The sequence below is a fragment of the Dreissena polymorpha genome, chromosome 11, assembly GCF_020536995.1.
Source record: "Dreissena polymorpha isolate Duluth1 chromosome 11, UMN_Dpol_1.0, whole genome shotgun sequence".
Lineage (NCBI taxonomy): Eukaryota > Metazoa > Mollusca > Bivalvia > Myida > Dreissenidae > Dreissena > Dreissena polymorpha.
The window spans coordinates 30,452,246-30,596,424 of record NC_068365.1 but is presented as its reverse complement, the minus strand read 5'-3'; the positions used below and the strand labels follow the sequence as shown (position 1 = coordinate 30,596,424).

General features: G+C 35.3%; 4 protein-coding genes across 8 annotated transcripts; 2 read left to right on the top strand and 2 right to left on the bottom strand.

Moving 5' to 3' along the window:
* Positions 1-4,771: 4,771 nt before the first annotated feature.
* On the bottom strand, positions 4,772-12,862 carry LOC127851392 (uncharacterized). Of its 4 annotated transcripts, none has more exons than XM_052385147.1 (8): positions 12,226-12,862; positions 11,024-12,019; positions 8,994-9,110; positions 8,102-8,233; positions 7,566-7,700; positions 6,810-6,977; positions 6,351-6,400; positions 4,772-5,837 (listed from the first exon to the last, which is right to left on the bottom strand). In XM_052385147.1, exons 2-8 carry the CDS (start codon positions 11,700-11,702, stop codon positions 5,250-5,252), a joined length of 1,869 nt encoding a protein of 622 aa, XP_052241107.1. In that variant the 5' UTR covers positions 11,703-12,019; positions 12,226-12,862; the 3' UTR covers positions 4,772-5,249. The 4 variants fall into 4 exon arrangements, with proteins under 4 accessions (XP_052241107.1, XP_052241105.1, XP_052241104.1 ...); XM_052385145.1 differs by having other exon boundaries at positions 11,024-11,992; XM_052385144.1 differs by having other exon boundaries at positions 11,024-11,810.
* A 44,871-nt stretch (positions 12,863-57,733) lies between these two features.
* Positions 57,734-62,319, bottom strand: LOC127851011 (uncharacterized). The gene is made up of 2 exons (XM_052384429.1): positions 62,177-62,319; positions 57,734-59,843 (listed from the first exon to the last, which is right to left on the bottom strand). Exon 2 carries the CDS (start codon positions 59,821-59,823, stop codon positions 58,318-58,320), a length of 1,506 nt encoding a protein of 501 aa, XP_052240389.1. The 5' UTR covers positions 59,824-59,843; positions 62,177-62,319; the 3' UTR covers positions 57,734-58,317.
* A 12,048-nt stretch (positions 62,320-74,367) lies between these two features.
* Positions 74,368-133,738, top strand: LOC127850377 (cold shock domain-containing protein E1-like). The gene is made up of 16 exons (XM_052383361.1): positions 74,368-74,430; positions 99,626-99,846; positions 101,646-102,056; positions 103,216-103,379; positions 107,661-107,871; positions 109,079-109,242; positions 110,138-110,309; positions 110,761-110,904; positions 114,328-114,463; positions 119,755-119,866; positions 120,195-120,386; positions 121,670-121,799; positions 122,630-122,738; positions 126,072-126,259; positions 128,365-128,528; positions 131,488-133,738. The coding sequence occupies exons 2-16, from the start codon at positions 99,805-99,807 to the stop codon at positions 131,639-131,641; spliced, it is 2,493 nt and encodes an 830-aa protein (XP_052239321.1). The 5' UTR covers positions 74,368-74,430; positions 99,626-99,804; the 3' UTR covers positions 131,642-133,738.
* Positions 133,739-136,429: 2,691 nt separating this feature from the next.
* On the top strand, positions 136,430-142,639 carry LOC127851596 (uncharacterized). 2 transcript variants are annotated; one of them, XM_052385429.1, is made up of 7 exons: positions 136,430-136,727; positions 137,266-137,370; positions 139,210-139,257; positions 139,776-139,867; positions 140,927-141,022; positions 141,308-142,103; positions 142,392-142,639. In XM_052385429.1, exons 1-7 carry the CDS (start codon positions 136,648-136,650, stop codon positions 142,492-142,494), a joined length of 1,320 nt encoding a protein of 439 aa, XP_052241389.1. In that variant the 5' UTR covers positions 136,430-136,647; the 3' UTR covers positions 142,495-142,639. The 2 variants fall into 2 exon arrangements, with proteins under 2 accessions (XP_052241389.1, XP_052241390.1); XM_052385430.1 differs by lacking the exon at positions 142,392-142,639 and having other exon boundaries at positions 140,927-141,027; positions 141,308-141,455.
* The last annotated feature ends 1,540 nt before the right edge of the window (positions 142,640-144,179 follow it).

Sequence of the window (144,179 nt, the reverse complement as noted above, 5' to 3'; positions counted from 1 at the left end):
CCATCCTACAGACAGTTCTCCATATGAATCATTTTCGGAATAGATCTTTCTGGGAAGTGGCTTAACATGAAAAGAATCCTAGTAAAACGGATACATTCTTGGAATAAATGCCTTTATTGTTTGTGTTTGTTATTTTTACATTCATTTTCATTGGTTAGTGTATGAAAAAACGGTAACAACTTTGTCTTATTCTTTTATACATTATGACGTAACACAGTTCTATAATATTTGTAGTCATTCCAGTTACTCTTATTTGATTTAAAATAATTACCGATAGATTCGCTTACAAAAAGCTCTCGTTTTTGGAAAACCAACGAACTTGGGGGAAAAAACTGTAATATTTCCTTTCCTGGTGTATGATAATCGGGTTTGTTTACAATGTGAATTTGATGTATGATGACTCTCTTTCGCGTGTTTCCCGTCCTATCGTTAACTGGTAAAATTAACCCGCAAATAAGTGTTTTTAGTTTACCTGCGCTGGTTTGAGATTTCACAACGAAATAAAAGTTGGTCAAAATCTTTAACGTTGCGATAATTAATATAATATTTAGGTTGAATATTTTATCTTTTTCCTGTACTAATAATATTTATTAACACTGCTACATTCATTCATGAATTATGTGTTGTTGTTTTTTCTTTCAATCGCCATGGAATTGGCTTTGTTATTTTAAAATACACCTTTGTTTTTTAACATGCAAATGATATATTTGTATTTAATGTTCATATAGTTGACAATTATAACTGAAATTACACATACAATGTATTATTAAACTGTGCCCATCTGTTAAAACATTGCTTAGATTATTAATACTATAAGCAAAGCGAGTATACATGTAAATAATTGTCAATCACTGGAATCAATAGTTATATTTTATCCGAAACAAACTGAAGTTGGTCCAAAAGAAGTACATATCGTGCTATTTTTGAAAGATTTTCAATTTAGAAATTGTAACGCTTTAGTTGTTTTGATCACCTTGGTCCAGATGACGTTAACACAATAATAGAATTAAAAATTATTAAACACGGCAAATGTTTTTAAAGGGGCTATTTCACGTTTTGATAAATTGATAACATTTAAAAAAAAGTTGTTTTAGATTCACAAATTTTCGTTTTAGTTATGATATTTGTGAAGAAACAGTAATACTGAACATTTAACATGCTCTAAAATAGCCATTTTATGTATCTTTTGACGATTTAAAACCCTGAAAATTATAAAGCGTTGCAGCGCGAAACGATTGAATAATTTGGAGAGTTCTGATGTTGTCGTTATATTTTGTGAAACTACTAGGATTGCTTATACATGTATAAAGTATAAAATACAGTCTAGATTGTAGGAGCATTTGTGGCCGAGTGGTCTATATGGTAGACTTTTACTCCAGGGGTAAGTGGTTAGAGCCCCTTTAAGGGTTACTTTGTTCCCTTTTTTTAAATTATATTCTTGATTTTTACGAGAGCTTTTTAGCTCCAAGGTTTACCTTTTTCAATATAAAACAACAATTAATGACAAACTTCAATACATGCCAAAATCTGTGAAAAGGCCCCTTTAAGATTACAACCAACACTTCGACTACATACTTGTGTGAGAAATCACAATAAGCCGTATAATACAAGGTCAGTTGTAACCTTATAAAGCATCTTGAGTTTCAAGAATAGATATTGCAATCGCACTTGCATGAGCGGACCAAATCAAGGATCAAACAAAGGAACGTGGTATGATTCCGGAGGAAGTAACGTTATGAGTATTTTGTGTCTTTAAATAATAAATGCTTTACTGGTACTATAGAGCATTTTGATTTTTAACGGGGTCTTTTATTTGTAAACCATACTGAATCAAGTTTCTGTGCAATGCTCTACACTGCTCACCAACTCTCAAACCTACCTATACGGTTTTTCCTATTAAACATTTAGGCATGTGTTTAATGTGTGTGTTATTTTATTGTAATATAAAATCATTAGGAACAACTATTAACTGTTCATATCTGGAACACTCTCAAGTTATAGAAGCAGCAATCCGCATGTGAAAATTAACATATTTGCAAATTGAGAAATTTTTTAGTAAGGATAAAAATTACCCTTTTACATTTGTGTAGAGGATTTGAAAAGTATAATCTGAGTAGTGCATCGTGTAACGAAACGGTCTTGTTTATGTTTTTTTCAAACGCTTCTATGACCTTATCTTGATATTCATGTAAAAGCAGCTGATTACAAACACAGTGAAATTGTGATCATGTCGAAGGTAATGAATTACTTTCTTGTTATATTTTTTCCGAACTTTTTTATTTTATTTTTTATAAATCAACATTTTATTTTTGTAAGAACTTAAATACGCGTAAATACGCGCTTTATGTATTATATTATCCGTTTAAAAGTGTGTGTTTTCGTGACTTATATAGCATAGCCAGAGGATATTTACTGTAAAAGTAATCTTATTAACATTCAGTAATAAATCTTAATCGGTCTTATCGAAAGGAATTGATCAGTCTGCGTTTTCAGTTTTTCATAATTGTTAATAAACCCAAGATACACAACTAGGGGACAAACGCTCATGACCTTTCGAAGTCCTGAAATATTGAAAATATATTACCAACTACCATATTGATTAATTATGCAGAACATAAAAATAGAATACAACTATACAAACTGGTTGTTAGCGCCTTTGAAGGAGCAAGAGGAGACATGCCACGTGATCAAACAGCCGAGTTTCACTCAATATTTATATAACCGGAAACAATACAATGGCAATATTCATTGTCAGATACGTATCAGTGGTTTACAGTATCTGTTGGATAAGTGAAGGCAAATTTACAATACTTACTTTTAAGTGAACACAACTATTGGATAAACGGTCTCACTTCATGTTTGAGGCAAACATGATGTCTTAATTTGTTTCAATACGCAATTGCACACATATAAGAGAAGTATCATGTTCGTTTTTAATTTCAGAGGGTTGTTGCATTCGTTTAAATTAGAATTTGTTTTGCATACATTACTTTTGTATCGTATGTTTTATATGCAACGTTTGTTAAATCAACGTATTATTCTCAAGGTAGTGTGCTGTAGCTATAATAGATCCGTATGCTATTGCGCACAATGGCCTAAATGTTGATAGCGAAACTATTTTAATTGCGATACAAAAAGAGACATAAATTGTGTAATGTAATATGTAGATGTACAATGTTCGTGTCATTGTAAAGGTAACTTAAATATCCGGTTTGGATTAAGACAAGGCGCAGTTGACATGGCAAATCCACCAATTAATGTGCCTTTATACAGTTTGATAAAATAATGTTCCTTTATAATATAGAAATACATTGCTTTACAGAACATGTAGATTCAATATTGGAGTACGATTGTGAAGGTTAAAGAAACATCAGACAACTTGCAGAATTGTTGTACAATTCCGTTTACCCTCTTACACAACTTGTAAGTACTGTAGTTATACTTGAATAACTTATGAACAAGCATAAGCGGTGCTTGTTGCAACCTTCTGCATTAACAACGCAATTTCTTTTTCACATGCCCTCACTTGCACAAGAAGTTAATCAAATGTTTGCCTCACATTGAGAGTGAAAGAATAATGGCTCGTTAAAGTGGTTCTTTATGTTAAAGGGGTCTTTTCACAGATTTTGGCATGTTTTGGAGTTTTTAATTAAATGCTTTATATTGATAAATGTAAACATTGGATCTAAAAAGCTCCAGTAAAAAAATCAAGAATAAAATTTAAAAAAGGAAAAAAAGTAGCCCGCAGCAGGGCTCGAACCAGTGACCCCCGGAATCCTGGAGTAAAAACCAATTAGACCGCTCGGCCATCCTGCCAATTATATATTGGTGACGGAATTTACACTTTATATAAGCAATCTTCGTAGTTTCACAAAATTAAACGACAACAACAGAACTCTCCAAATTATTCAATCGTTTCGCTTTGCAACGCTTTATAATTTTCAGTTTTTTAAATCGTCAAAAGATGCATATAATGGCTATATTAGACCATGGTAAATGTTCAGTATTACTGTTTCCTCACAAATATCATAACTTAAACGAAAATTTGCAAATCTGAAACAACTTTTTTCAATTTTGTCAATTTACCAAAACGTGAAAAGATCCCTTCAAAATATATTGAGTCTTGAGTACTTTACATAGTTAACAAAAAGAATGTGTCACATCCGAAAACTTTAGTACCTAATTGAGATTCCAGCTAAGTTCCTCATTCATAAATAAATGACATGGCAAACTTCTGCTCGCTGTTTCTTTGTGTTACTGCATATATTGTTGTTCGTGTTCACGAGTATTATATTTAAAACATCAACATGTAAGTTATAAAAAAAAGTCCTTTAAGTTCAAATATATTTAAGTAACATTGTTTAAACTGTTTTAAATCATTGCAAATACACGAACTACATTATACTCGGTGTTTATAAGTAAAGTGTTGGCACTATAGATACATGTTAATCACAAATTAACAAATTAACAAATTCTTAGCAGTTACGAACACTATCACGTGGGTAATCGCCAGCCAATTTACATTATAAGCGTTCTATTGTTCGTGTCCCCCGTGTTAAATATACATTAACATGAGCATATGGACACGTATCTTCTCGTATTAAAGGTTTCAGAACATTAATGCAAAATAATAAAAAACAGATTTATTGCATATATATCATATTACGTTTCCAACAAAACGTAATTGTAATCAGTGTACTAATGCATTCATCGTAATTACATTTACATGTGGTTGTAATAACATTCACATTTGGTTAAAATACATTACATTAAATGTGGTTCTAACTTTTAAAAAATACACTTTGACACACAACTATTTCTAACATACACAACTTAAATGAGTATTAATGTTTATGGTATTGAGATTCTGCAGAATTATATCGCTGTGAGTAATTGTATAGGACAATAAACGAAAGCCCTGCATAATTGAATGAGTAAAATAATAACTATTATAAGTATTTAATACGTGGCAACTGCCGGCAAGTCTGATGTTTATCGGGGAGATGGGGTTTTTCTCTTTGTCTATAAACCTGTTACTACACTTGGACAACGTCAAACAAGTTAAACCCGTCTTTTCACCATACTTACTTTACTTTCGTCTTACTTAAAGTTTAAATGTACGTTATGCATTCGCAATTTAAAAAACAACATATAAGAGAGACGTATGGTGCAAATTAACATGCTGCCTTGTAAACGTACGCGCCAAGTGAATTCGCAACAGCTAGCAAGCCTTATAAACGTGTTTGTCATTAATCAGTTGTCCGCCTCATATGAACGTCACTACCGTGCTCAATCCCGCTGTCCTCCTCTGAAATCTGTGGATGTAATTTTATTTCTTCTGCTGCGTTGTTTACATACATAATGCCATTAGGGCCGCTGGATTGCAAAGGCATTTGTTCACCTCTGACCTTTGGTGTGTTTTTGTTATCGTTCAGTAGAAGTATTTTATTGATATCGTGATCGTATAGTGCCACAGTTTCTTTTTTACAGGTATAAGATTCAGAATGTATACTTTCCAGTGTTTCATTACCTTTGTAATCCGGATCTACATCTAATGCATGAGGACCATTGCTTAACAAATCTTTCTGACTAACGATATCGTCTGATTTCATAATGATATGATTTTCCGATAGGTCTTTGTTAGCATAACTGAATTGGTCGTAATTTAAACTTCCTAATGAGGAAGTATCGTTCCCGAAAAACTCTTTTCTGAATGCATCTTTCCGAAGTTGAACGAATTCTAGTCCAGAGCCACTACCACCGTATGCTACGGTGGGCTCGGGTTTTCCGTCTGGCGTTTGTACGTCTGGGATTCCAAAGAAGTTGCAGTCTAAGCCCTAAAAGTACATGTTATGTTAATATAAATATATAACGTTCAACAACTGACATATCAAAGGTATTTTACCAAATGCAAATCCAACTTATTTCTAAATGCATTCGAATGTCGTGTGGCTACAATATATACAAATTGAGTATGTACCCTGAACACTATTTGACGCTTATAATAACAAATTAACTTATTCTGTGTCTAAGAATTGTTGTACACTTATTCTCACAAGAACAGTACATGATACAGAAGATGGTTGCAGTGCATTTTTTTATTTTTTTCAAAAGATGAGCATCATAATACTGTGACCACGTGAACATTATGAGCTACGGATGTATGTTTTTCTGATTTAAATTATTTTTGCTCGAAAGTTTCAGTTTTACTTTCATTTAAAGTAATGCATCACATTTACAATACAATAATGAACGACCTGGCCTTTACATATATCTCTGCAAATTGCGGTTTAAGTGGAATTATATAAATTACAGATTTAAATAACAATAATTGTAATTAGAACATTTACCAATTCCTCGAGGATTTTACTTCCGAACGAATCAAAGTTTTCCTCTGGTTCTGCAATACATATTACAAAAATGACAACAATAACTGATGCCCTAGTTGAAAAAGACATGTTAACTGTACAGTTTTATACAGCGTGGTTGTAATTATAAAATACATAATCTATAAATATCATCGAATGATCAATTAAACTTTTCCGTTTTTCTTTTGCTGGCCTGTATTTTCATCATCATTATCATCTTTAAGAATCTTAAATATATCAATGAAACTTTTTTTTAGCTGTAGATCGTTTGAATGTTTTGGAATAATGATTTACTGTTCCATAATTGTTGATATCTCTTTAATGATCTCACGAGGTCATGTATTGAGCCATGAACAATTAAAACTATATAGGCACATTAGACGCATTTCCCCATAGGCATAATTAAGTAAACGTTGACATATTGGGGATAGTATAATATACCTCTCTTTGCTGTGTCCATAAGACTCTTGATTATTTTCTCAACTTCTTTTGGGTTTTCCAGTTGCCTGTCTGTGATTGTCAAATTTAATCTTGTAAGATTCTCTCTGGTTAAATTCAGTCTGCAATCTTCCAAACGTTTTACCTCTTCAGCGTTTTCTCCGTGGTTTTCTGTAACACATTCTCGTTTGTTTGAACGGATGACTTTTTAAGAAAAATAATAATTCATGTACTTTGCAGTTAATTGGCACATACACTCTAGGAATGTGTTTATTGAAGACCACCTTTAAGCGCTGTTTTGCATAAAAGCCAATTAATAAAACAACCTAAGGTACGTTTGGGCATACGTTACACAACCTACTTAAACGTTAATATTGATAAACATTCTAAATAGTGAATATCTTTGCGAACAGAGGACTGCTCAACAAAACTTAAGTTATGAAAGCATGTGCTCTTAATTTCTAAATAGTTCATTGATAAAACCCATCAATTCTTATTTATTATTTGTTAAACATCAAGAGTGGTAAGCACTCAACTATTACTGATAGATATTTAAACAATGATTTTACCATTGAACACGTCGCGCTGTTATAATGAGCCCACCACGTATTTTGAATCACTCATTAATACAACAACGTAACAATTATTATTTATGAAGAGAGAGAACTCATTAAGTTCCTGAAAATAACATAAACTATACTAGTAAATGTAGACAGTATGTATGGCAGAGAGACAGAAAAAAAGTAAAACTCGTTTTACCTTGCGCCAAATTTTTGTCTACAACAAGTTTGCATTCTTTGAAGACCGTGGGTAAGCAAAGCTTTTTGTCCTTGGCGAGAATGCAACATATCAACAGCGGGCGGAGTTTAGAATTCTTGACCATAGCAGCGGTATCTGGAACACAAATAGGCTGAATCTGAGATCCAACACCTTCAGTAAATACTCGTACGATATGACCATGTTGAGCAAAACCAGCGAAACCAATTTTAAATCAATTAATTCGTCCTGTGTATGAAGTGTTTTTCAAATGCCTCAATACAAGAACTGCTCATAGTCAACTGTTAATGTTACATAAAATCATATAAAATCTACACCATCAGTTGCGAAACTTGTTTAATGCATGTTTTATTCATAGGTGCATGCACATATACAAAATGAGCAGAAGAACATTTAGAATTAGGGAATTCGTTTCCACTGAATTTTAAATGGTTATCGTCATTTGACATTTGGTAAATTGTATCATTTACATAAAATCAAAACTAGTGGTATAACCGAAAATGTGTTGCTTTACTTACCGCGTGTATCATCATTACATTGTACGGCTTCATCTTCCGTAAAAGTGGACCTTAATTTTTGTGCTAAATTAGACAAGAAGTCTCTGACCTCGATATTTAGGGAACTTTCGCTGATTGGGCCGGTCAAAGCAACTGTAATGAAAATCATACGAATTATACAGGTTTGTGATACTAGCCAGTGGCATTTAACATGCGGCTTTTCAAGTAAGCTTTACATTTGTACGTGGAACAAGTAATGAGCTATGTTTACTTTTATGAATATTGTCTATGATCTTAAATACACACACTGAAGGCAGCAATAACAACCCGCTGTTGCAAATACACTTTGACACATATAATTAAGAATGTTTATTGTATTCATATGTTCTGTGCATTATATCTAAAATTAAAAAAGAACACTACATGTGAATGTTTATCGTGTCACGTGCTGTTTGCTGACTTTATTGAGCCAAATGTACATATTCTTGGACATGATTTCGTCATTCAGTAACATTTAATATAATTAGAGCCAATCGTAAAGAAAACGTCATTAAAGCGCGTGGTATCCCAAAGTTCTTACTCATGCCTTTAAATGTACGCGGAACGACACGGAAAAGTGGGCACACAATGTTACTTATAGGAACTTATGAATAGAAAATGCAAAGTAAAATCGCGCTATACGTCTGCAAATTATCCGACTACACATTTTTCCGTCAAATGAACCATATCTTTTTACGACCGATATAATGAAACACGAAATTTGTTGGTCTTGGTCACCAGCAAATCAATGTAAACGAACAATGGGACGCGTTTTATCTTAAAACTTTCACTTTAACTTAATATTAGAAAATTGAAAAGTAGAATAACGAAAGTTAAGTTTTCCGCAAATCGCGGATGACTTGTGAGTACATACCAAATCTGTTCGACGTCGGATAGTTGGTCGGACTGAGAACTTCCAGCCTTTGAGCTATCATTAACTCGAGAAGCTCAGATGGCAATATCAAACCTTGGTTTTCTGATAAGATGCTTCCTGAAAAACGTAGTCTGTTTTATTTCAAAACGTTAGATACAGTTTTGGCAGTTGTGGAATGTTTCTTCACTATGCAAATCTGACCAATTCTAATGTGTTGATGGTCCCCAGTTTTATAGTAATTTGGTATTACTTGTTTACATAATATATCAATTTTAATGCACAAATCGGGTTTTTATTTATGTAATACGCGTTTATGTGCTTACTATGAAACTTACAAATGCTCATTTACAATTAACACAAATAACAGATTGTTTACAACCATAGAGAACAGTTGATAGGTGAACTTCTGAATACTACGACTTTTAAGAAAATAAATTTACAGCTGCAACTGTTGACAACTTAATATTAAAAATAATTTCAAACATTTTCAGCAAAATATATTAACATTTTAAGAAAAAAAATCAAAGTATCATCGCTATCTTATCATGCACAAAACAGAACACATCACATTGCTGTACTTGATGCAACCACACAAACATTATACATGCAAGGATTTTGTTATATCCTTGACATTCTCCAGAGTAAGTGTTGCAAGCCAAATGCATGAAACAACGCAAAGTATGGGAAATGTCAAGAGCTTGAATTGCTTTTGTGCAGATTGTTGACCTCCACACAGTGAAGTGATCAATCACACGCTGTTTGAAGAGGATTGTTACGATGCAAAAGAGAGATACATAGACTGGAACGAGGCCATCGTTTATTCGATACTGAAGTTACTACTACTTTTAAAATTGTACACGACGATGTTAATTTTTTATATTTTTATATTGTATCATATTGTTTATTTTTGTCTATTATTCTATCATTTACAGTTTTATATAGGCAAAGAAGGAAATCAAGTATGAGTTATTGTGCAATATCTAGGGGCGGAGCCGAATGTTTTCTTTATATTTTAAAATTCTGAGAAATTGAACAGTGAAACGATGAAATATACGTGCTAAAAGCGCCTTATCAAATTGTTTCATACTAACCGTGCCTGATCAACTTAGTCTTACAAGTATATTATATTCTGTTTTAGACTCATGATTTATTTCTACGCATCTGTACGCCTGACCATGGTATAATCAACAAAACATTATTATTGACAAAAGTAATTCTGTATTAATTTCCTAACATTCCACAATATAATGAAATTGAGTCTTTTCACTCTTCTCATACTCGTATGTACAGTCTGATCTTCGTGTTGGTCTTTATTCAACTGAGATTCAACTTAATTCTGTATTAATAAAATGTCAATGAAAAATCGATATACACATGATATCTATAGATAAGAGTAAATAGATTAGTAAACCTTTCAGCGAATAAGTTATTTTTTGTAGGCGAGATTCTGAAACCAACTGGGGGCGTGTAGCGTAAAACTACTTTTTTTGGCATTGTAGACAGCTTGTCATTAGAAGTCATTCATTTACTCGCAATTGAATCTTAAATAAAGGAGGCGTTTAGAGAAAAGATACAGGACCCATATCGAATTACGAATGTTTGAATGCAAAGAAGCATGGCTCACACACAGTGTGCAGTGAACAAAGTCTTTCCCACCTCTGTCTTGTTTGGGAATGTCATTTTTGTGTTACGCTCAAAAACCCTTAACAAAGCAGCTTCCTACACATTTAATTAAACAATCACTTTTTCATAATTGGGATAAGTCAGTTTTAGAATGTATGGAATGTGTTGGGAAAAGCGATAATCGGGAATTTCTTCCTCATCCATTAAAATACCACCATTCGAGGATATTGCAGATGATAAATTGTGAAATAAGCACAACCTTCCCCGATATAAATATTTTCTTAATGTTCAGTTAAAAATTTCTCCCATAGGCGGTGGATAATTAAGATTTTACTTCGAAAACACTGGGCAAAGCATGTAAAATGAAAATAATCCATACTTATTGCCTACAACAACTCAATCCATACCTGCTGTTGTCGCAATGTAAGGTATTCCGTCACATAATGTTCCTATTAGTGGAATGTACAGTTTCTGAGATTCATCTACGTTTACTTGTTTGGAGACACACACATTGGTTATAAGCGAACTGATATGTTCTATTGGTAATACCGGAACTTTGACAACAACTAGTCCGTTCGTTATTTCTGGAACTTGTGTTGACGTTGAGAAAATCACTTTGAGATTATCGTGTGTTGCTACGGAATCCTTTACCAGCTCTAAAAACTCCGCTAGTTTATCCCATTTCTTCAGCATGTCAACGTTGTCTAGATATAGATATACTTGATTTTCATAGCTTGAAATAAGCCTATCGAGCAATATTTTATACTTAACTTTGTTGTCACTTGCTTCACCTTTAGCAAATCGGTTAATCTTTAATGACCAGGACTCTTCTGCTCTATGTACATCGTCCTCTTTGCAGTCGTCAAAATTGTGATAAAGAAACACGTTATCTGAATCAAGGTGTTCTTGTTCTTCTAAAAATGCCTTTATTAAAACCATGGACTTCCCGATCATAGGTGCTCCGCAAATGACTATGACGTCAACGTCGTCATCATGAACGAGCGCGCGGACGTCTTTTACGACATCATCGCGGCCTTTACACTCCCTACTGAGTCTACACAAATTTCTTGAAGGCTTATTCCCCATAACTATGCTCCAGAACTCAGACGATCATTAATTCCATTGATACAACTATCCGTGTAAACTCCAACACAAATCACATACTCCGTTTTATTACCCTAAGAAATCCGTTTTCTGCAAATTGACAAAAAAAACTACTGTATTTCACGTTATGGTTGTCTTTAATGAATCAATTCACGGATCTTGATTTGTTTGCTATCATTTATACATTGGGCAATAACAAGAAAATTGAATTCTTGCTGTGATAATCGTATAATTGTGTATCTAGAACTTGCGTCAGTTGGTCCTTTTTTAATCTAAAAGATAATGTGGCTAACGTGTTTCTAAATAAACCTTGATATAATTAGTGCAATAGTTTATATCACTTCATTCTAAACTGCGCAATAAAATGTTACACTTTTGTTTCCAAACATGCATTGTAAGTACTTAACTCATCTCATCTCGGTTACGCGGAGTATGTTAACATTCGTTGTTTAACTTAAGCGAGAGTTAATTCAAAAACGATTATATAAATACACGCAATACTCACGGTTCACTTAATTAACCAATCCGTTTGAAAAGATGTTAACATCAATAATTGGTTGTTAAATGAGCACGAGTTGAAAACAATGTGAGTTAAACAGAAAGACGATCAGATTAGAGTGGTTGCCCACGTGGTGAAATATTTGGTATCCCATTATAGTTAACTATAGAATGCAATACTTCTTTATTTTGATGTTTAAACTTAGATCTCTATTTTTTCCTGTAATACGAACGTTAAAAAATCACAAGATTGGTATTACACTTTACATTTTTTACTAATAAGTTTCCAACGTTTGCGAACAAATAATTCCCGATTCAATAAAACAATGTCCCACGTCCTCTCCTATTTCATCAGTCTGACTCTCTGTTTGGCAACTCGAAAACCACTTACAAGTAATTAAAGCTCTACTTATCTTACAACTGAATATCTTAGGAAATGTCAAGAAACTAACGCAACAGTAACAATAATTCAAGATTGCGTTATTTCACTTATCTGTAGTCATCATAATTATAACATCCTTGCAACATAATATTCGTTTTCTTTGCAGTTCTTTATAATTTAACCTTCTGTCCTTATTTCTTACACACGATGCATCGCTAAAAATAATGCAAACTTAAACCTTCAATGTTAGCTAGATGAATGAAGGGAAGTAACTTAGGACAAATTATCCATCACTATTGATCAGCAGACGATTTATTGCATATATATATATATATATCTGTAGTGGAATTCCAGTGATCGTTTGTGTATCAATATTGATAATGTTTCATATCCCATTGTTATAATGTATTAAGCATTTCAGAAAAAAAGTTATTGTATTGTTAATGTTTCGTTATAAACTTTAAATGAACGTATCCCAAACGGTCCTCTGTAATAATCCTTAATGATGTTTTTGTTTCCACTAGATATTAAATTCAAATACTGCGCAATAAACCTCATGCTCTAACTGAACTAGAATTCTGCGTCGTTTGCACACAAACAAAGGAGTAAAAAATGTTATCTTATGGTGTATTTTGGAAAACCTCACTTCCAGGAAGTTCATTTTTATTTATGTAAATTCTATGGCCAATTCTTGGAATAAACATGTCACAATAATTGTTAATGTTTGTAATTCTGGTTGTTAACTTGAATTAACCAATTACAAAATTTTGATTTTCTGCCTTTGTTTTTTTCTCCTGATGATTGGTAATAGATTTGAAGTAGACATTTGTCGCTTGAGTGTGTACAAAAACAAAATGAACCACGTGTTGTCCAATTAGATATTTTATTAACGAGACAAAACTGCATCTGACAGTATTAAAACTCGTTCCGTGTTATTCTATCTCCCCTCATCTCAATTAATCTGTATGTGCATTAAGTCGTATAGATTACATATATACATCCTGACACTGACCCTAATGCATGAATAATCTACTATCCTAACTTGAATGGCGTAGCATATATAACGTGCATGCAATATTGTAATAAACTAATGTTATTGTGTGAAAAAGCTCTTGCAACACGTATAGGAACAAAACCAAGTATTATTATAGGAAAAAATCCAAGCGCGATGTTCGGCTTTTTGGTATTCATGCAAAGTGGGACCGAAAACAGACACGGTACTGCTTTAATAGAGCAGGATAGAATACAGACTTATTCTGCAATTCTACATTTCTGATCCGACGTCTAGAATGCTTGCTTCATATTTTCGTATGAAACTGGCTCCTTCGATATTCGAACATATTTTGAAGTTCAGATGATTGGAATATGTCTTTGAATAACACTAAAAGGGTAAGTTAGGGGCCTTAAAGGAACGAAGAACGGCACTGTTTTATTTTGTTCTTTTTTGTTTGCTTTTATTACAGTTTTACTTTGAGAAGCAAACAACCTTTATTAACAATCAAATGACGTAAATACTTGCACGATAGCTTTCACAGCCATGAAATACGATGTGTTAAAGTGTTCTTTGTCTGATTTAAATGAATATTAAGTTAACACTTCAACACTTAACCAATTCAAAATCATCAAATAAATTGTTGCGATGCGTAAGTACATAATATAAAATATGATAGGACCGTCAACATCTATTTGTCATTGATGTCTTTCATAGAGATGCTGATAGGTTTCTTTAAGATGAATGAACTGTTTATAATACCTTTTAAAACATGAATTTGAGAGCGTAAGCTCTCTTGAAAGTAGTTTCGCGCCTATCATAAATTATGAGTATGATTGTGTCATGTATTGTTTTTATTGAGTTCGGATAGACATTGATTAAATATTTAAGTTAGGTCAACAAAATGGCACAATAAGCTTTAGTCTACATGAGTTGTATTATTGATATTGTTGATGCGCGTATACACGAACGGCTTTATGGTTCATGAGTGTTGATGACCTATATTTTATCTCAGTATATACATGATTTAACCAGCAATACATACGGAATATTACGCTAGTCAATTGTTCCAAGAGTTTGTATCACTGGCGTGGCTTGTGTGATGACGTATCACACGTGAGGTTGAGCCTCGAGTGTGATGCGAAATAGCACAAGCCACGAGAGTGATACAAACTCTTGGAACAATTGACTAGCGTTATATTCCTTTTATTATGTACAACAACTAACGAAAACAGTTAACAATTGTATTTTTTACGTTAACAAAACTGACAAAACAATGACAAAAAATGGTACGCCATAGTTTATTAAAGACGCGTATGAATCACAGGCAGCAGTATCATAAATCTGCCCCCCCCGGGATCCTACCCCCTCCCCCCCCGAGCTTACCCCAGGGGTCCCAGATTGTTAAATGTACACCTATTGTGTATGGTTTGACTTTTCAACAACGAATATTGACAAAAATACACAGTTTGAAAAATAACTCTCGTATAGGTATTATATATACACAAGGTATGAAACGTTCTATATGTCTATTGCTGAAAGATTGTGGAACACTGGACGTGACATTTTTCACCGAAAACACACATGTTCCCATGCAGTTGCCGACAAAATGCAACTGGATTCGTTAAAAGACAGTAAAAGCAACGTGATTACACAACTAACCGATCTCCTGCTCGATTTATAACTTTAATATTCAATTAAATTTGACTTTCTCACTATATGTCACTCGGTGTTTCATCTACACATGTACACCATTTTAATTTTATAACGCGTCATCTGGTTGGTTGTTCTCATTGTGTTGGCCAATGATATGGCGTTTTAGAACCGAGCATTCGATCGACTAAATATGACAGCAAAACACAGACATGTAGCGAGAAAGTCGGATTTAGAAATTTGCCAGGTAGAAAAGATGCTTTGAAGAAAAATCAGATGGATGCATATCCGAGTACAGCTTGTAAATTAACACAGGATTTCTTGGTCCAGACGATTGTTTTCTACGGTCAAAGGGGAGCAACTCGCACTGACTTCTTCAAAGGGGAGCAACAACAACAGAACCTATTTGCAGTGTTAAATTTACCTAATACTTGAGGTTTTAATAAAAATAAATGACAAAAAACACGTTTTTTGCTACTTTCCTTTGTTTTAAGGTCATTAAGATTGACAAACATTTGAGATTGTTTTTATTATTGATGCACTTGGCAAACACAGGTGACGAGGTGCGTGTGAAAAAGTAGTTCCGGTTCGGGAGTTGATGACGTCATTTCGTGCCATTGATTATAGCCTTGCCGTTGATTATAGATGAAATTTAATAAACGGGGCTTTAATCAACCGATTTCGCAGTAAAAGTGGGATAAAAAATATTTCTATTTTCGGTGCGCGTAATGTGACGTCATTAAATGGGTCGAAGTAGTCCGGCTAGTATGGTAATACGGAATTGGAAACAGCGAGTAGCGTCATACGGGATTTTTTATTTCAACGATTGATACAACCTGTATTTTGTTAAATGCATTAAACAGGTATATAATAAAATAAAATATGAATACTTCTATCAGAAAACTACGCTCATACCGGCATGATTCAAGGCCTGCCTGATTTTATTCAATTCTTAGATAGTAATCAATGTTTGTCAGTACAACAAAGTCATCATTTAAAGTAACAATAAATCATGTTCATCAGAAAAAAACAATTTTGTTTACAGATTTATATCATTTTAAACAAAAAAGCAACAAACACAGAAACATTAACACTCATTAAGAATGGATATTCAAAACACAATTAATTCATACAACAAAATCATTCTTGCAAAAATGCTAATGCGAAGAGGTTATGTTATAATTTCTTTTAATAAACACAAGCAAACCAGGTTACTTCCAAGTGTTGTACATACATAAATTTAGGCTTCGCGTAATTAAAATAACGGTTGACAACCCCCGTCACTAGCCAAATATAATAATTTTCAACACGATTTTGCAATTACCTGTTATTTACTCTCTACCGGTTTAACGAGAGGGAGTGTTAGTGCCTTAAAGGCTTTACCGGAGATTTGGCGGTGATAAAAGATTTCTTCTCCGTTCCTTCCCTCATGTCTGTCAGTTTGTTCGTATGTCTGTCTGTCGTGTGTTCATATGAGTTTGAAGGTCTGGTGGTTGTTGCTTAAACTAGAACAAAACTGAAAATTAGAATAGCTAAAAATCTAAACAAGATATGATCACAGAAACTAAGACATTAAGGCATATGTTTTCCGTACGTCTGTTTATCAGTCATGTCCCCTAATCGTGCGTCCGTATGTCGGTCCGTCCGAAAAAATACTTATTGTAATAACTTCGGAAATAAAGTTTTATCATGTAACCACAGTTTTATTTGTCTGCCTGTCTGTCAGTACCCTATTCTGTTCATCGGTACGTCTGTATGTGTGAAAAGTACATATTCTATACTTTCCATCTAGCTCATCATGTTATCATAACATAAGATATTAGTTCTATTTTGCCGCAAAAAGTAACCTGAACGTTCTTGGAAAATTCCATACAATAAGCCAATCACTATTATCAAACCAAGTCATTAACACTTTTTAATGTTAATAGGCATTGTATACTCGACCTACGGCGTCCATTTTAACGAACTATTTCATTTTGTTTTTATTCTCTTGTTTCATGCTCGTTCTGTAAACCAGAAAAAATTACCCTGTAAATGCATGTTCGACTGTTACCAAAAAAGTGTGCCATTAACCAGTCGCCGTTTGTGTTACCCCTGTGAATCGATGTGCGATTACCAATAACTCATTAAGAAAATATAAAAGTTCTGCATTACTCAATGTCATAAGACATTTGACATATTACGCATCCTTTGTATATCCAGACAAGTAGATTCCGAAATTCGGAATATGTAGACTTCACATCTGTTTCTGTATACATTTCACACATTTTCATTAAGAATTTATAAGGAGCTTATTTCATATTTAAAATAACATTGGGAAATATATTCGGAGTTATTTTTTGTACGGATGATTAAAATTCTTGGGGTTACCGCGAGGTCAGCGATTGGTAAATCTGAGCATACGTCATACGGAGGGCTAAGAGTAACGAAAGATAGTTTTTTAAGAATCATGGCGCAGAATGTTTAAATTGGTACGCGCTCAAGGAACGCAAGTTTTTCCTTTTTGGAATCAAGCAGCATATATAGACCAAGTAATTAAACATAAACATACGTTCGGAAATATTTTTTTTGGAACAGTTATCGGAACAGTTTTTGGAACCACGCGACACATTACACACACACACACATGTTAAATTGATATTTGAATTAGCATGTATTTGTGAATAAACAAATTTTACTCTATGTACGTTGAACATGAAATATTCCTTTAGTTGTTTTTTGCAATTAAACATTTCACCGCTAATAAATCCCAATATTTTGCATCTTAATGATTAGTTTTTATCTTCTGCGGATCTCTGTTTTAATATTTTAGGAGAGGTTTCTTTTATAATTTTCAAGGTTTTTCATTTTGTTCAATATGTTTTAATTTAAATAATCTTACGTTACGTCGGCGTTCTGAGAACGTACTGTTTGCAGGAGTATGACTTGTGGAACACCAACTTTCGCGGTGGACACGACGTGTCACTTTTTCATAGTTGATTCACCTATGAGTAATATAAAACGAGAATCGCACTTATTTGCTATGAATGTATACAATGCTGGTCCCAAATCTATAATACAATATATTTGACAACATGGTAAATCGTGTCATGAAGCTTACAATAAATTAATGGATAGAGCCTTTGCATAAACAAAGACTTATTCATTTGCAAGCAGCTTAATGTCCAATTAAATATTGATTTTCGTCAAGATAGTTGAATACTTCACATTGCTTTGGTTTACTATTTATGCATTTATTACCTGTCCGATTGCTGACAAACAGCTGAAGAATTATATTAATACGCTTTTAAAATCTTATTGTTTTAATAGCCATACAGACATGCCCTTTATATTAGATGTATTTATATCGAAAAGGGTTAGTACATTTATAATAGTATTGGATTAATTTTACATTCCATACCTCCAAGGTATACTCTTTCAAGTATATGTATTTAATTATATAGATTTTATTATATATTTATATATACAACTAAGTATGTATTAATATGTTTCATGTTTAAATGGAATGTTCTATACCATTGTATAGTGAAATAACCATATACTATATAGGTCATAGAATTGTTTAGGCCTTTTCAACGCTTTCTTAACCGAGGAACAGTCTTCTTTAAAGCACTTACATTAACATTTAACCCGTAGTTTGTAGTGATATATGTGTGTTTATCAGTTACCGTAATTGATTTTTGTATTGTTGGATTATATTAATAAATATCAGGATTATATAAATAACAATCACGAAGTTCATTTTGTGTCGATCTTTTTTAAATGTGAATAATATAATACTCTTTATAAGAGATACTGTGACGAGCAAAATTCTTCGATAAATAAAAGTTCGAATAAAAAATGGAGATTTCTGATTTGCAAGAACAATTAATCGAATAATAACACCAACAGGACATGATTCACCTCATTTTATAACATGGTGGACTGCAACAATTGAATTAGCGTGCTTATTTTCAATATTGACCTCCACCGTCGCTTCTCAAAGGCTGACTTGTAATCTGTTGTCTGTTTGAATATTAAAATGGTGTATGTCGTTCCGAAATGAATGGCAACAAAAGACTCACCGTTTTGTTCTTGTTTCGTGAAAAATCCATACAATTTTTATCAGTTTTATCAACTCTGTACTGATTTATAAGTAATTTTAATAGTCCGGCAGAAAAAAATTACTACACCCGGCATTGGGGTGTATAGTAAATGTAAAAGCGTTTTTCCTTTAGGGACATGTGTTGATGAAGAATCCAAATTATGTCCGGCTGGCATCCTTCAGGGTTTTGAGAAATTCAAGATTGAATCCAAGATGGCTGCAACTTTCAGTCTTATTTTATTTTACTTATAAATATGCGTTATTTTGTGTGTCATAAGGACATTTTTATATAATTCTACATGTTATATATAAATAAATGGGTGCAAACTAATGTAGTATTAAAAAAAACTATACAGATGGCGTCAAAAATTGCTGACAGAATCAAGATGGCTGCTCAAAACTGGCTGATAAAACCAAGATCCTACAGTTTGTACAATTATAATGAATATGAACAAATCATACAAGTTAGTAGAAATTAAAAAATTTATATTAATAAGTGTATGGTTAAATAAATTTCAATAATACAAGTGAAGAGCGTAGTAATATCAACATACACACCTAATCCTCAACATTCGTAAAAAACTATGTGATTATTTGAAATACCAAAATACGCATTATTCAATCTGTGTTCACTAAGGTCAAAATCAGGTCACCTTTTTCAAATATCATGGTATACAGTTGTCTTTGTACCAGTTTAGCTCATGCTGTGAGTTGTCTCATATAGAGTGGTGTTCTCATGCAAATATTCGTAAATTTCGCATATTTTATCTATCTATCGATCCATCGATTGTCAATGCGCTCTAATGAGGCGTGTTTGTCTTTCTGGCATTGGACAGAGCAAGAACAAAATAACAATTGATTTTGATATATATTAATAGTGTCCTCCTGACAGTCTTTTGAATATAATTGGTATGCAGATGTTTACTCTTACGGTGCTGTAAACATTTAAAATTTCGTTCTAACTGATGTTAGACTTTAAGTATTTGGATGAATATGTTCATACGATGTTTCCATGAATGCATTGTGTCAAAGCCCTTTGTTTTGTACTTTTCTACATAATGTTTTGTCTATTTGAGACCTTTCAGGTATATCTCTCCCACATCATCAGTGCTGTTTCTTACACACATTACGCGTTCGTGTTCTATGGCATTCGTGAAATCTTACCAGTGTCAGAAGTCCAACTTTTTTAATTTCCACGAAATTAGACTAATATTTATGTGTAACTGTTGATCAGCATCAAAGCCTATAATCGCGCGCTCACAATAAGGGTTATATAACACCTTTTGGACAATGCATATCTTTTTGTTGACGTGATCAAACCAGATATATCAATCTACATGTCCTTCATACATTTCCTTAAGCGTATTTCTCGTCTTTAAGATTTTGACATCGATCTGTCGTGTTTTCATGGGCCATCCCTTTGTCTTCTTTCAACTTATCCAGCTTTGGGAAGCGGACAACGACAACAAGCGAGGCATGGTATTTTATCCCACTTTTACAGCGAAATCGGTTGATTAAAGCCCCGTTGATTAAATTTCATCTATAATCAACGGCAAGGCTATTATCAATGGCACGAAATGACGTCATCAACTGCCGAACCGGGACTACTTTTTCCCACGCACCTCGTCACCTGTATTTGCCAAGTGCATCAATAATAAAAACAATCTCAAATGTTTGTCAATCTTAATGACCTTAAAACAAAGGAAAGTAGCAAAAAACGAGTTTTTTGTCATTTATTGTCATTAAAACCTAGTATTAGGTAAATTTAACTCTATGCAAATAGGTTCTGTTGTTGTTGCTCCCCTTTGAAGAAGTCAGTTCGAGTTGCTCCCCTTTGACCGTAGAAAACAATCGTCTGGACCAAGAAATCCTGTGTTCATTTACAAGATGTACTTGGATATGCGTCCATCTGATTTTTCTTTAAAGCATCTTTTCTACCTGGCAATACGCACAAATGACACTGCATCCCGGTGATTCTTGCGTAAACAATTGGGTGTCAACAAGTTAGGTCAGATGCTGAAGGCCATGGCAAAAGACGCCGGCTTTCTCAAGCACAAGAGAATAACGAACCACTCAGTTCACAAATTCCTGGTCCAAAAACTTCGAAATGCAAACATTCCACCCACTGAAACCATGGCCATAACAGGGCACAAAAATGTCCAGTCCATAACCAATTATTCCAACATATCTGTTGAACAGCAGCAAAAGTGTTCATTCTTGCTCAGTCCAGTAAATGTAACAATCCAACAGATTCCTCTTGTTCACCTTCACGCACTGAAACTATGGCCGAAATGCAGCCTAGACAACCAATGTCTACCGTCGAACAAGTTGATCTTGATGTTCGCCCCACCCAGTCACTTCACTTGCAAATGTCTTTCTCTAGTTCGAACAACTTTGCCTCACAATTCTTTGGTGCCACTTTCAACATTCAAAATGTTAATGTATAAAATTAGCTTAAATCCAAGTAATCTTTGTTATTTTGTCACGAAATAACCACATATTATAACAAAGAAGGAAATATTGTGCACCTCGTGATCGACTCGATAGTTTGATATCGAAAGTGAATTGTGTGTGGTGTTAGGCTACGTTGTAAACAAATGTAGTTCCTTGTATATAACAACTTAATGCCATATTGATATCATAAAACTTAAAGATTTGCAATTCAATATGATTAAAATTGTAATAAATAACGCTCGACACTTTGTTACAGAACGATATTCTGATTAAAAAAAAATGATTTTTTGATCAGCGGTTATTTTTGGAACGCGGAGTAATACACTGACCTTGGTTACACTACAGTCATTATCAAAGTACGACAAACACTCATGAAAACTTATTTTGTTTAAATAAAAATAGTTTACTGAATAAAAAGTGGGATAAATAGAATAATAGGTTAGTGTTGATTATAGATCAGGTTTATCATGCTCGGCACGAAAACGAAAAAGCACTCGCCAAGGCTCGTGCTTTTTGTTTTCTAAGCCTCGCATGATAAACCTGATCTATAATCAACACTAACCTATTATTCTCTATTTATCCCACTTTTACAGCGAATTCGGTTGATTAAAGCCCCGTTGATTAAATTTTTGCTATAATCAACGGCACGAAATGACGTCATTTCTTTGACAAAATGACGTCATAAATTCAGCGAAATTATCCAGTTTTGCTTAAAATAAAAAGGTTTACTGAATAAAAGTGGGATAAATAGAATAATAGATTAGTGTTGATTATAGATCAGGTTTATCCTGCTCGGCACGAAAACGAAAAAGCACTCGCCAAGGCTCGTGCTTTTTGTTTTCTAAGCCTCGCAGGATAAACCTGATCTATAATCAACACTTACCTATTATTCTCTATGTAATGCGCATGTGGGGGTTAGAGGGTTAGGTTTAGGGTTAGGGTAAGTGTTAGGGGCGGGTTAGGGTTAGGATTAGCCTTAACCCATACATTAACCCTAACCCGACCCCTAACACTAACCCTAACCTAACCATAACCCAGGGTTATCTCCCCTATACCATGCCTCTCTCGTTGTAATTGTCATCTTCGCTCCAGCTTTACTCGCAATACATTCTTTTCGTACATGTTCTTCGACTAGGCGCGAATCTCGCATTTTGGTCCAGTCACGGGCAGTCTGAAATCGATGCATGTATAGAGGATATTTGTTTGCTTACGGTGTATTACAGCGGAATAGTCCAGTTGTTAAGTGATTTTCGATATTTTATCGTAAAGCATTAAATTAAAACAAACACTAAAGTATATAGTTATTTAACAGTTGCGAATTGTTAGAACATGATTTAAGCAACGGACATAACAATTACAAGATAAAAAAGTCGATTTTATTATACATGCTTAAATTATGTTAATGTCCTATTATAAGTTATCAGACTGGTGTAGTTATCAGAATCTGTGAACAATATTGATAGTAATTTTATTGATGTTTTGTTAAACCAAACAACTGCAGAAACCGTATTGATTAATATACCAAACTTGTTTTGGAGAAACGAAGTTCAATTGATCAATGATACAAAAATTGAACCCTCAGCTGCACCAGCAGGAGAGAAACTGTATTATAGTTGCGGTTTTATTAATTTAAATTGGCATACGACGATGCACACAACAAATACAGTACACATGACACCCACGTAAACATCAAAAACACAAAAACGAAGAAAACCAGAGTAACCGTATTGGAACGGTCGATGCAAGAGATTGGGTGTTACACCGAGGAGAATTATGAAGACATTTTTATCTAGTAAATTTCGTAAACAATAAAGACACATTCAATTTAGCTTTTCTAAGCATTTTACGTTATCGGTGGTCTTATATGTGTTCAACAGTTTATACAAAGGACCTTATCAACAAAGCTCACTTAAAATGAACAAGAAATAAAGCGATTTTATTCAGAGAGACATTTGTTCATGATAATTCACTGCGCAACTAAATGTTATGAAATGGCTTTGAACAGATACAACGTTGTCCTGTGGGTTTCGGGCTAATGATTCATACGTTAATACTTAACTTTATAAACGCGATCCTACAAACGGAGATTCCGGTGGTCAAGTGGTCATGCGAGTTATAACGAGTTGGTCTATTAGGATAAAGATTCAAAGATTACGTTTACGAATTGCACTGCCGTGTTTGCCAATTTAGTTTTTTTGTTTGCAATTTTAATTTGAGACTAATTGTTTTATCAGGGCTTAAAATGGAATAAGAATGGGTTGACGTGGGAATTTGTCTGTTTCAGTATTTTTACACGATGCATTCCATTAACAAAAATGTCTTTATGTAAATATGACAGCTATTTGAATTCGAAATTGAGATAAGTCAGACTAAGAACCCAAAGATGAAACAGTGGGTCAACGTTCACATTGCAACTTGTGTTACATTCTTATTGAACTCAATTGTATCCCGGGTACGGAAAATATTTTAAACCGTACCCGGCCAATTTTGACTGTACACAAGTTTTATTCCCGCCCAAAATCCGATGTCGTAAAACGCGCTACAGAATACGAAACAAAATCTGCCTCAACATTCTTTTTGTTTTGTATGCGTTTCGATTATATACATTTTACAAAATATTGACATAAATAATTACATGATTAATTTGAAAAAACGGAGACAACGAGCAATTTAGCGTTGGAATTCCCTGGTACTATTAAGTATATTTACCGTACCCGGGGTACATTGAATAATACTGTATTTAAAATTAAAATGTATTCTAATAATCGTTTTTACGAAGTATTGAATCGGTTTCGGCTTTTTCAAAATATTAAAGGGACCTTTTCACAGAGTTTGGCATCAATGAAAGTTTGTTATTAAATGCTTAAATATGATAAATGTAATGATTGGAATTTATAACCAAAACCTAAAAACCAAGAATGAAATTTAAGAAAAGAAAAAAGTCATGCTCGACTGGGCTCGAAGCACTGACCCTCGGAGTGAAATTTTGCGCTAAAACCACTTGGCCACCCATGTTCATATAATGAGTGTTGTAGTGTGTACTTTATATAAGCAATCCTCGTAAGTCACAAAACATAACGATAACAACATAACTCTTCAAATTATGCAATCGTTTCGCGTGTATTAAGCTTTATAATTTTTAGGTTTTCAAATCGTCAAAAGATGCATATAATGAATATTTTAGAGCATGGCTAATGTTCATTATAAATGTTTCCTCGAAAATAACGTTACTACATCAAAAATGCAATCTTAAACATTTTTTTCATCTTTGTCAATTTACCAAAACAGAGGGGGTAATCACGTGGTAGTCAAGATGTCGGCGTTCATGCCGAGACATATATCTTGCGCCGTTTTATACCCTGTATTACTTTTGTTAATTTTTGTAATGACGCTCACTTTCCAGCCATATCAGTAAGAAATTGCTTACAGCTAATTTCGGGGTGAAATTCGCTATATATCTCAACTTTCTCGCTGCGAATGTTCTTAGTGAATCTGTAATAAGGTCATAACGCCAAGAAATTTCGCAGTCAGTAAAGTCGAGATATAGAGCGAATAATAATGCGAAACAAACGCTAGCAACTGTTTTGCTGATCTTGCTGAAAAGTGAGCTGCCTTTAAAAAAAATTAACACAAATTATAAAGGGTATACAACGAAAAATACCTGTATCAGCATGGACGTCGCCATCTTGACTATCACTAGATTACCCCCTCTGCAAAACGTGAAAAGGTCCCTTTAAGGATCGACAGTATAATTATAACGTGGTTTATATTTCCAGTAATATTAGAAATCATATTATTGCTACTAAACACAGTTCTATTTCAAAATTAGTTGGTTGTGATCATTAGAACCTTTTAAATTGAGTAAGCAGTTAAAACCGTTTATTTGTATCGCATGGTATAATTTAAAACCCGGCTAACAACTCCTATCAATACAAAGTCATACGGTACAATCAATAGCGGGGTATTTGAAGTTCTGTTGAAACATATTGGTTTGACGTTTTGATAAAGAACTGTTAAATTATTTCAATCGATATTCATTATGAAGGTAACGTTCTTCTTTAAATATATTTATAATATGAATATTTAAATTAATAACAAAAGCCTTAGCAACTATAAGCAAACCTTAGCATATTTATATAAATTCATAGACACCAACTATCGGTCCATTGAACAAGCTTCGAGGAAAAAGATAATTCTAGAAAACTAATGCCAAAACTTTACCCAATGTTCTATCTCTTTTATGTGTTGCCATATTTATGCTAGATTCAACATACAAGGTGCTTCATATTGAGAACTTACAGACTAATTTTCGCCTATTTGACGGACTTTGACAGCATATTGGCCTCTGTAACTCAACTCACACGTCGTCGGCAGCGACGATCATTTGGATACAACACTGATCCGTTCGATAAAATGACATGTCATTGTAACGTGAAAACACAAAATAGATATTAAGAATCTTCACCTAAAAGTGCACGAAGTCATTCAGTTATTGCTTTTTAATTTTGATTTGTACTGGATACAGTTTATCATGTGTCACATAAAGCGCAGTATTTAGTGAAAACTTACAGCATGTGTGCACATTAAAGAAGCAAATTCGTTGAATTGATGTACTCCGCCATTACTAACAAGTTTGTGATAGACAGAAGGACACACGGACGGACGAACGGACGGACGGACAACGCCAAAACTATATTCCTCCGCCGTACATGCGTACTAGTATACCGAGCCAAGGTATTTTGTTGTCAAATTGTTTGACCTATACCAACAATAGCCTTATAATTCGTACTAGAATAAACAAATCGCGTACTAAAAACTTGTTTAAGATAGGCAAATACCCTAAAGGTTTTGAGAATAAAACATCTGAAATAACATAAAAAGGGGGGAAAAGTGTCGTTGTTGTTTGTAATTAATAAATAATGCATACAACCCCAGAAATGAATTGTGTGACAATTAGAACAGTACATAAATACCATAAACAAAACACCATACACGTACTATTTTCTTTGGTACAGGCATATGCTGGTTGAGCGACACCTCATTCAGATCTTCTCTGACTACCGCTGACAATCGCCATCTATTGGACGGAGCACTAACGCACTCAATGCTATGTTCAGTTTGTTAAATCCAGAAGTTTTGACAGAGGCTATTCAAACCTATTGTAAATCTTTTTTACTGTCACATATTTACGATCTTTCTTTATCCTAGTAAAAACGAGAATATCTCTTCTGATAGATTATCTTGTGTTTAATTGTTCGCCATATTATATGTACATTTTACAATAAATATCATTTAACAGATAAACTTTGTATAATTTAACTGTTAGTGAACCACAAAACTAATTTATCTGTTGATATTTCTAAATTCAATGACTTTTTATTTGTTATCTGCACACACTATTGTGCTGCGTTTATTATTGATAAACATTACATTCTCAATTATTCAAGGATGGGAATTGAAATCGAGGTATTTGCTAAAAAAAGTGCTACGCAGATACAACCGTTCATTCTCAGTTATCCAAAATAGAATAACGCGTTTCCTTTGACGACAACTGGTAGTCGCTCACGTGACAACCTTCAAAATGAACTCATCCTAGCATAACGCAATACATTTGGAATGTATGGTTTTGAATTTTTATCACGATAATAATTTGAACATTAAATTATGTTTTCTTTTGTTTTTGCAGACATATTTCAATGTGCTATGACTGATTATTCGTGTTATTAACGAGTTTATTGCTTATGGTTTTCGCAGCTAAGATGGTGGACGTTTTGCATGGGCGCCACTGTAGATGGTAATATAAAATATAGAGTTGTATGTCTTTGAAAAACCATTATAGAGCCACAACTTTCAGAGGTTATTTGGCCTTCTAGAGATAATGAGCGCACCGAGTACAGTGTCCGTTATTTTATTCGTTTGCGTCGCTGGCGTTTTCGGCCAGGTAACGACAAGGACCGTGATTCCCCGGAAGTTCAGGTACGAGACGGCGTGCTGGGATGAGCTTTATGGATCGCCTGTTTCCGGCTGGGATTATTACAAGGTAGGTGGTTAATTTGTTCCTTTCAGGCAAAAAGCAACACTTACAAAATCGAAAGACTTTAAAGTACCAAAATAAAATCAGATACAATCAATATGTACATTATATATTTGAATGTACATTACTTCCATATGCGCGCTTTTTGAAAACCTTGAATTCTAGTGAGATTTTAGGAATGCCCTTTGCACACTTCCCATGTAGAAATTGAACTAATTATCTTCATTGACATTCATTCAACATTTGTTGCTTCATTATTATCTAAATTCCAGGTAACAAGCAAAGAGAAATGCCAGATGAAATGCGTGGACGCTGGGCCCACATGCGTGGCGTTCTTTTGGCGCCAGACGGCGTCCTGGTGTCGTCTGAACCAGATGAAGCACGCGAACAGAACGCTGGACTGCGCTTCATGGGAACACGTGATGTACGCTGAGGAGACGGTAAATAGATCTTCATATTCACTTAACATCAGGCAATTGTCATTAAGTGCCTTCGTGCAGAAGATTATGTATTCTTTAAAAAGAGCGTCTGAATAAAATAAAATAAAAAATGATAAGTGCGTCTGTTTTATATGAAAAAAAAAAGAAACGAAATCTTTAGAAATAGTTTTCTTGCTTTCTGCGTATGCAATAGTCTTAATAAGAATGATTTTAATGTATATAATGAATGTCTTTATAAATAAATAAAGGGTGGATATTATTCAGTCTTTATAGACTGTTCATATTTAAAATCAGAAAGACGATATATTTTGTCAATTCAAACCTTGCCTACAAAACATTAACCGTCGAGAATTATTGAAATTCTAAATTTTCTAAGTATCGTTGATTGTCCAATTGAAACGACTATACCAAGTTTACCAAACATATAAACATCACGCTTTATGCTATTGAAACACAATTGCACTTGTTGATATTGCTAATATATTTACCAAAAAATAAGGTTACTTATATTAAGTTGAGTTCATGTTCTGAAATAAAACTAACATACAAAATAATAAGTATGTCAATCTACCATCGTTGCTATCATGTTTAACACGTCATTTTAAGAAATAGCAGATATGCTTCGCTATAAACACCATGGTTATGCACCAACATGGATATGTTTATAAATCAATGTGATCGTTTATGATTGTTCCAGAATGTTATTTGTATTGTATCTTTTCTTATCTTATACCGGCTATATGGCCATCACGGTTGTGTTTCAGACCGAAGACACGCTGCACTTTGCGAAACCTCCAACAAGTAAGTTAAAGGGACTTCGTAGTTTTGAAGAAATACAATGTCCATTTGCCAAACATATTCCTTTAAAGACACGGCGAGAGGGTTATTAATTGTACGATGTCAGACAAAATTTAAATTAAGAAATGAAGTAACACTATAATATGATGTTCATGATAAAATTAACATTCAACTTAAACATGCTCAAAACTGTGAACAATTCCCTTTAATGAAGTCAAGTATAATAATGATATCAGTTATATATTGGCAATATATTATATAAATATCAAACCCCAAAGAAGTTTATACAACGTATTGTGAATTCCAGAATGGCAAAGTCCACCGACCACCTCATCATTTAGTTTATGTGTAATTTTTGTAAGGTGGTGAAAACAAATATGTTTCTTCTTTTAGAGAGTTTAACATACATACATTCAGTACATATTCTTTGATATAAGTTGTTTTTCATTTTCTCATAAACAAGATTTAATGAAATTCTCAAAAGACTCGTGAATACGGCAGTCTTCTGATTTTTTTCTTTTCACCTTATTGTTAGTCTAGGTGGTAAAATTTTTCGTAATTTTCGTAATCCTTTTTGTTTGAGTATGTTCGTTGATTTAAAAAGAGATACAATATATGAACACGTGTTGTTTTTTACTTACAGTATGCCCGGTATCCAATCTTCCCGCTGTTGCCAACGCTCAACATCCGAACGTAAACGACCCGCTTAGTGTCGGCGCTGCAGTGACCTATCAGTGCGACAACGGCTATTTCCCTGCCCCGGGAAGCAACATGCTTTATACATGTAACGGAGTTGGGCAATGGAATGGGAACGCGACTTGTTCACAAAGTAAACATTATTTCTTGTTGTTTGACTTATATATTAAGATGATTGTATGTATGCCTATCGTTTTCTATCACAAATACATAGTATATTTACGTTAACAATCACGTTAGGGAGTCTACGATTGTATTCCGTACGTTCCTATATTAACATAAGACCACAATGTCGTCTGTTTTTTTCTTGTTGTTTTATTTTTTCCATTTTTATTATCTTTCTAAATAAAAGACTGTATATGCGCCTTTTTTCTCCGTACTGACATGGATCTAACGACATGCCGACAGGGTCCTTAATTCAGATATTAAGAAAAACACACAATTATTCAGTAGATATTCTTTGATAGAACTGTATTGGGTTTTCACATTAGCATAAGGCAATACAAGACTTGACGTACTCGCGAATATGGCACGGATCTGATTTTTTTTCACCTCTTTGCTAGGTGTTAACAATTCTCTTCATTTTCTTAATCTTTTTTCTTTGAGTATGTTCGTTGATTTAAAAAGAGATACACAATATGAACAAATGTTGTTTTTTTACTTAAAGTATGGCCGGTATCCAATCTTCCCTCTGTTGCCAACGCTCAACATCCGAACGTAAACGATCAATTTGATCAATTTATTTCCAAAATAAGGGATGTCTAGTATATTTATTTCTATATTTAGAATCTTTCTAACAGAAATTCCTTTAAGCAAAAAGCGCAGACCTAGATGAGACGCCGCATCATGCGGCGTCTCATCTAGGTCTACGCTGTGTGTCAAGGCCTTTTTTCTAGACGCTAGGCATAATAGGTTAAGACCTCATGGTCGTCGTTTCTCTTCTTGTTTTATCATTGTCATTGTCATTACCCTCTAAATAAACTACTCTATATGCGCCAATTCTCCCTTATCATACGGATCTAAAGGCATGTCAAGAGGCCTTAAGAAACAAATAATTTAGATACATTATCTTATAATGTACAAAGCAAAATATTATTTTAGATAAGAGTTAGAAATGTGAAATAAGGGTTTTCTGGCATAATATCATTATTAAATATAGATCTTCGTTGTTTGGTCAATTTTTGTGTACATGCGAACGTCAGTATATTATGTATAACTTTATTAAAAATGTGTTTTACGTGTTATAGGCCAGATTGCATTTTGCCAATGTAATACGTGTATTTATATTTTGATTAAAGTATTTGAAACCTTTTAAATTTACTAATCGCGTTCGTATATTTTTATTCTCTATGCTGGAATTTTGGCAATTAAAATAAGAAATTGTAATGCAATTAAAGGGATAGTGATTCAAAATATTGAATATAAAATTTCTTAGTTTGCTGATGATACATCTCTTTTACTGGATGGAACGGATGTCTCCCTCAGTGCTACCCTTGATCTTTTAAATAGCTGTGCTTTAAGTTCTGAATTAAAAAATAAATTATTACAAAACAAATCTTATATAGATTGGCTCCAAAGAGTTCAGCATAAAATCAATAAAAACTAAATATAAACTAGTCTGGGGCACAACAAACTTTAAAGTTGTAGGAATCTTATTTGATGTTGATTTAAAGAAAATGATACACATAAACTTCTTAATAAACAAAATGTCAGTAATTTTAAGATAGATAAGAATAGTATATATACTAAAAAATATGCATGACAGAGGATATGTAAGAGATATAGTATGCACTTCTGGAGAGTTTTAAAACTAATCTGTATTAAAAAATCTGATTGGTGCTAACATTAACTTCCTATTTTATGAAGGCTTAATCAAAGCTATAAAGGCATTTATCAGATTATCAGGATTTCCAGTTATAAAAAGCCCAATACACAATTTGCATTATCATTTTACTTAACTAACACGTATTGGGGTATAATCAAAACTAAATTGTTTATTAATGCTTTAGCTATAATACAGATATACCCACTTGCCATTTTAAATGTAAAACACTTTTTTATAACATTGCATGGACAAAAGTGCATGCACTTACTTTTACTATATCTAGAGACACAAACACTAAGTGGTTCCAGACAAGAACATAATCTTAGGCACCAAATCGTTGCTTTATAAAATGAAAGTTGTTAATGGCAATTTTTGTTCTTTTTGTCTTTTTGTAAGGAATATGAAGAAACCATCTTACACATATTCTGAGACTGCATTTTTACTATGAGAATTGTAAATTATGTTGTAGAATTTTTAATGATCACATAATGTGCAAAAATATACTAAGATTTCCTGTCAAACAATGCTATTTGGGAGTACAAGCATTAGCATGACTGATAAAAATATCCTTATCATAGAAATTATAAGAAAAATTATATATTTGTATGCAATACAAAGGGTTTACTACTTTCAATAAGGCTGAATAATAATCTTTGCTTAGCATGGGAAATTCAAGCTTAAACAAAATATCAAGAAAAGGAACTACTAAACTGGGCAATTGTAAAGCTATATGTAGATCAATAGAATAATCTTATTGTAAATTGTGTTGTTTGCTTTAAATATTAAATACCATTTCCGTTTGATTAAATTTTAAAATTTTCTGAAGTCCATTTTTTTTTCTTTCATAACATTTCATATGTGAATGTGTCTGTGAGTGTATGTGTGATGTGTATGTTTGTGTCTATATAATAATATGCGTTGATTTTATTCACCTCTATTATAGCTATTCATGTTTTATATCAAGCAGATTGAATTGTTAAAGGAACTATATACTAACAAATTAACATGTAAACTAACAATACAATTGTTATCAATGGAGGTGAAACAAAATTTACATATCTTAAAAAAACTATTTACTAATCGCATACAATAATAGACTGTAATATACATATCTCTACACAGTCATGGGCTGCAATGGCGCCTGTACCAACGCGGTCATGAAGCCTGACGGGACGTCGTGGCGTCTGTGTGACGGGGGCGGAGCGGGGTTATGTGACCCCAAAAAGGGGCGTATTGAGGTCAACATCGGCGGAACATGGGGAACGGTTTGTGACGACTTATGGGCAGTAAACGCCTCGGACGTAACTTGCAGAATGTTTGGTCACAGGTAAACGCCCTGGTTCGTCTTTTTGCATAGCATTGCCACTTATAATAAAAAGTCAAATGACGGTATAAATGAAACAGTATAATAAAGTAAATGATAAATAATTAAGCTCTATTGATATAGTTTGACCAGTTTCTTTGGTATAAAATGTACGATGTTCATATTCAAGATTATTATAATTAATACACGAATTATTAAAATGCATATGGAGACATTCTAAATAAAGTTATTGGCAGTGCTCGTATTAAAAATATAATATATATCAACGTATTTGAAGATTTTACAATTCTTATAACGTTATAGTGAAAGTAACGGAGAGCTAAGGAACTTCGCATATTTCGGGATGGGCGTAGGTCCAATAATGATGGATGATGTCCAGTGCACGGGTTCCGAGATCATATTGACCCAGTGTTACTACACCAGTAACCACAACTGCTCTAACGATGAAGATATGGGAGTGGAATGCATTTAGTTGACAAATGTTCCCACACATGTTAGCTATTCTGTGTTATCGGACCTGTTTTATCAAAATTTTGCAAAAGCTCTTTAACATAGTTAGGTTGTTTTCCTTTTTATTATTGATTTTTATTATTATGTTATTGTTTGTTTAACTCGCTATTAGATTGTCTTTGGGTCATCTGAAAACTTCGTTCTCATATTGAGCTTTTGTGGTCACCCTTTATCCTAAATCCGTCGTCATGAGTCGTTTGTCGTGTGTCGTGCATCGTCAACTGTTAACTCTTTTATTAGTACTTCATCCAATCTTGATACAACTTTGTCAAAATGTTCATCTTACAATATCGAGGCCGAGTTCGAATCTGGCTCACGTGCACCCAAAATGTGTCACATCTTACAAAAACCATGCACCTTCTCTCGGAGACACATTTATTAATCAATCTTGATGCAACTTGATTATTAATATTTATCTTGACAACATCTAGGTCGAGGTCGAATGGGGGTCACGTGCGTCCAAAAACTTGATCATGATGCCAAATCTTAAAATCTAGTTAACATTCAAAACGCCAAATTGACGACTCAATGTTGATGAAACTTGATAAGAATGTTTATTTTGACAATATCTAAGCCGAGTTCGAATCTTGACCGACAAAAGGTTACCAGATCACATCTTACAAAAACCTTGTCACTATTCTATACGATATTTTTATGACAAAATATGTGGACACTTGTCGGCAATTGTTCAGTTAATCATATCATGTCCATGTTTGAATCAAGCAGGATGAAACAAACATTAGGACACCAGGTTATGTATATTAAACTCAAGTGACCGCTTAAGGGAAATGATTGTATTGTTCTTATGATTGAAGATAAACTATTTTGTGACAAGGCAATATGTAAGGTTTGGCATAATCTTCAGAAACTAAGAACCAAGAAGACCAGAAGCTTACACAAATATATGACTTAATTTATTATCTCTTTTCTTGTTTAATATGCCTTAGTTTGTAGATGTATTCAAATCCGCGTCGAAACAGTTTGGTTATTTACGGAAACGTATATGGTACACCCCAATAATGTGGTCATGCCGGAATAATTTATATCGACTTACTGTGAACTAACATGGTATGTCGACATAGTTTTGTAGCTTTTCCCACCTTAATTTTACTCGTCATAACGACATTAAGTTGAAGTCTCGACGTAAATGTTTCCGGCTTTTCCCGAAAATATATTTGGTCGACATGATCTAAATCGACAAATGTACATAATTTTTTGCGTCATGCTCTTGTGAAAATGACTTGCTATCATAGTTTTAGTCGACACGATGAGTTATTTTAACGCCATGATACCTTTTTCATAATATGTCGTCGTAGAATTTTGACATCATCGGGAGGCGGAAAACTACAACGGGCGAGGCATGGTATGGTATTGCGCAAGGAAGGGTTAGAGGGTTAGGGTTAGGGTTTGGGTTAGTGTTAGGGGTCGGGTTTGGGTTTGGGTTAGCCTAAACCCAACCCTAACCCTAACCCGACCCCTAATCCTAACCCTTACCCTAACCTTTTTTTGGGGTTATCACCCCTGACCATGCCTCGCCCGTTGTAGTTTTCCGCCTCCCGACATCATCACATTATTGCAACATTGGTTGACGAATTCCGGCGTCGTACAGATTTTTAGTTTCTGGTATATTTTTTCGAAACACGCAAGGCCTCAGACAGTCCATTTTTACAGCAGGAATGCTTGGTATAAAGGTAAAAATAACATACACTGTTTGCAAACAATAAATATTAATTTGTTCGTTGGGTTGTATGAGGATTTAGAGAGCTTAAATCTCGATTGATTCATTTAGATATTTCTCTTTAACTAATACATGCAAAATGTGTGTTTAACGACTCACAACTTTTTTATATTGCAGATCTATGTCTTAGTGGCACTGATATATGTTGACTCATCGTTAGCTGTACTTTCAAATCAAGAAAGGGATGTTTGGATTTCGCGTTATCACAAACAGGGCTATACGCGTCTGGATGTATGTGGATTCTTGCTTTTCCTACACACCACTGCTCTCAGTTTAAGTCAACTAAAACGGATACTGCGAAGGTTAGGGCTCAAAAGACGCAACTCGTCGTCTCCTCTTCCAGACGTTATACGAGCGATTCGTTCAGTATATAAAAGAGGAATGGCTGAATGTGGTTATACAACTATATGAAAACTGGTCAACACAACCACAAATGTCAAAGTAACCCAAGAAACAACAAGGTGTGTATTTAAGGTAATTGATCCTTAGGGTGTTGCTCTCAGGTCTGCACGTCGCCTGCGACGCAGAGTCTATACCAATCAAGGTCCTTATTTTATTATACACATTGATGGGTATGATAAGCTAAAGCCTTTTGGAATTGCTATACACGGGGCGGTTGATGGATTTTCCAGATGCATATTATGGCTGGATGCATGCTATTCGAATAATGACCCTCGAATGATCGCGGGCTTCTTTGTTAACTTTGTGAAACGGATTGGTCGCGTTCCACGTCTGGTTCGTGGCGATGCAGGTACAGCAAGCGTTTGGGTACGGGCTATGCAGATAGCGTTTAGGTTTAATGACAGAGATAAAATGTCTGGAATGAACACTTACATGACTGGGAGATCCACTGGCAATCAAAAAATTGAACGTTTTTGGGTAAATTGAAGAGTCAGTTTTACTGTGTTTTGGAGGACAGTTTTAAGGATATGGTAGACAGCGGCTTGCTTCGGATTGATGATCCTGTGCATTTAGAATGCTTGAGATTATGTTTCATACCAGGAATACAACGTGATCTGAACTCTTTCACCCATCTATGGAATTTTCATCGGATTCGGCAACAAAGACATGTGGAAGCACCAAATGGGATACCGATGGTAATGTACTACCAGACAGAGGCGTATGGAACCCGAGATTTTTCATTTCGGCTTCCTTGCGAATTGGAAACCATTGATCGTATTCAAGAGAGATACTTTGTTAAGAAACCGCATTTTGGGTGTAAAGATGACTTCATACCCGTCCTAGAACATGTGTGTGTGTGAAATGCCGCGGGAGCAACTGCCAATTCCTGAATCGATTGAAAGTGCGACTTCTTTGTTCTTTGCCTTGACTGAAATATTGGATGGTTACTACTTACATATGCAATAATATATGCTTAAAAAAGTGGTTATATTTTGCAAATTTAATCGTTAAGTTAGTTTAGTTCAAGTAAGTTTCGTTTCGAGGTTTATTTACAATGTGTCGATAAGCAACACAAAATTTATATTCTTGTTATTGGAATTGATCATGAAGTAAACGTTTTATTTTCTTTGCTAAAATAAATTCACTCATATTGTTGTACACGTTTACAGACATTGCAAACTTGGCAAAAACAGATTAATCATGATCTTCATTTCATTGTTAGATTGCAAAAGAATTAATGGAACGTCACTAATTGTTTGAAAACATGGCGGTCATTTAGTAATGAAATCCTCGTAAATTGTGGAATGTTCCTTTCAAAATATGGTTCTTTCAAAAGGTTTATTAACATTTCATTTCAAACTTCAATATATTAAACGAAACGTCTGATGTAAATCTTATATTTAATATTAACACTGGAGCAAATATATGATATGTTTATTTTGTATTTTCTTACTTGATTTTCTGTTCCTGAAACTCCAGAATATATAGTACATGTTTGAAAAAAATGTTCATACTGCAATTCGATCTTTATTTTTTTTGAATGGTCAAATAATATTTTTTTAAGAAAATAGTAATTATTCAAATGTGACACAAAATTGGGCTATTTGTAGATCAATTTTAGGGCTAGTTAATGTGATCGGTCTTTCTTTGTCGTCCATCAAAATTTTCACTAAAGCGAAATCACCTATTCAGCTGTGTCAATAATACCAAAACATGAACAGTCTTGTCGAAAACCATTCAGACTATGGCTACCAAATTTAGTATGCAGAAACATATTATAGTCCTCTACTAAGTTTGTTCAAAGTATGCCCGTTGTGTCAATTTTGACCCTGACCTGCGGGTCACAAAATTGAATATCAAAGACAAGTTTTGGGCTTTCATCAACTCTTGAAGAAAATTAACGGTTAAATATCAATTACAATGCCTTAAATACAAGCATTTTGATAGTCATTCCCTTCTTAAATTTCTCCGTGATAATAGACTACTGTAAAAGATAATGTTAGAGTATTATTAAATATAACACACTAGAAACACGGAAAAAGGATACTTTTGTGCAAGAAAAAAATGTATACAACTAGAGTCAACAAATAGTACACTTGAAAAAGTATGATGGGCCAGAAATGATAATTTAAAAAAATATAATATACATAAATATTGAAAACATGTTAATAAAATCTCTTTAATTTTATAGCGTATGTTAATACTATAAAGATAATGATATATCAATGTGTTTGTTTAAGTGATATTTTACACTGTTTCCAAAAGTTTCAATCAAATTTATATTTGTCATCCTGGTCAACCATACTTATTCCAACTGTTTTTAGACACAATTTGTTTACATTTTTTCTTACAAAAAAGGATATTTTTTTCAGTGTTTCTAGTCTGGTATATTTAATCATACTCTAACATTATCTTCTACAGTAGTGTAGGTTCCAGCTGGTGTCAATGGATTAATGAACAAAAAAGAAAAAAATGACTTACAACGCCCAAGAAAAAAGTGGTTTATAAGGTGAAAACATGTGATAATTTACTCTTTTTGAAAGATTTCATTAAAGCTGGTTCATGTATCACTGAAGTATATGTTTTTTTAGTTCTGCATATTGTTCCAAACTTAATGTAGACTGCTTATATGAGGAATTATTATTTGACATTACTCCAACCACTTCTGACAATTTGAAAACGTGATATGTCCTTAAACAACAAAACAAGTAACACAAACAAGAGGGCTAAGAGGCCCTGTGTCGCTCACCTGAGGGAATGAGATGAAAAGAAAGACAAGTTAAACTCGTGTGCAAATAATTCAGAACATTTATATGACAAAGGCTGACTTCAAGTCAAGGTAAAGGTCTTCCAAAGTATTTAATATTAGCATATATAGAAAATTAACCCACCCCCTGGTAGACATGGTTTTTTAGTACTGATTGGTCAGAACCATTTTACAACTCAAAAGAGTCAAGGAAACAAAAGTTTTGACCAAAGTTCATGAAGATTGGGCTAAAAATGCAACTTCTAGAGTTTTCACGTGTTTACATTATAAAATAAAGAGAATACTGCCCCACCCCCTGGCGGCCAATTTTTTCCCCACCTATCAGTACCAATTTCGAACTTGTCTGAAAAATCAATAATACCAATTTTCTGACTAAGTTTCATAATGATAGGCAAAAAAGTGACTTTAAGGGTGTTCACAAGCTTCTTTTACTACATAAAATATACGGAAAATGACCACACGGTGCCCATGTTTTTTGTCGGACCAGAACCAGTTTCAAACAAACTATACATATAGAGAAAACTGCCATATTTTCCCACCGATCTTGACCATGTTCGAACTCGTCCATGAAATCAAGAAAATCAATATTCTGATCAAGTTTCATGATAGGGAAAAATGTGACTTACAAGGTAACTTTATAGCCATGTCCGGAAAACTGCCCCGCCCCCTGGCGGCCATGTTTTTCAACCGACCAGAACCATTTTCGAACTCAAAAAGCGACATATCATTTACACAAACATTTTGGCAAAGTAAATGTGACTTCTAGAGTATTCACAAGGTCTTTATTTTTTTGACCAAGTGACCTTGTTTTCGACCCCACATGACCAGTTTAGAACACAGTTGAGGTATGATTTGGACAAATGTCCTGACAAAGTTTCATGAAGATCGGACAACAAATGCGGTCTCTAGTGTTCACAAGGCAGAGGTTCACGAAAAATGCTTTGATAGAAGTTATGAGCATTTTTCGAAACCTAAACGCTGATTTTCAAACATAAACGCAGAACCTAAGTTCAAGGTCAAGGTCAAAGGGGTCAAAAAATGTGTGCGTATGGTAAGGTCTTGTCCATATTCACACGCTTACCAAATATGAAGGTTACATCTGAAGCGACATAAAAGTTATGAGCATGTTTTGAAACCCTAACGCAGATTTTGAAACCCAAACGCGGACCCTGAGTTCAAGGTCAAGGTCAAAGGGGTCAAAATTTGTTTGCGTATACAAAGGCTTTGTACATATACACATGCATACCAGATATGAAGGTTACATCTGAAGCGAGATAGAAGTAATGAGCATTTTTCAAAAAAAGTATGACGGATAGTCCGATCACTATTACCCTCATTCGGGGCATAAAAAACAAAAACATTTGACCTTCATCATTTGGAGAATAATATATCATAAACATACAAACATTAAGATAACAAGCAAATTCCTTTAATTGATATCCATGCCATATAAATTGTGTTTATGGATGGGTGTAGAACTAAAAGAAAAGGTATAAGTGAATGGTTGTGCCTTTTCTCAATTATTTTTTTAACTCATTTGTACCTGTGATGGGTTTGCAGACAATACAATGCAGTTATTACAGAATCCCTTGATGCATAGTAATGGATTGACTTAATAATGAACCAAATTTGTGACCTTTGACCACAATGTGTGACCTTGACCCTAGACCGTATGAATATGGGTGTTGAATGTGAAGCACCCCCAGATGATTGAGAACAACTATGGCAAGTTTCATGGCTCTGACTTATGTGTTAATGGAGATAAAGCTCTAAGCTTATATTAAAAAGCATTTTTTCAAGACATAAAGGGCCATCTCTCCATTATTAACAGCCTATGGCGGGAAATAACAAAATCAAGATTAACAATATACATATCAAGTTTAAACTTTAAAAAAAATGTCCCTTAATTAGGTTTATATGAAAGAACTAGACAAAAGTGTCACTATCTATATAAAAGCCATACAGCACTAGTGTATGGATGAATCGTACTGAAATAACGGAAGTACGCTCAATAGAACATTTGCGATAAAAACTGAACAAAACAAGAGCAAAAATAAACAAAAGAATATAGCACAATAAAAACTGAACTAAAAATGTTACTTCACAGTAAGTCGATATAAACTAATCCGGCATGACCATATTATTTGGGTACCATATACGCTTCCATAATTTTTAAGCAACGCCCTTTGTCCACATAAATTATATCGACTCCTTCAGTTATATCGCCATGTCAACATTATGTTACTTGCAAGTCATCAAGATAATTGCAGTCATACAGTAAACAACACAGAAATAGTTAAATTTACAAGACGGCTAAAGGTTAAAATATCGTCAGAGATTTAGGCTCTTATGCCAACATGCGGGTTGTTTAAGTCTTGACAACTTATCTTATGTCGACAAATCAACATAATTTTAGGCGTCATGCTCTTTTGAAAATATCTTGCAATCGTAGTTTTAGTCGACACGATGAGTTATTTTTGACGACATGACACATTTTTCATATAATGCCGTCATAGAATGTTGACATCATCACAGTATCAGGGTGTACCATATACGTTTCCATAGTTATTAATTAAATCGAGCCAGAACATTTCGATTGCGGAACAAGTATGGTCGAAATAAAATCATATTTTGTCTAATGCGTAACATAATGATAATTATTCGGTTTAAAATAAAAGACGCCCTCAATCGTATTCAGCATGGGATAAAGTTCAGCATCCAACAAAACGGTAGCACGAGAAAATGGTCCGTTAACAATAGACACCACATGTCACAACTTCCGTAAAACAATTGACTGGTTCCGAGCACAACACGTATCAAAAACAGCTATCATTAAACGCAACTTAATGACATACTATACATATAGGATCCGACACGAGTTGTCATATCATACCATATTTTATTGAAAGAGTTCAGGAATTTTGTTAGTAAGCGAGCCCTAATAAAATATGGTATGATATGACAACGAGTGTCAGATCTTTTTTATCCATGCTTTTAAATGAGCATATTAAATAAATATTTACGCAAACATAATGGTAAATCACGAATATTGTTTACATTTCGTGGCGTCATTTGACGTTGCAACGTCATTTCAGCAAAATAACGAAATGCGATTGGTCAATAAACGAAAACTAAGCCAATTAAAACGCTTATAAAGTATATTACACATGTGTAAGATAAAAATATATGTAATGGTTATATTACATGGGAAACAGGGTATTGCATGTGATATAAAAAAATTATTGTTATAATTTTTCATTCGTTAACTTATTAATAAGACCGTTTTGAACTTTTAACCACATATAAAATGACCATTTTAATAGAAAATTACAATGATGTTCATTGAAATAAAAACTATAATACTGAAGTAATTAAACGCAAAAGGGAGGTAACACTGCAAGAAGTTCGTACCGACAAAAACGGGCCAAAATCAATTTTAATGGAAATAAGCTGTCACTTATCTTACACACTGTTTAGTCCATATTCGCTCAACGGAGACCCAATGAATCTGAAATTTTTTCGGAGCTATTTAAGGATCCCGACGATAGACAATTTGAACACACTTTCAGAGCAATTTTGACTTAAAACTCTATAATGTTCACAACGTATTACAATAGCCATGTAACGAAAACCGGCGCCTGCCCTTGCGGCCATAATCACAATCTGCTATAGTGAGTTAAAATGAACGCCTTTCTCTCGCATGCAGTTTTCGCAGCGTTTCCCTCGTTGTTGAATAAAGGTTCTGGGCCATGTCAAAATCGAGTCGAACTATGGGACAAGTTTGTTACTTCAATAAAACTGTGGAAAGCATTTTTATTTGCGAAACTTGATATGGCTACGTCAATTATGATACTTTGATGCACACACATTATTACTTATTTGGATGTCAGTTAACATCATATGTATTTATAATTTATATCATCAGATGAACATATTAATCTAACAAATTGAATAATTATGCTGTTTTTATAATTTAATAATTTAGATCTATTACGTTCTAATATGATAATAATTAAAAACCATGCAAGTACATGCATAAGCTAATGATATTATTTTCAAAAGTGCTCGAAATGAAAGAAAACTAGTATTTGACTTATTTAAACGGGACGTCATAAGTGTTCGTATAAATATCGATTTCCACAGATCCTTATGAAACAGTCTAGAAATGTTGTTCTCTATCTTTCAAACAAGAGGTTTTTCAAGAAGGTATTAATTCCCTATTTGACTTCGATCTGAACTGTATCAGCCTTTTTAATATGAAACAAATGCGCAAGAGAACAACTTCGTCATAATATGTGTACAATATACGTTTTGCTTTGTTTTTTGGTTTGTTCTTAATCTGCTATTGTTGATCATTACACAGTAAAAAATTGAACATATTTGTTCGTGGGCCTTTCTTAATTATGCACATCTTGATTTTTAGTTTACAGTATAAATGTTTACATATATATTCTGTATTTCTTCTTAATTGTTTGGTTTAACTAGCATTTAAGTGTCAGTTTGTGATACATTTAGTTCAAGATACGGGTCGAGCAGCTCCTTGGAAGAACGTAAGACTACAAATCTAGTAAGATTCCTGAACCGATCATAGGAATTGTGTTGTTTTGTTTTGAAATTACTTGAAAGTACCGACAATTGTCCGTTGTAAGTTCATGGCGTAAACAAGATGACGTATTTCTTGTAAACCTTCTGAACCAGGAGCAGTGTGATTAGGGTTAATGACGATTATGCAATGCGTGAATTACTTTAAAACGGAACAAATTCTGTAAAAAAAAATACATAGCATATAACAAATAGTTTAAACTACTCATCATTTATGTCTCAGATGGAGTAAACAAGTATTCAACATTACCGAAGGCAATATACATACATTTATGATAGCAATAGTAATTGTTCGTGTGCACTTGATCTCCATTGCATCATAAACCTGATTTAGTATACACCCCTTTTACATTTTTTATGTTCTTGTATGTAATCAACAACTGTGTAACCGTACTTTGTGACCGCCTAAAATTGTTGTAATGCAAGACCTCATAAAGTACTAGATACTAGTATATGTCTTTAAGTCACAGATGTACCCTCATGCGAATTTTATACCAAAACTCCCCATACGAAAAAAGCTCAACCTTGATCTGATAGTCATGCAGGTAGAAGCACACACACACACACAAAATCACGTAAATATCTGAAAGCGTTTCGCAAAAAAAAAATCCAGAAAAGTTTTTTTTAAAGAAAACGTACAGAGCCCGTAATTTGGTCACAATTAAATGGAATATAACACAACTCTATATTGTTCGCAAGGTCATGTAGGTAGATACACACGCATAAAGGTCAATATCTAAAAGCGTTTCGGAAAAAAAATCCAGAAAAAAAATTAAAGACAACTTGAACTTAAACTTTCCGTTAAAGAAAGTTCCCAAGTCTAAAGCCTGTAACTTCGTACAAAATCATTGGACAGTAAAGAAACTCAAACTTTATATATAAGTCATGTAGATAACATCGCACACAAAAACTCAAGTAAATATCTCCAAGCGATTATCAAAAAGTCAGGAAAACTGTGATTGTATAGAAAATTCATGAACTCAAGTCCCATAACTTCGTACAAAATCAACGAACCGGAATGAAATTCGATCTTGATCTATCACTCATGTAGGTAGACTCACATACCAAAAATCAGGTAATATCTCGAAGCTTTTAAGAAACAAAAATCGGAAACAGAATGCCGGACGGACAGACTGACGGACGGACAATCAGACTACTATATGCCACCCTGACGGGAATACATAAAGGTAATTGCATCATTCGGTGATATATATGACATAATATCTTATCATTGTATTTCCGGGACAGGTAGTCGCCAGAATCTAAAACTGTCTTCTTAAATCCAACCAACACGTCATCTGCATCGATTATCATTACTTTTAGACACAACCCTAATCCGTTCGATGAAACGTCATGACACCGCAACTTAAAAAGAAAACAGAGAATCGGTATCTTTTTCTCAGGTGAACGATTTCCTTCAGTAATTGCTTATGAGTTTGTGTGTGCACTGGTTATAATTAAACATGGCTACCAAAAAATGAACGCAAAAACTGCCAAACGATTCAAGCATTGATCAATACAAGTAAATTTACTAATATAGAAGCAAATATCGATTTTATTTACACTTGCAGTTCCTAGTTCGACATATACATACATTATCATTACAATACGCAATATTAAAAATCGAACCTTACCAAAAAAATTGTTAAAGACCGTTAAACACACAATAGGTGGGCATGTTAGGAATAGCAAAATGTTATCAAAGCAATGTGCGGAACAGTTGGGCTTTAGTCCACATATTAAATGATATAACAAGCACATCGCGCTGAATTGTGTCGTCGTCATTTGGAACTAATACATTATGCAACCACCTCTTCGTTGGATTGTGTGGCAACTAGAACATATCAAAGATACTACTAACAAAACATAAAAAAAAATATTTTCCTTTTGTACATGCACATGTTGTATGAGCGATCCCTATTTCAGATTGTTTCATGAATACCGCTAACGATGGGCCTCCATTGAAACACGATCGCACACATTTTCTGTTAAATTTGTGGGATTCAGTATCTTTTACTTATGTTATTTAAACTACTGTTTAATATATTTTACTGAAACATATTTACGACCTTTCTCACACCTAATTTGTTCAATAATTTTCTGGAAATGCATTGCTAACATGTCTGTTGTAGTTGGACTTTGTTTCTTGCATTTAATGGCTTTTAAACCTGTAATTTCATATATTCTTACTGAGTCGTGAATAATCTTCATTAACATGTTACATCACCAATATTGTATACATATATGTCCATGAATCATAACAAACATAATTATTAACATTTGGACTTTAGATTTGATGCTTAATTCTCAAATGTTTATAGTCTGTAAACATTGGAATAAATGATTGTGTTGATAGTATTAAACAAACATCTTGAAAGGAAGGTACTTCTTGAGTCGTAGTTTCTGATTTGCTGTTCCAATTACGATATGTGCATGCTATAAAAAGCCTAAAGTTTGGAATTGCAAGGGAGGTTAATTTATTATGTAAAAATGTATTCAGACGATGTTAATGTAACATTCTAATAAAAAACGAGTTTTTGTTACTGAGAAACATAATATGAACAATGAATAAAGGACACAAGTATGTTTATTTTTTTATTAGAACGTAACTGGTTATGTTGAAATACACTATTTACCTGTTTTGTCGCATTTTTGATCAGCATAACGATGGTGACTTTGTTATATAGAAAGAATACCGGTATGAATAATATTACATGCGAACGTTTTATAAAGTAATTTCATGCGATCTCAGTACCCACGACTCCAAAAGTAACAAGAACTCAACAAATCCATACATGTTAAAAAAGATTACAATACTTACGACACTTATGCACTAAAATTGTAAATGAAATATTCCATTCACGCGCAAAGTTTTTATATCAGTCTATTCATTTTATGCCTGCATAGGTACATGTTTACTGAGATCGTTTGAGACGTGCGTTTGACTTCTGATCTATTATGGGGCAAAAGTGAGGTTTTGCTTGTCCTTAAAACGGTATGAATCCCACATGTTGTGCACTGGTCCAAGGTGGCGATCCCAGTTTTACTCATTGTCTGTTAATAGTTTGTGGTCATTCGTAGATAAGTGAAGATAAAAACTGATATAGTTTCTGGACTTTAATTGTTTGCTTTATTATATGTAAACTGTAACTGTTAGCGAATCGCGAATAATCCGATATTTATCAGTGACTGTTTGTCGATATAACCAACGTGATTCTTTTCAGGACAACCGGAAGTCTATAATGGGATAATATGCCAAGTGAATTCATGGCACTTAACGTGTTTAATGTGTTGTGATAACCATAATAGGCTGTTGAACGTTAACTACGTTTGCACGTATTTTCCTGCGATGGCGTAAGTTTCTATAAGAAACTGCCCGAGCAGCATCTTTTTCTGCTGCAGCAGAAGTTAAAGTTTCGACCCCTTTGGTGCGCCATAAAATCCAATGGTCAACTATACAAAAAGTAACCCCCTAGCTGCACCAGCAGAAGTGAATCCGTATTATACAAGGCAGTCCTTTGTTTATTACAAGCAGTCAATCTATATAACGAGGCACATAACAAAGCCAGTACACAAGACACCCACGTACACAACAAACACACACAAACAAAACTAGGAAAACCGCCTCGGAACGGTAAATTAAAAGCGGTTGGGTTCAAACCCGTTTAACGTTGCTCAAAACCTCACACTTGACAAACAGTAGCGAATTTAGTTGCATGCATTGTTTATCTCGTATATTTCTAAAACAATTATATAGAGGATATTTGTTGGATTTGGTATCGATTGTGTCTATGATCATGAGTGAATTATAATCGATATTATATCGATTCCAACAAATTTTGTTTATATTTTATGCTTACAAAATATTATTTTTGCTAATCCTGTCAATTGAATTCCCCGCCGGACGCCCTTTAATGTCACTACATGTATCTTCAACGTCAGCTTATCCGAAAGTTGTCATTGTGTCACACCGGTCTTACTGACAATAACGTAGTGACGTCACCATCTATGTATAGAATGGAAAGTTGTTATAAACATTCCTTGCAGAGTAATCGCTCTTTGAAAAAGTGGGAGTCAAAATTGGAAAACCAAACATAACATATCCAAAATAGTTCCGTTAAAACAAAGAAAATTATTGATAATTTTCACCGTTCATTTTCACTGTTTGAAACAGTGAATTATCCGTTTTAATTCACGGATATTTCTCTATAAACAATCGAAGAGCATAACATAAAAATAATCATACAATCGAACATGTGTATATATTTCAAATTATATCATAGCTCATATTCTCCCTACTACGTAGTTTTCTTTTTTTCAGAAAAAGATAGCTTTAATAATAAGAACATTTCATTATGAGTGAGCATCTTAAGCGTTTTTTTTTTCTTGAATGGTAGCATTTGAAAACCGGCTAAGAGCTCTCCTGCATCGATACTATGTCAAACGGAATGATCAACTATATACAAAATCTGTCCCCTAAACAAACTTCGGGGAAACCGAAAATTTGAGACAACTACATGCAATAACTAAACCAATAATGCACTTTCTCTTCTATTTGTTGCCATACGTTATCGAGATACAACAAACCAGGGGCTTCATACTGGGAACTTTTAGAATAAGCTAACGTCTTTGACGGACGTCGCCATAATATTGCACCGTTTCCTGTATCCAACAAAAACGTCGTCTGCAGCGTTGATCTTTTTGACAAAACCCTTATCCGTTCTTTGAAACGTCGCGTCAATGCAACGTTGAAACAAAAAAAAGAGAATTAATATCTTCATTTAAGGTGCACCAGTATTTAAGGTGCACCAGTTGTTTAGGTTATTGATAAAAAGTTTTCATTTGCACTGTATACAGTTTAACATGCCTTACATATAACGCAGATTTTAGCCAACACTTAAAGCCACGATGCATATTTAAAAATATATAATATAACATTTTAAAAATACCGAACCCAGAATCAATTTAATACAAACTTGTCGTCAAATAGTTCGACTTTTACAAACAATATTCTTTCAATACGTACTAGAATAAAATCGAACCAAGTAACTTACTTAAAAACTATTAAAGATATTAAAAACTCCATATTGAGAATTACACACCTGAACAAATATACAAAGCGGGCAAACGTTTCATAGTTGTTTGCATTTAATAAATAATGCATACTACCTCATGGGTGAACTTTGTGGCAATTAGAACATTGCATAGATACCATAATAAAAACAGCATACACATACTATTTCCTTTGTACAGGCATATGTTGTATGAGCGACCCCTAATTAAGATCGCACCTGGGCTACCGCCTACGATTGATATCTTTTTGACGGAGCCCCAAAACACTCAATGCTGTGTTCAATGTGTTGAACCCAGTAGTTTTAACAGATGCTATTTTAGCCAATGGTAAATCTAGTTTACTGACAGATATTTACGATCTTTATTAAACCGAGTTTGTTTGACAATTTTAATAAATGGATCGACAACTTGATTGTTTAAATTATTGTGTAGTTGTCCCATGTTTCATTGTATACTTGTATCTCTACAAACATATCCCCTAATCGTTTTAATAGAATCTGATACTTACGTCAAGTAAACACTAATATTAGAACTAATTTACTCAAGCGCCACGTTTAAGCATTCATCTTTTCATATGTTGTCTTCATAGGTATATAGATTATGATCGGTTGGCTTCTGATCAATAATGTTGACGGTTTTTCTTCAATAACTTTTTTATCCCAACGATCTTGAAACAAAAAAACGAAGAAAGCACAAACACCGTACAGCCGAAAGGGAGTTTTCATTTAAAAGACATATCAATACTAAGTGGCTAACCGGGTGGAAATATCGGCGACTCGTTCACGAAAAACACGATAACGACGCCATCTTGGAAGTAAGTTCAATCTAACCTCACTTAAACCCACTAAGCTCCAGTTAACGCTTTCCCTCTCTTAATATGCGAAATGATGCAAGGATGGGGCTTGAGATCGCCTTTTTTACATATAAGCCTTACGCTGATAAATTAGTTTCACGCTTCATTCTCAGATATCAACAAAAACAAGAAAACAGGTTCCTTTGACGACAACTTTCGAAGGGAATTCGTGCTAGCATTACGCAATACATTTGGAATGTATGGTTTTAATCACGATAATTAGCTGTTGAACATTTGCTTATGATTTGTTTCGTATTTTGTAAACATATTATCTAGTGCTATAACTTAATTTTCGTGTTATTATTCAGCTTTTTGCTTATTTTTCCTGACAGTTAAGATGGTGGGCGTTTTGCAAGGGTGCCACTGTAGATGGTAATATATATTGAAGAGGTGTACATCTTTATAGACTCATATAGAGTCACGACGTTCAGAGCTTATTTGTCCTTTTAGAGATGGTTAACGCACCGAGTACAGTGACCGTTGTTTTGCTCGTCTGCGTCGCTGGCGTCGTCGGCCAGGTAACGACAAGGACCGTGATTCCCCGGAAGTTCAGGTACGAGACGGCATGCTGGGATTTGCTTTATGGATCGCCGGTTTCCGGCTGGGATTATTACAAGTTATGTGCACTTGTTGATGGGTAAATCGCTTCATTAGTCTTTCAGTCGCCTAAAACAATGGTAAATTTAATATGATTTAACCAATATAATGTTTACTAGATATGTGTTTATGGGGCCCGCTTCATTAGTCTGTCAGTCGTCTAAAACAATGGCAAATTTAATATGATTTAACCAATATAATGTTTACTAGATATGTGTTTATGGGGCCCGCTTCATTAGTCTGTCAGTCGTCTAAAACAACGGCAAATTTAATATGATTTAACCAATATAATGTTTACTAGATATGTGTTTATGGGGCAAGTACTGATGTTTTAAACGTTAAATGCACTCGTTACACTTTGTGCATTGAAATTTGTATTTCCATGGGCGGGGGTATATGTGTTCCTTTCAAACAAAGGTAACATTTACAAAATCAAACGATAATTAAATAACTTACATTCGGAAACAAATATTATATGTATATTATATCTATTTAGTTATGTACATGAATACTAGATTTGCGCGTTTGTTAAATAAGATGATTTCTGTGTAGGTTTTTAGAATGCCAGTAATACAGTCTCCAAAAAGGAGTTTAACTTTTGATCTTCCGATCACGAACATAACATATTCATTTCAACCTGCTGACCTTTACTTTATTTGTTTGCTTCATTATTATTTAAACTTCATGTAACAAGCAAAGAGATGTATATGCATTCCGAAATAAATATGTTTAAACCAAGCAAAGAGAAATGCCAGATGAAATGCGTGGATACTGGGCCCACATGCGTGGCGTTCTTTTGGCGCCAGACGGCGTCCTGGTGTCGTCTGAACCAGCTGAAGCACGCGAACAAAACTCTGGGCTGCCCTTCATGGGAACACGTGATGTACGCTGAAGAGACGGTAAAGCGACCTTCATATTCGCCTTCATATTCGCTTAATCTTAGGCATTGTCCTTCAGCGCCTTCGTGCAGAATACTATAATTATGTTCTTTTAAAAGAGTGTCGGAATAAAATACAAAAAAAGGGCGTCTGTTTTAAATGAAAAAAAATATAACGAAAGCTTTAGGAATAGTTTTCACGCTTTCTGCGTATGCAATAGTTTCGATAAGAACGAATTTTATGTATAGTATGTGTGCCTTTACAAAGGATGGATATTGTTCAGTCTTTATAAACTATTCACATCTAAAATAAGAAAGACAATATGTTTTGCCAATTCAAACCTTGCCTACAAAACATTAACCGTCAAGAATTATTGAACTTCTAAATGTTCTAATTATCGTTGATTGTCAAAGTGAAACGACTGTACCAAGTTTAATCAATCATATTTACAACACGTTTTATGGCATTGAACACACAATTGCGCTTGTAAATAGTGTTCATATATTTACACAGAAAATAAGGTTACTTATATTAAGTTGAGTTCATGTTCTTAAATAAAACTAATGTACAAAATAATAAGTATGTCAATCTAGCATCGTTTCTATCATGTTTAACACGTCACTTTAAAGAGATTGCAGATACGTTTCGCTATTAAATCCATGGTTGTGTACCAACATGAATATGTTTATTAAGCAATGTGATCGTTTATGATTTCTTTAGAATGTTATTTGTACTGTATCTTTTCTAATCTTATAACGGCTCTTATGGACATCACGGTTGTGTTTCAGACCGAAGACACGCTGCACTTTGCGAAACCTCCAACAATTAAGTTAAAGGGACTTCGTAGTTATGAAGAAATAAAATGTCCATTTGCCAAACATGTTCCTTTAAAGACACGGCGAGAGGGTTATTAATTGTACGATGTCAGACAAAATTTAAATTAAGAAATGAAGTAACACTGCAATATGATGTTCATGATAATATAACATTCAACTTAAACATGCTCAAAACTGTAAACAATTCCCTTTCATAAAATCAAGTATAATAATAATATTATTAGTTATATTTTGGCAATATATTACATAAATATCAAACCCAAAATTAGGTGATACAACGCAGTGTGAACCCCAGAATGGCAAAGTCCACCGACCACCTCATCATCTAGTTTATCAGTAATGTTGGAAGGGGATGATATCAAATATGTTTCTACTTTTAGATACTTTTACATACATGCATTCAGTAGATATTCTTTGTTATAAGTTGTTTTTCGTTTTCTCATAAACAAGATTCAACGAAATTCTTAAATGACTCGTGAATATGGCAGTCTTCTGAATTTTTTTTTTTTCACCTTATTGTTAGTCTGGGTGGTAACATTTTTCGTTATTTTCGTAATCCTCTTCTTTGAGTATCAACGTTGATTTAAAAAGAGATACTAGATATGATCACATGTTGTTTTTTACTTACAGTATGCCCAGTTTCCAATCTTCCCTCTGTTGCCAACGCTCAACATCCGAACGTAAACGACCCGCTTAGTGCCGGCGCTGCAGTGACCTATCAGTGCGACAACGGCTATTCCCCTGCCCCGGGAAGCAACATGCTTTATGCATGTAACGGAGTTGGGCAATGGAATGGGAACGCGACTTGTTCACAAAGTAAACATTATTTCTTGTTGTTTTACTTTTATATTAAGATGATTGTATGCATGCCTTTCGTTTTCTATTACAAATGCATATTATATTCAACAATCACGTTAGGGAGTCTACGAGTGTATTCCGTACGTTCCTATATTTACATAAGACCACAGTGTCATCTGTTTGTTCTTGTTGTTTAATTTTTTCCATTTTCATTATCTCTCTAAATAAAAGACTGTATATGCGCCTTTTTTCTCCGTACTGACATGGATCTAACGACATGCCTACAGGGTTCTTAATTGAGCGATTAAAAAAACAATTCAGTAGATATTCTTAGATAGAAATGGTTTAGGTTTTCACATTAGCAGAAGGCAATACAAGACCTGGAGTACTCGCGAATATGGCACGTATCTGATTTTTTTTCACCTCATTGTTAGTCGAGGTGTTTACAATTCTCGTCATTTTAGTAATTCGTGTCCGTTCGTATCTTTGGTGATATAAAGGAAATACTGTATATGAACAGATATTGTTCATTATTTACTTACAGTATGTCCGGTATCCAATCTTCCCGCTGTTGCAAATGCTCAACATCCGAACGTAAACGTTTACGCTCGGCGCTGTAGTGACCTATCTGTGTGACAACGGCTATTCCCCTGTCCCGGGAAGCAACATGATTTATGCATGTAACGGAGTGGGGCAATGGACCGGGAACGCAATTTGTTCACAAAGTAAACATAATCGCTTGTGATTTGCCAATTAAATTAATTAAGATGCATATCGCTTTCTGTAACAGGTACCCATAGTATTCTACAATCACGTGAGAGAGACTGCGATTTGATCGAGTGTATTCCACCATGTATGATGAACTTACAGCCGCGTGTTCGTCTTTCATATTCTTGTTTTTTCCCTCTTCAATATCATTTTACTCAAAAATATCAGACTGTATATGCGCCTTTTCTCTCTTATTACATGGTTCTAAAGTAATGTCAAGAGGCCTCAATTAAACGATTAAAAACAACAACAGAAATGAAGATACATTATCTTAAGATGAACGAGGCGAAATACCACTTGATTAAAGAGTTAAACATTTGAAATAAGAGCTTCCTGGGATAAATTCATTATTAAATATAGGACCTTGCTAACTTCAGTCAATTTATAACTTTATCTAAAGTGTGTAAAACGTGCTTTAGACGAAATGTTTTCCTTATAATAAATGTATTTTATGTTGATAAAATATATAATACCTTTATACATTTACTATGCGCACTCAGCAATAGGTTATAATATACACTCTACACAGTCATGGGCTGCAATGGCGCCTGTACCAACGCGGTCATGAAACCTGACGGGACGTCGTGGCGTCTGTGTGACGGGGGCGGAGCGGGGGTATGTGACCTCCAAAGGGGCGTATCGAGGTCAACATCGAAGGAACATGGGGGACGGTGTGTGACGACGTATTTGACATACGTAACATGAACGTAACTTGCAAAATGTTTGGTTACAGGTAAACGTCCTGTTCAGACTTGTGTGCACAGTAATACCAAATATGATAAAATATATTATTTTAAATTAAAATGGCGTAATATAGAAAAAATATTATAACAAAAGAAATGATAATTAATTAAGCCAAAGTGATATACATGTATATGTAATAGTTTCATAAGCGTAAAATCAACGCTGTTTACATTCAAAAGAATTATTATAAATACAATAAGTATTAAAACGAAAATGGAGAAATTGTGTGCAGTACTTTCAGTATTAACAATACACGTATGAAAGTTTTTAATAGATTTCATATTCTCATACTTTTACAGTGGAAGTAATGGAGAGCTTAGAAACCTGGCGTTTTTCGGAATGGGCACAGGTCCAATACTGATGGATGAAGTCATGTGCGAGGGTTCCGAGATTATATTAACTCAGTGTCACTACGAAGATTATCACGACTGCTCGCACTCGGAAGATCAGGGTGTAGAATGCATTTAGTTGACAAAGAATCCCAAACATGTTGGAAATTCTGTGTTATCGGACCGGTTTTTACAGAAACATTGAACATATTTAGGTTGTTTTGTTATTGATGTTTGTGTTAAGTTTATTGTTTGTTGGATTAGCTGTTAGATTGGGTTAAGCTAAACTGAGCACGAAGTCCCCATGTTGAGCTTCTTTTGTCACCCTATATCCTGAAAACAGTCGTCGTGTGTCTTGTGTCGTTGTTTCGTTCTTCATCGATTTGAAGCTAGTTATTTGCCTTTCATCCAATTTTGATGCAACTTTTTCGAAATGTTTATCTTAAAAATACCGAGGTCGAGTTCGACTCTAGAATACCTGCTCTCAAAAAGTATGTCAACATGTCAATTCTTACAAAAATCATTGTTATGTTCAAATCAAGTATTAAGTGGTTTTTTTATGAACCTAAACGTATACACTATTTTCAAAATATATCAGAAAATGATATTGTTTTTCATAACATAATACGTAACAAAAAAATAAAATCCTAACATATCTTGTAAAATTTTCTTGGGATTGCAGAAATTGTCAATCTCTTGCACGACGGTTACATTACATTCTCTTGCACGACGGTTACATTACATTCACCTCTGTGATGGGCTCAAAACGGACTATTTTAATGAAAGCATCTCGTTCATGTCATCATCATTCCAAGCGTTCGTCGTGGAGGTAACAGTATACTAAACAATCTCTTGCACGACAGTTACATTACATTCACTGCATTGACGAAAACCATCCCATACCATGATATCTTATATCAGTCTTAATTCATTATTACAAAATTGATATGGTTTTCTTGATGTTAACAAACCTACATACATACATACGTCGAAGCAATGCCTAACGTCACTCAATAACAATAATGTTCAATTGTTTATATTTGTGAAGTGCGTGGAATGATTCCATCTGCGTAAATGGGCAATAAAATAGTTCCAAAGATTTGCATTAAAACTCGCAAGTTATTGCACGATGTATCGTAAATTTAAAATTCCAATTTCATTATTTTACGCCTCTGATCCTAAAAAATCCAAATCAAAGATACTTTGAATGCGTTTGTTCGGTTTTACCCAGTTTCTGGGCAATATGGCATGCTGAGCCTTTCGCAGAGGTGTATGTGAGAGCAAGGAACGACAACTCTGCGTGGAGATTGAGAAATTGTATGTTAGAGCATGAAACGACAGCTCTGCATGGAGATTGGAAAATAGTAGTTAACACTGTGAGAAGTTCGTGCCGACAAATCGACTCAAAAACAATTTAAAGGCAATATGCAATTACTTCCCTTAGGCACTGTTCGGTATACGTACAGGCATCTCGACAAACTAGCCGCTCGGATTTTACTGGGACCGATCAAAGATCGACTACAGTTCGGTCAACATGTACGAGTCTAAAGTAAAGACAAATAACGGACTCAATTGTAGACAAAAATAAAAAGCGCAATAACTTTTTCAATACTTTTTGAAATGTGGATCACTTAAGCATAATTAATGTTGTTTTATATCATTACAAATATAGAGAATACTAGGTCGGTGCCGAATAAAGCGAAGTTTATTTTGCGAGGCTTAGAAAATCTGAACCACGAGCCTTATGATGACGACAACTATCATAACGATGATGGAACTGACAAAACGGGTGTACAAGGGGCAACCAAAGCACACTTCCATTATAAATACGTGTACTACTTCAACGCACTATTATTGCTCTTTGGTTTTGAAGACAGGTGTTGGGTTAACTCCATAATGCGGTATTACAATACCATATGTGTACACAAGTGTGAACAACTGCAGTGCCCTCGGCGCTTTGTAACACTTTGTTTGAGAAATGGCTACAACCGTTTGATTAAAGTGTTTAAAGTAAATTAAAATCAGACTATTTAGAATGCATTGCATATATATACAGATTTGATCAAATTTATATAAAATACGAGAGAAGCAATTAATTGTCAGTCAATAAAAGGCTTTTTGATATTAATAATGATAAGATATATATTCATGTTAAGAATCAAACAATACATCAGTTGAGTAATTAGAATAAATGTTAGATTATACTTCTTATACATTCCTTTAAAATTGGTCGTTTATAACCTAAATACTTTGACAGCATAATGATGATTTTAATACAAAATCAAAGAATCATATTACAATTTAGTCAAGACAAGTGAACAACTAAACGTTAACATTTGATCATTTCTGTTGATGAAAAAGAGTCACAATAAATGTGCATACCTAATGTTAAACAGATATCAATTAAACTCTTTAGTGTTGGTATAATATATGCAGTTTAAAACGTTTCATAAAATGATCGGTTCACAGAGTACTCAGCTTTAAGCAATTATTATGCTCTTGCCAACGGCATATCGAGAGCGGAAAATCAGAAACATGTGTCGGGGAAAACTACTTAATCTCGAGAACTAGAACACAATCACCATTTGAATGTTCGTTGCAGGTTTAAATCAATGGCCTCTCCTTTCAATGGTTGGAGGTCTAATTTATGAGAAAATCATTGCATATATATACATCGTGGAGTTATAGAATTATTGTCCATGAACTAGTGCGAAAATGGTAGAAATCTAGAATAATAAATAGCTTAATAACTTTGATTTGATGTTTGATAGTGTGTTTTTAGTAAGACTTTTTATAGTTACGCTATTCGTGATACCGTACAACGACACACAAAATGATTGACCATGACACTTCGAAAAGAAGGCTGTGCATGTATTGGTCTAATAGTTTTTATTTTTATAACTTTAATCTGGAAATAAGTGTCTTGTAAATAAATATTGACGAAGTATTGACTATTTTAAATATAACACAAACGTGGATATTTTACTCAAATAGCAAGCAGACGTGAATTTTCATTAAGTATATTTGTTCGTTATCTACTGTCATTAAATGTATTAATCTTGTGTTGTGGCTATGTTTGCGAAATATGTAATATTGGCAATTAAAATTGCGATGCAACTGTGAAAGTGGTTAATGTTTATAATGCAATTTATTCAATATGTATAATTAATTTTATAAGCGCAAGTTGATGCTCATCAATATCAAACTAATTCGCCACACGTCAAGATCACCGTATAAAAGGCGTTCGAATCTCCAAACAGGTAATATCTGTGAACACAATCTAGGGAAAGATCAAACGTGAAATAACATCTGTTTATTCCTTTTTGCACCCGCCTGGCCTTCAAAGTAGTCATATAAATAAGACATTAAATGCTTTGGACTACGAAAAACAATATCGGATGTATTTACGTATTACATTATGCTTCTGGAATGATTCGACGACTGTCCTCCCTGTCCTATTTCGAGCAACAGTCTGTGCATTTTGTGAGATGTGATTTTCAATAATTAGAGACTCTGAATATAAATCATAACAAACACAAACCAATATGTGCTTACGAAAACCCTGATCCGTCGATATAAATACTATAAATATGGTAGTATGATAAGTTCTGCGCCTGTTATGGTCTTTTGTTTAATAAATCAGTTTTCTATTCCTAGGTATAAATAGAAATATCATAAACTTATTGCATCATGCAACTTAAAATCATGCCTGACCTTTCTTATATATTGTGTCTAAGATGAGAGCATCAGAACTCCGGAGCGGTAGCATGTACAAACGGAATAACATGGCACATCAACAAACGTAAGCATACAATAAATGAAAATCGGTTTGTAGCTACTCTTTATGTAAATTAATAATAAATTATTTTATGTTTTAACAACAACATTTTACTTCACCAATTGATACAAGGTCAATTGATCATCAAAGATAAACTTCAATCAACGACTTAAAGCCACGGCATTTTAGAAAGTAACCAATAAAATTGTATGTATATTACAGTCGTATACGACCTTTCTGATACGAATTGTTTAATGATCAAATAGAAAACGATACTTTACATACATTTACGAAACCGTGTGCAACGACTCATCTTTAATATATGATACATGTAAAATGTAACATACATTTAAGTTCACAATTTATATCTGTTATCGTATATATAGATATATATAAATTTGATTAATTAAATATATTCTTGCATTTTAATACATGTGTATTACTTAATGTGGAAAAATCATACCATTAACAATAGTCTTCACAATTTGCTCCTTACGCGTATGAATGTTATTTCTACAACAATAAAACGTTCTATTTGTACACACTTAAGCTTGTACAAGAGACTTTATTGATCTTTATTTCATCTCCAAATGTTGAATTAATTTGAACAATGCTGCTTTGTTCATTTTATATTTTATATTATATATCAGTTATGCTATTCAGATAACGTCTTTTATACTGACATTATCTCGAATGTCAATTATCAGATTGCGCGTTATAATTTTCAATATATTATTTAATATAATTAACACATTTTTTCACGTTCAAGTTGCTGTTTCCTTATATAGTCCGATATTGACGCCATGAAATATTCAATCTTCTGTTGAATGATTTCTCCGTCATCACCTGCCACCTTTTGACCTTTCCCTGAATTATTGGCAGCAACTAGTTTGATTAGAATACGTTTCCGTTCAGACCTAGGGAAAGCAATGTCTACCTTGGTATTCTCGTGGTTAACCTTCTTCAGAAATGAGACACTCTCCATGGCAAGTTTATCCATCTTGTTTTGTCTTCTTTTAATAACAATCGGATCTATTTTGTATCTTTCCTCAGGCCGAATGTAATTTCTTAGTAGCTTTCCTTTGTATGTAATATTTCCAATGCTTCGAACGCTAATATCTTGCATTGTTTCGGGGTCGAGGGTTAACAAATGCGCTTTCTGAGATCTTTGACTTTCTGAAGATCCATTGTTCGTTTTTTCTAGTCCCGTGTTACTTTCATTTATTTCGTTAACAACACGCACTGAAGCGCTAGCTAACCGTTCTGGTGAGACTGGTTTCTCTTTCGGGCTTTGGTCTTTTGATGCATGAACTGGTGAAGAAAAATTCACCCTCGACCTTGATCTGCTGATTTCTCGTCTCCTCTGTGCTTCCTGATAGTCTTTGGAATTTATTTCGTATGCCGATTTCAATGTTAACGGTGCTGTAAACATTCTTGATTCCGGTCTAACTGCCTTGATGAATAAATTATTCGGATTAATAGTTTCATCAAATGTGTCCATGAGTTTGTTGCCATCTATTGTGTCAAAGCCTTCATTTTCATCACAAATTACTGGAGTTACTTGAGTAATCTTTATACTTATCTCTTGCACAGCATCAGCGCCGCCTTTAACGTAACCTTCGCTTTCCTCTGACTCAGTTACTCGTTTAATCTCAGCGTTGTCTTTAGATCCAACTTGTTCTGCTTTTAACGGAAGAGGACTTATAACTTTTTTTACCTGCTGATCTGCGACACAGCCTGTGCTCGTGCTGTCAGAAATGTTTGGTAAATGATTTTTTTTAGAAAATAAGTTACTTTTCGATGACGCGGTGCGACGAGTGCTTTTCGACTGGTTAGTCGCCATAGACGTCACGGATTTCGGTGTTCGGACCGATGATGATCTAGGAGATGGGGTTTGGAACGCCGATGACGCGGGTCGTCGGCCACGCCGCCTCTTTGGTACGGGTATGACAGCGTCCTTGTATGCGACGTTGTACGTGGTTTCCATGACGCTGTATGCCCAAGGGCGTTGAATGCGACTGGCCAGATCAAATTCAACGTCCGTGATACAATATCTAGGAACCGGACTACCGCCGGTTGTCATGCGTATTTCACGGCACTCGTCCACCAGATTCTGGCGTTGTTTAGCAGAACTGTCGTGGAACAACCCCATGTCATCCTTAAGCTTATCAATCTTTACACGCAACACCTTCTCTTCGTACCTGTTTTTGGAATAGGCACGGATCTCGCTGTCCGTAAACTTTCTGCTCATCTTGGAACGCCAGTAACGATCTGCAATCCGCAGACGTAAAGTTTTAGTTCAATATTAACAATACACAACATATTGTTTTACTAGTTAATTGATGCCGTATATAATATGCATGCAATTGAAAAAAAGTTGAAAACGAGAAACTTAATCAAAGATATTTTAATTGTTGCATTATTTATTGTTTGTTAGAACAAAAAAAAAATAACAGTGAAAAGAATTCTACTGGTTTATATACCAAACGTATATCGACACAGCGAAATCCAAATGATCAAAACTAACTATATAATGCAAAATTTATATACAGTCTTGTTGATCTCACGGATTTCCAAAACAATGTTAACCAATTTAATTCATCTTTTTGAAGCATTTCACCTTATCGGGAGTCTTAAATGTGTTTACCAATCTCGACAAAAGACCTTACGTGAAAAATCACACTTACATCGAAAGAGGAGTATTGCGATTCTCTTCGGGTAGACTTGATTTAATAAATTGTTCATATATTGATAAATGATAAATCACCGCGCAACGGAATGTTATGAGTTGGCTTTGAACATATAGAACGACGTCCCGTGGGGAATCGGGCTTATGATTAATACGGGCAGACTTAACTATAAAAGCGTGAGCTTACTAACATAGATACCAAGGGTTAAGCTGTCATGCGAGTTATAGTGTGAGGGCCTGATGGGAGTTCTACTTTTTCTGGCACAATCAGCGGAATACTGTCGATAATTTTCATGACACGAACTGCTGTGTTTTTTCAAAATATATTACTTTGTTTGACAACTTTTATTTGGGACTTATGGTTTTATCAGGGCTGATCATGAAATATTAAGGGGATATACGGAATGGGATTTGTTATGTTTTTAAGTACTTTTACACAATGCATTCCATTAACGAAAATGATTTGATGAAAATGTGACAGCTATTTGAATTGGAAGAAGACTTAAGTCAGATTTAGAATCCGAATATGGAACAGTGGGTTCAAATAGGAAATTATTTATCTCAAGTGTTACCTTTCCTCGTGCATAAGAGTCCAATAAAATGCAGGTGATCGCATATCTTCTTAACCCATTTATGCCCAGTGGACTCTCCCATCCTTCTAAATTGGATCAATTTATTTCCAAAAGTAGGGGTGTCTGGTATATTTATTTCTATATTTAGAATATTTCTTACAGAAATTTCTTTAAGCAAACAGCGCAGACCCAGATGAGACGCCGCATTATGCGGCGTCTCATCTGGGTCTACGCTGTTTGCAATGTCCTTTTTTCAGGACGCTAGGCATGAATGGGTTAATGTATAATCAAACGTAGCATGATATCCATAGTCTACGTATACTAAGTCTACTTAGACAAACAAATGGGCTGGTTTACAACAATAATATTGAAAGGAGTTTACTGTCCGAACAAAACAAAACGCAGTATTTTTAACTGATTAAATATAATTGAGTTGATGTTTGTTGCACTTTAATTGCAGTGTTGTCGGCAACATCTGATTTTGCACGCCATGGGACATTTCTACGGGTGCAAAAGTATAGCCGTCATTTTTATACAATACATTTATTGTAATACAGCACGGTCGACTTGCTATGTCATTTCTTTCCAATATGAATAACAGTTGCAAATTATTGATGTCTGGTTTTCACTAAACTGTGGCAAAAGATAAACATGTCATATGAAACTCTATAAAACAGCGTTCGGGATTATGGTTATCGATATAATAGAGTTAATATCTAATTGAGCTTATCCGCCACGTGCCTTTAGCATGACGTGTGGAACGAATTTCTTTTGTAATTAAATGCTCACACTATATTAATTCGGATATGAAAATACCAACGATGGCCAACATGGTGCTCAAAGAAATCTGTTGAATTACTTACAAACTGCATACGCAGAGATTCCTCTGTTATTAATCGCAAATAAACCACACACAAAAATGACCAAAACGCCGATACACTCTTTTTGTAATTTAAATGCAAACTTGTTCGAATAATCGTTATTAAGAAGTATGTATGTTGGTCTCATCTACAAAGTATTGAAGTTCGACTTTATATTTCTAATTTTTATTTATATTTCAAATAAAAAATGTATTAGAAATAATGTTTTCACAGCGAGTCATCGTTCTTTATTGTTTAATAAGCAACCGTTTATCATGTTTGTGTGTATATGTAGTTTAAATTAACAAGCCTGCTTGATAAATTCTTCAAACTTTTTACCGTTGTTCATGTAACAATAAATAAGAAGATATAGTTCTTAATAGTTTAAATGTGAGAAGTAGTAAAATATGTTCTTCTTTTTTAAATAATTTCGAATGTTTTGTGGATAAGAATATTAAAGCATATATAACAAATAAATCAAACCTCAAACGTGCGTTTTTATTTCCGAAGAGTTAACACCTCCAGAAATTCTCCGCTGATTCCTAGTAATATATATTGGTGTCGCATTTAAAAATCCGCCGAAGGGTTATATCGTTCCGTCAAAAAGTCAAAAGGAATGATCAATAGAGGAGTATTTGAAGTTTTGTTGACGCATATCGACCCCGCGTTTTGATAACGAACTTTAAAATTATTATAATCAATATGGTATCATTATTGAAGTAAATTTCTTCTTCAAACATGATACCGATAGAAAATAAAGATCACAAAAAGGAACTTTGCAACTGTGAATTCGTTCAAGGGCGAAATAGTTGCTATTTCGCTAAGTAAATACAAATATAATACTGTGATCAGCGTTCTGCTAATATTTGCAGTCGTCTAAATGAAAAACGTTTTAAAACGTTTAATCGTCGACTATATTGCTTAATATTAAAGTTAATATTATTGTAACGCTTGCATATAATAAGGGTTTCTTTCAATTCGGATTTAGTCATGTCTACTTACAACATTTTTGTTGTTGTTTTTTCTTCTTTTAAAACCCATAATATGTAAACGGCAATTAAAATATATAATTATTCGTTTATGAATACATTTACTTATTCATTTATTTATTGATTTATTGATAAAAAATATTAATTTGTTAATTTATTCGTGTATTCGTATATTCATGTATTCTTAAGATCATTGATTCATGTATTGGTTGATTCATTTATTGATTGATTCATTTATTGATTTATTTATTTGTTCATTTATTCTTTTATTCATTTATTAATTTATTGATTTATTCATTTATTTATTTATTTATTTATTCATCTATTCATCTATTCATTTATTCATTTATTTACTTATTCATTTAGTACTGTATTCATGTTTTAATGAATTAAGGTATTTATTTATTTATGTATTAATGTATTAATGTATTAATTATTCATTTATTTTTGTATTTCATTTATTCTTTTATTCATTTATTCATTTTTTCATTTATTCAGTTGCCTTTTTATTAATTTATCTATTAATGTATCCGTCGTATGAATTTTTTATTGCTTATTACTTGGTTCTAAAAGGATTTTGCCACATACATTTTATATTATTTTTATTTTACTGATGTCAACCGATTTACTATATTGATTCATTGCAATGTATTTCTTAGCTATCATGATGTTGTAAAGCTACCTGCTTAATCATTGTCTAGATATCCATGCGGAAGATGTCTGCAAGAAACGATTTATACAGGTATGTATTTAATTTTTTTATTTTTTTTATTTGGTCAATTAATGACTTTTGCTTTAACCCCACCGTATACTTTGTTGCATTACAAATACCAGCTTCGAATGTCCATTACATTGTAATATTGAGTACTTACTGACAGTGATTGTATGTATGTTCATGTATTTACTTTTGCTTACGGTCAATTTACTAGAATGCCTTATTTGCTTTCTGGAAAAATAGAATTTAATATTGAATTGACCGTGGCTACACACTATCCTAGGTTCGTCTATTTGACGGGTCATCGTCAGAATCTTGCAACACCTCGTTTGCAGCGATGAACATTTGGACCCAACTACGGAATCCGGATATTTTTCTTGATAGTCGCAGATATATCGACTTTTGGGCTACCTACACAAGGGCGATAAATCGTGTAAAATATATCGTGCGTCGCTGCGACTGTCAAGAAAAATATTAAGTATCGCCGCGACTGTCAAGAAAAAGATCAAGTATCGCTTCGTGTGTCTAGTGTCACCCTTGATGAAAGAAGGGCGAGATTATAGATGGCACTATCCGGATTCCGTACCCAACCCTGATCCGTTCGATCAAACGTCATGACATTGCAACCTAAAAACATAAAAGAGAGTACATTGACCTCAGGTGCACGAGTTCATTCATGTATTGCTTTTGAGTTTTGACTTGTACTGGTTACATTTATATATTCGTAATAATGAAAAAGTATAGCCCTGAAGGATATTTAAATAGAGTTCGTATATCGAATCCAAGATCGATTTTCACAGTTAAACCTTGTTTCATATGTATGTTACAAAAAAATACAAATGCTGACTGAAACCGTATTTTTGATCAGTAAATGATACCCGGTATGTGGTCATATTGAGAAGTAATACAATATTTACAAAACTTGTTTACATTTAGTTGTTAAAGATTGAACAAAACTGTCCATTATGTGGGAAGTTTGGACTTTAGTTAACAATTGAAATATAAAAAGAAACTCAATTAAAGTGTGCCGGCGTTCTTCGTTCATAATTAATAATGCAAACTACCACGTGCAATGGTCGAGTTGTATGTTAAATAAAACATACATGCCAAAATACAATATCATCAATACTAGTGATATTTTCGTTGATTCAGTTTTATGTTGAGAAAGCGACCATTCATTATTCAAATCGTTTAGTGACTATCGCTAATGATGCAAACGGTCACATATGTCGTCAATATGAGTCGTGTTGTGAGAAAACGGGACATAATGCATGTGCGTAAAACGTCACCCCAGATTAACCTGTGCAGTTCGCACAGTCCTAAACGAGATATTTGCTAAGAAGAGACTTTCTTTAAACAGAAAATATCATCAAAGCGGAAAGTGTCGTCCCTGATTAGCCTCTGCGGACTGCACAGGCTTGTCTGGGATGACACTTTACGCACAAGCATTATGTCCAGTTTTCTCAGAAGACGACTCATATTATGGATTCATTAGGTTTGACAAATATTTGTAAATATGTCTTTCCCTGAGCATCATACTGATATTTACGCTTGTTTACAAGTATGGATCCTGTTGAAGTGTTTCAAAGCCTGACATTTGGGTAGTACCAATAAGTGTAAATACTGAGAGGAGCTTAAAAGTATGTCGGAACTGTTATTGTCAAATCAGAATATGTTTAGTTTGAATAAAGCAATCATACTTAAGTGTTTGAACTACATCAAATATTGATATATATAGGATCTGGCACGAGTTGTCATATCATACCATATTTTATTAAACGAGTTCAGGAATTTTGTTAGTAAGCGAGCCTTTGGCGAATTTCCTGGATGAGTTTAATAACATATGGTATGATATGACAACGAGTGTCAGATCTTTTTATCACATGCTTTTAAATGAGCAAATTAAATAAATATTTACGCAAACATAATGATAAATCCCGAACGTTGTTTACATTTCGTGACGTCATTTGACGTTGCAACGTCATTTCAGCAGAATAACAAAATGCGATTGGTCAATAAACGAAAACTAAGCCGATGAAAACGCTTAAAAATGTTGTATTACACATGCTTAACATAAAAAAATGTAATGGTTGTTTTACATGGGAAACAGGGTATAGCATGTGATAATTGTCGGTATGTAAACAAGAGATATAGCAGATATCTATTCATTTCCTGTCACTACAATTTGGAAGTACGCGCACAAGTGTGCAACTTTCTTATTAAGTATATTGAACATTCTAGCTTAGTAACAAATAGACAAATTAAAGCATTACAGTACTTATCTTTTCAATCTTTTTCTCTGTTTCAGACTAGAATCCAACAATGCCCTCCCCCCCCCTCCCACACACACACACTTAAGAAACGTTTTGAAAATTTAATAAATTGTATGTTAGCATTTTTATTTGTCAAATATCCGATGTGTATTGCTATTTTTAAATATACATTTACTTTATTATATGACAAGAACATGTTTTAATTAACCCGGGTTTATCCTTGAAGAAAACCCGTGTTCAAATATCGAAATCAACAAAAACATGCAATGTGTTGATTCCAGTAAATTTAACTTCATATTGAACGTGTACGGGAATCGTCGCTTTTCGCCCTTTAGATGAGGATGTTTTGCTACAGTTTCCCTGTAGAATGTCATTAAGGACTTAGTAAGACTTAAACAACCAGTTTATGACAACTAAGCCGGATGATAACCTAGTCTTCTAGAGATGGTTTACACGCCGATTACAGTGTCTGTTCTTTAGCTCTGCGTTTGCGTCGTCGGCGTCATCGGTCAGATGAAAACACGAACCGTGATACCCCGTAAGTTTATAGGCGAGATGGTGGTAGATTGCAACTGCGTTTTCATTAATAACATAGAACAAACTTCGTTACCGGTCGACACATGTAGGAGACGATCGTATTTGTGTTGTAAGTGTTTCAGGTTTTCTAGTCAGATTAAACTCAGTTACTTTGCAGTATTGAAGATTAAACTCAGTTGTTATGTAGTATTGAAGCGGAATTTAATCATTAAGAGTATTTTTTGTTTAAGGCTAATGCATTTGTAATTTTATTTCATTATAAATAAATACAATTTTAACTCGTTATATGTTTTAAACCAGGTATAGTCATTCTTGATTATTTACATAATGATTTCGTCACTCTTTTTAATTTACCGTAATTAAGATTTGAATTGATGCATTTAGATTTGACCATTGCTGACCAGAACAGAATACCTGTTATAAAATAACAATCGCGACCATCTAATAATTAGTCGCAGCTTTCATCATGAGGCGTTTTTTTTTTTAACTCGAATTTAATCGTTGATAAAAATGTTGTTTGTTAATGTGGGGTGCAATAATTTGGAATAACCGAAGAAAAATGCTTTAAGATTTCAATAAAATGTTTTTCATATTTATCTTTGGTCTAAATCCTGTGAAATAAGCGTTTGACTGAGAGAGTTGTTAATTTTGTCTGATTTTTTACAACATTCTAACGGATTTCTTACAAAGAAAGCAACTCGGAAGGTAGGGATTACGTCCTTTTTACTTAGGCTCTCAAAGAACACAATCAAATCTGCTCAATTCAATATGTAAAAAATAAAGACGAGGAAAATACATACACTCCGCTTTCAACCAAGATGTACACAGTATCGCAGTCGTCACAAGATCTACAGTCGTCGCTGGAGACACGGAACGTATATTTCTAGAGTCCGTGCTGGAGGCCATTAAACGGTGTGAATTATAATTATATGGTAAGTGAACGAGTATATCAAAACACTATGTTTTAAAACATGTATGCACGAGTATTTTTGCTTGACTGTGGAGACATAAAGTTGGTCTTGGAGCCACATAAAAATCTATTTCACACGAAAAACAAGTTTTTAAAGTGATTATTCTTTTAAACCTCTCCGAAAATAGATGGTCAGACTAATGATATGGCAGGCAAATGTTTTGTATCTAATAGACATGTGCGAGTCCAGGTTTCTGCCTTTATAATAAATTTCAGACAGTAAGCAGGGAGAAATGCAAGATGAAATATGTTGATGCTGTGTGCACGTAGGTGTTGTTCTTTTTGAGCCAGGCGCGGTTCTTGTCTAATGTGACATAGCCTTTGACACACATAATAATAAATATAATCAAGTCCTTTTCAATGTTCATAAACATTTATTTCTCTTGATTTAATTTAAACACAACGTTTCCAATGTTCGTTAAATAATCTAAAATGTAAGTTAAATGTAATAGCCTATTGGCCCCATGACAATAACACATTGTGTGACCGTAACGTTTGGCCGTCTCTTGCTCTCTAACTACCCTCTACTGACGAACAGTGTATAAATATGGATTGGAACACCAAATGGTCAATTTCCGACGGCGTCTCGTGCAAAAACAAATGCCCAAAGGTAGCAAAGATGATAAATGAAATAGACAAATAAGGAAGTACGCTATTTACATGAAATCATACAACATTTATTCTGAAGGTTGCATACCACAAGACATGTTTTATTAACGAGATAAGCAATGATTAATTAACTTGGTGAGTTATTCTGGTCTGTTTTGACGCTATTATAATTACCATCTGTATTGGTTATCTGATATCGTTCTGAAGCATGTATTCCTTAATTCATAAATTACCTGGGCTCTTTGAATGTAAGATATTGCGTATAGTAAGAATTTTCTAAATTTCTGTTGTTTATAATTATCCAATACGTATTATATTTTGTAAAATAATATACTATAAAATCGATATTCCTTTAAATCCTACTAATTTTATTTTTATTTTAAGCTTTTTTTCACCGTTTATTTACATTGCTAAAGAGTTTAACTGGATACTTTCGCTGGATTTATGACGTCATTTCGTCGAAAAAAACGACGTCATTTCATACTTACAGATACTTACAGGTACTTACAGATACTTACAGATGTCGTTCTAGCAGTAGGTTGGTGTACCCATCCTTTAATGCTAGCTCCTCGTTTTCATCACTAGAATTATCCTGAATACCTCCAGTAAATTTGAGACACTCCGTGAATTGATATTTAATGGGTTGATCGCTAAGAATTTATCCAATCGTCTTTCAAAAGAGTGTACCGTCTTTGCAGATATTACATGTCCGGGTAATTTGTTTTATATGTCCACAATCCGACAACAAAACGAATATTTCCTAACATCCAGTCTTGATCGCAATTTAAAAAGTTTATGCTCATGCCCCCTTGTTGATTGACTAGTATTTTTCTCAAATAAGTTTGAGACTGCTGGGTCATATTTCATAGTAATTATTTTATATGCTTTAATGAGGTCTCCTCGTTATCTTCTATAAGCAATAGTAGGTAATTTCAGTTCATTCAATCTCTCCTCATATGACATTTCGGATAAACCAGGTACTTGTTTCGTGGCACGCCTTTGGACATTTTCAAACATTTCTATGTCTTTTTTTCAGATGTGGATTCCAGACTGGATTAGCATATTCTAAATAAGGTCTTACCAACGATATGAACAGAGTTTTAAAAATGTCTTTATTTATATATTAACACGTTCGTCTTATTACTCCAACTATTGAATTTGCTTTATTAACTTTTTCATTTATATGTTATTTCAAATTTCAATTTGTTATCAATAACAACACCTATATCTTTCTCTTCAGTACTTTTTGCCATAGGTTTCAAATTTCTGTCTAACTTGTATTCAAAGTCACTAGTTTTATTTTTACCAATTCTCATCACTTAACATTTGTCCGGGTGAAATTTTAATTTCCATTTATCTGACCATTCTTTCATTTTAAATTTATCTTCTTGAAGCAATTCACAATCATTTAAACTCAGTATTTGACTAAAACTTTTAGTATCATCTGCAAAAAGAAATATTTAACTTTCATTTGATAAACTCAAAGGTAAGTCATTTATATATAGTACAAAAAAATATCGGCCCGAGCACAGATCCTTGCGGTATTCAAATCACAACACCCTTCCATTCTGAACTCGATCCGTTTACTAAAACACGTTGTTTTCGGTTGCTCAAAAAAGCCTGTATCCAGTCTATATATTTTTGACCAAAATTATACATTTTCAATTTGTGAATTAACTTTACATTACTTACTTTATCGAATGCCTTCATGAAATCACAAAAGGCTACATCTACAGCTCCCCTTTATCTAAAATTTCAGTCCACCTATCTTTATACTGTCAAAAGTTGCAAAACAATCGAACGACCCGAGATAAAGCCATATTGCTGGTCCCTATATAAACCGTTCACTTTCATGTTTCACCATTTCCTCCCTGACAATGGTCTCCATAACTTTACATAAAATACAAGTTAGACTAACAGGTCTATAATTTCTCGCATCTTTGCGATCACCCTTCTTAAACAAAGCAGTTATATTCGCACATTTCCATTCATCTGGCAAAAAATCACCTTTAGTCCATGAATTAGTGAAGATAATTGACAATGGCTTAGCCAAAACTGTACATAAATCATGAAGTAATCTTGGGTGCAATTTATCCGGCCCCGGGGATTTACTAATATTTAAATTTGTCAACCTTTTCTCAACAATTTGAGGGGTAATTGTTAAAAAATCCAAAAAAAGAACATCTTGAGGAGCACTAATATCTGGTTGTGTAATATCCTCATCATAAGAAAAAACTGATGTAAAAAAGTCTGCCAAAACCCCTGCCTTTTCACTATCGTTTATTGTCATGTCTATTTTCTTTTCAACTTTATATAAGTCTGTAACTGATACTTTAATTTTAGTTTTCCTGTTTACATTATTCCAAAAAGCCTTCGGATTATTTTTAGAATTGTCAGTTATTTTCTTCTCTCTTTATTTAGTCATTTTCCTTGTCAAATTCCTAATTTGATTTCTTACGCGTTTATAATCCTCATAAGCCATAAGATCACCTTTTTAACATATCTGTTCCATAGTATTTGCTTTTGTCTAATTTTAGATTTAAACTTTTTGCTTTCAAGGTTAACCCTGTTTTTTCTATTTCTATTTCGGTATGCATTGGTCAACAGCACTGCCTAAAATTTCCTTAAATACTTCCCATTGCTCATTTGTGCTTAAGTTATAACATTTATTGTCCCGGTATATATATCAAGTATTTCTTTCATTTTATCCCAGTCTGCCTTATCATATGTATACACTATTTTTTAACAATCAGGCCCATACCTGTGGGCATTAAAACAGTAACTGATAAATGCATGATCACTTTTTCCCTGAATTGCTGATTACTAAATTAATGAAGGCTTGTCTTTACCTCTACCACAGGTACTATCTTGAACATGTTGGTATAGAAAACAGTCCCTCACTGACTCCAGAAATTCATTCTCCATTTCACCAGGTCCCTGTGATGTACTTGTATTCTCCCAGTCTATTCCTGGATAATTCAGGTCTCCGTTAGTCAGCACATGACTGTAATTCCTATAAAAAAATTTCCTTCAAGAGAACATTTAAATTAATATTATTATCATTTTCACTACTGGGACTTCTGTAAATGGTAGTATACAATAGTTTTTCATACTTATTAAGTTCTATTTCAACACAAACATGTTAAACAAATGCCACCTTCAATTCAACCTGGTTAAATTTCAAACTTTCGTGTACATATATAAATATTACTCTCCCTTTATCATTTTTGCCCAAGTTTAATGGTAAAATTTCATACCCCTCTATGATATACTCGGATAACTGCCTTTCAAACTTCAAGTTCTTGGGTTTAACCTCTGAAACTGAAATAATGGCAGGTTTCTCCTGCATGAGGTCCAATCTGGCTCTGATTTCGTGAAGTTTAACTACAGAGAACGTATCTGCGTTCGTAAAAACAACAAACAACTTTTCAAACATATTTACATTGTCCTTTTTTGTCCCTTTTCTATCTAAACTGGAAGGGTCTGGACCCGCACGCCTCCACCATTCCTTACTTTGACGATTCTTCTCTCCCATGGCATTCCTCGCACTACATGCACGAAATTTTCAGTCTCCTTTTCTGTGAGATCTTTTGCTTCTTTCTTCTGGTCCTTATCACGCTGACGTTCCTCCTTTGCCATATCGTGCTTGATACCAATAGTCCTGAAATAGTCTGATTTAGAGGATGAAAGTTTATGAGTATTTTTCATGATTCTAATTTTAGCTTCCTCCTTAAAAGTTCCAATAATAACACGTGGTACCTCGACTTCCTCCTTATTTCCATCCTTTTTCTCAATCATTCTAGTCAAACCTTTCTTGCCAAATCTTTTCAAGTTTTTAATATTCTCACCATGTGCATGGATCCCTATTTCTGCGATAATATCATTGATACAGTCTTTGTCTAACTTCTCACATTCTTCTTTCAAATTACTCTTATTTTCCTTGATACCATAAAATGCTATTTTGTAACGTCTATCAAAACTTGACTGGATTTCAGACGTGGCCTGTTTCACAATGTTCTTGGATGCGACTGCCTCTCCCATCATCCCATCAGTTCAGCCCTTTACTTGCTTCAACCCGGCAAGCTCCTGCTTGACCTCGTTAACGTCATTTTCAATTTTCACAAACCTATTCTCCACTTTTTCCTGAAACTTAGACAAGAAGTCGTGACACTGATCTTCAATAGATTTACTAGTCTTACGCTTTCAATAGCCTTGTCTAGACAATTATCGCAGAACCATGGAAAGTTTACTCTTCCACTGACTTGCTTGTAGAATGCCTTTGGTAGACCGAAACATGTGATACATTTAGGTTTTTCACAATACTGACAAAGAAGGAGCATGTCACTATCCTTTATAAATGACTGATCACAATCCATACATCTACATGTTACCTTGCTAACACTACCCTTTCTCTGGGAGCTTTTCAACTGATCAATCATTTCGTTGGAAATTTTTTGGGGCATGAGCTTACCGTCCGAAGACGCCATAGTATAATAAAAACAGTAAAAATATCGCTTTTTTCACTTTTAAGGCAATTCTCTTATTATTAGTGTAATGTAGTTTTTTTGGAATCCGGGTCCGTTCGCCCTAATTTCTGTTCGCCCTAAATTCTGTTCGCCCTAAAACCTGTTCGCCCTGGGTCCGTTCGCCCTAAATTTTAATATCAAAGCAGGGAAGCAATAAATATAACGAAATTTGTTATCTTTTAAACATTTAAAAATATAAATGACAATTTAAGCTACAAACTTGCCTGCATGTGTGAAAAATCAAGAAGGCGCTCTTTAACGTGTAAGCGTGTTTGTGACCAATTTCTACACAATTTAAAATATACCGCTCTGTTTCATTTACATAAGTTATGTTTATTTTCTTAATCATACGCTTATAATCATATTAAAGATAATTTCAAAAAATAAATAAAGAACAGTTCTGTTTTATAAACATGATTTATGCAAGCATCAATATTAAGTATACTCTTTAGGATAATAGTTTCAACTTAATAATCATATTCTACATAACTAATTTCTATATGATTTAGTAATTGTTCTCAATGTTAACTATATTAGGTTAATACGACACTCAATCAATCAATTAACACAGACCGTTATCTCTATAATCTCTTAATTAATCGACAACGATCAATAAAGGCCGGTTGCTACTTCACACCGCGCAATACACGCGAGAATTATTGGAATTTGATCAGTTTAGTAAATTGAATATTGATGATGTTTTTATTGAGATTTAATGATGTTTATATGAATTTTAAATTTATTTGCCTATGCAGTGATCGACAATAATACAAGAAATGAGATTATCCGACAGACGGTGGTTATATATTGCTGAATGAAAGAACCATGAACAACGCAAGAAGTTACACTCAAAATCTCATAATCTTAATGACTATATTACACATATTAATGTACAAATAATTTATAAATTTAATATATACAGCTTATATATAGAATAATAAATGATGCACTTTATATTGTGTACATATTTGTAATATTTAAATTTTCATTTTAACTTATTTAATGATTTTAATTAATCATAATTTATAAATTTTAATTAATTTCAATTAACAAAATTTTATAATAACTATTGCATATTTTTTTAAATAACTATTGCATATTGTTTAAAATGACATAGTGCATAGTGCATATTGTTTAAAATAACTATTGCATATTGTTTAGAATAACTATTGTATATTGTTAGAAATACTTAAAGAATTTTCACAAAACTACATCGGTATACTTTTTGTGCTAGCATTTAATGCTAATTGAAAATGAAATACGATAGAGACAAAATTCACTAAGACCGTAATGGACAGAATGATTAATTATTAAGAACTAAATAATTTATCGTACTGAATGAAGATCCCGTTACCAGTTACATTAGATGGAAATAATGAAACCCTCAAGGAACATTACAATATATAGAAAAAGTACGTACGATATGTTTTTATTATATACAATTGACAATTTAAATTAAAGTAACCAGCTCCACATAGCCGATGCTGCCACCGTTCACAAACGTCGCATGTAATCGCATGTTGTCTTGGTCGTACCTCCAAATTGCACGAAATGCACAACACATTATCCATTTTTGAAATAATAGAACCAGACATTTGAGCTCCATTTTATATACTGTGATAATTCACAGTTAGGTTATTCCGAACATATCAAACAAAAAAGTGTTACCGAAATATAAAAGACAGCGCTCTTTAACTTGCAAGCGTATTTGTAACAAAGGTCAGTAATATTCCCTAATTGCTTATTATATTAATTACTGATGAAATCTAAGGTACAAACTTGCTTACATGTGTGAAAAATCAAAAGGCCAGTAATATTCCCTAATGCTTATTATATTAATTAATGATGAAATCTAAGGTACAAACTTGCTTACATGTGTGAAAAATCAAAAGGCCAGTAATATTCCCTCATTGCTTATTATATTAATTAATGATAAAATCTAAGGTACAAACTTGCTATAGGGCGAACGAACCCAGGGCGAACGGACCCAGGGCGAACGTGTAACTAGGGCGAACGGACCCGATACCGTCTTTTTGCACATCATTTACAGTACGGTGTTGTTTTCTTTGTAACTGAAGGCTTTCATGGCGGCTATGCTGAAGAATTGTGCGAGACGGGGTGCGTACAAAGTTAGAGGACATATTTAAACAATTTAATCACTTAATATCTTGTTTTATTTAATTAACCAATGTTCCTTCTTGTATCCACAAACGTTTTTGCCCAAAAATAACGTTTGTTACAGAACAAATTGTCACTGACTCATTCACACAGTCAACACTTGACACTAGCTTGCGTTGATGTTGATTATGACAGTTGCAAAAAAAAATCGAAGAAATTTATTGGATAAACGTTGTTACGCAACGAATAAATAATAAAAACTTTCATGTTACGATATTTTTTACTGTAACATTCACAATATAACTTGAAACAATTGGTAAGGGTAGTTCGTGACTCTTCATTTATTCAGATGTTTTGTCATCGTTTAAGTACCTCTTCTCGGGCGACACGAATTACCCAAATCTACCCAAATCTACCCAAATCGACCCAAATCTACCCAAATCTACCCAAATCTACATCAAATATCCATAAATCTACATCAAATATACCTAAATCTTTTAAAAATAACTATTTTACATCATGTTTGTGTAGTGCTTTATCTTTACTCGTCACAATGTTTAATTTCCCAATTAAAATAGTTTAAATCAAATATAGGTTACACACCACTAAATATTTGATCTTCCCAAATCTACCCAAATCGGCATCAAATATACCCAAATCTTTTAAAAATAATTCGTTTACATCATGTTTGTGTAATGCTTCATCTTTACTCGTCACAATGTTTAATTTCCCAATAAAAATACTTGAAATCAAATATAATTACACACCACTAACTATTTGATCTTCCCAAATCGACCCAAATCGGCATCAAATATACCCAAATGTTGTAAAAATAATTATTTTACAGCATGTTTGTGTAATGCTTCATCTTTACTCGTCACAATGTTTGATTTCCCCCCCCCCCCCCCCCCCCAAAAAAAAAATTAAATACTTTTAATCAAATATAGGTTACACACCACTTAATATTTGAACTTCCTAAATCTACCCAAATCGGCATCAAATATACCCGAATCTTTCAAAAATAATTATTTTACATCATGTTCGTGTAATGCTTGTTCTTTACTCGTCAATGTTTAATATGTTTAAAATAGGCACGTACTAAAAGGCGGATAAAAGAGCGGATGATATAGGGTATATAGTAAAGAGCGGATGATATAGACAAAGAAGGATTATCGGAAAGAGCGGATGATATGAACAAAGAAGGAAATAGGAGACGATATGGATTGTTATTGAACAATTGTTTTGTAATTGTTCTCGCGTTATGTTTTAGTACTGAATATTTGAAAGTAAATATTAAGTTATTTAAGTTTAAATATAAAGCACAATAGTGTTTTTAGGTGACTGAATATATATGTATTTAGTAAATAATAACTTCGTTAGATATTGACTTAAGTTTAAACAAATAGCAGAATACTATTCAATTTCTCTCTAAATATACATGAGGTAGTTTGCCAACAAAATGAATATGTTGCCCAGCTCTTGCCACGTGGAGGCCACCTCTTGTAAGAGCCAAATTTTGAAAAAAAAAAATAGGCCGAAATCGTCACTTATATAAACAATAAATTAAATTTTGAAGCTGTTTGTAATGAAATAAATCCGCATATAAGCTTGTCTGTCAAGCAATGAGTATGATATCCTCAATTCCAAATTTGATAATTATAATAGAAAGTAATTATATATTTAAAAAAAAACAGGCCGGAAAGTGTAATTAAATATATACATAATACATACATACATACATACATACATACATACATACATACATACATACATACATACATACATACATACATACATACATACATACATACATACATACATACATACATACATACATACATACATACATACATACATACATACATACATACATACATACATACATACATACATACATACATACATACATACATACATACATACATACATACATACATACATACTTACATACATACATACATACATACATACATACATACATACATACATACATACATACATACATACATACATACATACATACATACATACATACATACATACATACATACATACATACATACATACATACATACATACATACATACATACATACATACATACATACATACATACATACATACATACATACATACATACATACATACATAAGCATTGCAATTTAACAGTTCGGCTTTCGATACTGACAACCGCACTTTCGGTACGCTGTTATTGGCTGTTCGGACGACGGATGACGGACGACGGACGACGGAAGACGGTAGATGGACGACGTTAGACGGACGACGGAAGACGAACGACGGTAGACGGACGACGAAAGACGGACGATGGAAGACGGACGACGGCAGACGGAAGACGGTAGATGGACGACGTTAGACGGACGACGGAAGACGAACGACGGAAGATGGACGACGTAAGACGGAAGATGCACGACGGAAGACGGGAGACGGACGATGGTAGACGGAAGACGGTAGACGTACGACGGTAGACGGACGACGTTAGACGTAAGACGGACGACGGCAGTCAGAAGGCGGACGACGGAAGACGGACGACAAAAGACGGACGATGGAAGACGAACGACGGACGACGGTAGACGGACGACGGTAGACGGCAGGTTAGACGGACGACGGTAGACGGACGACGGAAGACGGTCGACGACGGAAAGACGACGGCAGATTGACGACGGAAACGGAATACGGACGACTGAAGACGGCAGACGGAAGACCGCAGACGATCCGCAGACGAAGACGGACGAAAAAAACGGACGACGTTAACGTTAGGCGGACGACAAAGACGGACGACGGGAGACGGACGACGATGGACGGACGGACGACGGCAGACGGACGACGTTAGTTGAAAGACGGACGACAGCAGGCTGAAGACGAAACGGACGACGGAAGACGGCAGAAGACGGACGACGTTAGACGGACGACGTTAGACGGACGACGGCAGACGGAAGACGAAACGGACGACGGAAGACGGCGAACAACGGAGGACGGCAGACCGACGATGGAAGACGGCCGACGGAAGGCGGACGACGAAAGACGGACGACAAAAGACGGAAGACGAAACGAACGACGGAAGACGGAAGAAGGCGAACGACGGTAGACGGAAGACGGTAGTCGAGAGACGGAAGACGGTAGATGGACGACGTTAGACGGACGACGGCAGACGGAAGGCGGCAGACGGACGACGGAGACAGACGACGTTAGACGGACGACGGCAAACGGAGACGACAAACGGACGACGAAAGACGTTAGACGGAAGACGGACGACGTTAGACGGACGACGGAAGACGGACGACGTTAGACGTAGGACGTTAGACGGAAGATGGACGACGTTAGACGGAAGATGGACGACGTTAGACGGAAGACGGACGACGGCAGACGGAAGACAAAACGGACGACGGCAGACGGACGACGGCAGACGGACGACGGAAGACGGCAGACGGAAGACAAAACGGACGACGGCAGACGGACGACGTTAGACGTAAGACGGACGACGGTAGACGGACGACGGAAGACGGTCGACGACGGAAAGACGACGGCAGATTGACGACGGAGACGGAATACGGACGACTGAAGACGGCAGACGGAAGACCGCAGACGATCCGCAGACGAAGACGGACGAAAAAAACGGACGACGTTAACGTTAGGCGGACGACAAAGACGGACGACGGGAGACGGACGACGATGGACGGACGGACGACGGCAGACGGACGACGTTAGTTGAAAGACGGACGACAGCAGGCTGAAGACGAAACGGACGACGGAAGAAGACGGACGACGTTAGACGGACGACGTTAGACGGACGACGTTAGACGGACGACGGCAGACGGAAGACGAAACGGACGACGGAAGACGGCGAACAACGGAGGACGGCAGACCGACGATGGAAGACGGCCGACGGAAGGCGGACGACGAAAGACGGACGACAAAAGACGGAAGACGAAACGAACGACGGAAGACGGAAGAAGGCGAACGACGGTAGACGGAAGACGGTAGTCGAGAGACGGACGACGGAAGACGGTAGATGGACGACGTTAGACGGACGACGGAAGGCGGCAGACGGACGACGGAGACAGACGACGTTAGACGGACGACGGCAGACGGAGACGACAAACGGACGACGAAAGACGTTAGACGGAAGACGGACGACGGAAGACGGACGACGGAAGACGGACGACGTTAGACGTAGGACGTTAGACGGAAGATGGACGACGTTAGACGGAAGATGGACGACGTTAGACGGAAGACGGACGACGGCAGACGGAAGACAAAACGGACGACGGCAGACAGACGACGTTAGACGGAAGACGGACGACGGAAGACGGACGACGTTAGACGGAAGACGGACGACGGCAGACGGAAGACAAAACGGACGATGGCAGACGGACGACGGAAGACAAAACGGACGACGGCAGACGGACGACGTTAGACGGAAGACGACACACGGCAGTACAATATATTAACACTATTTAAACGTACTTTTAACTGTAAATATACTGATTGGCTAGAGGATATCATGTGACTGGCTTTTATTTTTCTATTTATTTTTCGTTGAAGTAAGTTGCCTGCACGAACGCGGCGCACGAGAAAATCGAGCTTGTGACTACTTTGATTGTCATGGCACGTGCGACATGTAAACGGCCGATACAGTGTTTTAGAAACGGGAGTGGTTATGCGGCAATAGATCCCCGATTACTTTGTCTTTTTAGACAAATAATTGTAAATATTTCCACAATCAAAATACATGTAATAGATGTTATGATAAGAATTGAAACTTCGCTTCATCGATGCATGAAAGTAAAAGTATTTTATTTAGAAAGCTTTCGACTTTATGCAAATTGAAGCCAAAAACTTACATTCATATATCGATGAAGCGAAGAATAAGGGGAGTTTTAATTCTTATTCATACGTGCTTATGCATATAAATTGTAAGATCTTATAAATAACCCGTTCATGACGATTAAAAATGTCACTTGGTACAGGCACCTTGCATTGATACGATACAATTTAAATGGCACTACCGTAACTCAATTTCGCCTAATATCAAATAGATTAGAAATAGAACGAGGTCGATTCCAAAATATTTCTCGGGATAACAGGCAATGTAAATTTTGTAATCTTAATGTCGTAGAAAGTGAATACCATTTCTCATTAATATGTCTAAAGACTTATCAATATATATGTATATTGATAAGTCTTTGATATGTCCAAATACAAATATGTAAGATTTTTTTTTAAAGCAATATTATCAAAGATGACCAACGTTAAGGAAGTTTTATATATTAATGAAAACGCAAACTACCAAAAAAAAATCATTAATCTTTCAACATAAATATAAGATGCGAATTGTTTGCGGAACATTTAATAAACAAATTAATTCATTTTTGTATACTATTTTCTTCAGAATTTGATGAGTAATAATCAATATCAATGTTAAAGTGAAACTAACTATGTAGAACCATGTACCCTCTGTTTTATTTTATTAACTGTCGTTGTATCGATCTAGGGACATATCTTATGTTATTAATCAGTAAAATAATTGTTCTTCCATTACATAATTTGCACAATTATTATCTTATTTCATAATTATTATCGTCCACTTATTATGTATAATGCATTTGGCTAAAAGCAAGTGTATGGTTAAGAGCTAATACATGTCGTTGTTGTTGTTGCATGTAAGTATCCGGTCCGTAAAATCCGGTCCGTATGGTTTGTGGTCCGTATACCCAAATGTATCTCAAAAGTATCACAAAACATTAAACATAATTACATATTGGTAAATAATAATTTCAGATCTGCAAATTTTCGTTGTAGTTAAAGCGGGACTGTACGATTTTTATATGTGTAAAATTTTAATATATTGATAAAATTATGTTACGATGACACAAAATAGGCAATACAAATTTTACATTGAAGACGAATTTCATAAAATTCAGCAAAGACAAGTTAGCGCTGGTTAAAGCCGATGCCGACAATTTTACTCGTATTTGTTAGGAAATAAAATTGTGTCTTTGTGTCGTATAAACTGTGTCCAGTCGTTACACCCCCTGGGGGTGTAACGACTGGAAATCGTATAAACGAATCTACACTAACACTAAATTTAGATTCACATTGTACATGCATTATATATATGCTGGCGAATTTGGCTGGAAGCCATTTTCAATTTCAGATTTAAATATCTGGCTTATTTCGCATTTTTTGACACATGTTCTTCTTAACTTTTATTTTAATTTATATTGAAATATATGTATACTAATTTTTAACACATTTTATAATTTGACAAAATCGTACAGTCCCGCTTTAAGGTATTTGCGCGTACATGTAAACAGTATTACTGAACATTAACCATGCTCTAAAATATCCATTATATGCATCTTTTTAAAACCTGAAAATTATAAAGCGATACAAACGCAAAACAATTTTGAATAATTCTGCTGATTAAGTTATATTTTGTGAAATTACAAGAATTAGACTTTTAATCCAATGGTCAGTGGTTCGAGTCCCGTTGCGGATTACTTTTTTATTGTTTTATACTAGAATTCCGTGGTTTGCATTAATCAATTTAAAGCATTTAATGACAAACTTCCAAACATGACAAAAAAGTTCCTTAACGTCAGTGACGATGTTTCCTCGCGACGTTTTGCGACCAGTTAATGTGCGTAGCGTACATATTATCAGGGTCTAATCCGTGAACAATGTTTCTAAAACGATTAGCGGTAGCTAATCTGAACACAACATACAAAATTGTATGGATTCTCACAACCTCAATGAAAGGTATATAATACACATATACAAATCTATACGCAATAATCAACTTCCCTTATAGATATTTGACGCTACAGCACATTTTAATTAAAAAAAAATTTCTTGCTGTATATTGGAAAGCGAATGGATAAACTTCAAACAGTGTACAAGTGTTGGTTAATATATTGTTTCTATTACGTACCTTCTTCAGGCGACTCAACCCCTTCGAGTAATCGAAGTTGCAGTTATCGACCAAACGGCAACGCTTGCATATGAAGTCCAGATCTATTTCACCCCATTGATTAAGTTCCAGCTCAGATACATTCTCACAAACACCATGGTACCACTGATTGCACGTTGCACAAAACAAACAAGCACTGAGACATTGCAACTTACAGTCGCCACAAGGATACCTATTTGCACGTTTACGCGTAAATTCCATGGTTTCACTAACGCTGATACTGAATTAACTTAGAATTAATAGGATTCAAAAGAAGAAAAATAAAACAAATTAAGACTTGCACGCAGAAACTGCTTTGAAAAAAAAGCACAATAGTCACAGATTATCACAATGGTAGAAAATAAATATTCCACACACAATTGACAGTCAAAACGTTTCGAAATATTAGATATTTCTCAACATACGCTGTACCGTCTATGACGATAAAGGTACGGACATTTCATGGTCTTATATAGATGCAACAACGTGTCAATTGAACTTTCGAATAAACGGGGCTGTTCCAGGTTAAGGCCGGTGTTTTCTTTACGGGAATAATACTCCAGGTGACACGGCTGGTGCCTTACCCGGTAAAATCTGACACGGGTGGAGTCAGATGACGGACCCCTTTAGCAGAACAGATCAATACTTTATTACTCCCAGGTATAGATAGATACAACATGGGGACCCCATTAGCTGTGATTCGAATAACATGTGTGAATGTCACAATAAGTGTAGTCATTGGGATATGTCATTCAAATAAACAGGGAATATGCAAGTTGCTCTAATAAAGTGAAATTATTTGTGTCAACATATGGCGTTTGTGGGAATCCCGGACAATCGCTCGGGGTGTGTTTTTTTTAAACAAGACAAGTGAATAAACAAAAATCTGCCTTGAATTTTCTATGGAAGAGTTTTGTGTGTGTGTGTTTTTTTTTCATTTAGAAAACGCACATTTTCATAACTGAATTGTTGTTTATAATAATAATATTTGTTTTCCATATATCTCATTTAGAGTTTCCTTTGAGATTAAATGTCGCATTTCCTGAAAAAAATAAAGGTTCTGTTCTGTTCTGAAATGTCGCATTTCCTGAATTGGATTGCCGCTTCAAACTGTGAACATTTTGTCGGCCTTTTCTTTTAATTCAGATTTCACTGTGGCAAACCTGGTCAGTCATTACTGGAAACAACAATATAACTGTGTAATTATTAGAACAGAACAAATATTGTATGCACATTACGCATATTACAGCTTAGCGTGATTCAAATTTTGAGACTTTCATACATGCGTGAAAAAATGAGTTAAATTAAGATACTAATAAGTATGTGTGAGAGTGCTGTGTGTTCATATATATACAATAAATTTAGTATATTTGTTGTTTATCGCTTGTTTATTCAAGAACAACAACAACAACAACAACAACATTTATTAGCTTTTAAGCATACAATAGCTTTTTAGCCAAATGCATAATTAAACACAAGTGTGATGACATGGGTTATAATAATTATGATAATAAGGTTATTATTATGAAAATTATGTAAAGGAAGAAGTCAATAAAGATTTTAATGATACATAACATATTATATGTTCCTTTAACATCAATAATGGCAGTTGTTAATAAAATAATGAGACAAAGAGTACACTGTTCTGCATAATTACTTTCACTTTAACATTGATATAGAAAACAATGTATAATTAGATGATTTAACTTGTTTTTAAATTGTTCCGTAAACAATTCGCAATATATATATAAATTAAAACAACATATTTACGAAAATCAGTTTAAACAGGCAAAACAAAGTACATTTAATTTTTAATAAACTGTGCATGTTTACAGACATCGGTAACTGTTTAAAACAAAGTACATTAATTGCATAATTAACGGTACATAAATGACAATAATAATCGTTGATTTAAAGAGAAAAAACAACAAGTATATCTTTTCTTTAAGCATATTATACATTAAATATCTAAATTTCTAAGGGTCTCTTTATTATAACTATTTAAAAGTTTCATAAAATTCTGCATACTGGTACATGGTTTTAATGAAAAGTGTGTTGCAATGTATTTGGATCTTTCTGCTGAATAAAACGGACATTTAAGTTAAAAGTGATATTCGTCTTTTAAATCTTTAAGATTACAACATGCATATATTCTTTCGTTTCTGCTTATGTTATAATGTGTGCCAGTTTCAATCAACAACTTATGTGATGAAAGGCGTATTTTAGCTATGATATTTCTATGTGTTTTTTGTTTTCAATGACATCTAAATATCAGAGACCATTCAAATACAGGTTTGAGTTGAAATAAACGAAATAAAACAATAATAGTTCTTTCTAAACTAGTAATGAGGTTGATAAATCAAGATTAACATGTAATAATATCGTATGCATTTATTTCTTCGGCTTTCTCTTATTTAGTTCTCATTAATATGTTCTTTAAATAGGGGTCTCCATTAATGAAGACGGCGCTAATAATTTGTGGAAGGTGGAAGAAAATTTCTTTAGCGCGTTACAAACTGTATGTGTCAATTTTGCTAGTTCTTGAGAAACTGTGTGAGCGGGCTATGTTTTTGTAGGTGTTAATTATCTCATTCAATGCAGGTGAATGGTTGACTATGTATCATTGTGAACAAGAGTGACAACAAATAAAATAACAAATACATTTCGTTAAAAAAACGTATGACCAAATTTCTAAAAACACGTGTATAGTCTACCGAACTTGTAACAGATGTAACGAATATGTGTACTATGTGTAGTATTTTTATGAATATGTTTTATTACTTATAACCATTTGGGAAGATCAAAGATTAAGTGGTGTGTAACCTATATTTGATTTCAAGTATTTTTATTGGGAAATTAAACAATGTGACGAGTAAAGATGAAGCATTACACAAACATGATGTAAAATAGTTATTTTTAAAAGATTAAGGTATATTTGATGTAGATTTGGGTATATTTGATGTAGATTTGGGTAGATTTGGGTAGATTTGGGTCGATTTGGGTAGATTTGGGTAGATTTGGGTAATTCGTGTCGCCGCCTCTTCTCGAACCTCACCTCTTTTCGAACCCTTCATTTGTTTACATTTTATGCGCGTGCGCCCACTACGTCACCGTTTTTTGTGTATAAGTAATTTGTTTACGCCCACTCGAACATAGCGGCAAATAGACGAAAATGTGTCAAAAACAGGTAGGATAAGTAGATTATTCATAAAACACGTAAAAATCAGTGTATTTCTTAATGCTTTTTTACATACAATGTATTAAAGGATTTTCCTTCAGAAACTATAAAAACATGGTCTTTTTTTTGTTCTTTACTTTGCTTGACAATTTACACATTTCGGCCGCTGCAATAAGTCACGTGACCATGGTCAAAACATGTGACTAATTTATTTTTAATGTTGTACACGGAAGGGTTCGAAAGCAGGTACTCATTGTTTGGGCGGCATTGCTAGTTTTACACGATATGGATGTGCTGGAAACTTGCAAAAATCTGTTATCAAAAGAGGATTTACATACATGTAGCAATTGCAGTTGCCAGCCATGAAGAAACAAGTAATTTATCAAATAGAGTACTTACAAATATGTTTCACTATTTTCAATATTATATTTGAGTCAAATTGACATGTCAAAAATTAAGAGGTTCATAAGATCAATGTGCGGGAACAAAAACTGTCACATGACCACAAATGCGAACGACCACGGCTATTTTTCGGATAAAACGTCAATCGAAGGTATGTTTTCTTACGTTTTCTCCGTTTGAGCAGAACACATGTTACAATGCCTTGGTGCACCGTACTCAGTGCGAATTCTACTTTTCATTGATGTATTGCTCATATTTTTAGGTATAATACTTTTTGAGAACATTCAATGACAAATATCGAACTTGACGATGTAGACGACCACACATCTTGTTTCTGTGTCCGTTTCTCTTTTAAAAGACCAAGTTGTCAATGTTTAACTGTACTAATAAGACCAACAGAACAGTTTCGAAATCTAAATGGTTTAAAAAGGTTATAAACATTGTCTTAAGTATAATTATAAAGGGAAAATAAATGTGCGAACGACCACACTTGAAAACCATTTGCGAACGACCACACTTTGTATATAAATTTATGCGAACAACCACACTTAATTATTAAACACTCGTACGAATGCACGCAAGCGCGCGCGCACACACGCGCACGCACACACACACACACAAATATACATACATACACATGCAGATACATACATACACATTCATATACACATGCAGATTCATGCATAAATATGCAGAAACATACATACAGATGTAGATACATACATGCACATGCAGATACATACATACACATGCAGATACATACATACACATGCAGATACATACATACACATGCAGATACATGCATACACATGCAGATACATACATACACATGCAGATACATACATACACATGCAGATACATACATTAACATGCAGATACATACATACACATGCAGATACATACATACACATGCAGATACATGCATACACATGCAGATACATACATACACATGCATATACACATGCAGATAGATACATACACATGCAGATACATACATACACATGCAGATACATGCATACACATGCAGATACATACATACACATGCAGATACAGCAATAAATATGCAGATACATACATACACATGCAGATACATACATACACATGCAGATACATACATACACTTACAGATACATACATACACATGCAGATACATACATACACATGCAGATACACGCATACACATGCAGATACTTACATACACGTGCATATACATACACACGCAGATACATACATAAACATGCAGATACATGCCTAAATATGCAGATACATACATACACATCATATACACATGCAGATTCATGCATAAATATGCAGATACATACATACACATGCAGATACACGCATACACATGCAGATACATACATACACGTGCATATACATACACACGCAGATACATACATAAACATGCAGATACATGCCTAAATATGCAGATACATACATAAACATGCAGATACATACACACATACACATGCAGATACATACATTAACATGCAGATATATAAATACACATGCAGATACATACTTAAACATGCAGATACATACATACACATGCAGATACACACACACACGCGCGCGCACACACACACATGCTAACAATAACAATAACTTTTAAATTTGATCTTTTTCAGTATTTTAACAAGATGCGACGAAAAACAAAGCTTAACTTACATAGAGTCAAATCCAGAAGATCGAAATGTGGTTATGCTGACATGACGCGAGAACTGCTTCAACTTGTCGCGAAAGATGATGTAAACGCTCGGAAAACTTTGTTGCCACAAAAGAAATTCATCAACACCAAGATCTCGAACAAATCAGCACACCTATGCATGACGTTTGCGAACCAACAAACGCAAACTGACACCGTTGAAATCTCCTATTAAGACTCCTTTCAAATCTCCCATTTACAAAGCAAGAGCAATCGGTAAGAGATGTCCATCGTCTTTGTCTTGATGTACGATGTCGAATGTATCAACAAGTCCAACAAGAGACTTTTTCTTAAGTGGTATCCGCTTTTTTAAAAGCATTGAGCGTTGACTTATCTGATAAAGAAGCACTTAACATAATTCTTTATTTTGCTCAAGCTCAACGAAGGGGACGGTGGAAATAGATTCCCTAAATATAAGCTTATGCGTTCAAAAATCTTCATAATATGCCCGCCGTTTTTCAATTAATTTTTGTTTAGAACCTTTGTATACTTTAGTATAATTTAGTATATAGTCATAGAATATTCATGCATATAACAATATATTTTTTATTATAGACCATTTATATACCGTACGGGACGATCGCATAAATATCATCTGCTGGAGAAGTCTAAGGATTTATCATCAGAGTGTGACCAGAACTGTGCGGCATGCGTCTCTAGATTCAGAGCAGACGTTACTGATATTACGATCAAGTAAGTTAGTTGGACTTACTGTAGGCTATGAAAACAAACTTCGTTTTGTTTATCCCGCTAGTACATATATGGCTTTATATGCTCAATTCCGATCGTTATGACAAAACAAATATCAATTGGAAACCACGTGCATTGTATAACTTTGAAATAGGCTAGCAATGTTTAAAGTTTGAAAAATATTTTTAAGTTACAAATACTTAAATACGAACCATATAAATTTGTTTCAATATATTTTATCATCATATTTGCGCTAACTGATGTTTAAAATAATAAAGCTCAATATGGTATTCAATCTTACAGAGACCATTTCTTTGATCATCGAAAAGGGAGTAAGAAGAAAGGCGGGACCGTTGATATGGACAGAAACTCTATACAAAAAGGCGCCCTTGGTGTTAGGTGGGAAAAAGCTAGAAGAAATGATTCCAAAATGCTGGTTACTTCTAAAATGGGCTTAACAGACGTCATCTAACTTTCATTGTGTTTTGTGTACTATATTAAAACAGCAAAACGATGAATTCGAATGTAAATAATATAGATTATATACCAGCAACATGTAATGACATATTCATTTAAAGGTAAATATATGTACTTATGCGAACATTTACCAACTGAATGTGCATGTGTTTCTCCATATTGTATACGTATCCCATGCGTAAGTGGCGTATGTGGATACGCAACTTATTGTTTAACTTGTTATACGTGTTAATATATGCATATTAAATTTCATAAATGAGGTGGAAGTCTTATGAAATATGCAGTTATTTACAATGGTGTTGAATGGTGAAACGAGTGAAAATTTATATTTGTATCCTTTCTATCACAAAACTGTACATTCATTTTATTTACCACAAACATTTTTTTCTGATTAACAATTTATTATAAAAAAATAATCAAAGACAAAGATCACAGTGCGGATATTTGCAAACATAAAACTGTCAGTCTAAAATGTATACTTATGTTTTCCTGAACACATTATCACAGAACATAAAAATAATAGCACTGAGTGTAAATAGTCATAAATCATCACATTAATGACTTCGCCATATGGAACATCAAGTATGCATTTATATAATACAAAAGCAAACCATCAATCAAATTGTGTTGAAACTTTTGACTAGAATTGTTTATATAATATCTGTATTAATCAGGTTTCTGTATCGTGTGACTCATTTATACTTCAAATGAGCATAACAAATTGTATAAACTATTTTAATTAATCTACAACATCGTTATCGTTAACGCATAAAAAAACATTTACAAACGAAACATGAACTACAGAACAAGGTCTTTATAAATGATTTATCACAAGCACCAATTTATAACAAATACTATGTCACTAGAAAAACAGCAAACAACTCGTAAATGAAGATGAAAAATACCCACGAAATGGCTTCTTTCAAGCAGGTGAAAAACAATGTTGATGCCAAAATTGTGTTCCGAGTACACATTGATCACACACAAAGATTAGATTTTAGACGTAGATATTCGAATTTAGTCGCCTAGTTTCATGGAGCATTACTCTGAATAAATGGACATATCGACGGTTACCCCTCTATAAATACATATATAAAATACAATGATTGTAAGGTATATACCACAAAAAGCAATACTATGTTGATTGAATCGTTAAAAAATATAACAGCTAAAATATTGATTAACCAACACGTCCTCTGTTTGATTAAAACTCACACTTATGGAATCCGATTGCATCACATCAAAGTATATTTACAAGTCCGGTATCTACCGGCTTGGAGGTATTGCCATGTACATTATATTACTATAAGCTACTACAATGTTGCCGCAGTTGCTAAAATATCCCATTGAAAACAATGTATAATTATTGAAATATATATGCTACTAAGTGACTATCAACAAGATATCTACGTTTTAAGCAATAATTTTAATATTTTTTAAAACTGTATAAGCCGAAAATGTGTCCCTATAAAATAGTGTTGCATCCACAAAAATTACGTCTTGTACTTATACAAAGTATGAACAACAGAACTATGAAGTTTCAGTTTGATGCACATAATTGTTTGTTGTTAAGTTCGCATGTACAATGATGCAGGTATCGTGAACAAGGTAAAACAAGAGAATTTACCTAAGTGAGAGGGGACAACTCTGCAATAAATAGCATGACATACACCAAAACGAAGTATTGTATATATTATAAAACTCATTTAAAAAGTTTCATTTTAATACACAACAAACTCCAATATACCACACAAACTGTGTTTGGACGGGTAAAAGGACCATGTATAAAATGTATGTAACTACACATAATCACTTTACGGACAGCACAATACAAATGCATGATTAGCGAACTGTACACTTGGCGTCGCTTAATTACTGCTGTGTACTTTCATGTGACGAGACAGGCTACTTCGATGCCGGAATACTTTGTCACACTTCAAGCATTTCAAGTTATGTTCTTCGTTGTGCATATCTATGTGTGCCTTTAAATTGGAATTCTCAGCAAAACGTATGCCACATTTATCACACGCAATTGTCTGCCCATTTTCCCGCCGCATGTGCTTCTGCAGGTCAGCATTTGTAGGAAATGACTTACTGCACTTGGTACACACGAATGCCTTCTTCGCCATGTACATGGCATCTACAATTATAATTATCAGTAAATTTTAATAGCGTTTAATTATATAAGAACCTTCTCAATTTTCTTATTTTAGTCAAAATATTTTATAATGGGTCAATAAGTATTAATCATATGGTGTAAAGCCCAAGTCTCACTATTGCCGGTGTAGCACCGCTTAATCCCGGTTTGATAGAGCCGGTCGGCCGGCGACTTCCGGGATGATCGATGGTTATTTGTTAGCGCGGTAACATATTCCCGGTTTACATCCTGGCAGAGTCCCGGTCGGCCCCGGTAGAGCTACGGTTTATCCCGGTGAGTTCCGGTCGTAGCCGGGGGAGTCCCGGTCGTAGTCGGTAGCGTCCCGGTGAAAGCCGGTGGCGTCCCGGCAGAGCTCCGGTGACATGCCGGTGGAGATACGGTGCTGCCCCGGTTGTTCCCGTTGCCGCGCCGGTTGTTCCCGGTACGTCATGGTGACTCCCGGTTCATGCTGGAGGCAATAACCGTAACTCTGCCGTGATTAAACGGCTACAACCGGGGCTCCACCGGCACGAACCGTAGCTCTACCGGCATTAATTGGTGAAACGTAGCTACACCGGGACTCTGCCGGCATTCATCGGGGCTATACCGGCGTCAGACCGGGACGTTGCCGTAGTTCTGCCGGGGTCAAAAGCATCTCAGATAAACCCCGGTTCGTGCCGGTGGAGCTACGGTGCTGCCCCGGTTGTTCCCGGTGCCGCGTCGGTTGTTTCCGGTACGGCCCGGTGACTCCCGGTTCATCCCGGAGGTATTAAACATTTTAATAGTTTGCCGGTGGAGCCCCGGTTGTACCCGGTTCATCCCGGACATTCCTGGTGGAGCCCCGGTTCATACCGGTAGACCCCGGATCACGCATCGGGGCTCCACCGGCATCGCAAAATGTGTTAGTGAGACTGGGCCTTAAACTATCAGTACTTCAAGCTGTTTATTAAGCCCATGTTGATCCCATTACAAACATAAGCAAGTAAGACTTTTTGCATGTGACATGATACACTAGTTATGAAATACAATAGTTTTGATAGGTTAAGCACCCATCTTTGCTGTGTCGATTTTGTACCTCTTATTTGTAAAATTTCATCAGGGTTAAATAGAAATTAAAAAGAAGAAATTAACAGCATATTTTTGTATTAATTACACTTTCTGACAAACATAATTCAATATATGATTAACACAATTATTGTACCTGTGCCTGTTCAGATTCGCCTTGCTGAAGAACACTTTATCGCAGCATGTATATCCCTTCCCAGTCCCTGTGTGACTAATCTCATGCTGGCGCAGAGACGACTTGCTTTTAAGTACGTTGCCACAATAGCGGCATATATGTGGGTCTGAGCGATCCATCTGAAATATACATTTTATTGCATGCATACATGTGTCAAGAATACAGTGTGTGGTCGTTCGCCTATAACTCGGGTGTGGTCGTTCGCCAATTTCAAAACAAATGTCGTCGGTCATTCTAAATAATAAAATATTAATATTGAGACTTATATTTGGTCGTATTTGAAATAAATACGCATAATGACAGTAATAAAACCTTCATTTGTAATCGCTTTAACAACAAACACAGGTATTAGTAAAAATGTGTGGTCGTCTACATCGTCAAGTTCGATATTTGTCATTGAATGTTCTCAAAAAGTATTATACCTAAAAATATGAGCAATACATCAATGAAAAGTAGAATTCGCACTGAGTACGGTGCACCAAGGCATTGTAACATGTGTTCTGCTAAAACGGAGAAAACGTAAGAAAACATACCTTCGATTGACGTTTTATCCGAAAAATAGCCGTGGTCGTTCGCATTTGTGGTCATGTGACAGTTTTTGTTCCCGCACATTGAAGATGGTTCGTCCATGATACTCATTTTCTTAACAGATCCATATGCAGTCACCGAAGGATCTCATAACAGCAATTTGTTTGCCCAATCGGGAAAAGTACCCATACCAGCCTAGTTGGGAAAATTTTGCACAAGAAAACAACAACAGAAATTGGGAAAATTTGCATCTGCTCCCAAACTTCGTAGGTCATACATGTACATGTCCGTATTTTGGTCAGGGTACTCGCTAGGATTTTTAAAACAGGAGTCAATGGACTCCTTCCTTGGAAAAAGTAGGAGTCCAATAGGAAAAAGTAGGAGTCCAAAACGAAAAAGTAGGAGTCCAGTTGTATTTTGCACACATCTTTAAATTTTCAGCAAAATATACATAATTTTCTTATTGGTTTTATTATTAAAAACCCACATTACACTAGTCCTTACTTGAATTTCTACCCAGCAAACATATGATCAGGGATTTCAATAGACGCAGAATCCTGCGTTTTGACGCGAGCAAATTGAAAATGACTCATTTTTGACGCAACCCTTTTTACTGCCATGCGTCATTTTGACGCATTGAAAATTTGACCTGTGCGTCAGTCAGTTAACATCTTGAGTTCCATGGTAATAAATCCCGCTGTGCTCCTAATTGAAATAAATGTTTAAGTATTTGAAACTCGGTCTATAATCGAGGGAATACAGTGGGCTTTGTTTATCTTATCTCATCTCCTCCAATACACATGTCACCTTCTAAATAGTGTGTGCACACTAACTGGGTAATTAGCAGCAGCGATTACGTGATAATTGATTGGCCATCTGATAACTGCAGGGTTTTTTGCAGACTTGCAGACGGCACAGTTAAAGTAAGTCGGCAAAAGTAATTAAAGAAAAAACAAAATTGATCAAAGGTCTATTAATTACATAGATCCACTAGTAAGTCCAGCGAGTTTTGTCAGTTTGTTAATCAGGGCCCTCACACTACTTTGGGGGAAGGGGTCCGCAGCCCTTAGGAGGGGGAATTTTCGCGGCGTTTCCCTTTTTTGGGGATTTTTTTCATTAATCTCTCATTATTACATTTGTACATGGTTGCACTATATTCATTGCATTTTTCATAATAAAGCATGTTTGAAAGATTACATTGAAATAGAATTGAGATATAATAAGCATGAGACACATCTTTCTATTAAAAAAAAAAAAAAAAAAATTTTTTTTTTTTTTTAGGGGGAATTTTTCCCCCAAAAAGGGGAAAAAAGTATACTTTTCAGGTGGGGGACTGCCACCAAAATTCGGCGGCAGATTTGATAGATTGAGGGCCCTGTTAATCCACCGATAATTACGAGTAACACCCATCTTATATAAACTGGAATCACAGTTCATTTTTTATACTAACATATTTTGGACATGTGTAGTATTCGGATAAACAGTAATAGATATACTAGATGTTCCATGCATTTTGATTGTGTTTTGTTAGAAAAGCTATCAGAGGGATGATGATAATATAATGACGATAAATATGTGATAAAAAGGTGCTACAGGTACATATCTTAAATTACATAAATGTGTTATAAGACTTAAATGTTTTAAAAGGAAGTAGATTTTTATGTACCAATTCATTAAAATATGTTGTGTTTTTTATTAGCTCACCTGAGCGATAGCTCGGGGTGAGCTATTGTGATCACTCAGCGTCCGTCGTCCGTCCGTCCGTAAACAATTTGTAAACATCTTCTTCTACTAAACCATTGAGCCAATTTCAACTAAATTTTATGTGGAGCATCCCTAGGTCATGGGACAAAAGAATTGTTAAAAAAATTTGATCACATGACCAAGATGGCCACCATGACCATATATGGTAAAAACCTTAAAAAATCTCTTGTCAGAAACCGCTCATCAGATTTTCAAAAAATTTCACAGGGATGACCTTTGAAGGCTCCCCTGAAAAAGTTGTTCAAAGAAATTTGATTCGTCAAAAAACATGGCCGCAGGAGCTCGTTGAACTTTGCATGTTTATTCGTTTTTGCCTATTTTGTGAAAACTTTCATTTGAATGATAATTTAAGAATGCATACGTGGCCAACAGGGCACACTCTGAACAATATTACTGAAGCAACTGGTCTGTAATCCTAAATCTATAATTATCAGTCCAATGAAACATCATCCTTTTAGTAAAATACAGTGAATCAGTAAAAATATTATCAGAATATGAGATTTTTTGTATATTTTGTATGTTAAATATTGTGTTAATGTTTAATTTTGTTAATTAATATAAATATAAGCAGGACAGGGGAGGTAATACACTACAGGGGAAACAAATGCAATAAGTTTAAATTTATTGTTACAGATTTGCCTCCCTTGTAATATATTTAAATTTTACCAAATGTAAGGCTAACTGCATTTTTGTAATGCATACTACTACTACTACTACTACTACTACTACTACTACTACTACTGCTGCAGCTGCTGCTGCTGCTGCTACTACTACTACTACTACTACTACTACTTCTACTACTACTACTACTACTACTACTACTACTACTACTACTACTACTACTACTTCTACTGCTACTACTACTACTACTACTACTACTACTACTGCTCTACTACTACTACTACTACTACTACTACTACTACTACTACTACTACTACTACTACTACTACTACTACTACTACTACTACTACTACTACTACTTCTACTACTGCTCTACTACTACTACTACTACTACTACTACTACTACTACTACTACTACTACTACTACTACTACTACTACTACTACTACTTCTACTACTACTACTACTACTACTACTACTACTACTACTACTACTACTATTTCTTCTGCTACCACCACCACCACCTACATACTACTACTACTCTATTACTACTACTACTACTACTACTACTACTACTACTACTACTACTACTACTATTTCTTCTGCCACCACCAACACCACCACCACCACCACCATGCACAGTGACAAAAAACGTATTCACACAATGGCTGCTACTACAACTTATAGCCCATATAGGGGGGCATGCATGTTTTACAAACAGCCCTTGTTATTTTGAACTCCACCTTCCCAGAATAGTTTAGTTCCTTTGGGTCTCAGGTGAGCGCCTTAGGGCCCATGGCCCTCTTGTCATGGTATTGTTATTTAATAAAGCAAAATAACTTTTTAAGATATTATGTTACTCTTAGAGCATATTTTTATCAAAAAAATTGAATAATACAGACAAAAACACAATTAACAGGCTTCAAAATTGACCCCAGCATTTTTCAATTTGACTCCTCAAAATTTCAGTCCAGGGGTCATTGACTGACACTCCTGGTTTTTTAAAATGTATTGAAATCCCTGATAAATCTCATATTATATATTTCCTTACCAAGAATTGAAGTTTTTTTCACAGTTACTGTACAGATTTATTATTTTGATTATATATAACCCAAAATGATTGATTTTTTCAAAGTTTTTTTTTCAAATGATATACATGTAATTATAATTTCTTTGATGTTCATTACATACCTGTGGACTAATGTCCATAGATACAACTCTGGTTATGATCTCTTTTAAACCACAGGCCTTGGTTGTCAGTGATGTCTGACATGGTCATTATTGACTGTGAGACCCCCCCCCCCTGGTTGGATTGGACAAAATTCAAGGGAAGTAATAACCTTTAAAGGAAGATGATTTCTATACCTGCCAAGTGATAAATAGAAATTTTATTTCAATGCTGCGCAGTAGGGGGCATTGTGTTTCTGACAAACACATCTCTTGTTGGGTCAAAGGACAAGGTCACTGTGACCTCTAAAAAAAAAAATTCTGACAAGCTTTCGCAGCCGAGTGTGGGACCCATTATGTGGTGCTCTTGTTAAACGTTTTTATATAACGTTTTGCGAACATTAGGAATGTAATGTGAAAATTTTGTTTCCCGATAACGTTCACAACACAAGTTACGAATACTGATATTTTGATTTTTGTTACATCGTTCTGAAAACGTTCTGGGAACGTTCAGTGTGATCATATCCTAAATAGAACTAAATCGTAACGTTATATACGTGCTTGTTGGGTAGACATTTCTTCAACATAGTTATTTTATGACCAAAAAACAATGTCGTATAGACGTCTTTTCCCGACGTTGTTTAAACGTCGCCATTCTAACGTCGAATCAACGTTGTATTTTGGTTGCTGACGTCGCGACCGAAATTCAACCAATATTCGACGTCTATTCAACGTCAGTTGTTGCTGGGTAGTTTTGATCAGTGGTCATGATACAATTAACATTACACGTTTTTATCAAATGCTATTAACCCCATGAGGGATTATATTTTCCCGCAACATCAATTGGTCTGAATATAAATGGGGAAAAAGTATCCGAAAATTTATATCCCAAACCATGACAAATTACGTTAAAATATATACCATTGATTTTTCCATTCATGAAGTTGGTATAATAAATGTACAAGTAAAATTCCCTTAAGCATTTTTTTAACGGAACAATTATGAGTTTTCTCAACTGGTTTTATCATTTGCTATTTCATTGTTGTTTCGTGTGCTGTTTTATCAGACTTTTTTTCATCGTTGTCTATACATTTATTACTAATCTGTGTAAGTCTATACGGATGTTTTAAATCGTTGTTGACTCGATAATTGCTTACAAACATGCACTGAACCAAACAAATGTCTGTGCGTAGGTTGGCTACTGACAACAACAAAACCAAATAATTAAGAAATAATTTGTGTACGTTATATCCTGTTGTCAAATAACCCACGGCCGATAGTTTAGATGCGTAACGGTATGGATTAAATCACGAGTGCGAAGCACGGGTGATTTGAAACCACACATCTTATTTTCCGGTCGTGGGTTATTCAACAACAAACTATAAAGTACACAAATTATATCGATTCTAACACGGTTTTTACTTTAGATTTATAAAATGTATATTATTTTTCTTGTGTACTATTTTATGTGAAGTTCCGCCCATAAAAATAACTTTCGGCTATTCTGTCGATCAGATTTCATTCATAACTAGAAATGGCGCGGCAGAGGCCGACGCGTATCCCCACGCCGCATGTTTGACCCAAGGGCGCCCCAGGGTTGATCATGGGGCCATGCATAGTTGAGATTGACTGTATTGTCATAAGAGAAGTTCAGTATCAATTAGAAGTGAATGGGTGTAAAAATAAAGAAGTTATAGTACCGGTAAAAGGCAATTTTGGGAGGGTGTGGCCTATGTGGGCGGGGTGCCCCAGGGTTGGTAATGGGGCCATGCATAGTTGAGATTGACCGTATTGTCATAAGAGAGGTTCAGTATCAATTTGAAGTGAATCAGTGTATTAATGAAGAAATTATAGTAAAAGGCAATTTTGGGCGGGTGTGGTCTATGTGGGCGTGGCGCCCCAGGGTTGGCAACGGGGCCATGCATAGTTGAGTTTGACCGTTTTGTCATAAGAGAGGTTCAGTATCAATTTGAAGTGAATCAGTGTAGAAATGAAGAAGTTAATGTAAAATAACCTAAAAATTTTTTATAGTAAATGGAATTTTTTGGTGGGTGTGGCCTATGTGGGCGGGCGCCCCAGGGTTGGGATTGGGGCCATGCATAGTTGAGATTGACCCTAATGTCATAACAAAAGTTCAGTATCAATTTGAAGTGAATCCGTGTAGAAATGAAAAAATTATAGTAAATGGAAATTTTTGGTGGGTGTGGCCTATGTGGGCGGGGCGCCCCAGGGTTGGGAATGGGGCCATGCATGGTTGAGATTGACCGTATTGTCATAAGAGAGGTCCAGTATCAATTTGAAGTAAATCGGTGTAGAAATAAAGAAGTAAATGTAAAATAACCTAAAAAAATGAGTGATAATTTCTGACGCGGCCCCACCCCAACCGCTATAACTTTTGACCCAGGGGTCAGATCAAAATTCCAAATAGTGCAGGGTCGCACATATGCTCATAGCTACCATGTGTGTAAGTTTCAAGGTTCTAGTGCTTTTAGTGTAGGAGGAGATAGTGGCCAGGACGGACGGACAGACGGACGGACGGACGGCGGAGATAACCACAATATCCCCACCTTTTTTTCAAAAAGCGTGGGGATAATTATATTACTGTATTATTACTCTGGTGGAAAATGTATCTGCATGTTTTGTTTAGTTACAGCGCGTGCTTTCAGTGTATATTGTGTCTAACTCGGATTGTGAACCATTAGCTCCGCCCATTCTAACAATTCATTCAACAAAGTTATCTCAGGTGTAAGCGAGCTTGATATTGATTGGCCCAGCTAGCATGCGCGCTTCCATAACAAAAAAGGTCACGCGTGGTCGATTACTATGGTGCAGACCGGGTTTCGCTTTTTGTTTAAATGCTTACGCTGACGATGAAACCAAATTGAAAACCAGTCTGGATTTGAATGGCGGACAATTTCGGTACATTTCAGCTGCTTGATATGACACAATTTTCTATATTTTTAAACATTTTTATTGCAAAGAAAACGTGCGTACCAGGGACTCTCGATTGGTTTGGAACATGCATCCTTTTTCAGGGGGTTTTCAGTACTGTCTGCGCCTCGGAAAACGGAGGCACTCCCAAAGCAAACGGACCCGATCCCAAACTGAAATTATAAAAAAATTCCCAATTTCCAAAAAAACAAAACAAAAAAAAAAGTTTTGTTTTTCTTAAGAACGAAGTGTCTTATGACTTGTATGACTAACCAGTGTTTGTTTTGGTCAAAAAATTCTGCTATAAGGTTTTGACTGTACAGTTCTTATCTCAGAGTGTAACTGTAACTGAAAAACAAAACTGCACGGCAGTACTTGAATAAACATTAAACATGCCCAATATTGCATCTGTTTATATAAAGAAGACAAAATAAGAAATAAAAACAAATATATTTGTTAAACCACTGAATTATTTAAGCATGATAATATCACAATGTTTTCCCCAAATGAGCCGTTTCATCGAAGCAAAAATTCCCAAAATGGCCAATTTTGTCGATAAAAAATGTCCAATTTGGTCAGACTCCTTTTCCCAAAATAAGCAGAAAAACCCGTTTGTCAAATTTATGCGTACAAATACGCATAATTAAGCGTTTCCGAGAGCCCTGTTGGTGCTTTTGAGATGTTTGTGTATCAGCCTCCAAACTTCATAGGTCATACAATAGTCATGTTCATGTCCGTATTTTGGTGCTTTTGGGATGTTTGTATATCAGTCCCCAAACTTCATAGGTCATACATGTCCGTATTTTGGTGCTTTTGGGATGTTTGTGTATCAGCCCCTTAACTTCATAGGTCATACATGTCCGTATTTTGGTGCCTTTGGGATGTTTGTGCATCAGCCCCCAAACTTCACAGGTCATACATGTCCTTATTTTGGTGCTTTTGGGATGTTTGTGTATCAGCCCCCAAACTTCATAGGTCATACAGGTACATGTCCCTATTTTGGTGCTTTTGGGATGTTTGTACATCAGCCCCCAAACTTCATAGGTCAAACATGTCCCTATTTTGGTGTTTTTGGAATGTTTGTTTTATCAGCCCCCAAACTTCATAGGTCATACATGTCCCTATGATGTTGCTTTTAGGATGTTTTTCCTACTACCATGACCTAAGACAATTTGTCCCGACAAAGAAGCATGTAGAATAAACTTTGCAGACAAATGCGTTTTTATAAATTATGGGAATCAACTTGTACCCCATGTTCAGAAACAAAGTTTTACATAATGCACTCAATCTTAATTTAAATTCACTTTGTCATTATTTTAAACTAAGAAAAGTGCACTTTGTTTAGTTATTATATATATGTAGTTGTGTGTTTTAATTATTTTTTCAGCAAAAGGTTTGAAATAAGATTCAAGCCTTATAGAAATTGAATAACAACTGTTTCGAAATCAAACTCAAGCTTCCCAACAACAAAGTAGTACGCCCACATCAACACAGAGCACAATCTCAGCATCTGAGGACAAAGCTGCTGGCTACTTACACACCGTACAAGTTGTGGCAAGTAACAAAATGTCAGCAGTGAGTCGGAAAGTTAGCAACCCTCAGTGGAAAGTAAGTACAGAGTAAATAAGACAATTTTGCTAAGGTTTTCATATGTAAATTAATTCGTCAGAATTCAAATTTTGATAGGAAGTTTTGCGTTGATTTCTAGAAGCAACCCCAGTCAATTTTTCAAACACTTTATTTTTAAAAAGTTTGTAAATAGAAATATTGTTCTAATGTTAACTAAGTCAGAACAGTTTGAATTGTTTAAATATCTTAAATAAAAAAAATTTATGCCATTTTAAAGATAGCTAAATTTGGCATTTTGGGGAAATTTTTTGCTATGTATAATAAGGCTTCAATTGACCTAACTCGCGGACCCGAAAAATATTTTTTATCAAACTTTTTGAATATTTTCCAACTTTTATGGGCTGATGTCATGAAACTTGGTACACATATGGTATTTTTCCACAGGAATTCAAATTTGCTAAGAGAACCAGGCTTTAACAACTGCTTATTGCATAAAACTTAAAAACAAAGCAACTAAATGTTCAAAATAATATTCGATTAAAGGTATAATTAGTGCAACAGACTGGTTAGCAGTTCAAACATTTTATAATCTACTTCAAAATATGTATTCATCATAGAATAACAGATTGACAGTCAATAACACAATAAACAATCAGTTCTAATGTCTACATTAACATCAAACTTCTGTTTTACAAATATGGCAAAAATTATAAATAATGAATCATAATTTTTACATGAAATATTTTTTAAGAAAAAGAAGTTCTTTTATTTTTCTAGACATGGTATTGTATCCATGTCACTGAAACTACAAATCCCTTGAAATGAACATATTGGTTATGATGTCTTTATCAAATACTACTTGGAACTTGATTAATAACTTCAAAATAATCCACTTGATTTTGTTTGGATGTTATTTCAATCATTTATTTTAGGATCTTTAAAACTATGATTTTTAGCTCGGCTGTTTTCGGAGAAAACCCAAGGTTTTGTCATAGCCAGCGTGTCCGCCGTCGTGTTGTCCGCAAAACCTTAACATTTTGTTAAGGTTTCGAACATTGGCTCTAAAATCAAAGTGCTTCAACCTACAACATTGAAACTTCATATGTAGCTGCACCTTGATGAGTTCTACACACCACACCCATTTTTGGGTCACTAGGTCAAAGGTCAAGGTCACTGTGACCTCCCAAAAAAATTGCTAAAACCTTAACATTTTGTTAAGGTTTTGAACATTGCTTCTAAAATAAAAGTGCTTCCACCTTCAGCATTGAAACTTCATATGTAGCTGCAACTTGATGAGTTCTACACACCACACCCATTTTTGGGTCACTAGGTCAAAGGTCAAGGTCACTGTGACCTCTTTTAAAAAAATCTGACAAGCTTTCATTAATTCAAAACTGCACCCGTAGCCAAGCGTGGCACCCGTTATGCAGTGCTCTTGTTTTAACAGATATCTAAATAGTGAACAGATTTCTCCCAAAACCATTCTACAGCAGCTGAAATACTTTTGAGAACAATAATTGTGGTATTATATGATTATTACTATAATACTACATGTATAAAATTACAAATGATACATCTGGTATTTTATGAGTTAACAATGTTTGTTGTTTCTAGCCATGTAGTCAGAATTCCATCTGATGTATTTCACAAGGAATCTTTTTTTTCAAGCATATGCAAAGCAGATATTGAGTCCTTTGTACGAAGCCAACACATATCCTTTTTGCATAAAAATTGAAATCCAAAATTCACAAATGCTTTCAATTTCACATTTATAACGCAAAAATCTCTACACATCCAAACTTAACATGTCAAGCACAAATGTGCCCTTACATTTGCAGAACTTCCAGCCGCCAGCAGTACAAGACCCAGCCATTGTCTCATACGGACGAACACCAAGCAGTCCCACAGTCCTCAACGGTGTACCTCTATCCCCGGGCATCATGAACAGCAACCAGTCCCTGAGAGAGACCGGTCTCATCGAGAAGCTCCTGCACTCGTACGGGTTCGTGCAGTGCTGCGACCGGGAGGCTCGCCTGTTCTTTCACTACAGCGAGTTTCAAGGTGATGCGGAGAGTTTGAAGATCGGGGATGCGGTAGAGTTCCAGATGTCGTACGATCGGCGCAACGGACGCCCTGTGGCCTGTAACATGGTTATGACTGATCCCAATCTCGTGTCTTGTGAGATTTACAGCGAGGAGAGGTTTATTGGCAGTGTTGTACAGGAAGCCAAACCTGCCAAGCCAAAAAATGTAGGTCACAATGTGTTACATAATAATATCAGTGTAGAAAGAAGCATAAGCTCTTCATGTGTAAATGTCACCATCGTGCCTGTGCTGTTTGCAGAAAAATATTAATGTTGTTAATATTTATATATAAATATTATTAAAAAAATATTATATTATTGCTTTTATAACACATAGGGAAGAATTCATGCTTGTTTGGCAAAACTCATAATTTAGATTGGTATTATAATGGCCAGTGTCAATTTTATCCTAAAATTGTATAAATTATGATTACCTTATGTAGTTTGTTGTGGAATAAAAACCAGGAACATGTATATTATATGATTGAAATGTATTTTTACCAACTGTATTTATTATTCAAAGTCCAGCAAGAGTAATGAAGGCATGATGTGTATTAACTGTAACAGTACAAAAAGCATTTAGATACTAGATCCAAATAATCAAATATGTATTTTCACATGACTTTTATTCTATTCCTCAAGATGAATCTTATCCCTAGAAAAGTAATTCCCCATTTAGTGAAAGCTATACTGGTACTTATATTGTGTCGTTCTTGCACCTTTTTGACCACATATTTTAAACTTAGGATCACTTCCACAGAGCCTTATATAAATGGATTCAGTTTTTCCAACATTCTCAATTGTCTGCTAAACTCAAAAGATGAGATTTGAGATTCCACTCAGCTGAGTATTAACCCTTTATCACTTAGATACGTATTTTGACGCATTGGTAGTCCCTTAGAAAGTTACATTTAATTAAATACCTTTCTTACTAGATTCAAGTTTCAAAGGCTTCATTTCTAATCCTTATTTACTGATGAGCAGCAGCATAAAACCTGAACAGAATGCGAGTTACTCGCAGGCGTATCATTCTGGTTTTATGATGGTTGCAAAAGACATTTTAGCTTTGCTTCTATGGGGGTAAGGGTTAATAATGTCTGTCAGCTCACGAACTCAAATCTCGGCTATAACAATTGCACAAGTTCTTCTTCAAACTTGGGATTGAGTCAGACTCAAATAACTTCTATTTACAGCAACTTGAGCTAATTGTCAAACTAATCTAAAAAAAATAGAAAAAAAACTTCAAGTTTAGTCAGAATATAGACTTAAATATTATGTTTGTGACACTAAGCCTTAGTCTGTCATAAAACTTGCTTGCCTGCCAGGGAACAACAATGGGCTCCTGTGACGGTCAAGGGAGGGTGACCTATGAACACAATGGCGAGTGGTTTTTCCTGCCATACGGTCTCGACGACATAGTGGATAACACTGGCAACACCCAGATTAAACCAGGAGACCAAGTGACTTTCTTCATTGCAACAGATAAAAGGTAATGAAGCGAATACAATTAAGTTTTATTGGTTTTTGTGGGCTTTGAAATATGTATATTCTTTCTATGTAAGTGCTATTTATAAAGGTTGCCGTGGCGTTATTGATAAGATGTCCGCCTAATGACCAGGAGGTCACGGGTTTAATCCCCACTGTGAAAGCGTTCTTTAGATCTCCCCCCAGAGACACCAAGTACTGGTTCTAGTCTCAGGAAATGGACTCGAGAATGTTTCAAATAAGCCTTAGGATTTTTATGCAATCGAGCTAAAAGTAATAGGTTTAAACTAGACTTAAATCTTAATGATGTCATGTCACATTTAAGTTGATCCTTAAGTTAGTTTTCATGACTGGTAAACATGTATGTACTTTGATGTGATAAAATAATTATACCCGCACAAACAAAGTTTAGGGGGGTATATAGGAGTGAGTTTGTCTGTCTGTCGGTCCGTATTAAGTTTCGGCTCTCTAATTTAAGTTGTTTTCATCCGATTTTCACCAAACTTGGTCAGATGTTGTATATAGATGATGTCTAGGTCAAGTTCGAATGTGGGTCATGCTGGGTCAAAAACTAGGTCACGGGGTCACTTAGTGCGTTTGAAACATTGAGCATGGTGTCCGCTCTCTAATTCAAGTAATTTTCATCCGATCTTCACCAAACTTGGTCAGAAGCTGTATCTAGATGATGTCTAGGCAAAGTTCAAACATGGATCATGGCATATAAAAATCTAGGTCACGGGTCACTTAGTGCATTGTAAAGCATGGTGTCTGCTCTCTGATTCAAGTAGTTTTCATCCGATCTTTACCAAACTTGGTCAGAATTTGTATCTAGATAATGTATAGGTCACATTCGAACATGGGCTATGCCAGGTCAAAAGCTCGGTCACGGGGTCACTTAGTGCGTTTTAAACATTGAGAATGGTGTCCACTGTTTTTTTGTGAAGACAACATGCAAAATATTCTTTGTCAATGTGGCATTTTGGGGTATTCATCACGTCTGTGACAAAGCTCTGGTTTGTTTGGTAAATATTACTACAGAATTTCTTTTACCAAATGAAATGTTTTTGTATGAGATTAAACTTTTGTGTGATTTGAAAAAGTCCTCTGTTACAATGTATGAGATGTAGTAATTCTATAGAGGATTGCAGTAATTTACCCCCCTTCGAAGAAGAGGAGGTATATTGTTTTGCTCATGTCGGTGGGTCGGTCGGTCCGTCTGTCGGTCCGTCCACCAGATGGTTTCCGGATGATAACTCAAGACCACTTACGCCTAGGATCATGAAACTTCATAGGTACATTGATCATGACTCGCAGATGACCCCTATTGATTTTCAGGTCACTAGGTCAAAGGTCAAGGTCACGGTGACTTGAACCAGTAAAATGGTTTCCGGATGATAACTCAAGAAGGCTTACGCCTAGGATCATGAAACTTCATAGGTACATTGATCATGACTCGCGGATGACCCCTATTAATTTTCAGGTCACTAGGTCAAAGGTCAAGGTCACGGTGACTCTAACCAGTAAAATGGTTTCCGGATGATAACTCAACGCTTACGCCAAGGATCATGAAAATTCATAGGTTCATTTATCATGACTGGCAGATGACCCCTATTAATTTTCAGGTCACTAGATCAAAGGTCAAAGTCACAGTGACTCGAAACAGTAAAATGGTTTCCTGATGATAACTCCTAGGCCTAGGATAATGAAACTTCATAGGTACATTGATCATGACTGGCAGATGACCCCTATTGATTTTCAGGTCACTAGGTCAAGGTCACAGTGACAGAAAACGGATTCACACAATGGGGGCATGCATGTTTTACAAACAGCCCTTGTTGTCAATTGAATTACCAATATGCCTTTTCAAAAACTATAACCTTCATCAGGGCTATAGATAAATTTTGGGGTATATTGGGTAATTCACCCCCTGTTTTTGACAACAATTGGGGTTTTGTTAATTCAATAGAGTTTTAGCAAAAATTGTCACCCCCTACTCTTGAGCTTAATTGGGTTTTTCACCCCCGTTTTTTTAACTCAATTGGGTCATTTAGGGAATTACATATATAATATAATAAAAATCTACAAAGGTTACCATATTATTTATACAAATGGAATTCAAAAAGGTACCTGTTCATAACCACAAACAATTACTGAATTCTGATCAAAGTCAGAGCTCCAGATAAGGTTTTGTGAAATTCTTAAATTACTACCAGATTTTCAAAAAGAATTCTTAACTCTGAAATTTTATTTTTAACGTTACTACTTAGTTTTGGAAAATAATTCTTATTTTTTATAAATGACCTACAAATAAATAATAATGGTTATTTTCAAAATAAACATACTAGCAACTTTATTTATAAGAGTTCAGTAGTGTCTTTTTAGTATTATACAATTTTATTTTTCAAATACCTTCATATGCCCAAACTGTGTTTAGATTGCATGCCTTAGATGAATTTTTACATATTTCACAATTAAAACGGGTCTCCCCTTCAATCTTTTCAACGATTAGCCACGGGACTTGTCCATACCACTCGTTCAATGTTTTTAATGTGTTTAAATTTGGACCCGTTGTGTCGCGTTTTTGTTTAGCCTTTCCGACTGAGTCGGAAACTGAACATACAACATCGTATAAGATCATTTCTATAATGTCTTTCTAAACATTTAACTTCGGATCACTTTGCGTACAATATATTAAAAGCGTGTTTTTGGACGCTTTGCAGTTTTGAGGACGCTTTGGGCGCCGCCATTGTTTTTTGACGGATAGACTGTATACGCCACTTTTATTGGAAAAAATGCGCTTTGTTAAACAAACCCGATAACCATTCTATATAGGCACTGCAAAGATCTTAAATACGCGAAAAGAACTCAATAAAAATCGATACGAACTGATGTAAAAATAATATTCATGACTTGATTTTGTAATTCTTAATCGTACGACAAGATTTTAAAATAAATACGTAACGGACTTGAAAATAATTCGTAATTACGAAAATACGACCCTTATCTGGAGCTCTAAAAGTTCATTCATTTTTGCGTTGATGAGACCGAGTTTGGGAAAATCGCTGTACAATTGATGAAGTTATGGCTGTTCAAATCGATGCATCCCGTTTTTGGGTCATTTTGAGTTAAATACCTTGAAAATGAAAGTAGAAAAAGGACAGGTCTTCGAATAATAACAATAATACATGTACCCCAAAGATTGATAACCACTGGAAAGACTGCCTTCTTTTCTTCATAGGACAGCATATAAACTATCCGATACATTTTTGTACCGAAAATAACCAGTCTAAAAAAATACGCCCGGTGTTCATAAGAATTGCGTTTCGTGACGCAAGGTTTTTACTGGAATTATGTTATTAAATTTGTATTTGCGTTTTTGTACGCTTTATTTTGAATTTAATTACGTTTTTGGTTATTTTAATTGCGTACATGTAATATTGCAAGTACGCTTGTTATCTATAGCCCTGCCTAAATGTAATGCTATGTTATGGCATTTACAAATTTGAAAAAAAACATCAGTTACCAATATCTCTCTGAGTGTCTCATGTTTAATAAACTAAAGCACACCGTTTTGTGTTTTGCATAAAATGTTTATAAAATTTAGAAACATTTCAATAGTATTTTCAAGTCAATATCCATGGAATTTGTCTCCACCCAGGATGTTTATTTAAATTTACAAATTCTGTGACACTTTTTATTGTTAGTTGAAAATTTGTTAATCCACAATTATTAAGTGAAATATTTCCTAATACCGTAAACATTGCACCTTGAACATGATTTTGTAAGGTATAAATTCATTTAGAATAAAAACTATTTTTTGCAGAAGTATTTTCTGTATTCAGTACGTCTGATACAGTGCAGTAGACACGAAGTGCATGAGGAATTTTTCTGGCAGTTTTTATTTTCATTAATAAAATTAACGGTGATAAAATAAGAACAATATCAGTTTCAGAATGCCTATGAGCTGAGGGTACTGATACATGTTTATTGTTTCAATCATAGCTTTTGGCATTTTGTTAAACCCTTTGCATGCTGGAAAATTTGTCGTCTGCTAAAAATGTTGTCTGCTGAATTTCTAAAAATCAGCATTTTCTTCGATTTTTTTTTAAAGAATACTATCAGAATAGCGAACAGTTTAAATCATGATGAGGCGCCACATTCTGTGTCGTCTCATCTGGATCCAAACTGTTTGCAAAGGCCTTTAAAATTTGGTTCCAGCACTGAAAGAGTTCAACCTTTTACCAAAAAATTATATAAACTTGAGTCCCTTACATCCCTCTATCAGGAATGGAAACCTACATGCTCGAAAACTCGAGCAAGTCGAGCCAAAACTGACCAAATATCAGGGCGTAGTGTGCTCAATGAAAGACTCATTCGGCTTTATTGAGCGTGCGGATGTCGTCAAGGAGATCTTCTTCCACTACAGCGAGTACATGGGGAACATTAATGAATTGTTACTGGGAGATGACATTGAGTTTGAGATTCAGACTAGAAATGTAAGTGTTCTGGTTTATTTTATAATTGAATCCTGCTACAGTTAATGTAATTAAAAAATATGTTGTTTTTATGGCGATGTGTTTATCATCATGTTTATCATCATGTTATTTGCCAATCATGCTCATTAAACCCTACTATTTCAAATAATTATCCCCACGCTTTCTGAAAAGCGTGGGGATATTGTGGTTATCTCCGCCGTCCGTCTGTCTGTCCATCCTGGCCACTATCGCCTCCTACACTATAAGCACTAGAAGCTTGAAACTTACTCACATGGTAGCTATGAGCATATGTGCGACCCTGCACTATTTGGAATTTTGATCTGACCAAAAGTTATGGGGGTTTGGGCGGGGCCGGGTCAGAGATTTTCACTCATTTATTTATGTTATTATACATTTTACTTTCTTCATTTCTGCACCGATTTACTTCAAATTGATACTGAACCTCTCTTATGACAATACGGTCAATCTCAACTATGCATGGCCCCATTACCAACCCTGGGTCAAACATGGGCGTGGGGATACGGCCTCTGCCGCGCCATTTCTAGTTTAAAATTGTTTTGGAATATGACCTGTTCCTTGAATTTATGAAATTTTAGCATCAATTTACTTTATATTGGAAAAATTAAACTTGTTTGATTAATAATAATGTAATTAGTGACTATATAAATTACAAAATCCTGAACCAAAACAAATCAGATTGAAATGTATATTCGTAATTACAGCTTTAAGTCTTTATTTCTACACTGAGTACCTCCATCACCTCTGAAAGATAAACTTTTAATTGCAGATTTCAGGACTTGATTAGGAGGAAACAACAGGCTTTGTTAAATGTATGAAACACACATACCAAAATTAATAATTCATAAAACATTTGAGAACATTATTTATTGCTCAATTTGTTTCAAAAGTGTCCTGGGTTCTGTTTCTAAAAATAAGATCTGTTTCTAGCGAAAATGAGTTGGTATGCCATATGCAACCAGTGCAACTCAAGATCAGCATGCACAAGAAGGCTGTATTGTCAGGTACATGTAGCTCATGACTGAACTGAAATATTGCGCAGGCTGGTCTTGAGTTACCCTGGCCATATATGGTATATACCCATTTTGGCATAACGCCCTCTTGATTCAAAAAGGTACATGTACCATGTGACATTGAAATTAGAAGGCACATGGTACCTTTTTGCTCCAATCTGCATTGCTGTTTGCAGGGCAAGGAGGTAGCTGTGAATATCACACCTCTGCCATCTGGCACGGTGATCTTTGAAGATTTTTCTATTGAACGCCTCAAAGGGAAGGTGTTACGAACCCTCAAATCAAACAAACGGGCAAGTGATCCCTTAGGTGGGAAGATACAGTTTGAATCTCCAAAAGGGTAAGGCCTGAAATAAGTTGCTTTTTTTAATGGCTGATTAATATAAAGGTGATAGCTATTTTTTCTTAGAATTTTCACTTATGTTTGAATGTGTATAATATATGAAAGGAGTGATTGTCTGTCTGTCTATCTGTACACACAAGTGGATCCTAGGTTAACTAAAAAATTACGTAAGTCACTCTGAAGAAACTTTTTATGTTTACAAATTGCAATTTTTGCTTTATTGCCTGACCTATCATAACTTACCAGATTTCGGCCATTGTTACTGTATACAGAACATAATGTTATACTTTCATAAATCTGCATGTACTAATAATATGTACAGTATCATAAAACTTGGTTATCTCACAATAAAATGATTGGTCTATGTTTACTGTTTGTCAATCCACAAAAACTGTGATAACTCTACACAAATTATGTGTATTGACAAAAATGACAAAAGGTAAAAAAATCTGCAACTTCCTCTGCTCTTTTGAAAATATGACTTGGTAATGCATAATACAATATTTATAAAGTGATGACAGTTAAGTCTATTTGAGCCACGCCATGTGAAAACGGGGCTTACTTAATGCATGTGCGATAAGTATCGCCCTGATAAGCCTGTGCAGTTGGTACAGACTAATAAGAGACAGCAATTTCCTTAACAGAATGTTCAATATAAAGAGGCTAAGTGAAGAATGCTATGAAAGTGTAAAGTGTCATGCCAGATTAGCCTGTGCAGACTGCATAGGCGAATCTCAGACGACACTTAACGCACATGCATTAAGTCCAATATTCCCAGAGCAAGGGTCCTAATTGCACTATTCACTGAGTCTGCACAGGCTAATCTGGGATGACACTTTAAGCACATGCAGTATGCCCAGTTTTCTCAGAACACGACTCCACTGTACTTCAGGAGCCAGGACATTGTTTTCGGTGACAAGGACCAGGATGGGGAGTACACACTGCTGCCGGGAGACATTGTAGAGTTCAGTATAGCCACAGACCGGCGCGACAAATTGCAGCGTGCCACCAAGATTGTGCTCCTGGCTGAGACCTTTGAAAAGACTACGGAACGCAGAGAGACGGTTGGTGATAAGTCTTGGTTTTATCTATCTATTTTAGTTTGATTGTATGGAAAGCCTTGGGCTTATTAAGGCACTGATGGTTCTGGTGCCTGGGTAGAACTAGAACTTGTTGCCTTATAATAAGATATTTAGAATGCTTCCAGAGTGGAAAGTAAACCCTTGACCTTTTGATTGCTTGGCAGGCACCAAATCTGCTTTTTCACCACTATGGTTGCTTTATATAATCATGTGTCGTGATGATTGATAGACCACTACTACCGGTACTCTCAAGAATAGTCGTACTTGTTTAACGTTTTGCAAAACAAGTATTTAAAGCTCAACAATTCACCAAATAGTCAGGGAAACACTATTCACCCATTTGCAGCATCAGCAAAGATTACTCTCGTATGATCACAACATGAATTCTGTTGAGCTATTCAGAGCCATTATGGCCCTCTTGGTTCTTCCCCAGGGGACGGTGGTAAGCCTAAAGGAGGGGTATGGCTTCATTCAGTGTGCTGAGCGAGATGCACGCATGTTCTACCACTTCAGTGAAGTTCTGGACGCCAAGTCGGAAACTAAAGTGCAGGATGAAGTGGAGTTCACAGTGACACAGGTATGTCTATTGTCATCATCAGACAGAGTTCACAGTGACACAGGTATGTCTATTGCCATCATCAGACAGCAGAAAATGTGAGCCTCATTCTGTGAAAACTGGGCATAATGCATGTGTTATCCAAGGTTAGGCTAGTATTCCATCTATCCGTTTCCGCATCCGTATCCGCAAAATCATCATACAGACGCTATATTCCATTTATCTGCATACGTCAAACGTATCTTTCTTTTTTGGGAAAACAAATACAGTCAAACCTGAGAACAGCGGTCAGTTAAGGAAAATGACCAAAGTCACCGCTGTCCACAGGTGACCGTTGAATTCGGATCACAATTTTAAGAATATTTGTCAGTTGGTAGTATTGCTACATGTACGTCGTTACCCCACCCAATCGTTTGCATACAATGTAAAACAAAGGCTCATTGCCGTTCTAAGCATAATAACAGAAATAACTAACGTGTGTACATTGAATAATACAGAATGATATCTTAAAGATTGATTTAATTTTATATTGTTAAACTTAAGCAATGACTTTATCAACGCTGGTATACTTGTTTACTAATGCATCTTGTTCATTCATTCAGTTTTATGATTACTTTGACAAAACAACACTTACCTGAATACCACAATGGATTCCACCCAAACAATACCCCACCCCACAACCTCCCCCCCCCCCCCCCGAATTTTTTTTTTTTAAACATCTAATAAATTACCACACCCCACATTATACCCCCCTCTCACCCCCCCCTACCCCCCCCCCAATTTATTTTTTTTAAACATCATCTAATAAATTACCACACCCCACATTATACCCCCCCCCCCCCCAATTTTTTTTCCTTTTTTTATTTTTGAAAGATCGTCTAGTAAATGACCACACCCCACATTGTACCCCCTCCCCCCCCCCCCCCCCCCCCCCCCCCCCCCCCAATTTTTTTTATTTTTTTTCCTTTTTTTATTTTCGAAAGATTGTCTAATAAATTATTGAATATGAACAGTTTCCCCATGATGGCTTACGTTATACTGTCAAGCACTCGAATAGTCTAGCGACTGTCCTCTGACAGCTCTTGTTTACAAATGTGTTTAGTTTTTTAGCTGATTTTTGAGATGACAGCTTCCCCATCGTGCTAAATGCCGTCCGTATTTTGCCCGCATCCGCATTAGAATGCTCACCTGAACGTTCTTTTGCGGATGCCTTTTGGGCAAGCGGATATTCGGATGCGGATGGGGATGAATGGAATAAGCGCAGTGCATTTCGACTTGTTCTATTTTTTTGCGTATGCGGATACGGACAGATGGAATACTAGCCATAGCCTGTGTATGCATTTTTAATGCAAAAGGCTGCCTATTTTGCTACACCATTGTCAATTTAGATAGTAAAGGTTTAACACTTAAAAATATTTATATACGTTACAAAAGTAGTGTTCCGAAGTGCTAGACATTTGCTAGAAAACAAAACAGATAAAATGTTTATGAATAAAAACTGGATTTGAAAATTAGAAGAAGTAATACCAGGACATCAAAAAAATAAGATTCCAATACGATGGCAAATAAATAAAAATGGTACAGGCAATAAAATCATTCATGTACAAACTAATGTATATGCTGAGAAACCCTACTTATTCGTAAGATTTGTTCATACCACACACAGACATCAACAAGAGTGCACAACTTGGTATAGAGGTAACAAGTTGGTTATTAATTTCATTCATTGAAGTTGATAACATTTGATGCATGGTAAAATTAAAAGGTATTACATGGAAATTAATTTATTCAACATCAGTTGTTCATCTTCGTGTAAAAATGAAATGTTGACATTAAAATAGTACTTTTGGTGCATGTAATTCCACCCTGTATTTAAGTAATAGGCCACTCTTAGAAATACATAACTGTTAGTCTTTGTGTTACTTAAATCCAGTAAGAAAATCATTATTTAACAGATTTATGTTGGGAATTTTCCTGCCTTGAATAGAATAAAATTATAAAGGTGAGCCATTTGTATTTATCTGACATCTCACTTGGCTTCATTTTTAGCTCACCTGAGCACAACGTGCTCATGGTGAGCTTTTGTGATCGCCTTTTGTCCGTCGTGTGGCATCAACATTTTGCCTTGTGAACACTCTAGAGGCCACATTTATTGTCCGATCTTCATGAAACTACATGTAGGTGAGAACATTTGTCCAATTGATACCTCAACTGAGTTCGAAACTGGGTCAAAAACTAGGTCACTAGGTCAAAAAAAAGAAAAACCTTGTGAACACTGTAGAGGTCACATTTGATGCCCAATCTTCATGTTCCTTTGTCAAAATGTTTGTCTAAATGATATGTTGGTTCAAAAATGGGTCCGTCCATTGAAAAACATGGTTGCCAGGGGGCGGGGCAGTATTCCTAATATGGCTATATAGAAACCTTGTGAACACTCTAGAAGTCACAATGATTGCCCAATCATCATGAAACTTGGTCAAAACATTGGTTTCATTGATATCTCAGATGAGTTCGAAAATGCTCCAGATCGGTGAAAAAACATGGCCGCCGGGGGGGGGGGGGCAGTTTTCTCTAAATGTATATAGTGAAAACATGTGAACACTCAAGAAGTCACATTTTTGGTCAAATCTTCATGAAATTTGGTAAGAACATGTGTTTTCTTGATATGACGGTTGAGTTTGAAAATGGTTTGGATCGTTAATAAAAACATGGCCGCCAAGAGGAGGGGTCTTTTTCCTTATTTTTATTTAGTAAAAAGCTTGTGAACACTCTAGAAGTCACATTTTTTGCCTAATCATCATGAAATTGTGTCAAAACATTAGTTATGTGGATGTCTCGGACGAGTTAGAAAATGGTCGTTATCAGTGGGAAAACATGGGCGCCAGCGGGTGGGGCAGTTTTCTTTATATGTATATAATGAAAACATGCGAACAGTCTAGAAAACACATTTTTTGTCCAATATTCATGAAATTTGGACATATCTTGGAAGAGTTTAAAAAATGGTTCAGGTCTGTTAAAAAACATGGCCGCCTGGGGGGCCATTTGTTGTTCATTCTTCATGAAACTTGGTAAGAACATTTGTTCCATTGATATCTTGGGCTGCAAAGAACAGGTAATTTTTTTTTATCTCAGGTGAGCGACTTTGGGCCTTTCAGGCCCTCTTGTTTTAAACTGTGTTTATTTTCCTCTCATGCATAAACTTCAAATAAATAAAAAACAATGTTTTCAGCAAATAAAAGAAATAAATAGGTTCCTTTAATGAGTTAAAAAAATGTATTGGAAGTCAAAAATGTGTCTGGTTACTCTTTATATATTGACATTTATAAAACAGCATTGTTTTGTTATAAACTCTGCAGAAGACACAAATAAGGGCCAATTGTATCTTTTTAGAAAAGTTTTATTCCTAATGTCCCTCTATCCCATTCATTCTCTTATCATTCCCAGGACCCCACCCAGCCCAGTCGACAGGTGGCCTGTAGAATTCGCAGCATACCCAAGGGCTCCATTGGATCTGTCATCGTTAAACCAGAAAAGTACATCGGAACCATTGAAAAGGAACCAGCCAATCAAAAAAGCCCAAGTTAGTTTTGGTTATTTGATATTTCCATCTTATATTTACCTAGGCAATCTAACGTATCAACGAAGCAAACATGCCCTTGTTATTGAAAGGTGGCCAAAAAAAATAATTCCCCACTTATCAATACCGATATGCAGGGTTGTAGATTTTCAGTTATTTTACATCCCTGGGTTATTATGCCCCCCTTCGAAGAAGAGGGGGTATATTGCTTTGCTCATGTCGGTCGGTCGGTCGGTCCGTCCACCAGGTGGTTTCCGGATGATAACTCAAGAACGCATACGCCTAGGATCATGAAACTTCATAGGTAGATTGATCATGACTCGCAGATGACCCCTATTGATTTTGAGGTCACTAGGTCAAAGGTCAAGGTCACGGTGACCCGAAATAGTAAATTGGTTTCCGGATGATAACTCAAGAACGCATACGCCTAGGATCATGAAACTTCATGGGTAAATTGATCATGACTTGCAGATGACCCCTATTGATTTTGAGGTCACTAGGTCAAAGGTCAAGGTCACTGTGACCTGAAATAGTAAAATGGTTTCTCGATGATAACTCAAGAATGCATATGCCTAGGATCATGAAACTTCATGGGTAGATTGATCATGACTTGCAGATGACCCCTATTGATTTTGAGGTCACTAGGTCAAAGGTCAAGGTCACGGTTACCCGAAATAGTAAAATGGTTTCCGGATGATAACTCAAGAATGCATACGCCTAGGATCATGAAACATCATGGGTAGATTGATCATGACTCGCAGATGACCCCTATTTATTTTGAGGTCACTTGGTCAAAGGTCAAGGTCACGGTGACCCGAAATAGTAAAATGGTTTCCGGATGATAACTCAAGAATGCATACGCCTAGGATCATGAAACTTCATGGGTAGATTGATCAAGACTCGCAGATGACCCCTATTGATTTTGAGGTCACTAGGTCAAAGGTCATGGTGACCCGAAATAGTAAAATGGTTTTCGGATGATAACTCAAGAACGCATATGCCTAGGATCATGAAACTTCATAGGTAGATTGATCATGACTCGCAGATGACCCCTATTGATTTTGAGGTCACAAGGTCAAAGGTCAAGGTCACGGTGACCCGAAATAGTAAAATGATTTTCGGATGATAACTCAAGAACGCTTTTGCCTAGGATCATGACACTTCATAGGTACATTGATCGTGACTCGCAGATGACCCCTATTGATTTTCAGGTCACTAGTTTATTCTGTTTTCACACTGTCCAGTAAAGAGACTTACAAATTGAATTTTTGACACATGTTCATTCATAATGATGTATAAGCCTTTGTTTCTGTGCCAGTAAATACTATGTTTATGGAAATGACGTGAGAATTCAACATTTAAAAAACCAATTTAATATGATATGTACACATGTTATATTATATGGCAACAGGACAGTTGTGATTTGCTGGGTCAATTCTATTTAGCTTGACCATCCAAGCGGTTGATAGCTTTGACAAACTGGTGGTCTGAAACATTGAGAAAATGTCACGATTCACTGACAATAAATCAAACATGTAATTCTTGCTACGCAACTTGCATTTAATTTTGTCAATTCAAATTTTACATAAAAATATAATTAATTTTTAATCTGCTTGTTAATTGAAAAACAGCAACACAGTTTGTATGTATAAAACAATGTTAATACATAAATAGGATCAAGCATATTAAAATATCAACTTAGATTTAGTTTCCTTTACTGCACAGGATTTGTAAAGTTAGGTTAATATTTGTGTATTGAACAAAAATAACAACAGTGTAAAGAAAAGTTAATTTGGGGATGTTCTATCCAAACCCTGAGAGTTCAGATTTCCTCAAATGCCAAGTAAAGATTGTAAATTTCAACCCACTCCTCTGGTTAGTTTTCAGAGGCACATATAATTAACTTTTGAGCTTAGTGTCTCATTTGTACATGCATTACTGTATTAACTCCAAATCAACTAGTACAAGTGGTAGGCCAGTATTACATGGACTGGTGTTCACTGTTTACACAGTTTCACAACCCCATCTGATACTGGTCAGTATCTTGGCAAGTGGCCAAAGTTGGGAGCGGAATTAATGGTCTATTACATAACTGACTTCTGTGTGTGGTAAACACATGATACTGGTCATGTGGTCAAGTTGCACTTGTATACATTTGCCCAATACACAACACTAGCCTTGGCTATTTTTAATCAGATTGCATTGCTATCTATGGTGGTCATTGACTAGGGGAGTTAACTGCTATAAATAACATGTTTCATTACCATTAATAAATAAAACATTACAAATTGTTTGCACGTTTCACATATAGTCAAATAAGTCAAAATGTGTGAAAGGAATCCAAAAAATCAAAGACTCAATCATATAATGGATATAATTGATTAGTATAGGTCCTGATTGGTTTTTGCACTATTAATTGGATACATTTCACAGGTCATTGACATACAGTGACAAAAAACATATTCACACAATGGCTGTCACTACAACAGAGAGCCCATATGGGGGGCATGCATGTTTTACAAACAGCCCTTGTTTTTAAGTGACAGTCCTTCGTTGTTTTGCATATAAATCGTATAGTGAGAAATAAACTTTATATAAATTCATTGAAATATATATTTTTTATCGAGGTTGAAATCGAAAACCTGGTCAAAATTGGTTTTTGATAAAATAATATATAAATGATCATAAATACATGCAATAGGCGAAAATCATTGCACATCGGGAGTTATGCAAATTATATATTTATTTAGCTTTCGCTAAACATTATTAGCATATGGCAGATAAATACATAGATTAAGCAAAAACGTAGCGTTGCAATTCAGTTTCCGTCTGTAACAAATGTATTTGCATTTGTTCTTACCTTCTCTCCGCTACATTTGCATGTACATGTATCTGCAAGTTTGTTTGTTTGGGTTTAAATTAACGTGTCGAATCATGAATATTAATTAGGTCGTTTTCGTACTTTACCGTACTTGACCCCAAATTAAAAATCACTATATTGTATTTATGCCCCCCTTCGAAGAAGAGGGGGTATATTGTTTTGCACATGTCAGTCGGTCGGTCCATCCGTCCACCAGATGGTTTCCGGATGATAACTCAAGAACGCTTAGGCCTAGGGTCATGAAACTTCATAGGTACATTGATCATGACTGGCAGATGACCCCTATTGATTTTCAGGTCACTGGGTCAAAGGTCAAGGTCACAGTGACTCAAAGTAGTAAAATGGTTTCCGGATAATAACTCAAGAATGCTTAGGCCTGGGATCATGAAACTTCATAGGTACATTGATCATGACTGGCAGATGACCCCTATTAGTTTTCAGGTCACTAGGTCAAAGGTCAAGGTCACTGACTCGAAATAGTAAAATGGTTTCTGGATGATAATTCAAGAATGCTTACGCCTAGGATCATAAAACTTCATAGGAACATTAATCATGGCTGGTAGATGACTCCTATCGATTTTCAGGTCACTAGGTCAAAGGTCACGGTCACAGTGACTTGAAACAGTAAAATGGTTTTCAGATGATTACTCAAGAATGCTTACGCTTAGGATCATGAAACTTCATAGGTACATTGATCATGACTGGAAGATGCCCCCTATAGATTTTCAGGTCACTAGGTCAAAGGTCAAGGTCACAGTGACTCGAAACAGTTAAATGGTTTCCAGATGATAACTCAAGAATGCTTATGTCTAGGATCATGAAACTTCATAGGAACATTGATCATGACTGGCAGATGACCTCTATTGATTTCCATGTCGCTAGGTCAAAGGTCAAGTTCACAGTGACTCGAAATAGTAAAATGGTTTCCGGATAACTCAAGAATGCTTATGCCTAGGATCATGAAACTTCATAGGTACTTTGATCATGACTGGCAGATGACCCCTATTGATTTTCAGGTCACTAGGTCAAAGGTCAAGGTCACAGTGACTCAAAACAGTAAAATGGTTTCCTGATGATAACTCAAGAATTATTAGGCCTTGGATCATGAAACTTCATAGGTACATTGATCATGGCTGGCGGATGACCCCTTTTAAGGTCACTATGTCAAAGGTCAAGGTCACAGTGACAAAATAACGTATTCACACAATGGCTGCCACTACAACTGTCAGCCCATATGGGGGGCATGCATGTTTTACAAACAGCCCTTGTTTTTCAACTGATTTCAACCGGATTTTGTCCGATATCCTCTGTAAAAAAAAGTTTTCTTAGGATTCTGCACATATACATAGCTATGAACTGTCACTAAAAGATTTATACACATTTGAGGAGAAAAATTTAGGTTGGAGGTATGATTATGATAAGTTTCTGGAACACAATACCCTATAGACAGCCAATTTGTTGATTTTTTTTGCCCATTTTTAAGACACTGATCACATTAAATTATTAAGCGGTCTCCTGGTCTCTTGGTCTCTAAGCCTCTGTATGTTAAAAAATGAATGTTATGATAGAAAAAGATTCTCAAAGTAAAACTACTTGATGAATGTATCAAATGGAAAGCAATGTGATGTTTGTATTGGTGGTAGTTTCATCAATGCTGCCTCTGCTTGTACATGTGTAGTGTGTAACATCTGTTCTAACTTCTATAGTTATGCACAAAGTGCCTTACCTTTTTGAGGGCACATGTCTAAATGGAAGACCAACTTTAATTGATGACACAATAATATGGTATTTTATTTTAAGTTGACTGTGAATAAAATGTGATAAGAGCGAAAATAAGGGGCAGCTGAAAAGTAAATGCATCTCTTGTAATGCACAAGTGTAAAAGCAGTGTAATTATCAGTGGTCTAATATAAAAGTTGGTACAAAGGAGCAGTCAAAGGATGTTCAGCTGACTTAAGATGCCACTATTCACAGCCCTGCTGATGTGAGGAAGGTCTAAAACTATTCTACAGTGGCAGTTGCCAATAAATATGTTGTGTGGCTGTTTTACAGGGAGTTTCCAAGTAAGGACCACACTTGGAAGTGAAGACTGTTCACCTTAAAGTATATGCCTTGTACTTAGAATAAAGAATAAAGATTACAGTATAGACACTACATTAGGTTAAGAACAAATACTGGAATAGCAATACACCTATTTATTTATGATTGATGTTGTAACAAAAAGGAAATAGGCTTGCCCTGTAAAACTCATAATTTCAAACACTCTGCCTGAGCCAAAGTTCAGATGCTAGGAATTTCAAACTTCCAGTTTTCAAAAGTTCAAGAAAGCAATGTTAACGAGATATCAAAAGGTGGCAAGAAAGCGAAGTTAAGGCGATATCTAAAGTTGATATTTCTTTCATGTTTTGTTCAGGTAAAAGCAGCAGCAAGGAGGATACAGGGACAATCATCTTCGACATGGACGGTGCTATACACAAGATTGTCTACTACATCAAGGACATCAATGATCTGAGAAACATACCCAGGTATGAACAAGTTTAGAAACATACCCAGGTAACATCTGAACAAGTTTAAAAACGTACCAATGCAACATACCTTGTTAACGTCAGAGCCAGTTCTGATGTTTGTTAACTTGTGCCTTGTACCGATAAATCTAAATAGGAATCCAGTTTCACCATGCAGCTGGGTAATATGACTGTTATATGATCGGGCAGTATATTGAGTGAATTTGGCCACAGTTGATGATATTGTTTCATATTATCATGTTGTTTTTCTCTAGAAGCTTTATATTTATCTTATTTTACATAATATTAATAATAATTAAAGTGTGCATGCTTGTTTCTGTTTCATTAGGTTTGGTGACAAGGTTGACTTCAACATTGGAGAGCAGCGACGTCCGGTTGGTGCCATGAGGATGGCAGTGAACGTGCGACTAGTGCTGCGTAACCTTACCGGCCGCTGTCAGGGTTACATCGCAACGCTCAAGGACAACTACGGCTTTATTGAGAACATTGACCATGATAAAGAGGTCTTCTTCCATTTCAGGTAGGGTAAAAGTTTGGGTTTTGAATTTGTTTTCGAAAAGTATACTCAAATATGTATATTTTAGTTCTTTTTTCTGGTCTCAATTTGTTCTTATTATTATTATCCCCCGCCATAGGTGGAGGGATATTGTTTTTGCGTTGTCCGTCCGTTCATCTTTCCGTCCGTTCATCTTTCTGTCCGTCCGTCCAGAGCCATATCTTGGAAGTACTTTGGCGGATTTCATTGAAACTAGGTATGAGTATATATATGGATACCAGGATGATGCACGCCAAATGGCATTGTACACCATCCGTTAATAACGGTAATGGCCCTTTTTATCTTGAAAAAATGCTTTTTTTGTGTGTCCGGAGCCATATCTTGGAATAGCTTTGGCAGATTTCATTGAAACTTGGTACGAGTATATATGTATATATATATATATATATAAGAAGATGATGCACGCCAAATGGCATTGTACACCATCTGTTAATAACGGAGTTATGGCCCTTTGTTTCTTGAAAAAATGCTTTTTTTAAATTATTTTTATTTATATTTTCAAATATAACACTTTTGTGTCCAGAAGCATATTGGCAGGGGATATCAATTCAACGAATTTGCTTGTTGTCCCCTACCGGTTTCACCGGACTTATGGTTTGCACTCCGTCTGTCAGTCAGTCAGTCAGTCAGTCAGTCAGTCAGTCAGTCAGTCAGTCAGTCTGTCTGTCACACTTTTCTGGATCGTGCGATAACTTGAAAAGTTCTTCATATTTTTTTTTATGAAACTTGAAACATGGATAGATGGCAATGTGGACATTATGCACGTCATTTCATTTTGTTCCTACGTCAAAAATTCTGGTTGCTATGGCAACAACAACAAAAAAATCTGACAATGGTGGACATTTCTGACAATGGTGGAGCCGGTAGGGGACATATATTGCTTGGCAATAGTCTTGTTTTAATTATTATCAAGTCTATGCAAAGTGATATGAAAATTAAACCATGTCTACTCAAGTAAAGCCATTGTGCAATTACTGATTTAAGTGGAATTTATGAAGTTATGTTGAAGTCCATTGTTATTTCAAGATTTTTGTGAATCTTTCAACTTAAAAAAGGGTATTTTGCTTCTATGTTTTCATTTGTTTTGTGCATAGGTAAAGCCACTGAGATTGAACTTGGTGAAAAGGTGGAAAACAATATTTTATTGTGTTTATTATGTTCACGGTTTTTATGAAGGTACATCCACTGTGCTGGAACTTGGTGACAAGGACGAAAACAATAATTTACTGTGTTTACTTTATCCACAGTTCTTATGAAGGTACAGCCACTGAGCTGGAACTTGGTGACGAGGTGGAATACATGCTGACTCGCAAGAGCTCCAAACTTAGTGCAGAGAACATCAAGAAGCTTCCGTCTGGCACCATACCTGCTAATGAGGTAGGAATATTTTAAGCTCAACTTAGCTCTTAAGTACGAAAGGTGAGCTGTTAATATAACATTTATTGGTCAATATCAAAACTTGGTTAGAATGTTTATCTTGACAATATCATGGCTAAGTTTGAATCTTGGTTTAGTGGAGAAAAAATCTGGGTCACAATATCTACATTGAGAAAAAAACTGATTATTGAAACTGCATTCATAACTGAATCTTCCTGAAACTTGACCGAAATGTTTATCTTTACAATATCTATGCCAAAGGTTGATGATGAGTAGTGTGTCTACAAACAAGGTCACCGCTGAAGTCAAAGCTTAGAAAAACTTGTTATTGTAATTGTTTGGCTTGTCTCCGCTCTAGAGGCCACATTTTTGGCTCAGGCTTGATGAAACTCGATCAAAAGTTTAGTTTTTGACAGCATCTAGGTCAAGCTTGAATCTTGGTCTAGGTTCAAATTAGGTCGGCATGATAAATCGTGTAAATCAAGAATGACTTAGTTTTCACTCTAGAAGCTATATGCATGACTCAGTCTTAATACAATTTAGTCAAAATGTTTATCTGGACATTATGATATCTAGGTCAAGTTTGAACCTTTGTCATGTGTATCCAAAAATTTAATCATGAGGTAACATCTTACAAAAATCACGTAATGACTCTACAAGCGTTATTAATTACTCAATCTTTATGAAAAAGGTTAACAAATATTATCTTAACAAACTTTAGGCAATGTTTGAAACTAGGTAAGCCCATGAACACAACTGTGAAAAAGTGCACAATCTTTCATTTGTGCGTTACTTTATATTCTGAATTAAATGTCTGGTTCCGTTGCCAGGATGTGGTAGAGGAGCTGGGCATACAGCAGGGCAAGGTGATCCGACCCATGAGGGTAGTGAATCCTGACCAAGATGACTACCCTGGCCTCATACAGGTCGGCTCAACAGGTGGGTTAGCAAGGTCAACAGATGGGTTAGCTAGGTCAACAGGTGGGTTAGCAAGGTCAACAGGTGGGTTAGCTAGGTCAACAGGTGGGTTAGCTAGGACAACAGGTGGGTTAGCAAGATCAACAGGTGGGTTAGCAAGGTCAACAGGTGGGTAAGCTAGGTCAACAGGTGGGTAAGCTAGGTCAACCGGTGGGTAAGCTAGGTCAACAGGTGGGTAAGCCAGGTCAACAGGTGGGTTAGCCAGGTCAGCAGGTGGGTTAGCCAGGTCAACAGGTGGGTTAGCCAGGTCAACAGGTGGGTTAGCAAGGTCAACAGGTGGGTTAGCTAGGTCAACAGGTGGGTTAGCTAGGTCAACATGTGGGTTAGCTAGGTCAACAGGTGGGTCAGCTAGGTCAACAGGTGGGTCAGCTAGGTCAACAGGTGGGTCAGCATGGTCAACAGGTGGGTCAGCTAGGTCAACAGGTGGGTCAGCTAGGTCAACAGGTGAGTTAGCTAGGTCAACAGGTGGGTTAGCTAGGTTAGCTGTCAGCAGTGTGGGATTTGGATGGTTTATGTGATGACCACCTCAGTAAATAGGCTTCTGGAATACTAAACAGGTTTTCAGGGCTTTTTTCCCGTCCTTGTAAAGCGGTCTTTGGCTCCTCAATTTGTGAAAAAATGGATCGCAAACTTTTCAAATTTTTGAAAAAATGAGTCCCATGTTTTAAGCTCACCTGATTGCTCAGGTGAGCTTTTGTGACCGGTCTTTGTCCGTCGTATGTCCGTCCGTCCGTCAGCTGTAAACATTTGCTCGTAAACACTCTAGAGGCCACATTTTTTGTTCCATCTTCATGAAACTTGGTCAGAAGCTTTGTCCCAATGAAATCTCGGCCGAGTTCGAAACTGGGTTGTGCCGGGTCAAAAACTAGGTCACTAGGTCAAATAATAGAAAAACCTTGTAAATACTGGTGAAGTCACATTTCATGCCCAATCTTCATGTAACTTTGTCAAAATGCTTGTCTTAATGATATCTTGGTGTTCAAAAGTGGTTCCGATCCGTTAAAAAACATGGCCGCCAGGGGCGGGGCAGTTTTCCTTATTTGGCTATAGAGAAACCTTGTAAACAATCTAGAAGTCACAATTTTTGCCCAATCATCATGAAAATTGGTCAAAGCATTTGTTCAATTGATGTCTCGGACGAGTTCGAAAATGGTCCAGATCGGTGAAAAAACATGGCCGCCAATGGGCGGGGCATTTTTCTCTATATGTATATAGTGGCAGTTTTCCCTATTTGGCTATAGAGAAACCTTGTAAACACTCTAGAAGTCACAATTTTGCCCAATCATCATGAAAGTTGGTCAAAACATTGGTTTTATTGATATCTCGGACGAGTTTGAAATGGTCTGGAGCGGTGAAAAAACATGGCTGCCAGTGGGTGGGGCATTTTTCTCTATATGTATATAGTGAAAACATGTGAACACAGTAGAACCACACATTTCTAGCCCAATTTTCATGAAATTTGCTCAGAACATTTGTTTCCTTGATACGAGAGTTTGAGTTCAAAAATGGTTCCGGTCAGTTGAATAACATGACTGCTGGGAGGGGGGCAGTTTTCTCATTATGCCCCCCCCCCCCTTTCGAAGAAGAGGGGGTATATTGTTTTGCTCATGTCGGTCCGTCCGTCCGTCCACCAGATGGTTTCTGGATGATAACTCAAGAGCGCTTATGCCAAGGATCATGAAACTTCATAGGTACATTGATCATGACTGGCAGATGACCCCTATTGATTTTCAGGTCACTGGGTCAAAGGTCACGATGACCCGAAATAGTAAAATGGTTTCCGGATGATAACTCAAGAACACTTATGCCTAGGATCATGAAACTTCATAGATACATTGATCATGACTCGCAGATGACCCAAATAGATTTTCAGGTCACTAGGTCAAAGGTCAAGGTCACGCTGACCCAAAGCAGTAAAATGGTTTACTGATGATAACTCAAGAACGCTTATGCCTAGGATCATGAAACTTCATAGATACATTGATCATGACTCGCAGATAGCCTATATTGATTTTCAGGTCACTAGGTCAAAGGTCAAGGTCATGATGACCGGAAATAGTAAAATGGTTTCCAGATGATAACTCAAGAACGCTTAGGCCTAGGATCATGAAACTTTAAAGGTACATTGATCATGACTCGTAGATGACCCCTATCGATTTTCAGGTCACTAGGTCAAAGGTCAAGGTCATGGTGACCCGAAATAGTAAAATGGTTTCCAGATGATAACTCCAGAACGCTTATGCCTAGATCATGAAACTTCTTAGGTACATTGATCATGACTCGAAGATGACCTCTATTGATTTTCAGGTCACTAGGTCAAAGGTCAAGGTCACGGTGACCTGAAATAGTAAAATGGTTTCTGGATGATAACTCAAGAACGCTTATGCCTAACATCATGAAACTTCATAGGTACAATGATCATGACTCGCAGATGACCCCTATTGATTTTCAGGTCACTAGGTCAAAGGTCAAGGTCACAGTGCCAAAAAACGTATTCACACAATGGCTGTCAAGGTCACGGTGACTCAACTTAAAAAAATGGTTTCCAGATGATAACTCTAGAATGCTTACGCCTAGGATCATGAAACTTCATAGGTTCATTGATCATGGCTTGCAGATGAAATAATGATGAAACTTGACCAGGATGTTTGTCTGGACAATATCTAGGTAATGTTTGACATTTGGTAAAGATTGAATGATTTGACTCCTCTCAGGTGAGCGAACTAGGACCATCTTGGCCCTCTTGTTTTAAAATTGGGAAAAAAAGAGTTGCATACTCTTTAAATGTGATTAAAGTTGCAAACTTCTCAAAATTGACAGAATTTGAGTGGGGAAGTTCTCAAAATTGTGAAAGAAAGATATTTTATATGAAGGAAAAATATTCCTGGTTTTATTTTCGACCTGGTCACATAATTAAGTGCCGGATTGGGCATTAAATTACTTCAACAGCTTCCTCTACCTTTGATTTAAGTAGGGAAGTTGTTGGTGGCTGGCATATGTTATTTTACTTAGAACTGTTGAACTAGCTTAACAAACAAAATTATGATGTGATTTTGTGACTGCCGCTAAAGTATTGTTCAACAAAAAATATGTATCTCATAACAAAATGAGAGATTACCCAGTAGTTTCTTTGTGTTTGTCACTTAAGTCTTTTAAACATTCAAAATTGTTTTTATTCAAACATAAGCATGTTTATTCCTGTCTGGATCAGAAGCAAAGTGAACAAAAGGCTATATTCTACCATCATCAAACCATTTCTTGTTGTCTATAATTGTCATTGTCTACAATTTACAGAAGACGGCGACGTCCAGACTTACCCATACAGCATCACCAGTCTGGCAGACAAACGAGACTTCATGCAGAAGGGGGACGTGGTCAAGTTCCGTGTCGCAGTCAACTCATTGTCTAACGAACTGCGAGCGGTGAACGTGACGGCAGTACGACAGTTCATACGGGCTAAGGTGGAGTCCGTAAAGGATAAGGTGAGAACTTAATTTTGTTGCCTTGGCAACCATATGTTGCAATACTGTGGACTTGTAGCTCACTTTAATCACTTTTTCTGTGCATTACCTTTTGTATTGGAACTTCCTTTTGAATACTCTTTGTGCCGAATCAACCTTAAGCTTTATCAGAATTAGTTTTAATTTAATATTTTATTAAAATAGTTATGGTCCATTGAAAAACATAGCTCCAATGCAGTTTTACTGATATGTCTAAAGTGTAACTTTGTGCAAAGCCATAGCTTTTGTCCGATCTTCATTAAACTTTATCATTAATTTTGTTCTCATGATATCTTGAGTTAAAAAAAAAATCTGGTCCTCTGACAAACATTTTGGCAATTGGCAAATATATTTGCTTTTATGGCAAAAGTAAAACCTAATAAACCTTATGGTCACTTGTAGTTGTTTTGCCAAATTTCATCATTAATTGTTTCTAAAGCTTTATTTTTCCATTTATAAATAATTTTTTGTTGATATAAAGAAGCATAACTTTTAAGAAAATGCCAATAAACCATTTGAATGCAATTGCAGTCATCTGAACATTAATTTCCCTCTACAATATAAAGTAACAGTGCAAAGCAACTTTGTTCATTGGAGTTCTTTCTGGAGATGAATGTGATCATGATGATGATCTGAACAGTAATCACTCTTGTCATCTTTACAGTATTGATAATTGATTTGTTGAGTTTCTGCGTCAAAGTCTACGACATTATCAGGTTCAGCAGTCTCCTGCTCATCTGAGGTACCTTCAATTAATAGATGATCAATCACTTGAGTCTCGACAAATTTGTTTTGCCAATATTCTCAATATAATAGTATCAGTACCAGGTAATACTTTGGTAAGAAACCTCAGCATATAAGGCAAATCTCACAATACAAAATATAAAGACAATAAAATTAGTTTTGAAATAATCTTTTGGAAAGAAGACAACAATATTTTGAAAACGAAATCACCTGAAAACAATTATACGTCAACGTTATTTTCGCTTCGCAATGCTGTTTACATTGAAGCGAATTGACCTCTAACATATGCGAGCACCTTGCTGCATGGTCCAGGCTCTCGCATTTTGCGAATTGACATGCACATGTGAGCGTGGAACTAGTACTTTATAAATATCTTTTTGGAAATTTCCAGACGCTGTCACGGAATATACCGAGTTGCAACAGTTTGTATTTCAGATACATCGGAACACACTCGGCAAATTCCGTTTCTATGTTTAGAATATTTTACGAATATAGTATCGCGTGATCCAAGTTATTTCGGAAAATAACGCCTATAACGGAACATGTGTGAGCTATTCTTATTGGAGGACACAAATAGATCGAAAACATAAAAACGACACTGGAATTAACGTATTTAGTTCTACATGTTTTGATGGCAAATATTGGAATCCCACGGAGCATCAGACGATGATTATTAAAGATATTTATTATATTTTTTGGAGTCAGACATTTTGGTCTGACAGAATTGCAAAATCGATCGAACCTTGTCATTATCTGTCAGATATGTCCGTCGGTCCGACGAAGTTTGGTATTGTCTGGTGTATCTCATGGAGCTGCACATTTGGAGTGGTGAAAAGTCAAGGTCATCCTTCAAGGTCAAAAGTAAAAAAATACAATCCAAGGGAAGCAATAAGCTTTAAAAGGGAGATAATTTCTAAATCTGCCAAATGATATATTGAAATTTTATTTCAAAGCGACGCAATATGGGGCATTGTGTTTCTGACAAACACATCTCTTGTCATTAAATATGTCTGCTTTTATAAGGATTCTATCATACATAAAGGGATTTGCATCCATCCATCAACACAAATTCTTTGGCTTGGGATATCAATTTAATGAATTTGCCTTTCGTACTTGAATTTATCTGATGAGTTGAAGAAAGGTTAAACTTTTGGACAGGACTGAAAATTGTTGATACGCCAGAATGAGGCCTGACAAAGTCTATGGTGGTAAAAGAATGAGAAGTATGTGTGATAACTTCAGGAGCTTAGCCATTGTTTTGGGGGGTTTTTGGCGACTGGTTAAATTATTTGAATGTACACATTTCAATCAACAAGCATCACTGGAAATATCTCTGATTTCAGTTTGGGTTCCTCACATACGAGGCTGAGCCGGGCAGGAAGTTGTTCTTTCACCAGAGCGAAGTTGGAGGCGGCCTGGAGGTTGCTCCCGGCGACGAGGTGGAGTTTGTTGTCGTTCACAACCAGCGGAACAACAAGTACTCGGCATGCAGTCTAAGGAAAATCACGTAAGCAGAGTAAACCGAGTAACGGTGCTTGCACCTTTAAAGCTCTGTACAGAAATTGACCAATCATTGGCAGCTATCTGGTTAGTGCTATTGTTGATACACGCGCTTCTCCCATATACTCCCCATATCCTCTCCTAGCGCATGGGAGATTGGTTGTCATCATACCAGACAGGTGGGGTTTCCTCAATGTAATCAGGCTTTTTTTATGCCCCCGGTAGGGTGGCATATAGTAGTTAAATATCCGTCAGTATGTCAGTCTGTCTGTCCATCCGAAAACTTTAATGGCCATAACTTTTTCAATATTGCAACTTGATATTTAGAATGCATGTGCATCTCATGGAGCTGCACATTTTGAGTGGTGAAAGGTCAAGGTCATCCTTCAAGGTCAAATGTCAAATATATGGCGTCTGTCCTCTTTAACATTGGCCATAACTTTTTCTATATTGAAGGTAGCAAAAAAATAAGTATATGGCTTCAAAGCAGCGCAGTAGGGGGCATTGTGTTTCACGAACACAGCTCTTGTTTCAAAGCACAAAACCACTTCTAATTGTATATCTTTTAGTGAAAAATTAATAGCTGGAAATAGAAGCTATTATTCAAATTCGTCCCTACTTTGTGGTCTGATAAAATAATAGGGTAGGTGTGTTGGAACAGACTCTGGATCCTTAAATAATGTAGCCTTTGGTGCAAAAGGACCTCATTACTTTGAAATACACACACACACACACACACACACAACCACTCTGCATCTTCCAATTAAATTAATTAAATTGTCAATGAGGTGTTGCTTATTGCGGCAATTTTATTCAACAGTGTCATGATAAAACTTAAACATAATGAGCATTGTATGTTAGTTAAAAAATCGACTTAACTTTAAAACAACTGAAGGAATTTCCTTTTTATGCTAAATGCTGATGTTAGTGAAGGGCTACATGTGTATATTACGGTCACTCTTGTTTAATTGTCTATAGGTCAGTCTGTCCTCATAAAATATGATTCATGTGGAGCAAAATTCTTCCACATTTTGCAAGTTATGAAATCAAACTTAACAAATTCATCCCATTATGTGCATATTTGCAGTAGATCATACCTCACAAGAACTGTGGAGGCATTAATCATGTATGTGGCAAAAAAAAATCTATAGTTTTCATGTTTAAATTGAAAAAAAATTGTGGAAGCTAACAATATTTTTTCTTTAAGCAAAAAATATTGGAGTTTTGAATTAAAAATTTGATGAAAGTTCTACCTTTGTTCAACTTAAATCTAGTTTTCCTATAAGAGCTTGGTCAGTAACGTTGTAAGAAACATAATTAGATATCAAGAAAATAACAAATTGTGTATAAATCAAGACTGGCCTTCAACACAGCATCTTGTTGTGATTTTCAAATTTTCGGATTAAATTAAATAATGTTTGTAAGTGTCCAAAAACATCAAGTAATTATGGTGGATAACAAATTCATTACACAGAATGGACCTAGAATTGGTTAGGGAGTACGGTAGAGGAATAAGTAGCCATGATGGATAATGCAAAGATACCTTTTGATTACAAATATAATGATTACAAAATATGAACATATCCTAATGGGGGCTATATAGGAGTCACTTTGTCGGTCTGTCTGTCTGTCGGTCTGTCTGTCCCGAAAATTTCATCCAATCTTCACCAAACTTGGTAGTATCTAGATGATGTCTAGGTCAAGTTTTAATATGGGTCATGCCAGGTCAAAAACTAGGTCACGGGGTCACTTAGTGCATTTTTAACCAAAAGTTTGTCCGGACCATAACTAAGTCATTTATAGTAAGATTTTAAAATGACTTGGTACATTTGTTCACCATCATTGGAGGCTGTGTTGTGCGAAAGAAGTACGTTGATATCTCCAAGGTCACACTCTGAGTTTAAAGTTCGAAAATGGCAATAAATGAGCTTGTCTGGGCCAAAACTATGTCGTTCATTGTGAGATTTTAAAATCATTTGGCACATTTGCTAACCATCATTGGACAGTTTATCCCGCGAAAGAATTATGCCAATATCTCCAAGGTCAAGGTCACACTTTGAGTTCAAAGTTTGAAAATGGCAATAAATGAGCTTGTCCGGGCCATAACTATGTCGTGCATTGTGAGATTTTAAAATCATTTGGCACATTTGTTCACCATCATTGGACACAGTGTGTCACGCGAAAGAATTAAGTTAATATCTCCAAGGTCAAGGTCACACTCTGAGTTCAAAGGTCAAAAATGGCCATAAATGAGCTTGTCCGCCATTACTATATCGTTCATTGTAAGATTTTAAAATCACTTGGCACATTTGTTCACCATCATTGCAAGAAGTGTCATACTAAAGAATTACGTCAATATCTGCAACATCAAGGTCACACTTTTAGTTCAAAGGTCAAAAATGGCCATAAATGATCTTGTCCCAGTCATAACTATGTCATTCATTGTGAGATTTTTAAATGTACGTTTAATGTTCACAATCATTGGATAGCATGCAAAATAGTCTGTGTCAATGCTGCATGTGGGGGTATAGTTTACGTCTGTGACAAAGCTCTAGTTTGTTCAGAAATAAATGTTGTCAATTATTTTAATATTTATGTAGAAAATGGATGTATATGCTTCCTCTAGTTTATAAACTTTTGTTATCCCTCGCCAAAGGCAGAGGGATATAGAATTGGCGTTGTCTCTCTGTCCGTCCATGAGTGTCTAAGTCCGTCTGTCCATCAGAAGTTATATAAGATATCAACATGAAACTTCATGGGTGTATAGGTATTAATGGCGGGGGATATCAATTCAACGAATTTTCTTGTTATAACTCACAATTTTGTTGAATGAGACATCTATCAAGTGTTAAGTTATCACCATTATGTGTTTGCTATATTTTACACAGAGCAATGACTTGATCTTCTGAACTAGCAATAATAAAATTTCCAAGTTTCGCTCTCATTTCTTGTTATAATTGTTGCAGGGAGAAACGTCGACCAGAGAGACTCCTGAGTCGACTGAAGAGTATGAACGATGAAATGGTCGGCCCCAGGGTCGTAGTCACGCGGCCACCCAAGGGCCCTGACGGTACAAAGGGCTTCACACAGCCCCGAACCCCATGGAATCCTCAAGCTTGATTTGAAACCCTTAAACATGAGCTTGGAACCTTCAATCCCTACTTGGAAATCTAGAACTTAAAGCCAGATTTGGGAACCATAATGTTTTGTTTTGGAACCAACTAGCCTGATTTTGTAACCCATTGTCCTGATGTTAAGAGAACAAATCATAGGAAAAAATTGTTTTTAATAAATTTGTTGTTACAAAGAAAAGAAAAATCCAGAAACCTTTAGGATACTATTTAGCAATTTGCTTTACAACATTTTGCATTCTGTTTGCAATTCAGGATTTCATTTAAAAAAAATTATGACATTTTTTATATGAAGAAGTGTTGAAGTTTGCATGCATTTACTTCAAAGTCTTATTAGTTTTGTTAGATGTGTAACAGTTATTGGTTCCAGAAACTTACAAATTGTTATAAAAAAAGGACTGAACAAAAATTTACTTTATAATATGCTTTTAACACATTTTCATGATTTTGTATTCATTGATCAAAGGACTGGAGGCATCCATTGATCCTCACAAAGCTTTTCAAGTGAACATCATGTATGAGGTGTCGGAGCCTAATACCTCATGACCTAATCAAACTTTCAAACGTGATTGCGATAAAATTGACTTAGACATTGTAAATATCTTTTTAAAAATACAGTGATTGAACTTTCTTGGTTTGATCTAACAATAGCTTAACTTGTCAATCAGTTGGTTGGGCAGTTGAAGTAATTGAAAAAAAAAATGTTCTTTTTTGTCCAGCTTTTATTGGAATCATTAATTTCAGCTTGTTTGGTTTTATTAGGAACATTATTATTGTTCTGGATACCTCACTTTGAAGAGACTGTAAGCTGAGACAGGCTTCTATATTCTGATTATGGTATGAATGGAAGCCATTGAACTATTAAATAAGTTTCAGTTTTCAGCTTTATAAGGGATTTTTTTCCCAAAAATTTGTGATGATTCATCAGACAATATTAGTCAAAAGGTAATATATCATGTCAGAAGCTTCAGTTATAGAGTAATCATCATACATTTGTTTATTAGAACAAGCCATTTACTTATAGCTGCCATTCATGTGGAGTTGTCATTGAGTGTTCCAAACTTTTCATACATGACGGTTCATTAACCCGACCGTGCATGGCCTTATAATGCACAACATGTTGCCAAAATGTGAGCTTTTTAGTAGAGATTAAGAGCAGAATATCAACTTAAGTGTGTGTTTTACACCTAAAATTGTTATTTGGTGAAGGCATTGTTTTTAACACAGCTTCTTACATTAGACATATCATTGTCTTGAGCAATCCCCATGGTACCAACAGTTCTTTGCTAACGTTGGATGAATTAAAAATATTGTCCAATTAAAATGCTCGTTACATTGGACCTTTGATTTTCATTGGTTATATGTTGACAATTGGGACTTACAATATGTCTTTAGAATGTTTGTGGTCATGGGGCTTGCGTTTATTCAAGAAAGAAATGTTCTGGTGCTGGTATTTGTCATATAAGTATGTCAGTGCTATGTGGCTTCATTTTGTATTTGTTCTGCGAAAACAGAGTTTAACACATTAAGTGCAATTGTTCATCAGAATCACACTTATAGGTTGAAACAAGTATTTATTTGAATTATTTATATACAAATATATCGTGCTCTTCGATATTAGTACCAAAGTGTGGTTTAATATTATGAAACAATGGCTTCAGCAATATATAAAATAGGTCTATTTTAGCAGAATTGAATTCAGCATATGCATTTCTTTATTAGTTCTAAAACAAAAGTCTAGTCTTTTACGACAAAAAATGTGCAATACATTTATTTCTGTTGGAAAAATGTGATTATTGGCTTTGAAATCATTTATTTGAAGTCTTGAAGTTTGACGTACTATGAAAATAAAATATTTTGTTTATTTATTCTAAGAGAAACCCAACCAGTAATCTGGTGCAAGTCCCAGAAAAGAAATTTTTGTTCCATTTGCCCATACCATATTTGTTGTAATTATCATTTTACGCAAAGTCATAGAAAAAGTAATAAAAACTGAAAAAGGAACAGAAAAAGTAAAAAAAAAAAGAGTAAAACATATATAAAAATCAAAAGAAAAATCAAGTGTTACCACAGCATAATGTATGTTTGTGAAATTGTATGTTGTATGTATGTATGTGCGTTTGAAAGCTGTATGCCGGTATATGTATGTATTTCAAAAACTTTAAAAAGATCTGAGAAACTTACAGTACTTAACTCTGTTGAGACACACTTTTGTGGTTGTACAAAGTGTTATTTATTGTTATACATGAATTGCTTTCACGGAGAGGAATAGTTGTATCTTCTGGGCAGGTATTTTCCCAGAAGAGGATGTCAATATTTTAGCCACATAAACATGCGCTTTGAATCGCACCAGTTCTGCCAGGGTTGTGTTTATAGGTTTTATTGCATTAAGTTGATAAAACGTGTTCAGACGATGGCAAAATAAATCAAATGATAACGTTTATAAGAGTTGTTATTAGTGCTCAAAGTACAGCAGATATACATTTTCCTTGGCCGCATCTGCTGCCTAATAGATTTTGACAGAATACTGATTTTTATCTCGGCTGTTTTCGGAGAAAACTCAAGGTATTGTCATAGCCAGCTCGTCGTGTTGTCCGACGTCTGCGTCGTGCTAAAACCTTGACATATTGCTCTAAAATCAAAGTGCTTCCACCTACAACTTTGAAACTTCATATGTAGATGCACCTTGATAAGTTCTACATGCCACACCCATTTTTGGGTCATTAGGCTAAAGTTCAAGGTCACTGTGACCTCTAAAAAAAAATCTGACACGCTTTCATTAACTCAAAACTGCACCCGCAGCCGTGACACCCGTTATGCGGTGGGAAGCGGACAATGTTGTCCTCTTCCCTTATGCGGTGCTCTTGTTAAATAGTAAAATAAAAAAGTAAGTGTTGTAAAACTACTCATTTACAATGCAGAAAGAATTCCCATCACGATCATAGCATATTAAAATATTGTCCTCATCCTATAATTATAATATGGATCATAGTTTTTTTGTGTAAAACATTGACACCTATTAGACGGGCTTAACAGACTGAACTTGTTAGTATTGTACATTTATCAATAAGCTAGTGGCTTAAGCCTATTGTACATTTATCAATAAGCTAGTGGCTTAAGCCTATTGTACATTTATCAATAAGCTAGTGGCTTAAGCCTATTGTACATTTATCAATAAGCTAGTGGCTTAAGCCTATTGTACATTTATCAATAAGCTAGTTGCTTAAGCCCATAGTTATTGAGATAGTGTCGTTTATCAGTTTCCTGAATGAGGATATATTTACAAAAATGTATGAGGTAGCGGTGCTGTAGTGGATATGTTGTCTGCCTAGCGATCAGGAGGTCCCGATTTCAATCACTGACAGAGCGTTCTCAAGATTTCCTCCACATCAAGTACTGGTTCTTCTCAAGTACTAAGCAGTCCGCAAAGGCTAACCAGGGACCAGAGCTCCAGATTAGATGCGTATTTACGCATTTAAGAATTAAAAGAACGCATTAAAAATCTGCCCAGTACGTAACATTACGCAATTCAAATCTTAGTACGTAATTGTAATAGATTAAATTGCGTTACCGGTTTAACCATTAGTCCAGTTGAGTTTTTAGTGTAAGTTAAACTTTGAATCAAAAGTAAGTCAATCAAACGAAGCTTGTTATCAAACTAGCGGCCCATCAAAAATATTTATATTTTATACGAAAATTACAATAAAAGCGGAAAGTGTTGTCCCTGATTAGACTGTGTGGACTGCACAGTACTTGATAAGAACCAGTGGGGTTGTTGTTGTTGTTGTTGTTTCGAAAAAAAAAATCGTAGAAGACTTTTAAAAATGTAATCATTTAAATCTAACGTTTATTTAAATCCTTCAATAATAATGCCGTTTACAGTTTGGACAAATGTCAATACAGTATTTTAACTTGCAACTCCTTAAAGTCTTCTCACCCTGTTAGTTAAACTATTAGGTCTGGTAAATATAATAATTAAATGAAAAGAAAAACTCGCAATTACATTATAAGTGTTAGCGCACTTAACGATGTATATACAGTAGTTGGGCATTAGACTGTTAAGATATTTCAGATTAAAAAAACTTAGTCAAATAATATCATTTTCTATTAATTTACAACAGATCTTATCATAAGTGAACAAGGTTGGTCCGATCATCTATGAAAGTGTGTACTTGTAATACAATGCATATGGCGTCTCAGTACAGATATAAATGACGTTGTTGTCAATATCTCCTACTAGAACAAGTTAGGGCAAAACATTATGATAAGGTAATACAAACTAACCATATCTACATCTACACAATTCCTGATGTGTTTGTTGTTTGCTGTTGTTGTTTTTTTGTGATGATTAAAAAATTCCTGCATATTTATCCATTATTGTCCCTTAGCCCTACGAGCCACATTCGGAGGCTCAGTCGCTTGTTGTCGGCTCAGATACTAGCTTAAACAACCACGGGTACACTAAACTACAAAATACGATGGGCTGCGGAAAATATTCCGAAAAGTACTAGACCATACTATACATTAGTATATTTTCCGAACCCCGTTGTAGTATACTTGAGTACCCGGCGTACTTTTTAGTAGTACCTGAGCCGACAATCATTTATCGAGCCCTACGAAGTATGTTTTTTTTTCTCGATATATTAAATTGGTATTTGTATGATTTTGTTAAAGTGTCCGATTATACGATTAAGTATTTTTATTTATCAAAAAGAGAATCTCATATACTTCTTTTTTGACGTCACGAAAAGGCGTAACAACGTTTGAAAATTATGACGTCGTTACCATAGAGCTTTCTTCCGGTAGACCTACCGAAAGCCAATACATTTTTTTATTTTTTACAAGATTATTTTTAATAGAAATTTAGTAATAGTTTTAAGCGTCCACAATTAACAAGTCCATAGAAGGACGTCCACAAGTAACACGTCCATAGAAGGACGTCGTTTGGACGTTAGAGGGCGGATGTTGTAACGCAAGTTCGCGAGCACTTTCAAAATGTTGGCGATGGAAAATTTGAGGGTTTTTCCGCCAATCCAGAAGAACAGAACAGAGGCCAATCGTAACCCCTCGTCTCGGTACGTGAACACTCTCCGTTAATTTTTTTCGCAGTTAATGTATAAAACGCGTTAAAGACATTAATTTTAAAATGCATGTGCTATGTGCATTTTTCGCATTGTCTATAAGTGATGAAAAAGAAGTCAAAATTCAAATAGGTATTGTTATTTTATAATTAAACCGAAACTGCTATCTACTAGTTAAAGTTACGTCACTGAAACATGCTGCCAACGAAAAGAGACGACATTAAGTACAATTAAACTATTTAACGACAATAGCACAGAATGGGTAAAAATACATGTAATTAAATGATAAAAGATTTTTTTTAATATTAGGTATTGGGCTTGAAACAATGACTCTTGAATCGATTCAGAGTGGGCGAAATCTGTAAATCTAGTCACGCATCATATGATGGACGCATTTTTCTTAAAATGTAGCAGTCACTATTAAAATAGTCTCTTGAAAGGGCAACCCCGTATCTTACAATTTTACACTATCAACCGTAACCAAACTATATTATACGAGTTGGATGGCGTACATGTTTCTCCCTCTCCGCAGCCCCCAGTGGACCAGCCTGCCACCCCTACCCCCGGTGCCTCAGCGTGATCAGACGGTGCGTCTCTGGGGCGACGACTCCCTGCAACTCGTGGACTTACAGACAATGTACGTATAGAACGCCTTCTTTACTGTCCGTTAAGGCCAGAAAACAAGCTGTTTATTTCAACAAACAGCTCTAAAAATAGTAGCATAGCTATTTTAGACATTTTTTCGCCAACTTTTTTTACGTTACTTTTCTCCACTTAAATAAGGATATTCAATGCAAGCTATCAACTTATTCTCTTTGCAACATATCATTTGTTTACATGTAAAAGTTAAAGTGATACTATGCGCATCTAACAGTATATGCTATGTTTATAGGTGTCTATCGCAACCGTTGTTTATTTTTGGTGTTTTCACTTGATATACACTTATATATGTTAATGCAGAATCAACCTACTAAAACAATATCTCGGAAAAAGAAAAATAATGCATTTGAATATCAACCGTACTTTCGCTTGACAACTGATCATGCATGTACGATGTGAATGTAAATTTAGTTTTAGTGCAGATTCGTTCATACGACACAAATACACAATTTTGTTTTACGGATCATTTTAATTTCCTGCAACGATATATATTCATACGACACACAAACACTTACTCCGATCCTAATAAAAAACATTTCCGCTCGGCTTAGAGGACTGGGACAGTCATGTAAAATATCGAATATAATATACACATGTATATATTTTACAAACAACTGGTAGCAAGAAGATGAGTTGCAGATAATTGGTCAGTTACCACATTTTAACTAACTCCTTTGACCTGTTCATTCTTTTCAGCTCAATGCAACAGTGAAAAATGCGCATAATATAACTTTTTTTGCGCTCATATTTAATATTAACCGAATGTTGCAAAAATGATCGAAAACTTAACTTGGAATACCAAAAAGGCAGGTCGACTTTGAGGATACAAACAACTTATTTTTTATTTTACGTCTAATCACAAACTTAACACTTCTTAAAATCACTAAATCGCTTACCCGTGTTTTCCGAGAGAAGATTTTTATTACCGTTGTTTTGATAATTAAGTCTGAAATAAACCATGTGCCGACTGTTGTGGTCACTTTGACCCTTGAACCCTTATTCCGTAAAAATACTTGGTAAAATGTATCATATAATTTGTAGAAAACTATTGTTATTATATATAAATTCGGTATGCTCGACTTCTTTTTTTATGTTTATATTAATGAAGACTTATGCCGAAGTATGTATTACTAAGTATTTAATGAGAGTAAATCAACAAAACTGACTTGTTTGTACGAAATATTTTATTAACGTGTCACTGGTTATTTCAAGCGATTGTAAATTAACCCATTTATGAATAGCGTCTAGAAAAAAGGCCATGGCAAACAGCGTAGACCCAGATGAGACGACGCATGATGCGGCGTCTCATTAGGGTCTGCGCTATTTGCTTAAAAGAATTTTTGTAAGAAATATTCTAAATATAGAAATAAATATACTTGACATCCCTAATTTTGGAAATAAATTGATCCAATTTAGAAGGATGAGAGAGTCCACTAGGCTTACATGGGTTAATCTTTTTTTAACCGTTTTATGTTGCATTTGTCGGGCGAAACTCTGTATAATTGCTGTGTGGACATCGTGCCTTCTGCATGATATTTATAAAATGAGCCGCGTTCTGAGAAAACTGGGAATAATGCCTGTGCGTGAGGTGTCGTCCCAGATTAGCCTGTGCAGTCCGCACAGGCTAGTCAGGGACGATACTTCACGCCTTTGTGACATTTTTCGTTTAAATGAAGTCTCTTGTTAGCAAAAATCCAATTTAGGCGGAAAATGTCGTCCCTGATTAGCCTGTGACGACTGCCCAGTTTTCTCAGAACACGACTCATATGTTTATACATGTATGAAATATGCGGGCTCTATTTCTCTCTTATTTCAGAGACAATGCAATTGCAACCGATGTGGTAACTCCTGTTCAGAAACATGTGTAGGTATTTGTATTCAAGCAAATAAGACAGCGTTCAATAATCTCTACATTATTATAGTTCTGTCAGTTTGCTAGACATGTGTCTGTAATGAATGTTTGGTTTTCACTGAGACCTCTATATCAATAAATTACATCTTAATGAGCTTCATTTATTCTCACCATACCGGTATTTATTATTATATTTGTTGTTTTTCTTCTTCTTCTTCTTCTTCGTCTTCTTCTTCTTCTTCTTCTTCGTCTTCTTCTTCTTCTTCTTCTTCTTCTATCTCTTCTTCTTCTGTTTCTTCTTCTTCTCTTTATTATCCTCCTCCTTCTTCTTCTTCTTCTTCTTCTTCTTTTCTTCGTCTTCGTCTTCTTCTTCATCATCATCTTCTTATTTTCTTCTTCTTCTTCTTCTTCTCCTATTATTTTTTTATTATTATTATTATTATTATTATTATCATCATCATGCTCATCATTATTATTATTTATTTATTTTTATTTTACTTTTTATAATTATTATATCGCGTTTTTTACAGCCCCGGTTTCAACACATTTAGAGGGCGTCGGCTTCCAGAACCACGCACTCAAGAGGTTTACCCGAGACACGACGAGACTCGCGTGGGACCAGGTGAGAACTCAAAACTCAGTTGATAATTAAACTACATGTATTGTATTGTACTACTGTATGTCGTATCGAGGCCGTTGGAATCCTCGGTGATATTTATACGACACGTTAATCTCTCGTAGATTGGTTTTAAAACGCAACAAGATAAGTTATTAGAATCTAATTTACTTTAAGAATGTTGCTAACGTCATGCACACATGCGTCTGAACGATCAATAAATTCGCTTCAAATACGTTTTCTCATTTATGTGCCATTATTGACCTTGTGGTCACTGTTACGGCGTCCGTCTTTGGAGTTGGATGTAAAAGGTTTGAGTCACACAAGGCTTGTTTTGTTATTTTCGGTTACCTATTTGGCAGCTTTTAACAGTCCAGGGTTGCCTTTTACATCATTGCGTTGCGCCCGATTTAAGGTAGGATCGGGATTTAATATATATTGATCAATATAAAATCTTCATATTAGCCAAACAAGGGCGGATTTACATCGTCATGGCGATACGTTAACATAAAGGGGAAAAACATTCACCTGATAATAACCTTAATGCTTCCACATTTTTAATTATTCAAATGATGTATACAATTATTTTTGTTATGTATTTGGGTTAAAGCCGATATAAATTCCGACGATGCCCTAAGTCAATCTCGCGTTTGCTCGTAAATGTTCGGATATCGTCGCGAGAAATTTACGTGGAATATATTCAATCTGAACACTTCGGACAGTGGGCTACACCACACCGTCTCGCCGGTATGGCGGAATTGTCCGAGGAGTCCCGATTGGGAATATATTGTCACAAACAAAAAAACGAGCATTTGTATCTTGTTAAATATATATAAACCACATCTTCCGTTAAAATGTTGGCTATTGCTATAAGAAACACTGACTTTTATGGGTTAACTTATTTGTTTCCAAATATTTTACGAAATAATTGTGATTTTGTGTGTTTATGTGCTTTAAGTAGATAATCAGACACGGTTCAAACGTGTCATTTATGCCAAGAGAATTCGTAAGTGTAGGGAAAATGTCGGAGAGCTATAATTGCACAACGTGATCCACGTGTTACAGATGGCAATCATGTGCTGAGCGAGCCAACGAGGGCGGCCATTGACATATTTATATCCAAGCTCTACAGGACAAGCCGCTATGACGACCAATACAAAGGTAAAGCACGTGTCATAAAATTATAAATTTCATGTAAACATGTGTTAAAATTGTTACCGATGCTGATTGTCTCTCATTTCTTTCACCATATACCGAAATAGTTTTACCAACGAGTCTTAACATATACCGATCTTTTTTGAAGTAAAGAGTTTTATGTTTGATATATGAGGGGTTTGGGAAGGGGTAGGGGATGATATTTTCCTTTTATATGTATTTTTCCAAAATCAAAGCCTGGTAAACATTATTTTGAATTGCGGGTTGTGATGTTTGCTGTTGATTCCTTAGACCAGACTGATGTCATCGTCCGGAAGCTGCAACGTGACGCCCAGTACCGCACGGAGGCTCAGTGCAACGAGAAGGCAAGCTCGTGCACAAGGATTCTAAATCACCCCGACCCGTGCTACGTGTGCCGGCCCGCGACCAACGACCAACACAGAACAAACCTCTACGACGCCGGTACTACGTATTCGGATTATGAAAGGTCGTGGTTGAAACCTATACAACACCCCGATCAACCAAATATAAAGTCGGAAGCGCTTCTTTTTGGCAGCGATTTTCAGCACTGGAGTTCTACGGCATACGATAAAAATTCCGCTAAACGTTTGTCGAATGTTTACAAGCAGATATTATCAACGCATGGTGGGTCGAGGAAAGGCGGTAGCTCGGTTTCTTACACATCTTCGAACCCACTGAAATCTCGTTTAGCTAAGTGCGAGTGTAAGAAGCAGGCTTTGAAAATAACGTCCTCGCAGCCAGCAGCAATGAAACATTTCGGACCTTGGGGCGAAACGAAAATGGACTTTTCAATAGATGAGGAAATGCAAAATTTGGAGGTCAATATGCAGAATTGCTCTCACCATTATAATCATGATTTTGAGCATAAAGAGTGTCACATATGTCGGGATAGTAGTATTAACCCCCCTGACGCTGAACATAACGATAGTGATTTAACAAACGTTGCGATGCCGTCGACGTCATTAGGACGGCCCAACCGCTGGGCGTTTAGAGACGACAATAACCTAAGGGTGCCGTGCATCGCCCACGTGATAGGAACTCTGAATAAAACTGCAGCGCATCAAAGGTACGTTTCAGCAGGGTTAATTGAGATAAAACTATGCTAAGATAACAAAAATCCAATTGTTTGATTTTGTTCGAAACGATATAATTGTTCTTTTGTTGATGTTGTTTGTTTTATGTTGTTGCTTCTTTTTGTATTATAGAAAATTCATCCAGTATGTTACACATTGGGCACGCGTCGCTCATTCGACTCATTGTTAATAAAAAAGTTAAAAATATAAATACAATGTTTTTAAACATTCCGATGACACTGAAAACCGGAACGGTTACTATTTTCGTTTAACACTTTCAGGTACCATCGGCAATTCCCAGAGTCTATTCCAGATCTGAGGGATTTCAAGAAATATTCTAAAAGAGTTCAGTATTTCGGGTACAATTCCGCCGCTTTTCGATGAAAGCATCCAGTAGGCCATCTGATGTTACGAAAGTACATTTTTGGTTTGTTCAGATTTCTTTTCACTTTGTTCGTATAAAACCACGAGTAACATTGGCTAAAACCTTTGTTGTACAAAAGAGAGAAATTAAACAAAGAAGAGTTTATTTATTGTTGGATATGGTTGTATTTCTCCCTCCAACACTAAACACCTATGCAACAATACTATATAACGGTAATGGGGCATTTAATGGAAAACTACAACATGCGTAAACTATTCCTATTTAACATGATACAACATTTTTTACAATTTAAATTATCATTGCATTCAACACGTTCTAATCGAATTATGCAACTGAACTTATAATTCAAAGTAACCTTGTTCTTCATCTAAAAGGGAACCTTTCACAGATTTTGGCATGTATTAAATGCTTTAAAATTGATAAATGTAAAACTTGGCTTGAGTAAAAAAACTAAAATTAAATTGAAGAAAGGCAAAAAGTCATCTGTCTGTCTGTCTGTCTGTCTGTCTGTCTGTCTGTCTGTCTGTCTGTCTGTCTGTCTGTCTGCATGTCTGTCTGTCTGTCTGTCTGTCTGTCTGTCTGTCTGTCTGTCTGTCTGTCTGTCTGTCTGTCTGTCTGTCTGTCTGTCTGTCTGTCTGTCTGTCTGTCTGTATGTATGTATGTATGTATGTATGTATGTCTGTCTGTCTGTCTCTATGTCTGTCTCTATGTCTGTCTCTATGTCTGTCTCTATGTCTGTATCTATGTCTGTCTGCCTCTATGTCTATCTGTCTCTATGTCTGTATCCATGTCTCTCTGCCTCTATGTCTGCGTGTCTCTATGTCTGTCTGTCTATATGTCTGTCTGTCTCTTTTTCTGGCTGTCTCTATGTCTATCTCTATGTCTGTCTGTCTTTATGTCTGACGGCCTATATGTCTGTCTGTATCTATGTCTGTCAGTCTCCATATATGTCTGCCTTTATGTCTGTCTGTCTCTATGTCTGTATCTATGTCTGTCTCTATATCTGTCTCTATGTTCGTCCGTCGGTTAGACCGTCTGTATAATGATGTTTCTGTATGTTTGTCTGTCTAAACAACGCTGTGTTTAATATGTACGACACGTTTACTTGAGTATTTACCGAGATACGATAGAGGAAGATGTTGAGATTTTGAATAAATTGTATAAAGGATGGAGCATATATAACGTATATTGATATACATGATTTTAATCGATTACATAAAATATGTATGTAAAACGAACATGTACATATAGCAACCCGTTATGGACACGAAACCAGCTGAAATTAAACTTTTTTGTAAAGACGACGTCAGCATTTCATGCACAACTTATGCCATTTGTTAATAGGATTAACCTTTCATATGCAAATATCGCAAGAGTGTAGTTAACCATATGTATAGACTGTTAGTATCCCATCCATTTGGAAACATACATCATACATGTAGGAAAACAACAAACATTCTTTATGCATCGTTTATTTAAATTATTATTTTATTTTTATCATTTTATATCATTTTATACATGAATGTAACAGCTTGTAAAATGTGACGATATATTGCAAATCAAGCGGTGCATATCACACAGTTTAAAACAATGTATCACAGTTATAACATTAGAACATATCACAGAGGCCTGAGACTAATAATAAAATGCATACAATGGTGAAAGTTCATATGCAGCGTGTGAG

Excerpts from the sequence above, each read along its gene's own strand:
- LOC127851596 (XM_052385429.1), top strand. The coding sequence starts at position 136,648 with ATGTTGGCGATGGAAAATTTGAGGGTTTTTCCGCCAATCCAGAAGAAC. Across the intron at positions 136,728-137,265 it reads AATCGTAACCCCTCGTCTCG|CCCCCAGTGGACCAGCCTGC; the intron begins GTACGTGAACAC and ends CCCTCTCCGCAG. Across the intron at positions 142,104-142,391 it reads AAAACTGCAGCGCATCAAAG|GTACCATCGGCAATTCCCAG; the intron begins GTACGTTTCAGC and ends TAACACTTTCAG.
- LOC127851011 (XM_052384429.1), bottom strand. The coding sequence starts at position 59,823 with ATGAGCAGAAAGTTTACGGACAGCGAGATCCGTGCCTATTCCAAAAAC.
- LOC127850377 (XM_052383361.1), top strand. The coding sequence starts at position 99,805 with ATGTCAGCAGTGAGTCGGAAAGTTAGCAACCCTCAGTGGAAA. Across the intron at positions 109,243-110,137 it reads CAGTTTGAATCTCCAAAAGG|GAGCCAGGACATTGTTTTCG; the intron begins GTAAGGCCTGAA and ends ACTGTACTTCAG. Across the intron at positions 120,387-121,669 it reads GAGGTCTTCTTCCATTTCAG|TTCTTATGAAGGTACAGCCA; the intron begins GTAGGGTAAAAG and ends CTTTATCCACAG.
- LOC127851392 (XM_052385147.1), bottom strand. The coding sequence starts at position 11,702 with ATGGGGAATAAGCCTTCAAGAAATTTGTGTAGACTCAGTAGGGAGTGT. Across the intron at positions 6,978-7,565 it reads AGACAAAAATTTGGCGCAAG|AAAACCACGGAGAAAACGCT; the intron begins GTAAAACGAGTT and ends AATGTGTTACAG. Across the intron at positions 6,401-6,809 it reads TATGGACACAGCAAAGAGAG|AACCAGAGGAAAACTTTGAT; the intron begins GTATATTATACT and ends TATGTATTGCAG.